The 144,179-nt window shown below is 43.8% G+C and overlaps 1 protein-coding gene across 2 annotated transcripts; it reads right to left on the bottom strand.

Annotated features, from left to right (window-relative positions):
- Window positions 1–41,730: 41,730 nt before the first annotated feature.
- Window positions 41,731–115,434, bottom strand: LOC147619024 (serine/threonine-protein kinase STN8, chloroplastic-like). 2 transcript variants are annotated; one of them, XM_086774237.1, is made up of 4 exons: window positions 114,666–115,434; window positions 106,834–107,007; window positions 101,731–102,135; window positions 41,731–42,286 (listed from the first exon to the last, which is right to left on the bottom strand). In XM_086774237.1, the coding sequence occupies exons 1-4, from the start codon at window positions 115,281–115,283 to the stop codon at window positions 41,939–41,941; spliced, it is 1,545 nt and encodes a 514-aa protein (XP_086630363.1). In that variant the 5' UTR covers window positions 115,284–115,434; the 3' UTR covers window positions 41,731–41,938. The 2 variants fall into 2 exon arrangements, with proteins under 2 accessions (XP_086630363.1, XP_086630364.1); XM_086774238.1 differs by having other exon boundaries at window positions 41,731–42,232; window positions 114,666–115,414.
- Window positions 115,435–144,179: the final 28,745 nt, after the last annotated feature.

The raw sequence follows: 144,179 nt of genomic DNA, 5'->3' as shown, positions 1-144,179 counted from the left end.
TCCCTTGCATGCATGGACTACATGGGCTTTCTTTGATAATCCCTTGAATGCATGTGCTACATGGGCATTTTGCATCATAATCGCCTCCATATTTTTTATTATGTCATATGACTACAAAATTTGGGCCAATTTTTACATTATTGATGTTTTTTTCAAGTCATATTTTTAGTGGTCATTAAAAAAAATCTTTCAAGTCATATTGTTTTTTTCAAGTCATATTTTTAGATCATTAAAAAAAAATCTTTTAATCATTGATAAAGGGTATATAAAAATTCCTTTAAAAACATCTCCTTCTCAAAAGGAAATCTTTTGGAAATGCCCAATTCTTATCTATAACAAGTAAAATTACCGATTTTAGTATTATTTTCTAGATGCTTAGAGATTCTTCGGTATAGTTTACCTTTAAAGTTGAGTGTCTTTGAGGATATTCACATATCCTTCATCAACTGTCAAATGCCCAATCATAGATTATGAGCCTATGTCATGCGTATAAGAACATTGAGTCCAAGATTGATCTACATAGTAAAAAGGTACTATTTTGATGGTGACTCTTTTAACAAGTAGCAAAGACTCCCAAATTTGTTTAGTAAGATTAAAGGCCTCCATTGGCTTTCTCCACCTTGGCTATGGCATGGTCATAATTTCTTGGTGCATGATGAGCATGGAATGATTGGTTGATTAATTACATGTAAGGTTGTTAGGTACAAACAAATACAATAGGTTCCTCATATTTTAAAGAAATGAGTTTCTATTCATGATAATTTAAATTTTAAATCATGGCAACTTAGAAATTCTTACTATGATAAAATACTATAGCTAGAGGTTAGTGATGCACACTTATTGGTTAGAGCATCATTTAGAATTAATTATTTCCCTTATGCTAGTTTCAGAGTTATTAAAAAATGGATTTCACCTCTTTGTATAGTTATATCCCTTATGCTAGAGTTAATGCATTTCTTATGCTAGTTACATAGTTTTCAAGAGTATAGCCATTTCTCACCTCTATGTCATCATCCATTTTCCTAATGTGGCTAAAAAAATCAAGGCCATTTACAGTCTACCTATATCAATTAACATCTAAGTTCCTTCTTAAGACAATCAAGGATATTGAAAAGCTTTCTTATAACCAACCTTACACATTAACAATTTCATAATTTAAAGGCCATTTACAGTCTACCTACATCAATTAACATCTAAGTTCCTTCTTTAGACAATCAAGGATATTGAAAAGCTTTCTTATAACCAACCTTACACATTAACAATTTCATAATTTAAACCACTGAATTCTTATTGGGTCACTTTTTAGATTATTAATGTATTTCATTCCTTTTTTTTAAATTCATAGCCTTCACTCGTGCATAAAGAGTTTTTCTTTTTAGTTGTATACTTCACTCGTGCACAAATATTTTTTTTATAAAGAATCTTACTTTTTCAAAAGGAGATGCCAAAGGTTTTTCCTTTGTAGGTAAGATTACACCTTTGATCCATAATATTGTTTTTTTTTGTCTTGTAGATGCTTTGAGATTTTACCTTCAGAAGGACCTAAGAACATGTCATTCATCTGCCAATGCCCAAGCATAGGGTAGGAGCCAATGTAATGCATGTATATAAAAAGATTGAATGCAAGATTGGTCTACACCCAAAAATGTTAATTTTTTTTATCATGGGACTTTTAGCAAGACTATATCAAAGGACTGAAAATTCAGGTAGTAAGAAAAGCCGCCTTTGGCTTTCTCCACAACCCTTTCTATGACATGGCCATAATTTCTCGATGCAAGATAAGCAATGGCTGCACGAGCAAGATAAATTGCCCGCGTGTGCGCTTCATGGTAGGCCAGAATTGTTCGACCGTTATACGTATAAAAAGGGTGTAAAGACTCAACAACCTTGGAATTTCAAGGGTGACCCCAAAATTTTATTTGTCATTCTTGGTAAAAAGGTTAGAAGCTGGGCATACTACTATTTTTTTTTCAAACTCGTGCTTTTCTTTTGAAGGGTACAATTTTTTTTGTTGTACTTTTTTGCAACCTTCAAATTCTATGTTTTTTTTGGGATAAATATATATATTTATATTAGTATGCTATCCATCCACATATACAACAGTCAACCTTTTACATATATGGCAAAGGAACAGTTCAGTTCTCAACAAAAACAAAAATCCCCCCAGCCCATAGCAATAGTATAACTCTTCATTCTTTAGTAGTCCACAAATCTAGTCCTACTTCTCGTCCTCCCACACAAAAGATGAATATGGTATCCCAACTGCAAACTGGCTCTACTAGTACAGGTTCAGTGGTGGTAAAGCCCTTGGGAATCTGCTCCTCGATAGCCTCCTTCTTGTTCCATATCTTCACATAAAGCCTCTATGAGATTGGGTTCTCCATATCACTTCGAGAGTGTGCAACCTTCAAATTCTAGCACTATTATTATCATTATTAGTCGTGGTCTCAAGATACTCCTCGAGGAGCTTGGTGACTTAATACACCGTGGTTGGAACTTGGAAGGCTGTAGTACAAGGGAAGGCCCCGCGACATGAGGGATCACGTGAAAGCGGTTGCCAAATGCAGTCCAGACTGCAGACTGCTGCCCACGGGCCCACCACTGCGGCGGGCCCCCGGCCTCCGCCCCCCTCTCCTAGTCGAGGCTAGTCCTAGCCTCTCATAAGCGATGACGCACATTAAGACTTATAGTGCGTCACAGGTTCCTCCAAATGCTAGTGAAAGGGAATGCAGATCGTCCCAGATTAGTCGTGTGCTCGAAATAAACATATTTTTTAACCAATCAACACTAGAAATGCTTCGGGAATCGGTACCCTTACCTAGTTGGTTGCTTGCTTTTGCGTTGTCAACATGCTTTAACATAACCTGTGAAGCGCTCCAATGAACTTGAATATGAAAGCATCCATCGAAGGGACACTAGATCGACACTCGCAACCTCATTTGATGAAGACCAAATGTTACAAATTCATTACCACATTTGAATTTGAGTTCTATGTCGTTAGTCAAGTCAGCACTTTTGTGCTTGTTTGAGTGAGTGAGGCTCGAAAAAAACCACATAAAGTATGGTGCAAACTTGGCATAGTCCTCCTCAAAAAATAATAAACATAAGGGAACATGCCCTTCCTTCATTTCTAAAATAACACTTTCGATATCGAATGTGGACCAAGGATACACCTTCAGTGTTGAAGGTGGCCACCAAACCTACACTGGTCTGCATCTAGTGCTCTCCAAAGCTTGAGACTTTGATACACATCCTACAAAGGCTCCAAGAAGGTGTCGTGCTTGTGTCAGCACTCCGATGCTCCTACCTTCTGTAGCACCTCTATAAACCCTAGCAAAGTCATTTATGTGGCCTCGTACGCTCACAATTTTACCGTCTTCAACACCTCGTGCATGCTCCAGGAACATGAATCTGTAAACATACTTGGAAAGGGTGCTAGAGCCACGTCCACTATCGATGAACTACACGCCTATGCTTATGATCGATGGAGATCTTGAAGTACCTTGCAAAAAGGATAATTACAAACTGGTTAGCACATCTGAATCTAAGTTACACGTCGTTGTTCAAGTCATACGAATTTTGTGCTTGTTTCTGCTAGTGTTTTTAAAAAAACCATACATAAAGCATGGCTGGGAGTTGCTGCACAGTCCTCCTCCCCAAAATTTTATAAACATAAGGAAACGTGCCCTTCCCTCATTTTCCAAATAACACTCTCGGTATCAAAAGTGGACCAAAGATACACCTTCAATGTTGAAAGTGGCCATTAGTTTGCTCAAATATAAAAGAGAGAAAAAAGGAATACCTTTGATATTATTTCATGATTTTGCTGATTAATATGTAGAGCTATAACCATTGTTGGTGTGTACAAGTTACCTTCGACCTTGTAATCAAAGCCGTAATCTGTAAAAAAACATTCAAATCGGGAACAAATTTAATATGCAGAAGGGAGAAACTATAGAAACTAACCGTTTGGATGCTAAGTCAATGCCGATATAGTCACAACCATTGAAGTACATCATAGACCTTGGATTAAATTCCAACAAATTATTTCTCATGTTTGCAATAAATTATAAAAAATAGAAATAGTTTAGCTGCATCTATTATTACAGTGCACATGCGTAATTTTAACAAGAATTGAGATCGGCTTAGCACGCAACAAAAATAGATAAACTTGTAACTTTTGGCTCAAAAAAATTGTTACCATGATGTGTGTGCCGTGAAGGATTCTAAGACTTTAAAAATATCAGGGGATTCAATTAAAGAGAAAGAGGAGCTCTCTATATCCACCCTTTTGAGATGGGCTAGTCAGTCACATTTCAAGTTTGGGTATATCTATGATAACATCCCTACAACAAGGATAGGATCCAGAAGTGTGAAGCCAAGGGTCGAGGCAAGGGACATGGAAGACTTGTTTAGGCATATGAAGCATCCTTCATCTATGCTACCGGCCTCTATTTGATCTTGGTCATACTCTTGAGTGGCCAGCTTCTCCACTTCCCACTCCACCTAGCTTCTCCACCCTCTCCTTGCATGCCACCGTTCACCAACACCACTATCGCAAACATCAATCCCAGCGTCAGCAATATGGTAACTGACATCGTTGACAGTTCGTCGAGCCAAGTCACTTTTGCACCCCCTCCTCTCCCAATCATGGCTCATGTGATGGTTCTTACTAGGGTACAAGAGAGGTTGGAGAGGGTTCTTGTGGGATAGTGGGCATGGGAGGACGTGAAGATTGAGTATGAAGAGAAGAAGGTGGTGTGATCACCATAGGAGGAGAAGAAGGTAGAGTGGTAGCATGAGGAAGAAGATGATGAGCATGAAGGTGAGAAGGAGGAGGAGGAGAATGAGAATGAGAATGGGAGAGAGGAGGATGATAAGAATGGGGAGAGAAGGTGGAGTGAATACCATAGGAAGAAGGTGGAGTGGATGCATGAGGAGAAGGGAGATGATAATTCAACTTACCTTGTGCACATAACGTCTTGGTGTAGTGACCCTTAGCAATGCTGGCATTCAACATTTAGAAATATTGATCTAATTTTGAGGCATTAAGATATGTCGATTAAACAAAGATCAATGTTTTTTTCCCATATCTTGAAGGTAATGTCGGGAAATGGTTTGAGTCACTCAATGCTTTAAAAAACCGATTTCCTTACCCTAAAATCCACCTTTATGATAGGATTTTCTGCAACTGGGAGAAGATCAGAGAAATATAACCTCAACCAAGAAGAGGTAGTGTCCATCCAAGACTACATTACAAGGACCAAGTATCTCCCTCTAAGATGTAGAGGTGAGAGAGAGGCTTGACAGATTCACGCATATCAAATTTCCTCATTAGATTAAGAAGTAAAAAAACTCCATGACCACATTTATTGGTGCATACATGCCTTCTTTGACAATTCTATAGTAGAGAATTAATTCTATAGTAGAGAATTAATTAACCTTCTAGAAAATTCATGTAGTGGGCTACTTCAAAGGCCAAAGGATTGCTATGTGGTAGAAAGACGGGATTATGAGTTATAGTTCTTGTGTGGTCTGAATTCCTTTTATACCCTCTCTTTTATGGTATGTAAATATTTATTTATGTTTTGAAGATAGAATCTACTAGTATTAGAGCATTCTATACTCATATCTTGAAAGACTCTAATGTGGAGGAGGAGAATGACAATGGGAGAGAGGAGGATGATAAGAATGGGGGGAGAAGGTGCAGTGAATGCCATAGGATAAGAAGGTGGAGTGGATGCATGAGGAGAAGGGGAATGAGAATGAAGGGGGGAAGGATGAGAAAGAGGTGGAGGAGGAGGAGAAGGAGAAGGAGCAACGGGAGGGGATGCATGAGGAGAAGGGGAATGAGAATGAAGGGGGGAAGGATGAGAAAGAGGTGGAGGAGGAGGAGAAGGAGAAGGAGCAACAGGAGGGGATGAAGATGGCTCACCAATGCAAGTTGGCCCGCTAATGGATTGATGACATGCTCTCAATGTGGCTTTTCTTTCAAGCTGTAGGCATGTTAACGTGCTCTAAAAACATCGTCCGGGGTATTGTTAACTAGCAATGCTTGTTAGCTGTATTTTAAAATGTCCCACATTATCCTTTTTCAATTTCAAATGTATTTGCAAATGTCATTCCCTCCCTTTCCAAAGTTTAAAAATAATATCTTTATATTATTGCCGTTCAGTTACACACCATAACGTGGACACGTGAGGTGAGCTCCATCTCTCTCTCTCTCTCTCTCTCTCTCTCTCTCTCTCTCTCTCTCTCTCTCTCTCTCTCTCTCTCTCTCTCTCTCTCTCTCTCTCTCACACACACACACACACACACATACACACCCTCTCCCCCCACCCTATCCCTCTCTCTCAGCATCCCGACAGGCTTCAAGACTCCCTCCTTCCCTTCCTCCCACATCCTCTCCCTATTCTCCCACTCTCTTCCCTTCTTGACAAAGATATGGAGAACAGTACAGTGCCATCTAATCAGGTAGGTGTTTTTGCGATGTAGAGAATGCCTTCAATGGAGGTAAAGAACTTTAACCACTATTTGTATGAAGGCATGCTTGATATCTTGAAAATTTTCCTGAGTAAGTATGATTATGTATGTATGTTTGCCGTTAGTAGCAAGAGAAACTTGCAGAAGGCATCCATTACAGATGATGGATCCCAACTTGCAGGACCCATCTCTTACCGTCATTAGGGAGTATGAGAGAGAAAGGAAGCGAAAACAACGAGGGGAGTAGAAATGCAAGAAGGGTGAGGATGGAGTACATGCTCTTAATGAAAAAGAAAAGCACAAAATATCTTCTGAGATAGTGAAAGTTTTCAAGTAGAGGACCAAAGGCTTTGTTATAGAAGTGAGATGGGAAATCTGGAAACTAGTCATTTAGCATCCTACCATACAAGTAATCCAAGAACAGTGTCCATGAGAGGAGGTTGTTGCTCAAACTGCAATCATTTCCAATGTGCAGAACACATTGGTGCTTGTCAAGCAACCATGTTGTAAAGAGGAGTTGTTTTTGAAGAATACAACATTTTCCATGATGTTGAATTCAAAGGAAAATGTGTCTATTGCAAAATTCTGAAGGCTCCTTGAAGTCCCCCCTCGCAGCTTGTACAAGGCAAAATCACGGGTGAAACCTGATGCTAGTGGACTATTTTCATTAGCTGCATGTTATAAGCAACATCGTCGTAGTCCAATCACAGGTGAAATGAAAGAATTGATTTACACATTTTGGAGAGATGAGATGTGTATCCCCTAACAAAAAGGATGTTTGTCGGAAGAGAATGGGGAGGAAAATTTATATAAGGCACCCCATGCACCTGCTCGATGAGCCTTATGTGATCAATCTAACTCAAGTAAAATAAATCAAGTCTCTCCTAATAGCACTAGTGATTTATGTTTTACTCTACTTTGAACTCTATGCTAATTAGTAGTAGTAACTCCTTTTGCTAGTTAGTCCTTCATCTCATAATTAAAGCTTTCTATGATAAATAGCACTACAAAGTGTGCTATCTAGCGCCACATATGAAAACCAGCATGGTCTAATAGCTAGATGATGCTAACTAGATGATGCTAACTAGCATGGTCTAATAGCTAGATGATGCTAACCAGCATGGTCTAATAATAACAAGCATGTGCTAATAACTAGATTGTGCTAACTAGCATGGTCTAATAATAACAAGCATGTGCTAATAACTAGATTGTGCTAACTAGCATGGTCTACTAACAAGCACGGTCTGATAAACTAGCATGCGATTCTAGCAAGTAGATAATGCTAACTAGCATGGTATGATAACTAGCATGGCCTAATAACTAGACAATGCTAACTAGCATGTCTAATAACAAGCAAGGTCTGATAAACTAGCATTAGCACATGCTACTTATTAAACCATGCTAGTTAGCATATCTACTTGCTAGCATCACATGCTTGTTATTAGACCATGTTAGTTAGTTACTAGAATGGTCTAATAACAAGCATGGTCTGATAAGTATCATGTGTTGATAACTAGATTATGCTAACTAGCATGGTCTAATAACAAGCCCGGTCTCACTAGCATGTGATGCTAGCAAGTAGATGATGCTAACTAGCATGATCTGATAAGTAGCATGTGCTAATATCTAGATTATACTAGCTAGCATGGTCTAACCAGCATGTGATACTAGCTAGCATGGTCTAACCAGCATGTGATACTAGCAAGTAGATAATCTACAAGATCAAGGTTTAATTACTAGCACGTGCTAATAACTAGATTATGCCAAGTAACATGGTCTAATAACAAGCATGTGATGCTAGCAAGTAGATATGCTAACTAGCATGGTATGATAACTAGCATTGCCTAATAACAAGCATGTTAATGACTAGATTATGCTAACCAACATGGTCTAATAACAAGCACGGTCTGATAACATTTACTATTAATTGACATGCGGATATGTTAACACGTGATATTATGAAAGGCAAAGTGCTAACTAGCACTGTCTAATAACTAGCACTGTCTAATAACTAGCACTGTCTGATAACAAACAAGACAATGCTAGTGCTAACTATCATCTGGTAGTTCTAGCACTTGCTATTAACTTTTAAAGCCAAATCAAATGATGAGTGCACATGTCCATCTAGACCTGAGATTAATGCATTATTGTGAAATTTTACAGGTTGAGTTCTTCCATAGGTTCAAAGAAAAATATCCATACTGCAACATTGGGATAAGATCCTTTTAGACAGATACACATGCTATTGCGAATACCATGTGCAAATGTCCTTTCTAAAGGACACATTGAACTACACGGTCTCATACCTTCGGGCTCCATGAAGCGGCTCCATGAAGCGGGATGCAATTGTACATGTGGCATTTATGCCACAAGTGCTGGCACAAGCATTGTTTTCTCGGCTTTACTTCACATCAAGGTGTCACACATCTATGGGAGTCAATACTCTGGCATATTTCCATAGCAACAAGAAGTGTCTAATGGGAGCATGTAAGAATTATGGTGTGAAGAAGTTGGAAACATGCATCTTAGAGCCATTTTTTGTGTCGGTTGAAGGACAGATACACATGCTACTGTGAATACCATGTGCAAATGTCCTTTCTAAATGACACATTGAACCACATGCGGTCTCATATCTTTGGGCTCCATGAAGAAGCGGGATGCAATTGTAAACCGTTACGATAGCCTTTAAACTTGATTTTGAGGAAAATGGTATATCTTGAGCTTATCAACCCCAAATGTTTTGGAGATTGAAATTATAAGATCTACTTTTCATGATCTTTATAATGATATGTCATATGATGGGGTTTTAATATAAGGTAAGGAATGTTCACCCGCGGCTCCCATTTTTAAGGCAAAGATGGCAAAAAATGTTGTGGTGGGCAGAGATGGTGGTGGCAATAGTTAGAGAGAGATTATTAAAGTAGAGAGAGAGGACAACCAAGAAAATCTCCCTCCACCAAGCTCCCTCGGTGACCATCCTCTCCCCCCCCCCACACACACACACACATATATATATATAGATCCCTCATGTCATGCTTTTTCCTCCTCCACCCTTTTATTTTACATGCTTTTGAGGTTTTAAACCGTATGATCAAATTTTGTCCAAGCTTCCCATCGCCCACACATTCATAGGTGTCGAACCTATTACTCACAAGGTGGCCAAATAATAAAATAATCTTCTCCATCCTTTATAATAATGATGTGAACACATATAACTGTCTCGTTTTGAGCTTGGTTTCCACACATTTGTCCTGAGCCCAAATTTCCCCTAATGTCTCTTTTTGTGGCTGCATTGAGGGGCTTGCAAGTCAACACAAACCTAGCACTTCCCATTCTTTTTGGGAGTCACCACCACGCACAGGAGATACCCATTTAGATTTCTCCACTGAATAAATGAATCCATCACTTCTACTAACAAGGCATCTCTTTGCACCACACCTAACCTTTTTAACTTTTGAACCACAAGCTTTGCTTCTACCTTTAACTCAATATGATGCTCAATATCCCTTACTCCTATGATTTCTAAATACCCAGTGATGATGAAAAGAGTGGGATACCTTTTAAGCATGTTGATGTAGGCCTCTTGCTCTTCTGGTGATAGGTCTAATGCCAGTATTTATTTCAATCTCTCCTCAATTCTTGCATCTGTCGATTGTAGTGCCCCCCCTAGCTCCTGTTTAGCTTCCCTATTTTGGAAAGTAATTACCATAACATCAAATGAACTATCATTGTCAGTACTAAATGTTTCTTCCTCTATCTCAGTGGTCGAGTATTTACTACTCTCTTCATCTAATGTGGTCTCATATCTCTTTATCTAATGTGGTCTCATATCTCAAATCCACTTCTTTACCCTTGCACATATCATAAGTGATTTTTTGGCTAGAAGACCCCTTAGATCCATATGGATCTAGTGCCAATACCTCCTTGAGGTCTTCTTGCATATGGGTAATTATACATCGCATGTCCTAGTTCATTGCAATTATAGCAAATCATCTCATGTGCTTGCCTTCTTGATCCTCTTCTAGCCTTTTGTGGTGCTTGTGGTCTAGGGTTTTGCATCAAGTTAAGGTTCAATCTTTACAAGTGTTGGGTTAATTTATGGAGAATCCCAAAGAAACTTAGATTCTGTGCAAGAAAGAGGCCCGATCATTACATGGAGTAGACAACAAGGATGTAGGTCACCATCCTATATCTTATATGGGAAAAGCTCACCATGAAAGCTTGGGCATAAGCTCCAAGGAGACAAGATTTCATATCATAATAGAGGTATCAAACGGGTACAATACCCTTGAGCCCTATGCCTGATATAGCCCAAGGTCCCAAAAATTCACATATAAATGACCCTAAGCCCAAGTGCCTAGGTCCCATCCCCCATGTGCATGTGCATGCCAAATCTACTTCATTGTAAACCATCCCTTCTATAATGATTTTGTCCTCGAAATCAAATTGTGGTCATGCACAAAGAAAAGAAATATACAAGTGGCTCTGATACCACCAAGAAAGAGGCCCACTCATTACATGGAGTAGAAAACAAGGGTGTAGGTCACCATCCTAGATCTCATATGGGAGAAGCTCACCATGAAAGCATGGGCGTAAGCTCCAAATATCATAATAGAGGTATCAAAAGGGTATAATGCCCATGATCCCTATGACTAATATAGCCCAAGGTCCCAAAAGTACACATGTAAATGACCCTAAGACCAAGTTCCTAGGCCCCATCCTCCATGTGCATGTGCGTAAAAAATCTACTGCATTACATTCTACCTTTCCCCTTAGAGGAGGAAATAAACAGATAACAAATCTATCCCTCTTTAAAAAATTTGGTGCTTCTTCTTTTGGTGGAAGAGAGGCACTCCATCTTGTCCATAAATCCTAAAATTTAGGTTCATACCTTTAAAAATATTGAAGAGACTCCTGTTGACATAGGAGCAACTACTGCCATAATCCTTTCGGAGTATCTCCTCTTCCATATAACAAATAACAAATCTATCCCTCTTTAAAAAATTTGGTGCTTCTTCTTTTGGTGGAAGAGAGGCACTCCATCTTGTCCATAAATCCTAAAATTTAGGTTCATACCTTTAAAAATATTGAAGAGACTCCTGTTGACATAGGAGCAACTGCGGCCATAATCCTTCCGGAGTATCTCCTCTTCCATATTTTTGTAAGAATGCTTGGCGAAGAATCTTCCATCCATCCTTGCCATAGCTTGTGAAAGGGTGCTATACCAGCTTCCTTTTTTAGAACAAGGGGGAAATCCCTAACCTTAGTGTCCTAAATGTCTCTCCCAGAAATGATATGGGCCATCTCCAAATCATCTAGAAATTCTAATGCATCTTCATTGGTTTTTCCATGGAAATTTGGAAAGGGGGTAGCCATTGATGTAGATTTTGGAAGGATGAAGAAAAACAAGAAAGATGTGGAAAATCACTTTTAGGACATTAAGATGAATAGAAACACATCAAATGTGAGCTCATAATTTAGAAGGGGCAAAATGAAAGGTGCAAGTGATGCATTGATTTCTACCAAAACCACTTTGCTCCAAAGAGAAATGCAAGGCATTGCTCAAAATTGGCTTTGTGGCTTAGAACCACATGAATTGATAGGGTTGGAATAGGTTGATAAGGATGATTCGGCCTAATTAGCAAATTAGGGTGGTTCATCTTACTAAGATGGGGCTAATTTATAGAGCAATTGTAAAATGGAAGGGGCTTGGAGAATGTTCCTCAATGGGGGCACCATTTAATGAGGGGGGAAATGGACGGGATGGCCTTTACACCCCAGCCACCTCCCTAACTCACTAAGGGCTACTAGGGGAAGGGATTGCCTAGCAACCAAGGAAAAAGGGGGCACCACCTAGCTAAATGAAGGTAGGCTAGGACACCTACACAAGGATGTGATTATTCATAACAAGAACAAATCAGCAATAAGATGGGATATGATCCCAAATGACATCAACTCTAATACATAGCTTAAAACTCTCACAACAAAGAAAAAAAGATTGCTAAGAACATATGAGATTCATGAAGAGGAAAGGAGTGATCTTTTTAAAAAAGGATTCCTCATGTACAAAGGTTATCACATAGGGGAAAGAGGATGGGAGAGAGTGAGGCTAAGAGTGCACGGAATGATAAAAAACATTGGTACTAGGTGCAAGACTTCCATGGTGTTATTATTCACATCCTACCAAACCATTATTTCCATAGTTGATGGATGCTCCATGATGTGCAAAGTGAAAAACAGTAGTGGATACTTGGATGTACTAGGGATTGTATTAGGTAAGAGGGATGTGATTTGGGGGTAAGATGGGGGTGGTATTGGGAGTGGGATTTGGTGCTTGATGGCTACTTTTGGGTGTGCTCATGTGGGAAAGGGGGTGGCTTTGTTGAGATTATGGGATATGGGGTATCCTTGAGAGGGGAAACGGGGGTATTTATAGTTTCATGAAGCCATGGATTAGGGCTTGAATTGATCTCCTAACCATGGTTGGGAAAGTTATGAAGGGGACCATAAAAGTGGACTTTAGGATGAGTACAAGTGTCCCCATCCAAAGCCCTCATGATAGAGCTAAGGGTGGTGAGGAAGAAGCTAGAGAGGAGTGAAATGTTATTTACAACGATGATACCATAGGCATATAATTAGCTAGACATGAAATTTATACGAGTGGATTTACAAGGCTCTTAAGAGGTCAAAAGCAGATGTGAGGATACCATGCTATCTTCACCCCACTGAAAGCTCCCAAATGGAAGAGACTCCTAGTTCGCTGTTGTGATGCTACTTCACTTGTTTTTTGCTGCTTGAGAGTATTCATTCACCATGCCCTAACCATGGAGCACATCACCATTTTATGAATGGGTGGATGGATCTCAAAAGCATAGAAGTATTATGCATCATAGCTCATATATATATACACAACTATTTATTGCATGAGAATAATGTTACCCTTAGCATAGTTAACACGTATCAACATATGCGCATGCTACATAATTTGGGGGAATGCATACATGGATGTTCTCTTTTGCCACCATCCCTCAATATTTTTCATCCATGATATAGAAGATGACTCCTTTATATATAAATATATAAATAAATTTATGTAAATACATATACATATATGTTTTTTGTGGGTGTTTGCTTGACGACAGCCATGGGAGAGAGACCTCACTATCACCAAGAGGGGAGATGATAGTTGAGAGAGGAGAGAGGAGAGGATGGTGACCCTCTCCTCGAGAGAGGAGAGAGGAGAGAGGAGAGGATGGTGCCCCTCTCCTCTATGCACCATCACCACAAGGGGTGTATCTCCATTGCATTGGTTCTACATTGAAAGTAGTAGGAATCTCAAACATCTGTACAGAGTTAGTGGACCATCCAGTAAAAGGAAAACAAAATATGCTCCTAGCCATATATTCACCTCTTATAGGGAAAGTAATTACAAAAAATAAATACATGTCCACCCCAATAAGAAAATGAGCTAGATGATGAATTGAAACCCAAACAACCCATTCCCACAAGGATTGCAAACAAATTAGGGCATCCAAGTACAGTAATAAAGAGAGAAAATGAGGACACAGACTACTATGTACAAACACATGCTAGGGTTACGGTCAGAATTAGGTGCCCAAGAGGTGGTTGTGAAAACCCCGGATCAATATATTGGGAATAAATAGGAGGGATCTTACACCTCCAACAATGAATCCAATAGCATCATTAATGAATTCTAAGGGCTACCCAAACTTTGGTAATTTCAGCACTAGATTAGTCATCACTAAAGTAACATTCAACTCATCACTAAAGTAACATTCAGCTTATCAAAAGCACTTTGGCACATCGCAAACCATGAAATGGAATATCCTTCTTAAGAAATGTTGTCAATAGATAAGCTATCTTGGCATATCAAGGAATGAAAATCCTATACCACCCTATCAATCCTAGGAATCCTTTGACTTTCTTTACCATCTCTTCGGTTCTGTGGCCAATAGATGACAACTTGTACCTTTGCAAGTTCAGCTATCATACAATTTCTCAACATTATGAACCCTAAATATTCAATTTGGTCAATAAAGAAGGTACACTTAATTTTCTTGGAAAAACATTTGTGCTTTCCAAGAGTTTCCTAGACTTATATCCATGCTTCTCATGATCAGTAACATTCTTCGAGTAAACCAAAATATTATTTACAAAGACCAAAATGAAAGCATCCAGATGCTCTCCGAAGATTTCTTGCATTGATTTGGTTAAAAATAGCAGGGGCATTTTGTCAATTTAAATGGTATTATTGTGAAGTCATAATGTCCACTCCATGTCCTGCTGCTTAATCCTAATTTGATAATATCCAAACTTCAATTCAATTTTTGTGAACATCTAGGCTTTATGCAAACATTATAACAGCTTATATATCCTAGGAATATGATACTCATTCTTCCTCACAAAACTAGGTTAATGAGGTGTTGTGTGTGAGTAAGGTGATAAATTTAAGAAATTTTGCTTCACTAGAAATGAGCCTAGAATTTTGTGCTTATATAGTTGAGGTGCACTTCATTAGGCCTGGAAGTATATGGAAAAGATAGCTTATATTATCATATTTAATTTCATAAATTCTTTTTTATTATTTGATTTATGAATATCTATTTTTATTTTTATTTTTTAAACATATATTTATTAAATAATAAGTATACACATAACAATACATTTATTAAATTATATTTATTTATTTATTTATTTGAAGTATAAATATAAAATTTTAAATATTTGATAGGATATATATAAATTTTAATATTTTTTGATAGGATATATATAAATTTTAAATATTTGATAGAATATATATAAATTTTAATATTTTTTATTATTTATAAAATATAAATACTTACAAGTATTTTTATTTGTAATTGAAAGAATTAAAAAAATAGAAAGTCTATTAGGCATGTATGCATGACATGGCTACATGGTTTCCCATGATATATGAACATGCATGACATGGCTACATGGTTTCCCATGATATATGAACATGTATGACATGGCTAGCAATGCCCATGTGTGCATGCATGCTTGCATGGCATGGTTGGCATGCCATGTCAGCATGTGGGAGGTGGCATGTGCAATAGTGATGTGGCATGTATGATGATTAGGACTATGAGCTAGCAAGTCAACTAGGTTGACTATGCCAACATGGCAAGTTGAGGTGGTAGGATGCATATGTGGACTCTACACACATGAGCTCTAGGTTTGGCAGCTTACCCAAGCCTAGATGACCAAACCTAACTAGGTTTGGTTTTATACTTTGGAAGGACATCGTGGGGATTTTACATTAGGATAGTTGAAAATTGACTTTTTCTACCTCAAATTAATCCATTTTTTCATAAATTCATCTTTACAAATATCTAAGCTACATGATTTTGGAATAACTTACACTAATATTTAAAAATTTTAATAATTTAATTATTAAACTCTAACAAGCCTTCTAACAGTCTGCTGAAAAATGAATTTTCAAATTAGGATCCATGAAAATTGAATCATAAAAATCATAAATTTAACTTACTACCACATTTTGCCAACCTTCCTTTATCTTATCACCATTAGATCTCTTAAATTGAGCTTTTTAATTCCTATGGACTTTCATAAGAGAAATATATATATATATATATATATATATATGAATACTTCCTAGTCCATAAAATAATGATGGAAATAAACAAAATATCTCCAAAATATCCCAATAAATTAAATTAAGCTCTATTATATATGAATTTGTTCAAAGTCATAAGTCCATTTGATGTAAGATGCAAAAGTTATAAGCATTGCAAGCATTGAGACTGGTTATATATTGAAATGTTAATGGCGAGAACTAAGGGAAGTTGTAGCATATGTGGGAATCTCGTTGCTTTGCCTCATGGAACTGCAAAGAGCCACCTTTAAATTGGCATATATAGTGGGTCGACTCTTTGTGTTGGTGGGGAGCACTGGTACTGAAAGCTGTACTCTCTGACAATGTGAGATACTCCTTTTTCTAGTCAGGCTATATTCCAAAGTCCACCAGGCGAGGGTTGGTATCATCTTTTACTATTGCTATATATCCACCCCATGTATGGACTAGATGCTACTTGCACTACCTGTGGAAACAATAACTGATCATAAATGTGACAATGCAGATTTCTAGCAAGTCAGCCAAGTGTGGGTTTTCCAGTTTGGTTTGCCTCGCCACATTTCCCCGCAAAGTGTCTTCACCTCCCATTGGTAGAAGCTCTGCTAATAGGTGTCTGCAATATAACACCAAAATTTAACCACAACATTAAAACCATAAAATGTTGTTATCTATACGAAATAGACAGAGGAAAGAGTGTAGGATATCTTACTTAAAGAAACCTCCCCTTGTGTAGGGTTTGCAATCACTGCCAACCGCCTTGTAGCATGCCTCCACTTTCATCTTTATAAAATTTCGTTCTCCATTTCTCTTCAAACTCATGTGTAGGCAAACTATCTACTAGGGGCTCAATAACTCGGGTGGTTTGCAAGGTACTCATCCTATTATTCATGAATTACAATATTAGTGATAATATGCAAATGTTAATCATATATTGCAAGTGTCAAAAGATTGAAGGTTTGCCTGGAAAGATACCTGATGTAAGATTTGATAAAAAGTGATTAACAATTACCTTTACTCTGTTAAGGCTGTCTTGTAGGAGTTCTAATCGCAAACGAGTTGCATGAGCCACCATGAAACCCTCTTCATTCTCACCTTCTTTTTCAATTTCGTCGTCCACTTCTACTTCCTTAGTTTCTTTAATGGATTTTGAATAAGCACCTTTCTTTGAAGACTTAACAACTCGACTTGGATTCCTTCAAGGAGGATTCCAATCATCATCATCTTCCTCTTGCACTTTCTCACTCTTCTTTGTACTTGCCACTTCTTGGCTTGCTTGTCTCACAGGTGTGCTCTTTACGCATTTTGCACGCTTTGGATGTGGGGTTTCCTTTGATGTGTTTGCAACAATCTAAACACATCGACATATACAAGGCACATTGCTCTCAAAAAAACCACTAAAAAAGAGCATAATTGGAAAGGTGGAGAGAGATAAAACAAGACTTACGCAATCTCTGACTTGCCACACAATGATGTATCCTTTGGTTTGATTTAACTTGTTGATATCACCATCTTCAAGGGAAAAAGGAAGAGGAACTTTTCCCACTTCAACATCTTCTATCGACACGCCAACATGACCAAATGGCAAACCAATTCCATGGACAATATCCACGGTAAAGTCTACATGCAAAATGGTCCCAGTAGGACACTTGTGTCCCTCTTTGGAATTGGGGAGATGCCATGAGGATGAACAAGTAGCACAAGAGGAAGGCGATTGAATAAGGAAGAAAGAGTCCTAAAAGATATAAGAAAGCAAAAGATAAAAATAGAGCAAAAAAGCAATAGATATAAATAGAGGAGATATAAATAGATAGAAAAAAGATTGTTTTAAAAATTTAGGGTTTTGAAAGAAGATAAAGAAGGAACAAAGAAGAAGAGAGGAGAGGGAAGAAACAATGAAGAAAAGAGAAAGGAGAGGAGAGAAAAAGGAATAGAGAGAGAGAGAGAGAGAGAGAGAGAGAGAGAGAGAAAGGAAAAGAAGAGAGTGAAGGAAGGGTTGGTCAGAGAGAGAGAGAGAGAGAGACGGGGAGGAATTCTGTGAGAGAGAGAGAGAGAGTCTGTGAGAGAGAGAGGGAGGGAGAGGGCTGTCCTTTTAGGGTATAAGGAGGGAGAGAGTCTAAGAGAGAGAGGGAGAGGGGACTATTGTTTTATGGGTTTAGAAAGGGGGAGAGGGGAGCATTTTACTTTTAGGGGGGGCTATCGCGTTCGTGTGTAGGGAGGGGGAGGGGAGCCTCGTTCACGTGTAGGGAGGGGGGGATTGGTTTCCCCATTCACAGGGGGGAGGGAGTGGATGCTACATTTGCATGTAGGGAGGGGGGAGTGGCTGCCACGTTTAGGGGGGAAGGGTCAAGCATTTAATGGGGGGAAGGCGCGTGCACCCCCCAGTAAGGGCAACGGTCACCCTTAATGGGGGGTGGGACACCCCCCACCAACTAAGGGTGATGATCGCCCCTAGTTGGTGGCAGGGGGTCGCCACCCAACTAAGGGAGATTGTCACCCTTAGTTGGCGACCCCCCTCCCCCCCATCAACTAAGGGCACGGTCACCCTTAGTTGGTGACCCCCCTCCCCCCCATCAACTAAGGGTGACGTTCGCCCTTAGTTGGTGGGGGGGGTCACCAACTAAGGGTGACAATCCCCCCCACCCCCTCCAACCAACTAAGCGCGCGACGGTCGCCCTTAGTTTGGTGGGGGGGGTGTGCCACCCCCCACCCTCACTAAGGGCAACAGTCGTCCTTAGTGAGGGTGGGGGTCATGGTATTACAGATGACTTTAATACATCTTTCTCTCTCTCTCTCTCTCTCTCTCTCTCTCTCTCTCTCTCTCTCTCTCTCTCACACACACACACACACACACACACACATGATCAATTAATTTATTAATCACACATACATCTCTATTGCCCAACATCGACTCTATGAGGTGAGTGAGGGGCATTGTTCTCTTGTCACATTACATATGCATTCTCTTGTGCTAGGAAATTGTGCCTTTCACAGTAAGTTATGGAACTTTGTGCAAGATGGACAGATCTGGAACTACCAAAACTAAGGATGATTGTCGCCCTTAGTTGGTGGGGGGGGTGCCAACTAAGGGCAACCATCCCCCCCACCCCCTCCAACCAACTAAGGGCGGCCATCCCCCCCACCCCCTCCAACCAAAACTAAGGATGATTGTCGCCCTTAGTTGGTGGGGGGGTGCCAACTAAGGGCAACCATCCCCCCCACCCCCTCCAACCAACTAAGGCGGGCGATGGTTGCCCTTAGTTGGTGGGGGGGGGTGTGCCACCCTCCACCCTCACTAAGGGAGACACTCGCCCTTAGTGAGGGTGGGGGGTCATGGTATTACAAATGACTTTAATACCTCTCTCTCTCTCTCTCGCTCTCTCTCTCTCTCTCTCTCTCTCTCTCTCTCTCTCTCTCACACACACACACACACATGATCAATTAATTTATTAATCACACATACGACTCTACTGCTGCCAAGCATCGACTCTATGAGGTGAATGAGGGGCATTGTTCCCTTGTCACATTACATATGCATTCTCTTGTGCTAGGAAGTTGTGCCTTTCACAGCAAGTTATGGAACTTTGTGCAGGGTGAACAGATCTGGAATTACCAACTAAGGGTGAGACTGTTGCCCTTAGTTGATGGGGGGGTCGCCAACTAAGGGCGACCATCCCCCCCACACCCCCTCCAACCAACTAAGGGCGACAATCGCCCTTAGTTGGTGGGGGGGTGTGCCACCCCCCACCCTCACTGAGGGTAAGTCGCTCTTAGTGAGGGTGGGGGATCATGGTATTATAAATGACTTTAATAGCTCTCTCTCTCTCTCTCTCTCTCTCTCTCTCTCTCTCTCTCTCTCTCTCACACACACACACACACACACACACACACACATGATTAATTAATTTATTAATCACACATACAACTCTATTGCCCACCACCAACATCAACTCTATGAGGTGAGTAAGGGGCATTGTTCTCTTGTCATATTACATATGCATTCTCTTGTGCTAGGAAGTTGTGCCTTTCACAGCAAGTTATGGAACTTTGTGCGAGATGGACAGATCTGGAACTACCCACTCTTTTCAAGCACATGTCTAAACTACCCACTCTTTCCAAGCAATGCCTAAACTACCCACTCTTTCCAAGCACGTCCTTACTTGGGATTAAAATCAGTGGCTTAAGAACTATACAAGGATGTACTCTTTACTTGAAATAAAAATGGATGGAATCATAAAAAAGGTACAAGAGCTATTTGATGTGTTTTTTCTTTGTAATAGTCCTAGTAGATGACGACTGGTAGTAAGGTTATGGCCTAAATTGGGATCATAGAAGATATGTAAAGTTTATGCAATCATTATATGGGAGTTAGTTATGGAATAATCATTATATGGGAGTTAGTTATGGAATAATCATTAAATGAGAGTTAGTTATGTAAGCATTTATTATATAGTATAATTATTAAAAATAAATTTTAGATTTTATGTATTAATGACACTATTTATAATGATTAAAGAATGTTTTTATGTTTATCAGAATAATGATGATTTTAAAAAATGAGTATATAATTTTTACTTTTTTTCCTAATATGTATAAAATTAGTGTTTAGATTTTGAATTTGTTGTCTCATTAGTTTGTTGTGTGTTTGTGACCTAGTTTTTTGAGCTTGTGTGTTTGTGAGCTTGTTTTCTGAGGGCTTTTCTTGCCATGGAAAACACTTCTTTTCACATTTTTATAGGAGGTTTGGAGAGTGATCCTATTGTTGGAACTGTACAGGGTCATTTTTATATTACTAAAGCTAATGATTTTGATGGAATATTATGTCCTCACTCTGGATTAAAAGTTTTTGCAATCAAACAACCAGATGATGGTGTAGATCATCTTACACCTATCTAGTCAGCTAGACCCGCTACTACAGTCTTTGATAAAGCTATAACAACAGAATACCTTGTTATTCTAATAATAGGAGAGTCAAGCAACACTACAACAAGCACCCCAAAAGACATCATTTATTGATCTTATAATAGAAGATTCTTCCACAAGTACACCACTTCAAAAGAGTGTGGTCAAATGGTCCAAGGAAGGTACAAATGGATATCACCACCAAACAACTCGTATTGGATGTAGTTGTCAGTAGGAAGTATACGAAGAATGAATCAAATATTAGTAACATTGGAGTTGTCACTATTATTGGAGCACACATGCATCCCCTAATTCAATGTCAAAGGTGATGCTGATTCCATATTGATTTTAATTGTTTGGTAATTCTTGTGAGTTTCAGTTTACATAGTTTGTTAAGTTGTCCAATTCTCTTGTAGATTCAAGAGGATGGTGCGTGCTTCTAGGATCAACAGTTCAGTGCAAGGAGCAGAGTCAAGTATCCTATAATTGAAGAGACAATGTGCTTCTAAGTTCTTCCATGGTAGCTCCATGGTAGTCATTTTTCTAGGCAAGATTTGGATGCGTCTGAGCGGTGTTACGTGTTTAAAATGTCAACCAGAGGACCTGCATTGGGTTTAGATTTGGTGAACCATATACACCAAACAAGAGACGGGGATTTGAGAAAGTCTTGGATTTGTTTTAATCACGTCAGACGTGTGCAAGGATGGACAACAATGGCTGCACATGTATATGATGAGTCTAAGGTATAGTTTGGTCTTGTAAAGTTCTTAAAAAAATTATCTTATTTTTAGTAATTTTCCAATTGTTGTATGATGGCATGAAACCTCTACAAGAGCTCATGAGACAATTGCAACTTACAAAATGAAAAAGGAGGACAGAGTGGCACAAGTGCTTTTCTGGGAAATGATTAACAATGCTGTGGTCCAAAAAGGCTTTTCCAAGCATGATTTTTTTGGCTTCATATGGCTGATGAGGCCGTAGCCAACTGGAGGATAGTTTTAGGACAGTCTATAATAATAGACCAAAGAATATATTGGAAGGTCATGAGCGTTCGTGTCTTTTTTCATTATTGGGAACAAAGCTTGAACATCCATATTGTACAATATGTAGTTAGGAATTTTTAGGAAGAGCACAAGTGACTATGCCATCAGTGGCATTATGCATTGAGTGAGGAAGAGGCACTTTTAAAATATAGACACATTAGATCGTGGTGGATGAACGATAAAATCATTGATGCAAACTTACCAGAGCCACATGGATTGTTGGCTTTTTGGTGGCATACTAGATATCCCCATTGGAGGAAACATCTTATAGGGGTAAGTATTACTTTCTTGGTTTTCGAAAAGAATAGCTTGTATTTGGAATCTGAATTGTCAAATTAACTATCTGGTTATAGAATGTGGTTGGAGCTTTCAAATTAACTTAATCTCCTATTGTAGGATGTCGACGACGCCAATGTGCCGCACATGCCGTCCACCACCAATCTAGCAAAAATGAAATATGCAAGTTGATAAGCATGAGAGGGTTTCAGGGGAATCATCTCCTTATATGTTTTAGACCTTGCTAATACCCTCTTGAAATCCACAAAGAAGCATTCATTCAAGCAAGGTAAATATCGTGGAGCCAGGCCCTATAATAACAACAAAGATGATGGAGAAGGCCAAAATATCAAAAGCTCCAAGTCCATCTAAGCACTAGCAGATTGGTGGGGGAAGCAGTGAGTGTCAATGCATGTGCAACCGAACTTTTTTGGTGATAAAATTACCGTTAGCCAATGTCAAAAACCCATTGTTATAAATCTTGAGGAAGATAGCTCATCACATCATCCAGAGTATGTCACAGAAAACTAGCCACACAAGAAACAAAGTAGGAGATTAAATTTTCACCCACTATTCCTTTAGCTACAGAAGGTGGTGAACACAATGCAAAGGGAGAGACAACTGAAGCAGAGGTGCAAGAAATTGTGGAAAGTGACATACATGATTCAATGTGGGCTATACGTCGAACATCTCTGCACAACAAGGTAGCTTGCCAAAAGGATGGTTAGGTGGCCAAGATAGCAAGTGAAAAAAGAGCATCAAGAACTGTGGGCAAGTTGTTCCAGCTCCTTCTTTCTATGGTATGAGAGAATGGTCTGGGAGGCAAAAGCATCAGTTCATGTGGTTTTGTAATAGTAGCGTGGATCATACTTAGAGAGTATGTAACACCATCTGTCAATCACCTGCTAGACCCCATGTTGTTTGGCCAGTGGGACGAGATACAAACCTGACTGTGGATGAGATCCGAGCATTGGAGGCTGGTGGGTTTGTGTTGCAAAAGGTACAATGTCAGGAAGAAAATGCTATAGGCCAACAGTCAACAAGGTACAGAAGTGGCATATCGAATATGGTAGCCAAGAGAATAGATTCGAAAATTTTAAGCACAGCTATGGTCTTTGAGCATTCGGTCATTAAGGCTGGGGAGATGGAAGTATTTGTACTTGTAACTGAGAAATCACTAGTACGCAATGAAAAATACTAGTATGCAATGAAAAACACCAGGTGACTATGGGGAAGAATCCATCATGCACATGCCCCGATTTTGAAATCAAGGTAGGTGTTGGACGACCATATTGTGCATGCAAGGACCTTTATTTTGTATATTTGCATATCTTTAGGTTAGATGTGAACCATAATATGTTTATACATCAACCCACCTCTAAAAAAGGAGGACCTAATGAGGATGTTCAATAGGAGAACAATGTGAAAAGGACCTAGTACTATTGATGACATTGTACTATAGTTTTGAAAAGATCCTTCATGTTGCAATAATAAAATGTCCTTTGTCTCAATTCTCTAGCCAGGACTATTTACTTTTCTTTTTTTACTGTTTTAGCAAGATAATCAATATGGTTATATGTCAATGGCTTGAATATGTTCATTCCATTCATCTACTTTTCTAAATAAAGGGGATAGCCATGCATATACTTTTCTAAATTTATGGAAAAGCCATGCATGTACTTTTCTAAATTTAGGAAAAAGCCATGCATCTACTTTTCTAAATTTAGGAAAAAGCCATGCATCTACTTTTCCAAATTTAGTGTATAGCCATACAAAGTACCTTTTTGCTTTTCACTTTGTATATCTATAAATTTGACCCCTGCCTCTAACTCTAATCCTCATTTCCAAATCTTATTGCCTCCCTCTCCCTCTTATTGCCTCCCTGCTCATTGTATTTATCTCCCTCACTATCATTCTCTTCCTTATAGCCCTCACCATTATCAACAACTAACCTTTGTTGATCTCTAATGGTTTCTTCCAATGGCCCTAGGCATACTCTGAAGGAAACCCTAGATAGAGTCTGCAAAGATTTATGAAAGAAAATAGGCGGAGATGCGACAAAACATGTCAGAATCATGACAGAGGCCCGCAATCTTTGGCCGAAGATGCTAGCTAGTGAGCCCATTGATTTTGGAGATTTTTATGTGTGGAACATGAAGATTGGAAGCATTATTGCACTTGGCAAAGTTATGGATATATTACCGAAGAGACGGAAGAGTCCCTACAAGAGGAGTTAACGAATAGAGTAGCCCAAAAAAGCGTATAGGTGTAGGAATCGTAGGTAGTTATGGTATGTTATCAATTTTAAACAATGATTGTAATAGCCCTTAAGTATGTAGTTGCAAATGTAATAACCTTTTTTGGAATAAAGTGGTTTCAACTATAGATCACCATGTCTTTTGTAGTAATCATACCTTGGTAAATTTTCAGTTTGTTATTGTTTTGATTAATTATGTCAAATTCTTGGTTTGTTGTATGTTTTGAATAACAATTATGATAAAAGAGTTGTATTTGGAAGGTGTATGTGAATGAACTTATTTTTATTTATAATTGAAAGTGGTATTTTTGATCCTAAGGATGTAATATCGTCATGTTCTTATCTCTCTCTCTCTCTCTCTCTCTCTCTCTCTCTCTCTCTCAAATAATTAGGCCATGATCTCCATCATAATTGAAAAATTATTGACCTTAATAAATTTACATTCTTCACTGCTTCTTAATATCTAGTATGCAAGGCATAGTAGATATCTTACCTAGAATGAAAAAATCTTGTATGTATAATTCTTTAAATTATTCACCTTGTTAATTGTAGTCACATGCAATGATATGCAACACTATGCAAGGCTTCAAATGACATATAATCACATACAAATGCATGTAATGACATGCACTATGCAAATGACATGCAACACTATGCAAAGGGCATGGAGTACCATGCAATGATATGCACATGAAATAATATCCAGATGCAATGCCATGCCATCGCATGCAATGTATTGTAATGGCACATACATGCATTGATATGCAATTGCATAATAAAGGCATGCAATGACATGCAACACTATGCAAATGACATGCAACACTATACAAAGGGCATAGATCACCATGCAATGGCATGCACATGTAATAACATCCAGATGCAATGCCATGCCATGCCTTTGGGAAGAAGAGATTATGCATAGGGAGGGTGGGACAAGGGGAGAGAGAGAGAGGGAGGGTGGGAGAGTGAAAAGGAGGGAGGAAGAGGGAAATGAAAGAGAGAGAGAGAGGGAGGGAGGATAGAGAGAGCTACCAAAAAGAGTGAAGGACAGAGAGAGTTAGGAAAGAGAAGGATAGATAGAGTGAAATAGGAAGGATATAGAGAGTGAGAAAAGAGAAGGATAGAGAGAGTTAGAAATGAGAGACAAGGATAGAGAGAGAGAGAGAGAGAGGGAGGGTGGGAGAGTGAAAGGGAGGGAGGAAGAGGTTGGGAGAGGGAGAGAGAGGGTGGTGGGACAAGGAGAGAGAGAGAGAGAGGGAAGAGGGTGGGAGAGGAGAGAGGGAGGGAGGGAGGGAGAGTGCAAGGGAGGGAGGGAGAGGGAAATGAAGGAGAGTGAGAGGGGGGAGGATAGAGAGAGCTACCAAAGAGAGCGAAGGATAGAGAGAGTTAGGAAAGATAAGGATAGAGAGAGTGAGATAGGGAAGATGAAAAGAGTGAGAAAAGAGAAGGATAGAGAGAGTGACAGGGGGAGGATAGAGAGCGTTAACAAAGAGAGACAAGGATAGAGAGAGTGAGAGAGGGAGGGTGGGAGAGTGAAAGGGAGGGAAAAGAGAGGAGGGAAGAGAGTGGGAGAAGGAGAGAGAGGGTGGTATGGGCTGGGCAGAGATGATGGTGGCAACAATAGCTAGAGAGACATTGTTCAAGTAGAGAGAGAAGCCAGCCAAGAAAATCTCCCTCTAAATCTCCATCCACCAAGCTCCCTCAAAAATCACACTTTATATGTATGCATATATAATATATATACTTCACATCAATGCTGTCAATGAATGCTCTCCCGCACATGTATGACTCTTTTTTGGCCCTGTACTCTAACATACAAGAATGCCCCTTATCCAAGTTCTATACATGCCTACCTAACACGTATAGATAACCACATCGTCACCTATTGTTGTCTGTATAGCCTACAAAGTTCTAAGAAGTGCTTGCGAAAAACATTTTTTCCAGTCAATGGAAAAAAGGAAAAGGTTGGAAAGACATCGGATTTATTACAAAAAATTCAAGAATTTCCGAGTTTTATAACTAAAATTCATAAAAATTGACCAGTTGTCTTCAAGGCAAGCCCAAAATTTGGCCGAAATTTCTAAATTTCAGAGCGGTGAAAAATAAGCTAAAGGATGATTTTTCGTGAACACTGGTATTGAGTGTATTGTCTATTAACGTGGCACACCTGCACCACCTGGGAGGTTTGCTTCTTAGTCTTACACACCAAAAAGTCCCAAAAATGCATTATATAAAACTCAAAGGCTTAATGATTGGTATCCACCCCAAGGGAAAGCCTACCCCAATCCTGGTGTACGATTTAAGAACCTTTTATTTAAGTGTTTGCTTTATATATATTCACATTTTTGTTCGTTGTATATATTTTATTCACAATTTTGTTTGTTGTGTTCAAATTACTTTCTTAGGTGTGTAATGTTAGCACAAGGTAAATTTATGTCAACCTAAAATTATAGTAAGGTAAGTTTCAAGTAGAATTAACTAGGAATTGAGAAAATAATGTAAGGAAAAGACATTACTTCTTCAATGAAGTTTTAAACGAGTACTATGAAGATTTCACTTAGAAAACATATTCAACACAAATGAGAAATTACAACCGTAATCCAAGCAAAAACACAAACAACCGTAGAAAGCCAATTTTGACATGCACAAAGTTACAAGAAGTAAGCATCTTCTTTTGGCAGCCCTTTGTCTTTGAGTAGTAGATGAGAGAGGCACAAAATCTTCTCCATCAACTATTGCTTGCCTAAATCTGGGTGCTTTTTCTAGCACTAAGAAGTGAGCATTGCTAAAGTCTTCTTTTGCATCATGGTCGTCTCAGCATCAACCCCACGATCAGATGTTGCCAACTAGTTCCTTGCTCGTATTGTTGATTGTGAGAATTCTTCCTAGAATTGTTAACTTCTCTATCATTTTCAGAGAAGTATCTTCTCCCACCTGTATCCATATAGAAAATAGTCTCTACATCGAGACATTCTATTAGGTGCGGAGTTTTCATTACTTTCCAAATAGCTGCAGCTCTCTTCCTCTCCATCCCATTCCTCGTATTTGGTATTATACATGATGCAGCTAGATAATACTTTCCACCTTGTATCATTCGAAGCAGCATATTTTTGAGTGTCGCGTCTAATTTATTAGGAATGTAATTTTTCAGGTATACATAGGCGTGCTTGAACAAGTTAACTGGTGTCAAGAAAACCTTATTCTCCATATCACCTTGGCCATATAAAGCATAGAGTTCATGACCACAAGTTATTTCATAGGATGATACATTGTGACAGAAGAACTTAAAATGATTCTTGTGTAGATCTTTCATACAATACCCAAGCATACCTTGAAAAGTATGCATACGTACTTGGCAAAGTGCTCTATACATTACCATACCTCCTTGTGGTTTAAACAAATCCCATTGCATGTACCTCTTAATAAGCTTTTCGACACTTAGCAAAGATGGCGGCATCATTGTAACAACCATTTGGAAGTGCAGATGATTGAGAGTGCTACCTTTTTCCAATGCAAAAAGTCCATTAGGAAACCTTTGGACATCTTTTGGGCCCTTTGATAATGACTTTCATTAGCAATGGACCAATAGGAAGAGAGGAGTGTGCACATTTGGTCTCCTCCAAAACTAGGGGGCAACTAGGTTTGTCTCCCTCATTACTACATTTGTGGGGTTCAAAAAGTAGGGAGTGGCCTTCATAAATTAGGGAGGTGGAGTGCAAAAAGTAGGAGGGTGCCATAAAGCAAGGGGGTAGCTTCGAAAAAGTACAGGGCTCCACCAATTTTAGCCCCATCAATCTCGTGGGTCAAAAAAACCTAAACATTAGAATTTTTCAAAAAAAAAATCAAAAGTGCATTTTTTCCTCTAAAAACCCAACCCAAACCATATTATATCAAAAAACTTCTTTTTCCACCTCAGATTTCTCTCCCTACACATTATTCTTCTCTCTAACATCATCCTCTCCACCCCAAACCTCAAATCTCCATAGCTCATTCTCTCTCTATTATGCAACCTTCTCTCTCTCTCTCTCTCTCTCTCTCTCTCTCTCTCTCTCTCTCTCTCTCTCTCTCTCTCTCTCTCTCTCTACTTTTAAGTAGAAATGGCTAGTGGAATTGCCCTTGGGATGACATTTACCCACCCGGGTTCAAGTCTCCCCATCGATTGGGTAGAAATAACCCTCTAAGTCAACGTTAAGCGGTCTCATCTCAAGTGTGTGTGTGTGTGTGTGTGTAAAGAGGATAATTCTCACTACCTTTCTATCACCCAAGCGTGGTAGAAACGGCTAGTGGAATTGCCCTTGGGATGACATTTACCCACCTGGGTTCAAGTCTCCCCGTCGATTAGTTAGAAATAACCCTCTAGGTTGACGTTAAGCGGTCTCGTCTCAAGTGGGTGTGTGTGTAAAGAGAATAATTCTCACGACCTTTCTATCACCCAAGCGTCATAGAAATGGCTAGTGGAATTGCCCTTGGGTGTGGGAAGAGATTTACCCACTTGGGTTCAAGTCTCCCCATCGATTGGGTAGAAATAACCCCTCTAAGTCGATGTTAAAAGCGGTCTCGTCTCGTCTCTCTCTCTCTCTCTCTCTCTCTCTTCTTTCTCTCTACTCTGCTCAAATTTGCAGTCTTCTCTATGTCTATCATGCGTGCTTGCACACATTTGAATCTCCTCACACCCACATCTACCTCCCGCTCCCCAACAACCTCTAATCTGTACTATGCAACCTTCTTTCTTTCTCTCTCCCCCCTAAAATATTTCTAACAGAACACACTATGAAGTCTAGTACATCTTTGTCGAGAAGAAGGCCAAGGATTGAGGTTGGGGCTCTGCTCATGCACAATATCAGGGATGAACACAATGCTTGGGTTGAAAAACAATTTCAAAAGGGAGATTGGGAGTATTTGCAACCTAGTGCCACTAGACCACATCAAGTTCAGCGTTGAGATGTGGTTGAGCACCATTGGAAGGGGCGTCTACTAGGATTCAAGGAAACAAGGCATGATGGATTGGTGGCCCTAGTGCAACATGTGTACTCGGCATCAAAATTTTCTTTGAGCCCACATCGTCGTGGTCCTCGTTTCCCTTGCAATTATATGCTTTCACTTTATTATGTTAGTGTACATGGTATTTAAACTGTTCTTTTCAACTTTATTTAACAATTTCCTCATTTTCAGATATTTTCCCTTCCAACATCATTGAGGAGAAGCCCATAAGAAGCCTAACAAGAACATTCTATGCCGTACAGTCCTAGAGTACATCAAACACAACGAAAGGCCCTTCCAAAAGCAGCTCAGAAGATTTGAAGCAATGGCAATGAAATCTGGACACTTCCTAGAGCTTGACAAGAAGCAAGTACGAAATCTCAACACAAGTGCCATTGGCCATCGCTTCTTATCATGGCTAGCCTAATTTGTTTTCTTCCTTTCAGAAGGAGAGAAGGAAGTTGAGGTCGAAATGCCACAAGTGCCCTTGGAGGATTCATCCACAACAAGGAAGAGCCTCAGAGTGCAGCGCACATAGGTGTAAGTGAAAGCCTGACCGTTCACAAAATAATTTCCAGGAGGTGCACTAGGGCTCGCAGAAGAAAATCCACGCCGCTTTGAGGCCAGTGGAAGTGGCACAGCAATTGAAGATGAAAATGACTATGCCCCCCTTCCTGAGATAAAGACTGACTCTCTATGTCCAGTTGTGGTAGGGAGGGAGCTTTTCATTTTTTTGCATGACATTGAAAAGTCATGTGGCCTCCACATGGATGAGTGTTTGAGTGTGCTCAAGGTGAAGGCGGAGTTCCCATTGGATGACTCTAACATAGGTAACATGGAGGAGAACCTCCTCCCACTCACAGACTCGATGGAGGAGACAATGGTCATTGCTCTGGAGGCAATCAAGAATGCAAAGCAGGCAAATGTCATTGAGGAGGAGTTCCAAGCGGCACAACAAAGTGTATCCCACGCAATTGTGCCTTAGACACCAACTCCAACATAAAATATTGACGATTCCAAGTCCAACATTGACTTGGAGTGAAAAGCTGATGCAGATGAAGATGATAAGCAAGAGAGGGTGCTAGAGATGGACAGTTATGCTATGCGGGGTGGGAAAACGTGATCTACTACAGGACCATATCGGGCTTTTGCCCACTACATCATCGGACACCTCCCACCCAATGACTGTGATTATTCACCACAAAGAATTCACACCCAATGCCAGCTTCCCCCTTGTTGCATTTAAGACCTTCTCAAAGCAACTCTATGTGGCCACTATTGGCCGGTCAGTCAATTTTGTAATCCTAGTTAAAAAGTCATTAGTCTCATAACCACTTTTGGGAGCGGCTATAGAGGCAAGGTGCTTGCCCAATTAGGAATTGCCAAGTTGCTTGGCTATGACTCACCTCGAGAAATTTCCACTACTATTCTAACTGGTGAGCTCCCCGTAGCTAGGAAGCAATGAATCTCTCGTGTAAAGAGTATTCCCAAATCCCACATGTAAATTTTTATATCAATACAATGCTGAAGGTTGCTTTTAAGTACATGTGTTTGATTTTTAACGTAAAAATATTTGCCATTTAATTTTAGTTCGTTTTCAAGTGAAATAAACGTATTTTCCCTTCATGACATGGCCGCACAATGTGTGTAGTCTTTGTAAGTGACTCGTTGAGAGAATCATTGTAAGTGACATGTGTTTCACTCATTCTCAAGAGCACATTGCTCACTAGCTTTGCTAGACGATGTAAATTTTCCCAAATCCCACCAGTAAATTTTTATATCAATACAATGCTGAAAGTTACTTTTAAGTACATGTGTTTGATTTGTAATGTAAAAAAGAGAAGGGCCAGAAGGGTGCGAGAAAGGGCTGTCTGGGGGCCCCGCATAGGGCATTGTCGCACCCTTCTTGCCATCATGTAAAATATTTACCATTTAATTTTAGTTGGTTTTCAAGTGAAATAAATGAGTTTTCCCTTGACAACTTGGCTGCAGAATGTGTGTAGTCTTTGTAAGTGACTCGTTGAGAGAATCTTTGTAAGTGACGTGGTTTTCACTCATTCTCAAGAGCACATTGCTCACTTTGCTAGACGATGTAAGTTTTCCCAAATCCCATATGTAATTTTTTATATCAATATAATGCTGAAAGTTGCTTTTAAGCACATCTGTTTGATTTGTAATGTAAAAAAGAGAAGGACTAGAAGGGTACGAGAAAGGGCTCTCCAGGGACCCCGCATAGGGCATTCTCCCACCCTTCTGGCCATCGTGTAAAAATATTTGCCATTTAATTTTAGTTGGTTTTCAAGTGAAATAAACGTGTTTTCCCTTAACGACATGGCCACAGAATGTGTGTAGTCTTTGTAAGTGACTCGTTGAGAGAATCTTTGTAAGTGATGTGTTTTTCACTCATTCTCAAGAGCACATTGCTCACTCCCTTTTCTAGACGATGTAAATTTTCCCAAATCTCACATGTAAATTTATATATCAATACAATGTTGAAAGTGGATAGATTTGTAATCTAGAAAAGAGGAGGGCTAGAAGGGTGTGAATAAGGGCTGTCCGGGGGCCCCGCATAGGACATTTTTGCACCCTTTTGGCCATCATGAAGAAATATGTGCCATTTAATTTTCGTTGGCTTGAGTTATACCACGTCCGATTTTAAGGGATTTGAGGTTTAATTTTTTATAAAAACCTTCAAATTTTAGGAAAAAAACTACAAAAATTTGAGGTTGAAGGTTTTTTGAATTGTTGGAAAAAATGGTCCTATTGCTCGGAAAAGTCCTATGTTTCTCTCTCTCACATCCACCCCCAGCTCCACCTACCACCACAAGACAATCTACCACACAAGAAAGGAGGGCCAGAGGGGTGCAAAAATGGCATGTACGAGGTCCTCATACACAGGATTTTCGTACCCTTCTGGCCATCACGAGTTTCCTACTCTTAACCCCATTTGAGCCACCCCATGCCCTTCATGATGAGATTTTATCCCGAATTGACACATCTTACTAGAAAAACCATGTGGGCCAGAAGGGTGCGAAAATGGCCATTGCATTTTCAGTTTACAATTATGGAGGCACAAGCTCCTTGTGCTTTGGGTGGGGCCTTTTTTGCACCTGTCTGGCCCTTTATTGAAACGTGATGGAAAGCACATACACACCTAAATCAAATAATAGTAAGATAGAGTGCACATTCGATAATTTCAAGATGTACACATCGACAATTGGAAGATATGTTACACATCGAAAATTCATTAATATCAAAAATTGAGATACATCATTGAACACTCCTCATTTTTTGTTCCCCTTTTCTTCGCGAATATGGCAGGCCAATTGCATATCCTTTACATGGATGACACACAAGCTGGTGTCCTATTAATAAGATACGCTTCAGCGGCTTCCTGGAAGGCCTCAAGCACAACCGACTACATCCGACATTCCATCTTGTATTCCCATAAAATTTCTTTGCACGTTCGTGAGAAAGGTTCAAGATCTACGGACTTCTGGTAGTGTCATATCTCTTGTAGAGCCCTGTACCCTGAGCGTCTCCTGCGGTGGCGGGCGGGGCCACGAGGAAGACGATCGGCGGGACGTGGTTGTTAGCGGGCAAGGCTTGTAATAGGTCGACTTTCTTCTGTTTCTTTCTGGGGCCGGTGCTTCTTCCTCTTGCTCCCCTTGCTGCTCTTGCTATTGCGTGGTGATGCGTGGCAAGGCCTTTGCTCCTATGGCTGGGTGGTTGGGAATCTCCATGTGCGCCCATATAGGCTCCCCCCAGTCGTCGCAGTGTCGGTGTCTGTTGCGCTGCTATCTTCTGTGCCGTAATCCATCAACTTTACTTGTTTGCTTGGCTGGGATAAGTTGGCTTGCTCTATCAATTTTTTTCTTGAGACTGCAGTTATAACGCTCCAAATTATTGTTTGCGTTGTTCTTCAATCGGGTATGTCGTTCTTTGGTCATCTTCTTCACTATTTGCTTTGTATGTGCCATGGTGAGGAGAGCTCAGGGTAAGGATGGGAAGGCTCTCACTGGTAAGGAATGGGCAAAAATAGAGGTCAACCTTTATTTATACAAGAAAATGCCATCATTGCCAATAACCCTAAAAAACCCTAATTTTAAGAGGTCACTCACACGTGCAAATTAATCGTACGCATGCTAAATGTATGTCGAGCTACATGGGGCATCATTTGAATAAGCGTTCACTAGAGACTATTGAAAAAATAGAGGAAATTTTTTATAGGTCCAGAAGGGTGCGAAAATAGCCTCTCCGTCTGCACAGTGAATTTTCTCACCCTTCTCGACACTTATCACAAAGCATCAAAACACGCGAATATGTGGAATACAAAGCATGTCATATTTTAAAAATCAACACCTTGAGACTTCTTCAAGTATTACAAAGCATTGTAAATCTTTGGTATACAATTCAAGTCATCAAAAAAAACTATATTTGAAGGTATTACAAAGCGTCCTCTCGCTACCAATCAAACCTATCAATGGAAGTATATCAATCTAATGAAATTGGTAATGACGCATGACTTCACGATCCTTGAAACCAAGGGGGACTCCAAAAGTCGCAACAGAATTTGCACCATAGACTGCCGGTGCTCTACAATGTTCCTAGCAAACCGTAACGCCCTTGTGTGGTCCAATTATGGTATAGAGGGGTCATTACGTGGCCTCCCACTTGTCAGCATGGAAAACTGAGTCTAGCTGATACTACATACAAGAAACATTTGTCGATCTGGGTGGCAAGGTTGTGCAAATTCCTAGCTTCTAGCTCCTGGGCTGAGGGCATCCTCATCAGGTTAAATGGGGACCTCGATATAGAGATTAAGTATCGTGCGAGTTCAGAAGAAATGATTGTGCCCATGAGGAGTTGAGTGCTTGTGTGCTTTCAAAGTGCTTTTACAAAATGGACAAAAAGAGAGAGGGTGCTCATTTATAGTGGCCAACGTAATCATTACACGAAACCCTAGTTTTTAGAGAAATGTCACGCATAAAACAAATGGGTTTTTAAACACAAAAGATAACATGGTCCCATATTAGGCAAAAAATAACCATTTACATTCTCAATTATAACACCTGATTGCATTCAATATATAATATCCCCATAGATCAACTACACATCAACCCTAGGCCTCATTCAAGTCTATAGGGACCCATACTTTACCAACTCTCCTCCGTGTCCATGCCGCATGACATGTAGGTCCTGTAATAACTGCCCTCCACCTTGCTATTTTCTGACCCTTACTTTTCATTTTGGCAATTCAGGCCAATTTGGACATTCGAGCCCTCTCCCTTGAAAGGTTTCTTCCAAAGGTATAACGGAAGAACCAATCAAACATTTATTTGAGATAGTTTGATCGAGTCGGTCCTGCCACCTCCATGTCTTGTGTTCTTGAAATAAACTCCCCTTGCATGGCGGTGATGACTTTTCTCCATTCCTTGGGTGCTCCACATGTCACACAAGCCATAGGCGTTCATGAAATATGCACCATGAGCGTACAAGATGTGCTACAGATACCAAACAAAATCACCATCAGAAAACTCATGGGTCACTCGCAAGTAGACCCCATCGACATCTCTCCAAAGCTTCACCTTCAAACATCTTTAGTTGAGAAGAAATCAATCTAGATCAAGAATCTAATAGAAATGCTTCTTAGAGAACCCAGGGGACTCACCACCTGGCCAATTTTCCAAACTTATGCACTCCCTCTGCTGCTCTAAACCAATCGACTTCACTCACATTACACTGTCGTCTTCTCTGTAATCTTCAAAGATATGTAGGGACTCTAGTTTGTGTCTCCACAAACAAACTGACCTGCACGAGACACTTTCCACTACTGTCTTCACTCACCTCTCTCTGGTGGTCAGTAGCCACACCTCACAAGAATCCCACTATGAACCACCCTACTAAAAATCTGTTTTGCAAAACCTTTAAAAGCATTACATTACCATGTCATGCACAATATTCTATTCACCCCATGTGCGGATCACGGCGTTAATGAAGCTTTGCAACTCTGCGTGAATGCAATTTTTGTCTGTTGTGCTGCTTTGACTCAACTGTATTACATTATTGAAATTTGCCCACACTTGCTCATGTAAAACAACAATGTTTGCATCCAAGCAGTCTGAAGTAGTACAAGTACAAAGGTCTTTCCACAACTCCCATCTCTTTCACAAGAACATTTTCACCTTCCTCGACATGTTGACTGTCTGCATTTCTCTGAACCTTGTCCTGTTTGTTGAAAGGCTTCTGGAGAAACCTTCTCACCTTGCCTCCACTCATTTAAACCTTTTAAGCACCCATATGTGAAACTCCAAAGGTCTTTTGATTAACTCGTATCTCCACGTTGCCCCCATGGCAACCAATGTCATTTAAAATCTTCTCCACTCTAGCAATCGTCTCATGCTGTCGAGTTTTACTAAGCATAGTGAATGCATAGTCTATGCGACACTTTAGGAGGCGGTCAAAGATACGCATGAAAGCATGCAAAGTACACCATCGTCCCACTCTCCCTCACAATTTCTTGTTTCCTTGCATTCCTCTTCACCATTGGCCGTCCCCCTGTGTTTCTTCTTGGTTTTTTGTTTCAATCCATGCATGCACCAAGGGCATGGGTGAGCTGTGCTTGCACCTTGAGTGCAACCCAACATGCACTTTATTGTCTTTAGATCCCCGCCAAGATGCCAATCAATGTCAAAGCTCCCTAAACCATCAATATCCAGCTTCTCACCCCCTATTTGTGACTTTATCACATCACTAACCCAAGGCACCCTCTCAAAGACCCATGTTAGCACCTCGTGTGCAACCCATAAAACAATATCATTACCTTTTGTAGCTTTCGCATTTCAATAAAAATGTTGTTGAACTCATTGAATTCGAATGAAACATTACCATCTGCAGTCTTCTTCTTTCCCCATGCTGCAATGGAAAGTGTATCATTGATGTGGTAGTAGTCCCCAATCCTACATTTTACATCTTCATTGCTCACTTCCTTTGCTAGACGAACCCTCTTTGGTGGCAGGAAAAGGCTGTGTGTGATACCTTTCTTAAGAAGGGTGTCTCCTAGCAATTGATGAAGAGCTTTGTAGCCCTTCGTGCTAATGCCTACCTCATCGCATGCATTAACACTGACATCAACATTGCTGATACTTTGGAAAACCTCTTATATGATTTCATTAGAAACAGCCATACGTATCTTCTTGCAACGAGGATCCCTAATCATTTTAAGCACATGCTTCCTTGTTGTGAAAGAGCGCAAGAGCTCATTACAATCCCCGGTTTGATCGGAACCTATGGCATCTTGAAGGAATACTCTAAAAACCAACAAAATTACATTGACATTACACAAGTGCACACATGATTTACATTGGCATTTTGAATTAGAAGTGCTAGAGAATAAGAAAGAGGAGCCATACCACGTTGCTTGAATTCTCTGCTTACGAGCGCCCCCCGCCCCCTCCCCCCCCAATCGGCAAGTATTTCGATGTGGTTAAGTGGCCTCTTACGCTCCCTAGCTCCAATAGGAGTGCTTTTCATGTGGGAGATCGTCTGCATAAGCTTTTCCACACACACTGCTCTCTCTTGATTTACACCCTCAAGCTCCTTGATTTTTGCTTGAGCCTAAAGTAGGCCTTGGTGTACACTTGCAAGGTTAACTTGGAGCGTATGCAATTGTGATGACAAGTAGAAGCGTCAGTTGTTGCTAATCTCTTGCAGTAGCCGAGCATCCCATTCTTGCCACCATCTCCCACATACTGAATAAATGATGGTAAGTCTTTGAAAGTGGGTGGGTAATGCGCTCTTAGGTCAACTAGGTATAGATGCCCATCAATCCATGGATCCATATTAGTGTGACCCCTTTATCTATGTACATTCCTCTCTTGTTCTGTGAGATGAACCTTGCCCAAAGTTGCATACTCTTCTAACACCCGCACATGCAAATCCACTTTGCATCGATGCAATGGCACATTAGTGTTAGTGATTTCACGCAATGCCATGCTTAGAAGGAGTTGATAGTGGAAAAGAGGAGGAAGGCCCTAAGATCACAATAGAGAGAGAGAGAGAGAGAGAGAGAGAGAGAGAGAGAGAGAGAGAGAGAGAGAGAGAGAGGAGTTGAGATTACAGGGAGTAAGTGCATGCCATGACCTCCAAGGAGTTGAGATTAGAGAGAGAGAGGATGCAGTCATAGGAGAGAGAGAGAGAGAGAGAGAGAGAGAGAGAGAGAGAGAGAGTTTGTAGGCCATTAGCTCACAGTAGAGAGAGAAAGGAAGAGTTGAGAGTGGATGAGAGGATTGTGGAGACAGGGATAGAGTGAGGCTATGCAAGCCAAGCTGACAGTAGAGAGATAAGTAGAGAGAGAGAGAGAGAGAGAGAGAGAGAGAGAGAGAGAGAGAGAGAGAGAGAGAGAGAGAGAGAGAGAGAAAGAGAGTTGGTTCAATTTTGGGGAGAAAGAGATTGAAAATTGATTTTTTGACATATATATGGGTTTGGGATAACTTTTAAAGAAAAAAAGTTCAAAAAAGAGAAAAAAACCACTATTTTGGCCCCCTTAGTTGCGAGATTGATGATGTGAAAAGTGACGAGAGCTCTCTGATTTGGTTGATTTGGTGGGAAAGTGGAGGCATTAAATGAAGAAGAAAGAGGTGGAAGCATTCAATGATGAGATAGAGTGGGTTTTAGAGGAAAATGAAGGTTAAAAATTGAATGTTTTACATATATATGGGTCTGGGGTCAGTTTCAAAGTATAAAACTTGCAAAATGGGAAAAAGAAAATTGTCCATTTTGGGCCTCCCTTAGTTAAGAGCTTGCTAGAAAGAGAAGAGGAGAGATAATGACAACATTAGACCCTATTTTTGTAGGGGAGTTATGGGCTAGAAAGCTCAAATTATAGGCTCCAAGTAGTCCTCTTGATTGACCTTGTTTCCTTAAGAAAGCACAAAATTAGCTTTAATGTCTAAAATTTAAGAATCCTTACAAGGCCCAAAAGATGTCCAAAGGTCTCCTAATGCTTTTGACACATTCCATGCGTATGAATTCTTCCAGTGGCTCCCAATTCGACACGTCAATGTCACCATTGCCAACTCCTATGGTAATTGAAGCCTCCATAAGCTTGTTTTTTCTGGTTGGAGGGAATCTCAGACACTAGCTAACCGATGGATCAAAACGTAGCTTCTTCGTTTCAGAAGAAGATGCATCCAAAAGAGCACTCAAATCATTTCTGTCAATAAGCAGTTAAAACCTCATGCCTTCTCTAACACAAGTGCAGTAATAATATCGGAGAACGCAGAGACAGAGTAGTAGAAAATTGAAAATAACGAAAGATAAATACTAGCCACAAGTCATCCCCGTATTTTGCCACATACGTGGGTTCGGTCCTCAAGGCCTCTGTGGAGAGCTCGATTCAACCTGCTCGTGGCTAGATCAATCGGTTTCGGGTCAAATAGAAACAACGCCGAAGATTCAATAACTTTTCTTAGAGAAGTGCACTCATTGAATGAAATGGGAGACCTTCACATTCATATATCCGAGGGCCGAACACCCATGGATCGGAGAAGAACCCCGTAGTACTTCCACAGACACCACCCTCGGGGCCACCCCCACTGGCACCCGACCCCGGCCCTTGGTATCATGACCGGTGGGTTCTGGGGGGTCTCTTGCTGGCTGGAATCGCCTTGATGGCCGCTTTACATGAAAGGAAGCACTGCCATTCCTTCGGCTGGCTTTCCTAGTAGCCACTGTGTTGTTCGTTGGTATCTCTTCCCTAAAGGTTGGTCATCTTAGCCTCACTTTCGAGAATCGTTACTAATACGCTTTCTTTATTGTAAACTACTCTTATTGGTATGTCCCGGGCTTAGTAAATAACCTATTGATTCTAGCAAATTGCCACGTTATTTCACAAAGCGAATAGAGGTCGATTACTTGTTCGCTTTATATGAGCCCAAGTTGCTTTGTTTACAAGCATAACAATAGAACGTAAATTGGATAGAATAACAAAATATCACCTTGAGATCTGGCAGCTCTTTTGATTGCTGCTACAAGATTATAGACTGGTCCCGCAGGGGGAGTGAGTATCCTTGTCGTAGCAGAGTCGCCAAATGGTTTTCTAGGTACTGTGCTTGCAATGGCTTCTGCGTCGTCATGACAAAGAAGAGCAGCAGAACCACCCACAAGAGTAGAATTCGTAATAGCACAAAGAGGAATTCTTCTACGGGGCATCGTGAAATGCACATGCAAAAGGAGCAACAAGTCATATTTATAAACTCCCCTAGAGTTTCGAGAAGTTGAGCATGACACAGCTAAGCACAAAGGCCACATAAGGAAAGTGTCCAAAGAGGAATATCCATGACATTAAACACTATCGTTAATACAACTTTAAACACTAAAGAGGAATATCCATGACATTAAACACTATCGTTAATACAACTTTTCAACTACAACCTACTAGGTAATTGTTATAGCCTTTCTTTCAACGTCAAGAAGCTTACTTGGAATTTCTATATTGGCATGGAAAGAAAACTTTATAAATTTCTTAAGGAGGGCTTTTTTTTGGGACAACCCCTAATGACTTCCCCATGTGCAACTTTTTGTAGCAACAAGGAATAAACTTGTGTGTGAAAAACTTGCGATTTAACATGGGACGATTTCCTTAGCCCCAATTTACTCAAGCAAGACCTAATATAGACAACTATATATCTTACTAAGTGGATAAATTGAGAATTGCCTTCTAAATGTTGCACCTTGTCCCACCCATCCGCATCCTAGTGCTTTTAAGAGCTCTCTAGTCATCCTTCATGTATATAGAGATCTTGAGGGATATTTATATACATATATATATATATTTAGATTTAGATTTAGATTTATATTTATATTTATATTAAGAAATTTCACTAGAGTACGAGCATCATGTCTACGTTCCTTAAAAGGTCCTCTTTAATATGACACTCGGGTTATTGAAGACTTATGAATTCATGATTGCTAGCTTAGCACAACGCAATGATGTATACGGGTTGTGAGTATTGATACAAGAGTTTTGTGCTACTTCAAGTACAAAAGCCTAAGTAATGGTGAATCCATGAAGTTGAAGAATTTTTGCAGTGCGTAATAATGCCTTTCTACTACTTCAATTGCAACCATGTCGCCATTTCATGCTTCATGTCTTCCCTATGCTATGCATTATTTGGTCTATCTTGTGAAAGGGTTTGTTGTTTCATTGGTAAAGAAACATGAAAAGGTATGAGAACCCCTATGCTATGCATTATTGGGTCTATCTTGTGAAAGGGTTTGTTGTTTCACTGGTAAAGAAACATCAGAAGGTATGAGTATACATCAAGTTTCTAGACCATCAAAGAACTATATCCAGTGAAATGCACATGGCATCTCCCACGTGTTGTTTCATGCATGAAGTTTCTGAAAGACTCGATAAGTCATGCTAATTGCTAAAGACTAGAGTGGGATACTCCAAATGACCTGCACCGGCCACCACCTACAACACTAGATAGGTATGCGAGAAGCCATTCGGCGGGGCCGATAAGTATACAGCCATACCGATAAGTATGCAATCGGGACCAATTAGTAGTCCCAAACCCCACCCCGATAAGCAGTTGGTTACGATCTTGTTCCGTCATCAAAAAAGGATTTTCTCACCTATTGTTCCCCAGACTCATGCATGTAGTTTCCACCGGGCTGTCTTGTTAGGATAGAGTCCTTCACAACAAGATACAAATGGATGGTAAATGACATAGCATTCTACCTTTGAGCTGAAGTTCATGTCCTAATTGACCCCCTACCCACTCCTACACCCAAATCATCAAATGTTGAGAATCACCACAATGAGACACAAGCACTTTGATCGAAGATCTTTTTGCATAACTGATATGATTGCATGCAACACCACAATCAGCATGTAAAAACTTTGTCAGACACAGGAGTGCGAATTTTTTTGAAGTCACTTATGGCATGCTCCTCCTGGTAGGGATGGCCATGCCATGATCATGGGGAACAAGAGCTGATGGAATTACAAAATAACTTGAAAACCTACATAGACATCACATCCTTCTAGGACAACTTGATTCCTAGAGTGAAGTGCATAAAATAGTACCATGAAATACACTGGGTATGGTTCAAACGGTGATGCTATCTTACAATAAGCAAGCAATAACTTTAAAAAAAAGAAATCGTTTGTCATATTGCACAATTTGTACACGTTAGAATTTCTGGCAACACAAACACATAAAAATACAAATTTCGAGCCCATCTTTGGCCTTGGCAAAAAGCTCTTCTTTCTTGTTCCCCACCAAGAAATACGAGGCCCTCAAGCCATACATTGCCTTAGCGGTTACAATTGCAAAATCACAAGTGTATGTACATCTATTTTGTTAGGGACAGCTTAGAAAGGACAGTTGCTGCTTGATCGCCACCTAGCAAGAAATAAGGGTGCCGCAAAGCGGCTCCTGCTGATAGGCGGCCACGACGAAGGAAGCCCCTTTCACAGATTAGCTTTGTAGCTAGATCCCATCCTTTTCCTCCATCATAATCAAGAACATCTAGATTTGGCCTCAGTCTGGTGTTTTGTCTCCATTTCTTCAAGTCATAGCCAACTTCTTCGAGCTCGGTCTTGAATGACTGCAGGCCCGTTGGCGTCCGCAAGTTGGCAGATGCCATCTGCATGAGGATGACTCCTACTGAATACATATCAAAGAGATCCGGACAGTTGAACTGCAAGATGAAGTTTATGTAGTAAATAATTTGACTAACTCATTGAAAAGATGACGTCTATGAGGTTAAGGCAAGACAAGGGTTTCATAAAAAACAACTTGACATAAAAATCCCTGTCAGCCACGGACTCAGCCCACGTATAAAACCCTGCAATGAGTATTACCAAGAAAACCTCCTTGAAACCCCTATTTTACATCTGAAGCCTTTAATCACACCAAGACCCCTTGGACCAAACCCACTTACCCCCAACAAGTTCCCATACCGCCGTGCTGCTTCAGACCCTCCTTTAACTGGGACCCTCCTTAAACCCCACGTTCATTCCAGTTCTTTTGACAACCCTCTCGACCATACTCCAGATCAGCTACCCTCCCAGCCTGGTCCTAAGCTACTCCGTACCCTGCCCCTGTACTCCAGCAGGCCTCCGGTCGAGGCCTCCAGTTGATCTCAGCCTTCCAGTTCCAGCTCCTGCCCTTTAAAATCCAGTCAAGCTGGCGTCTTTGTTCACTCAGCACTTTTTTCCACCTGGAGCTCGACCCCTCCTCACCCTGTTGGTCTTTTTACTGCAGCTTCCTTCAGTGTATCACTTGTGTCTTACCCATTGTGTCTGCTTCTCCATGTTGTCTTTTTTCAATAACTCTTTTTGGCAAATGTTCTCCATCCTGCCACCTTCCAGAAGCCTAGACATTTCCGTGAAAAGGGGTCTAGCGGATCCCGGGGCGCCCAATTATGCATTAATGTACAAGCTTTGGGAATGGGGGATTACCTAGTACAAAAGATCAAGAGCCCAAAGCTTGGTCTAGGCGCTAGATGAGTTCTTGGACACAAATGGGGCATTGGAGGTCAACTGTCAAGTGGAAAGCATGTATGGCGAGCTCCGGAGGATTTGGGAGAGATCTAGCATTGAAACATGTTTCGGCTTTCTACATGGTGCTCACATACATTTCTAATAAGGTGGAATACAAAGGAACAGACTCCTAAGATCTCTCCCAAATCCTCCGGAGCATGTATGCCGAGCTCCGGAGGATTTGGGAGAGATCTAGCATTGAAACATGTTTCAACTTTCTACATGGCGCTCACATACATTTCTAATAAGGTGGAATACAAAGGAACAGACTCCTAAGATCTGGGAGGGTTTTTGGACAGCCCGATGGAAATTCCGATCGTATCATTACATCTGTAAGCTAAGCAAATGACAAGACTTACCAAAGCACCTTTGAAAGAAGGTCTACGAATTGAGATTTTCTAGAGATAAAGTTTAGGGGAGGAGGAGGGGGGGGGGGGGGGGTGGAACCATCTCTTAAATTGGGACATGTGGTAAGATAGTGAAAAAAGTGGCCTCACACTTGTCACCACAACTCTCAACTTGCCATTATAGCTTTTTCTTGTCAATCTAGCTCATGAGAACCCCAAATCTATAAATCCGAGCCCTCTCTCTTCATTTGAGCAGGCTTTCTTTGTTGGATATTTCAGAGTCTCGTGTACGTGTGCATGTACCCTTGTTTATGTACCTGTATGTGTGTGTATCAGGAAACGCAAAATGGGTACAGGAAATGGGCATTGAATTGATTTCAAAAATTTCAAAAATTTCAGAAATTTCAGAAATGGGCATTCAATTCGATGCCCAAATTTGGGAAATTGTAATTTTTGCAAGAACCCCCAAATTTGGGCATCGAATTGAATGCCCAAATTTCTGAAATTTCTGAAATGGGCATTCAATTCAATGCCCAAATCTAGGGGTTTTGTCCAATTTGGGACAAAACCCTCTAATTGGTTGCCCAATTTGAGCAATCTCAATTTGGACCCCCAAATTGATGCCTAAATTTTAGGCAAAATCCTGAAACTTCAGATATGGGCCCAAATTGGAAAAGGCCCAAATCAGATTTTGATTGATTGATTACTTAACTGTTGGTGTGTATACTTTCAGCTCTTTTGGCACCATGGTTCGGAGTGGAGCAGCCTTGGTCTCAGTGAGAGGGAGATCTTCAGCTGCAAGGGACCCATGGCTCGATACGGTTGTCATCAACAAATACAACCGTTCGGAAGAGGTCACGTGCAAGATCACATCCCAACACATTGCATGATAGTTGGGCTCCAAGTCTGAAAAAGCAGGCTGAGATTGCTGAGGAGCGTCTGTTCTATCAATGCGACTTGGAATTCAACATTGCTCGTACAGGAGCATACAACCGCTTTGTGAATGCCATGTCCACCGCAGCAGCTGCAGGAGCGCCCATTACTCCAGCAGGTTCAAAGGCACTTCGTACCACAAGGCTGACTAGACAGATTGATATGGTGCATGATCAGTTAGAGGGACTTAGGTCTTCCTGGGCCCTGTATGAATGTACCATAATTTCTGATGGCTGGAAAGATGTCAATAAGCGGCATTTGTTGAACATCTTGGTCTCTTGTTGCACTAGCACGACCTTCTTTAGGTCGATTGATGTCTCTGGCCGTGGAGTTCGGATCACAGGTACGTTGTAAGTTGTAACTTGTAAGTACTAGCAACAAGTAACAAGTTGCTTCTTTTATGAAAGTCACAACAATCACTTTCAACTCTCGAGACTCAAGATTCATGTAACTAGGATAATACTAATAAGTTTTTTTTCAACTATAGGAGAAACAATATGGAGACACATACACGAGGCCATCAAGGAGGTTGGGCCACAGAATATCCTGCAAGTGGTCACAGATAATGCAAGCAATTACAAGTCTATGGATGTCATATTAGAGTCCACATATCCACCTTTGTTTGGACACCATGTGCTGCACACTCCTAGGATTTGATGAGGGAGGACATCGGCCGCATCCGTTGGGTTGCCTACTTGGTAGACAAAGCCAAGGAGGTAATAAGCTTTGTGACTCGGAAGTCGTTTGCGCTTGGCTTATTCCGATCCCACTGCCAATGGGAGTTGGTAAAGCCAGCGAAAACCAGATTTTGCTACATCTTCCTTGTCTTGTGCCGGTAAGTCTATTTGGATATCAATTCCTTGGTTTTCTTAGGACTTAGAGTTAAGTATGATCTTAATCAAGTCTTTTACATACCGCAAAGTGCAGGCTAGTGAAATGCAAGGATGCACTGCGGCGTATGGTTGTTGACCAAGAGTGGATCGAGTGGCCCGAGTCTACCACGCCTACTGCCATAAGCATCCAAAACACTATCTTCGACAATGAGTTCTGGACAGAGGCTGATGGATTACAGTATGCATTATTGCCTGTGGTGTCTATGCTACGACTCTCTAATGGTGAGGGAGCCACCATGGGACTCTTTTACGAGTTCATGGAGAGGCTTCGACGAGCTATCATAGGGTCCACGACTATTAGCCCTGATAGGTATTACTTAAATATATTTGGACGATTCAAGAATCAATATTCATAATTTAATCATGTTTCATAAATAAATCATAATGATTAAAATTTGAAATGCTTGTTTATGACATGACTGTCGACATGTCACATGTGTAGGATTCCTCTCATGCTAAGGATCTTTGAGAGGAGATGGTCTTGGTTCCATCAGCCTATCCATTGTGTTGCACACATCCTCCATCCTGCATGGAGAAGCGATAGCCAGAGGTCTAATCGTGTTCTTTTGATTGCATGGAATGAGTATATTGAGAAGGTTTATCATGATGGGGCCATGCAAAATCAGCTTGAGGAAGACCTCTTAGAGTACAAAGGCACGTGATCCGGAGAATCAGGCATTGCCTGTCTCTTGGTGGGCAAAGTTTGGTGGATTGAACCCCACATTGCAGACATTAGCCTTGCGAGTTCTTTCGCAAGAGGTGAGCTCATTAGGCGCTGAGAGACTGTGGAGCATTATGAGTGATATCCACACAAAGAACCGAAACAGGCATAGTTTATTTGTAATTTCCAATATGCAAATTATATAAATTTATAATATAGACAACATTATGTCTATGTTGAATGTTCTAACTCCTAACGTGTTTTAAACATAATTTCAGATTGAACACAAGTCAACTTGATAAGTTGGCTTATGTCAATACAAACCTCAGAGTGTTGGAGAGAGCAGGAGGTTTGGACACTCTGGGAGCAGTGAGCTCGACAGTAAAGCAAGTGGATTATAGAAAGATTGATGTGAGACTTGTTGACATGTCACAACTACAGCCCAGGATAGCCGAGGATGATGTCTACGACTTCATCCGCGAGAGGACATGATGAGATTTACACATGAGACACGCTCTTTGTAACGGGGAGGCGGACGCGTGTATTGGAATCGTATAAATGTGAACAAGATTCTGAGCACTTAACACTTGAGCATTACAACCACAAAGCTGAAAATGACAGTACACCACATAAAGGGGCCGATGATAGGCTGACCCCCCCCTTTAGGTTCTATTACCAAAAGAGTCTGCAAAGTACAAGATTACGGGTGCCTGGGGATTCACCACCAGCCTGCACCTGATTCTTCCAAATACATCATGAATGAATACATTTCAAACAAGAGAATCTGTAGGTACATCCGCCCTACACACAGGTACATCCGCCCTGCATAAGCCTCTTCACAGGTACATCCGCCCTGCACAAGAGTATCACAATCCTCACAGGTACTCCGCCCTGCACAGGATGTAAATGGATCTTTAGGCCATGTTTCCACGCGAGAAACTGATCCAGAAACCTGTGTTCTCCGCGAGCAAGTGTCCCCAATGCTTGCCCTAAGCACCTGTTACACCAGGAGTCCTTGAGACACATCCATGCTCACATATTCCATTGCTGTCCGGCCTGTTTTATGCAATAACCAGTCCAAAACAGCAACTTTCCATCGCGAGAATTCCACCTGTAAAGGGTCCTACAGCCCTGTGGAGGTCCCTAGAGCTGTCCTGTACTGTCCAAGTTGGCTTTGGACACCTGTAACCAGCCCAAAACTCGCAATAACCAGAAATTACAGGTCTGAAATTTACCAACCAGCCCTTTAGAAGAGTGTGGGGATCGATATCCAAGCTTGTGTGAGTCCGGGAAGCAAGCAACCAACCCTGTAGCAACTCCCAAAGCTCCAACCAGCTCTCCAATGTGTTAAGTAATGAATAAAACAGCCCAAAAGGCCTCTTGAAGGAGGCGCCTTTCTCCAGTGCCACCTATGGGGGCTTGGTGGGTTCACATACAGGCTGACAAGTGTCCCCATAAGGTGTCCAGGTAGGTGTCCAGCCCATAGTGCTCCATTTGTCCTGTTTGTATAAGTTTAGGTCCAACCAAATGGGAAATGGCCATAAGCTGTCCGGACTTCATTAATTTTGGTCCAACCAAATGCGAACACATTATAAGTTGTCCGGCCACTTATTAATGAGTGTGGACCTGCAAACCAATAAACTTTAGTAGTAAATGAAATAAGCTGTAAATTGAGTGTGGACGCACTTACCACCTGCAAAACCCATAAGCCCACAGTTTTAGGCCCAAGCAGGAGTGCACACACGTGTCCACAAGGTGCCCAGGCGTCCCCGGTCCCTCGGACTTCACAAGCCAAAATAACAAGCATTGTCCAGGCAGCAAGACAATGTCACGCAAAGTAAAATAAAGTTATGGCATGCATCATTTATGCATTGTGCACATGTAAACTTGGAGAACCACCTATCATCATTCTTGTACTTGAAAATATTCCGCCTGCCATCATAATACACCATGTGTGCATGGCCGGAATCCCCACGGGCACCGCCCGAAAGTCCACAAATGTCCTGCCATGTCCTTGGACTCATATGCATCCACTCATATGATCCATACACATGCCCAGGTATAATACATACATGCATCCGCATGTTTCTAGGCCTGACACGCATCCGCATGTCCCTAGAATATAGGGATTTGTGACATCCCCCCGGCTTCTAATCAGTTGACCGCAACTGAAAAGCCTCCAGATAGGCCTTCAAAAGATCTGGGTAATCCTCGAAGTAGGCCTCATCCATCCATTTCGCATCCAAAGCTGAATAATTCTTGAACTTCACAAGGTACCTACGAACAAGTTTGCCTCCCGCAAGCTTTCGTTCCCTTGTGAAAAACAATCTGTTCAGGTTGAAGAATCTCTTCCAGCTCATCCACCTCGGGTGGGTCTTCCAAAACCGGCTCAAACGGTGTCGGTCCCACATAAGGCCTCAATAGGCTCACATGAAAAGCATTATGCAAGTTTAGGGTACTTTCCCTCTTTTCCTGGCCTCTTGCGAAGGCGTGCCTTTTCAAATTTCAGCAAGACCCAATCACCTTGTTTGAATTGTACATCCCTTCTATGCTTATCAGCTGCCTTTTTATTCTTGGTTTGAGACCTCTGTATGGCTGTCCGTACCTGTGCAAATGCAGTATCTAAGTCTCTGACATACTCATCTGCTGCAAAAATCTCCTCCTTTGTACGAAGAATGGGTGGTAGTACCACCTTGCCATAGATAATCTCAAAGGGCGCCTTGCCCGTAGAAGTATGTACCGTGTTGTTGTAGGCAAATTCCACAAGTGGTAAATACTTCTCCCAATCCGATTTGCGGTCGGATACATAAGATTTCAGCAAGTCGAGGACGGCTGAATTTGCTATTTCACTTTGCCCATCTGTCTGTGGATGGTAAGCTGATGAGAAGTTCAGTTTTGTACCCATATTGTCAAACAATGCGCGCCAAAATAAGCTTGTGGTTCTAGGATCTCTATCCCCCACAATAGATTTAGGCATGCCATGGTGTTTGAATATCTGTGCCAAAAACATCCTAGCCATATGATCTGGCTTTATTGTCTTGCGCACGGGAATGAAATGTGCCTGCTTGCTAAACCTGTCAATAATGGTCCAAATAGCATCATTTCCCTGTGGCGTCCTTGGCAAATCCATAATGAAATCCATAGCAATGCTTTCCCATGGTTCATTTGGTATAGGCAAAGGCTGAAGCAATCCAGGTGCTTTATGTCTGTCAAACTTGACCTTTTGACATACCATACATTCACGTACATATGCTTCAATATCCTTGCGAATATGTGGCCAAAAGAAATACCTCTCCAAAGCTTGTGCTGTGGCCAAAATGCCTCTATGACCTGCATATGGAGGAGCATGGCACTCATCCATAACCTTATGGCGAAGGTTCTTTACCACACACATACGATTTTGCATCATGAGATATCCATCTCTTATGACATAAGATGGGACAGCAATACCCTCTTGCAAATCAGCCCATACATGTGCAAAATCCTCATCCAAATGATAAGTATTACGCATATCCGATAAGTCCTCATGGTATGCTACTGTAATAGCATGAACCTGTGGTCGTCTAGATAAGGCATCTGCCACCACATTCTTTTTCCCTGGAGTGTGTAAAATCTGAAAATGAAACATTGAGAGGAAATTTGCCCATCTCATATGCTTCTCTGAGAGCTTACTTTGAGTCAAAAAGTATCTCGAACTTTGATGATCAGTTTTGACCATAAAATCAGCCCCTAAAAGATAGTGTTTCCAAATAGTAAGGGCATGAATTACAGCCAACAACTCCTTCTCATAAACCTGTAAGTGAAGCTCTGCATGTTGCAAGCGTCTGCTCTCATAGGCAATGGCATGTCCTTCTTGGTTCAAAACAGCCCCTATGCAGTCCCCACTTGCATCACATTCCACAACAAAAGGTTTGTGCAAATCCGGAATAATGAGTACCGGTCCCGAGATGATTGCACTCTTCAACTTTTGAAAGGCATCTCTCTCTTCTTGTGTCCATTTAAAGATTGCTTTCTTCTTCGTTAAGTCATGTAACGGAGCGGCAATGAAAGCAAAATGCTTGACGAACCTCCTGTAGTAAGCACATAAACCAAGGAAGCTCCTCACTTCATGGACTGATTTCAGCTCTGGCCATTCTTGCATGGCTTGTATCTTTGCGGGATCCATGCGCACACCATCCTTTGATACAATGTGACCAAGATAGTGAATCTCTGGGAGGAAGAATTCACTCTTTTTTGCATTTATGTAGAGCTGATTTTCCTTAAGCTCTTTAAACACAATAGCCAGGTGCTCACGATGTTGGGCTTCATTCTTTGAGAATACAATAATGTCATCAAAGAATATACCTGTGAACTTTCTATGCTTTCTGAACACCTTGTCCATCATCCTGTTGAAGGTAGCGGGTGCATTTGTAAGACCAAAAGGCACCACCAAAAACTCATAAAGACCAAAGGCTGTCCTGAATGCAGTCTTGTGTACATCTTGAGGTGCCACTCTCACTTGATGATACCCACTCTTGAGGTCTATTCGGCTGAAACATGCCGAACCTTCAAGCTTGTCCAAGATGTCATCAATACGCGGAATCGGAAACCAATTCTTGATGGTTATCTTATTGAGGGCACGGTAATCAACACACATCCTGTAAGTACCATCCTTCTTTTGAACAAGAAGTACCGGCGAGAAATATGGCGAGGAACTAGGCCGAATCAAACCCTTTTCCAAAAGTTCATTCACCTGTGCCATAATCTCTTCTTGTTGACTAGCACTCACCCTGTATGGTGGCCTATTAGGTGGAGAGCTACCGGGAATTAGATCTATGCAATGATCTTCCGGCCTCTCTGGTGGCAACCTTGCTGGCAAAGCATTTGCAAAACAATCTTTGAACTCATTCAAAAAGTTAAGCTTGTCTTGATCTAATGTACTAACATCAACACTAGAATGTTCAATGGTATCACGTACAAAAACCAAGTAAGAACAAGCTGATTTCTTTATTGCCTTATTAATTTGTACATGGCTTACAAGAGGTATGGTACTTCCAGTAGTACCAGCATCTATAGAGTGCTCACGACCTCTATGTACAAAGCTGATTTTCTTCTCTTTGTAAGCCTTAACAGGCTCTAAACGGTGATGCCAGGGCATCCCCAACAAAACATCACAACCTGTAAGAGGAGCCACTAAAAAGCTTTCATGGTCGAGGTAGTCCTGTATATGTACACGGAGCTTACCAATGACCGGAGTTACATCAACCTGTTTGCCCTCAAAGGCGGCATCTGCATTCATTTGCATTCCCATGTCTTCCACATTGAGACCTATGGCGGCAGCCATCTGTACGGATATAAAGTTATCTGTGGAAGCATCATCAAAAAGAAACAAAGCGGGCTGATCCTTCAATTTGCCCCAAGCCTTGCATATGACTCTACTCTTGGGCTCATGCCCTGTATTACCCTGCACATCGGGTACAACATTCACAAGAGGCTTTTGCACATTAGGCTCAGCATTCTTAGGATTCTGTGGGCATTTAGGATATATATGATCTTTACTGCCACACTTAAAGCATTTTCCAGCCTTCCTGTACTCTTCCAATTGCTGTTTTGAGAGCCCAAAATTGTGGCGTTTACCCCCCGGCTTCTTTTCGGAGTCATCCTTTGCATCTCGGCCATCTTTGGGAGCATTCTTAGGTGGCTGTCCACCCTTTTTCTGGTCATAACCAGCCCTGAATTTGCTCTTGTTTTGACCTGCAAATGGCTTATTTGTGGGTGCTTTTATGTGCAAGTTCTCCGCAATCATGGCTGAGTGTATAAGCTCTTGTATGGTCTTATTTGGGTACACTCCCAAGCTTTGTTGGATGATGTGATGGAGCCCCGATTCAAACTTTCTCTTCTTCTCGTCCTCTCCAATCTTCATGAAGGGAGTAACCTTGAGAAGGACTTTCCAAAACTTTGCTATGTATGAAGCAACGGACTCTCCCTCATCTTGGGACAGCCAATCCCACTCCTTGCGTACATCTTTTGCAAAGTTTGGTGGTAAGAATTGATCATAAAACTGAATTTTGAAAGAAGACCAAGTTGGGGCAGCACTTCCATCAAGTATTTTTGCAAGCCACCAATCACTTGCCGTATCCTTGAGATGCATTCCCACATGCCTGAGCATAGACTTTTCCGAAAAGTCTTCATTGCAAAAAGCTATCTCAAACTGTCTAATGAAAGCAAGTGCTTTGGTAGAGTCCATTGAAGGGGAGAAGGAACCTGAATTAGGGTTTAGAGTTCATTCATGGGAGATATACACAGAGAAGCAAGGGAGAGAGAGAGAGAGTTGTGGGGATAAGTCAACTCATGAAAAGCATGAGTGTGTGACTCCCCTATCACACATGTATATTGCACTAGTACACATAGTGCACTTAGTACATTAAAAGTACTAAGTGTACTATGTACTATAACTTATGGGCTTGTACACACTATAAGGGTGGGCATAACGCCTTTACCCCAACAACCTCCCACTTAAAGGCAAAATGCCCTTAAGTAAAGGAAAAAAAAAAATCAGCATGTACATGATAATATACAAGGCCATATCAAGGCTGAAACTGGCCTCATCCAATGCCCATCAAGTGTCTGCAATGAGCAAACCGCTCCGGAGGCAAACTCTTTGTCAACAGATCAGCCGGGTTGTCATCCGTATGAATCTTAACAAGCTGAATTTGCTTGTTCTCTATCACCTCTCTGATGAAGTGATACTTCACATCCACATGCTTCGTCTTTGCATGAAAGACAGGGTTCTTTGCCAACTGGATGGCACTCTGACTGTCACAATGCAACAATGGAATATCCCCTGTATAACCCAAATCAACCACTAACCGAGATAGCCATAATGCCTCCTTGCAAGCCTCTGTGGCTGCAATATACTCGGCCTCTGTAGTAGATAAGGCAGTGCACTTCTGCATCCTGGATATCCATGACACAGCACCTCCTGTGAATGTAAATACATAACCGGTAGTAGACTTCCGGTTATCTGGATGACCGGCATAATCCGAATCCGTGTAACCATGCACTAATGCATTCTGTTTGCCAAAGCAAATGCACAAATCCTGTGTGCCCTTTAGGTATCTCATGACACCTTTCACTGCTTCCCAATGCTTCTTGCCAGGGTTGGCCATGTATCTAGAAACCACTCCCACTGCAAATGCAATGTCCGGCCTAGTAGCAACCATGGCATACATGAGACTGCCACAAGCTGAAGCATACGGAATCTTGGCCATATCAGCCCTGTCTCTATCTGACTGTGGGCTGTCCATAGCACTGAGTTTCACATATGGAGGCAAAGGAGTACTAGCTTTCTTCCCCCCGTCCATATTGAACCTCTGCAAGACTTTGCCAATGTATTCCTTCTGAGACAAATACAACACATGCTGATTTCTGTCCCGAAGTATCCGCATACCCAAGATGTGATTTGCATCACCCAAATCCTTCATATCAAAGGTTTCATGCAGCCTCTTTTTCAAAGCATCCATCTCTTTACGAGATTTCCCGGCAATCAACATATCATCAACATACAAAATGAGAATCAATAGACTGCCATCCAAAGCTTTCTTGGTGTACAAGCAGTGATCTATGTCACTTCTCCTGAATTTCTGAGATTTCATGAATGTATCAAATTTATGATACCATTCCCTTGGTGCCTGTTTGAGCCCATAAAGACTCTTTTTCAGCTTGCATACAAGCTTCTCCTTTCCACTCACTGCATAACCCTCTGGCTGCTGCATATATATCTCCTCATGGAGATCACCGTGAAGAAAAGCAGTCTTCACATCCATCTGAATCAAGTCCAGATCATCATGCGCAACCAAAGCCAACACAGCTCTAAGTGTGGTCATTTTGACCACTGGAGAGAAGATCTCCTCAAAGTCCACACCATATTCCTGCTTGAAGCCCTTAGCCACTAACCTGGCTTTGTATCTTGGCTTTGCATCTGGTGCAACTTTGAGCCTGTATACCCACTTGCATGGCAAAACTTTCTTGCCTGCAGGCAAAGGCACCAACTTCCAAGTTCCATTTTTATGCAGAGAATCCATCTCTGACTTCATGGCACGCTCCCATAGAGCTTTGTCTGCCCTCTGTAAAGCCTCTTTGTAACATGAGGGCTCCCCACAGTCAGTGAGCATCAAGTAGTCAACCCCTGGAACAAACCTGTCAGGGGCTCTGGAGGGTCTAGTGGACCTCCGTACCCAATGACCATCATTTGCAGGTTGCTGTCCAGCCTGCATATCACCCATTGGTGGCTCCTGTTCCATGCCATAAGGCTGAAAAATCATGCCCGGTATCTCCTCCAACTGTGGTATATCCATAGGGATATCTTCTGCCATGTCTGGCTGTCCATTTGGACCATTTTCAGCACCATTTAAGGGCTGGTTTTCCTGCTGTAATGGCTGATTTACAGCCCTTTGTTGTTGTCCATGATGTCCATCATCATCAAAGATGACTCTGCCAGGCTCCTGTTGCCTTGCAGGCTCCTTATACATGCATGTTTCATCAAAAATGACATCATTGCTGCGAATGATCTTTCTATTCATGGGATCCCAAAGTCTATACCCCATTTCACCTCTGTCACCATATCCTAGGAATATGCATTTGTGAGACTTAGGATCAAGTTTGGTGCGCATTTCCCTGCGTATGTGCACGTACGCAACGCAACCAAACACTCTCAAGTGCTTGTATGACGGAGGCTTCCCTGTCCATACTTCTTCTGGCACTTTCCCACCAAGCCTCGTGTTAGGTGACCTATTTATAAGGTGAACGGCTGTCATAACAGCTTCAGCCCAAAAACCATGAGGTAATGCAGCATGTGACAACATAGAACGGACCTTCTCCTGTATGGTCCTGTTCATCCTCTCTACTGTCCCGTTTTGTGGAGGATCATAAGGAGTAGAGAGCTCCCTCTTGATGCCTTTAGCATCACAAAAGTCCTGAAACTGTTTGGACGTATACTCTCCACCATTGTCGGAACGCAAAGCCTTCAGTGTTTTGCCAGTTTGATTCTCAACATGAGCAACAAACTTCTGAAACACTGAGAATGTATCACTCTTCAAACGAAGAGGATAAACCCACACCTTGCGTGTGGCATCATCAATGAAAGACACAAAATATTTTGCCCCTCCCAAAGAAAGCTGAGGCATCTCACATACATCTGTATGCACAAGCTCTAACTGAGCATCTTTCTGTCCAAGAGCTTTCTTGTGGGGGCACTGTAGTTGCCTACCATATATACAATGCTCACAAAACTGAAAACTTGAAAACTTTAGAGAAGGCAAGTAACCCAAACGAGACAATTGCTCCATTCCCTTGACACTCATGTGTCCCAACCGGCTATGCCATATAGAAATTTCCGGCAGCTCGGTTGCATTTACATTAGCATGGTGACAAACACCTGCATGCATGAAATAAAGAGTGTCCACCTTAGAGCCTCTGGCAACAACCAGTGAGCCCTTACTAATCTTCCACTTTCCACTACCAAATGTGGTAACATAATCAGCATCATCAAGCTGTCCAGTAGAAAGCAGATTCTTCTTGATCTCAGGCACATGCCTGACATCATGGAGCATAAGCTGTGAGCCATCTGAAAATACAAGCCTTACATCACCTCTGCCAAGTATCTTGCATGCATGGTTATCACCCAAATAAACCACTCCTTCATTGCCAGCAGTGTACCTGACAAACAAGTCTCTGCAACCTGTGACATGAAAGGAGGCACCTGAATCAATGATCCATGAGTGCATACCATGACCACCTGTAAGAAGTGAATGGGCATCAAGTGAAGACGTAAAGAGGACCTCATCCTCACTGCCACCTGCATGTGACACATTGATTTCTTCGATCTTGACTCCACTTTTGCCCTTCTGCTTTACATCTTTGGCTTCATCCTTCTCTTTGTCTTTGCCTTTTCCTTTTTCTTTTTGATCATTTTTCCATTTGTAGCATTGCTTTTTAATGTGTCCCTTCTTGCCACAATAATGGCATTCCAAATCCTTTTTGGAGCGAGACTTGCTCCTTCCCCTTTCTTGGCTTTTCCCCCTTTGCTGGGATCTCCCACGTGCATTCATTGCATTAGACTTGCCAACAGAGTTGTTTTTCCTGTTCATCTCTTCTTGAAGAAGAGCACCCTCAACATCTGCATATGACAGCATAGCATGCGAATTGCTAGTGGCTGTCCTGAATGTGTCCCAACTCTCTGGCAAAGTGCATAACAAAAAAGTGGCTTTGAACTCATCGTCCATTGCCAACTTTTGATTTATAACCTGGCTGACAATACCATTAAACTCATTGAGATGGGCTGTCATAGATGCCCCTTCCTTCATCTGAAGGCCTATGAGTTTCTTCAACCAATACACTTTGCTTGAGGCACTTTGTTGGGCATACAAGTCCTGCAATCTCTGCCACATTCCCCAAGCTGTCTTCTCTTCACGAATGCTGAAAAGTAATGAGTCTGACACAGACAACATGATAGTAGATCTTGCCAGCTCATCCATATCTTCCCACTCTTCAGCAGTAAGAGAAGCGGGCATCACACCCCTTTCTTTGATAGGCTTGTGCTGCTTTTTCTGAAGCAACACATTGTAGCACTGGGTTTGCCAAATGTCATAATTCTGCGAGCCTTCAAGCTTCTTGATGTGAAGCAATGAAGAGCTCTCACCTGTGGTTGCCATAGCAATATGCAACCTTTAATGCCTGACTCCCTGCAAATGTGCAAACACTGCACTCAAGATGTGCAAACACTGCACCCAAAGCACACAAAGTGCTCACAAATGTTCTCCCAAGCTTTATCTCCCACTGCGGAAGCAAGAATGCAACTTTTCTCCCACTTTTTGTGATGAAAACACCAAAATCTGGTTGCTGCAGATTTTGGACAGCACCTTAAATGTCCTCTTTTGCCCTTCCAAAGTACTGTACAGCAGTACTAAGCGCTCTCCAATGATGTACCAAACCTGTACCGGCAATTTCAGCAGCTGAATTTGAACCTTTTGATCACTCAAAACAGTGTACAGCCATGCCAAAACATGCACAAAGCTGTGCCAAATCTGTACCAGCAGGTACAGTAGCAATAAATGCTCTCCTGGCTGTCCAAATGAGTGAAAATCAGACTTTTACAGTCCTGTATACTGCATACAACAGTTCCGAACAGAAATTGGGCAAAAGCCCCTTGACTGCAAGCTGATTTTTGAGGATTCAAGGCATAAATGTCTTGCCTGCTGCTTTGCCAAGCTCAACAAGCATACAAACTTGAAAAGCCCCTTGATTTGAGATCAATTTCTGATCATGCATGGTACATTGACGCACATAAAGGCATCCAGAGTGTTTGCGATGCTTCCCCCTGGCCACATATACATCAAATACATGAAAGCCCCTTGTTTTACAGGCACATTGAGTGCTTGTAAGGCATCAGCACATTATCCACAGCATCAAATGCGATTGCCTGCATGCAAATCAACTCAATCGGCACAAAAGCCCCTTGATTTGCACTGCAATTTGCTGCAATTTGCTGCAATTTTGCCCAAATGTGCAATTTTTCACATCATACAGCATGTATGAGTGCTTAATTGCACAATTACATCAAAAGCCCCAAATTTCGACATCCAATTTCCTGCAAATTGATCCTGATTTGACCAATTTCCTGCAAATTGATCCTGATTTGACCAATTTCCTGCAAATTTATCCTGATTGTGACCAATGTCACCCAATTTTGCCAATTTTGCTCAAAAATTGAGCAATTGGGCACCTGTACCTGCTCAATTGCTTGAATTGATAAGAAATTCGCAAAATTGAAGCAAAAATACCTCTGATTTTCTGATTTGCAGGCGAGTTTTTGTTGTTGCAGGAAAAGTGGGGTTGATGAATGCTGCTGCCTAGATGAATGCTGCTGCTGTGTACTGGACAGCACCTGGGGGGGTGTCGTGGTCAGCTGGTGGGCAGCAAGGGCAGTCGTACAGCAGGCTGGGCAGCCTGTGGGGCTGCGTGGGCTGGCTGGGCAGCCCTATGGGGCTGCGCTGGCTGGCTGGGCAGCCCTGTGGGCTGGCTGAACAGCTGGGGCAGCTGGCTGGAGCTAGGCGACCAGCTCAAGAGGCTACCAGGAGCAAGGCGACCAGCTGAGAAGAGGCGGCCAACAGAAAAGGAAGCAGCCAGCAGCAGAAAGAGGCGACCAGCAGAAGGGCAGCCAGCAGGAGAGCACGACCAGCAGAAGGGGGAGAGGGAGGGACAAACACCTGCTCTGATACCAGTTGAAGGGGAGAAGGAACCTGAATTAGGGTTTAGAGTTCATTCATGGGAGATATACACAGAGAAGCAAGGGAGAGAGAGAGAGAGTTGTGGGGATAAGTCAACTCATGAAAAGCATGAGTGTGTGACTCCCCTATCACACATGTATATTGCACTAGTACACATAGTGCACTTAGTACATTAAAAGTACTAAGTGTACTATGTACTATAACTTATGGGCTTGTACACACTATAAGGGTGGGCATAACGCCTTTACCCCAACATCCATCCGTCCCTGAAAGTTTTCAAACTTTACATCCTTGTCACCGGATTTGAACTCTCGAGGCTTCTTCCTTCTATATGCATCCCTATGTACATCCTGTTCATCTGCATGATGATGATGCCGCGATGAAGATTCACGATCCCTCTTCGTTCTCTCTTGAGCCACACTCTCCAAATGAGTGGAAAGCTCAACACGAGAACGGACATGTCTTCTTGGAGCAAAGCGGGAATGAGTAGAGGATCCCTCATCCTTACTCTTCTCTTGACCTGCATCAAGCCTAGCACCAGGGACTCTTGTCCTTTCAGCATTTGGCACTTGCTGTGCTCTTTCTGCTTGTTGTGCATCCTGTGCATCACCACGGGCAGCCATGAGGGGTGGCTTCTTGAAAGCCAAACTACCATCTGCTTCAGTGTATACATCACCCTTAACCATTAGGTATGCAAGTGCAAGCTCTCGCGGTTTCTCAACATCCATTTCCTTTGCAATTGCTTCAAAAGTGACTTCATGGACCGAAGCCTTTGCCTTCGCAGCCAACACCCTTTGTACATCCGGGTCATTTTTCAATGACCTAAGCTCTTCGGTTTCAGCCCTATAGCGTCGCACTTGACGCCTCAAAGATTCCAAATCAGAATGCATAGTGTCATGAGTACCTGCATCTCCATAGACATCATTGCCTGCAGCATCTCTTGCATCCCTTGTACCATGAAATTCACGGTCCTGTGTGTTCTCCACACTGTCAGAAATGTGGCTGTCCATGATACTCAAATCAGGTCACCACTTATGATTCCAAGCCTCAGACCGTTTTCCAATAAGGGGAAAAACTGAGCTCTGATACCAATGTAACGGGGAGGCGGACGCGTGTATTGGAATCGTATAAATGTGAACAAGATTCTGAGCACTTAACACTTGAGCATTACAACCACAAAGCTGAAAATGACAGTACACCACATAAAGGGGCCGATGATAGGCTGACCCCCCCCCTTTAGGTCATATTACCAAAAGAGTCTGCAAAGTACAAGATTACGGGTGCCTGGGGATTCACCACCAGCCTGCACCTGATTCTTCCAAATACATCATGAATGAATACATTTCAAACAAGAGAATCTGTAGGTACATCCGCCCTACACACAGGTACATCCGCCCTGCATAAGCCTCTTCACAGGTACATCCGCCCTGCACAAGAGTATCACAATCCTCACAGGTACTCCGCCCTGCACAGGATGTAAATGGATCTTTAGGCCCTGTTTCCACGCGAGAAACTGATCCAGAAACCTGTGTTCTCCGTGAGCAAGTGTCCCCAATGCTTGCCCTAAGTAAATTTCAGACCTGTAATTTCTGGTTATTGCGAGTTTTGGGCTGGTTACAGGTGTCCAAAGCCAACTTGGACAGTACAGGACAGCTCTAGGGACCTCCACAGGGCTGTAGGACCCTTTACAGGTGGAATTCTCGCGATGGAAAGTTGCTGTTTTGGACTGGTTATTGCATAAAACAGGCCGGACAGCAATGGAATATGTGAGCATGGATGTGTCTCAAGGACTCCTGGTGTAACAGGTGCCAACCAGCCCTTTAGAAGAGTGTGGGGATCGATATCCAAGCTTGTGTGAGTCCGGGAAGCAAGCAACCAGCCCTGTAGCAACTCCCAAAGCTCCAACCAGCTCTCCAATGTGTTAAGTAATGAATAAAACAGCCCAAAAGGCCTCTTGAAGGAGGCGCCTTTCTCCAGTGCCACCTATGGGGGCTTGGTGGGTTCACATACAGGCTGACAAGTGTCCCCATAAGGTGTCCAGGTAGGTGTCCAGCCCATAGTGCTCCATTTGTCCTGTTTGTATAAGTTTAGGTCCAACCAAATGGGAAATGGCCATAAGCTGTCCGGACTTCATTAATTTTGGTCCAACCAAATGCGAACACATTATAAGTTGTCCGGCCACTTATTAATGAGTGTGGACCTGCAAACCAATAAACTTTAGTAGTAAATGAAATAAGCTGTAAATTGAGTGTGGACGCACTTACCACCTGCAAAACCCATAAGCCCACAGTTTTAGGCCCAAGCAGGAGTGCACACACGTGTCCACAAGGTGCCCGGGCGTCCCCGGTCCCTCGGACTTCACAAGCCAAAATAACAAGCATTGTCCAGGCAGCAAGACAATGTCACGCAAAGTAAAATAAAGTTATGGCATGCATCATTTATGCATTGTGCACATGTAAACTTGGAGAACCACCTATCATCATTCTTGTACTTGAAAATATTCCGCCTGCCATCATAATACACCATGTGTGCATGGCCGGAATCCACACGGGCACCGCCCGAAAGTCCACAAATGTCCTGCCATGTCCTTGGACTCATATGCATCCACTCATATGATCCATACACATGCCCAGGTATAATACATACATGCATCCGCATGTTTCTAGGCCTGACACGCATCCGCATGTCCCTAGAATATAGGGATTTGTGACACTCTTCCACACGCCGTGTAGCCCGTGCTCATGAGAAGGCATCCATTGGAGAGACATCTACAGCAGCAGGAGCCCACCGAGAGATGGAACCTTTACCCTCCAGACTTACTCCCACTCCCTCTGAGTGTGAGAGTGATGATAGTGACTAGGCTAGGAGAGCCTAGGACTTTATATGTGTCATGGTCTTTTTTGATGTAATATGTATTGCACTTTCTTTTTTGGACTCCAGTAATGTCGAGTTAACTATTACATTTCTTATTTAATCGTGCATGCCTATTGCCACTAAATCATGTTAAAACTTTAAGTTATTAGAAATCTTGATCTTGTGAATTGTCAATGATTCAATGGATTATGGTCATGTGACATGACCTCATGAGGCATGCTTTTTTTCAATGTTACATGTATGACTAAGTATGAGGAAATCACTGTCCATGGATGCAATCAATAATGTATTGTAGACAGTAGACTTGTAGGTTTAAATTCTGTTTGAACTTTGGTAATTACCGATTGGTTATATGATTTTGGTACTTTTGTTTTCTTGATTGTACGCTATTATAGTAATTAAGTTTGAAGGCCCAAATCTAAAATTTCAGATTTGGCTCCCCACATTGGAGGGGAAATTGCACTTCCTCTCTCCAATTGAAAGCCCAAATCTGAAATTTCAGATTTGTCCCCCAATCTTCAGATTTTATGTATATAAGTGTTTTGGTCCATCGTTTCACTGGCCACCTCCCGGTGTTGAAACGTGTCATTCCAAAATGAATTGTTTCAGCAACGTTTCGTTTCGCGGTGACCTTGGTGTGTATGTGAACAATTTCTAAAGGGGTGTGAATACTAACTTATGTGTAAGTGTGCTTATGTGTGTGAACACCCTAAAGTGGATAAGATATTGTGTGTGTAGTAAGGAATGATGTCAATGGCGATGCCATGTGTCACTCACCTAGTGTGATTTGTGTGAGTCAAAGATAAGGTTTGCAACCTGTAAAAAAGTAAGTACTTGGTGTACTTCATATCAATCAAATCATATCAATTTAATCAATCAATTGTACATGCAACCTTGCTCTCTCTCACTCAAGCCTTGTTTCTCTCTAAGCTTTCTCTCTCTACTCCAAACTCACAACTATGGATACCTTTGATCCACCACAGCTTTCAGCTTTACGTCTAGTGGACCCCATGATAGGGTGCCGACGGGGGACGACTTTTTATGTGTACAGGCCTCTACATTCCGCCGCCCGCTCGTCAACTCCTTCCACCACCTGCTCGTCAACTGCTACCTTGGCCTCTGCCTTCCGCCGCCCGCTCATTGACTACTTCCGTCGCCCCTGCTCATCAACTGCTACCTTGATCCTCTGCCACCAGTTCTCTCTGCTCATCCGTGCAGCCTCTTCTGTCCTCGTCTTTGCTGCCAGTCACCCAAGCCTTCTCTGCTCCCATGGTGGCTTACCTGCCTCCCACAGTATTACCTAGTCCACCTCTGGACATACCAGAGCCCACTCTGACAGGCCTCTCCCAAGGTACTGCGAAGTGCTTCATAACCCTTTACCTACTGTCAGCACTTTCTGAGCCACTTTCATGCAGCACTTAATGCCACTGTGACAACTGGGTCCAAGTAGCAGTTCTCTAACCTGCATTTATAGCTAAAGCAAAATCTCACTCATCATGGACCTACCTAGATCAGCCATCACCTTCGAGAAATTCTTAGAGCAAATTTTCCAACATAGCAAACCAAAGTGAGGCTTATACTCATGAGAGATGGTCTTTGGAACATTGTAAAAGGGACAAATGAGAAGCCCAAGGGAGCTACCACCTCTCCCTCTCTGATCCCCTCCCTCTCAAGAGACCCTCTCTATGTCTACGCAACTCCAGCAAGTATAATCCGAGGCATCTCTGATCCTGGTATCTCATGACTCTGGAAAGTGGTCCGAAACTCTCTCGGAACAGGCAGTGAAAATGGCCTCGTATCTCATAATATACTGGACAGTGACATATGTAATATAACTCTGTCTCTGGCTCCATCTAGCACAACTGACAAATCCTGGCCTCAGCTGGTACTCCTCTGAATCTGCCAGTCTCAATCTCTAGCTGGTGTGAGGATGTGCGCATCTGACCAATAGCACACCGTACCCCATGAGAAAGATGAGTATCCATGTAGGTGGGTCTAATCACAAACCCATCCTCCGTGAGCTGGAGAAGATGATCTCTATAGAAAGCCATCTTCGTACCAAGCTCGTGTGTCGGCTGTATCCATGTCCTCCTAGTGTCCAGCTGAGTCAAGTCCTGCCTGATAAAGTCTGGTAATCTCTCCCCGTGTGAGAGAGAGGGAGGGTGCATCCAGGGAGTACTGAAATGGAGGTAGCCTGTCCATACTAAAGCCATGCAGTTGGAACCAAGCTGTCATCTGTGCATACCAACATGATCCGTCTCCCTGTGATGCCAACTGTCGTGAAGACTCCAGGGCTAAGCGAGCATATCTGTCTCTAGGGAGAGCCCAAGTGCTATGTATAAAGGAGACTAATTGAGTGAGTGCCTCTACTACCAATGGGGGGGCAGCCATCTCTGCACGGATAATATCATGTGGTACGGAGGCCTTGGCCCTAATCATCCGGGAAATCATAGAAACCAAGGGTCTCTCCATACATCTCCATCCATCAGTGCTACCAGCTCGGTTGTGGTGATTGTCACCAATTAGCCGACCATTTGGTCCATCTCCAGTTTTTGTGTCTCGTTCACTTGAGGCCAGGCCAGTGTCTCATGTGAAGAGGCCAGTATTTTGCTGACATGGACGGGAGCCAGGCTGGTGCCACCCGTGTTAGCAGGATGGTGTCGTATGGACGGGAGCCAGACTGGTGCCACCCGTGTATGACCTGGACTGTGTTCGACCCATGGGATTGTCACGCCATGGAAGAGCCAGTATTCGTGCCGTGTCTTGCCTATGGGACTGTCACACCATAGGGAGGCTCGTGCCTGGAACTGTGTCTTACCTATGGGACTGTCACTCCATAGGAAGACCAAGTTTTTATATTTTACGTCGTGCCAGTTTTGTGCCGACAGATATTTTGTACTTGTTCCATGAACGGGAGATATGTCCATGTTACCATTTGCACATGCACACATGTTTTGCATGTTTGAAACTGTTTTCGCATGACTTGTATTTTTGTATTTGCCTGCTTGACGTGTTACTTACTGAGCGGGGATGCCTGCCAGTGAGTCGTGAAGTCTGCTCTATATTCTGACGAGTTTTGTGCATGTGAACAGGTGGTAAGTATACCGCACATGTTGTTTTAATATTTTAATTCTAACCCTTTGATTTATAAAGTCTTTTGTTCACACACACTTAAATGTGGGCACCCACTTAGGGGCCAAGGTGGGGAGCCCCACTTAAGTGAGTGTGTGGGGGTGGGGGTGGGTGCATGGTCACCTACCCACACTCCCAAAGAGCTGGCCGCCCACATGCAAGCGTGGGGGAGCCAGCCAGCACATCTTGTTTACTCTTCCTCCAACCTTAATAAAAGAAGCCGGCGACCACCTTTGAAGAGAGGATGATCTTGTGCGCCTCCATCACCCGCTTCCACCATCTTCGTGAAGATCAAGAACCGGCGACCATCTCCTACGCTTCTGCTCCCAGGCAGCTGAGCCGGTTGCGCATGCTTCCTTCTCCATCGTTGCTGGCGACTCCACAGGCTAGAGGTGGCTGCGCTAGTCCTTCAACGGGCTGTACCCTCTGCACTGTAGGCTGTACGACTGTATGCTACGCCAGTCTACAGTAGACACTTTGGGTGCGCCGCCTCCTCCACTTCAAGAACTGCTGCGCATGCACTTCTACAGGCGGCTGTACCTCCAGCCAGCACAGACTGCAGGCGGTTCCTAGCAGACGGCTGCACTTTCCCAGGCGACTGCATCCCCTCCATCGTTGCTGATGGCTGCACACACTTCAGGCTGCCCACCATCTATAGGCGGCTGCTCACCATCTACTGGCGGCTGCAAGCCTCACATGCAGCGCCTGTCTTCCAACAGGATTGCCCACCATCTACTGACGGCTGCCCATTCAAATCAGCCGGCTCCTCCACGCAACAGCCAGGCATCTCCTCCCTTGCCAGTGGGTACTCCTCCTATCACAGCAGGCAGCTGTGGTCTTTGCGGTTGTACTTATCCTGGTGGCTGCGCTAAGTTCTCTACGAGGCGGTTGTGCCATCTCAACAAGGTTGCACATCTTCAAGTGGCTACAACTGGTGTTTCACTCAAGTAACTGTACACATGGGTATTGGACTAATTGATTGATCTGCTCCTTCGAGCTCCGCCTCATCCCCCCCCTCCCGTCTACCCTCCCCCCGCTGCTTCTCGCCGTCGCGCCCCCGCCTGTCCCCCCCGCCTTCTCCTCCGCCTCTCTCCCCCGCCTCCTTCCTCGCCTCCCCCGCCATCTCTCCCCCCCCCCTGCCTTCTCCTCCTCCGCCTCCTTCCTCGCTTCCCCCCCCCCGCCATCTCTCCCCCCCTGCCTCCTTCCTTCCTCGCTTCCTCCCCCGCCATCTCTACCCCCCTGCCTCCTTCCTTCCTCGCTTCCTCCCCCGCCATCTCTCCCCCGCCATCTCTACCCCCCCGCCTTCTCCTCCGCCTCGCTTCTCTCCCCCGCCATCTCTACCCCCCCGCCTTCTCCTCCGCCTCGCTTCTCTCCCCCGCCATCTCTACCCCCCGCCTTCTCCTCCGCTGCGCAGCTCTTCCCCCCCGCCTTCTCCCTCACCTCCCCTTCCGTCCCCCCCCCCCCCCCCCCCCCGGCTCCGCCCCCGCTATCCTCTCACCTTCCGCCTCTCCGTTTCGTCGTAGGGCTGTGTCCCTCCCGTTGGTGACCCCGGTTTCTGGCCTTTTCCCTCTGGAGGACTCCATGGAAGCTGCTCCGACTACCCCTATCGATTCCGGTCTCCGTCTTGAGTTCACAGCTGCAGATCATCAGTTGTTTGTTTCCACAGTATCCGCTCTTGAGGCCTCCTCCTTGGTCTGCAAGATAGTGGGTAGCCGTCCGATGCGGAGAGAGCTTCGCGACCTTCTGCAAGGCAGCCTCGTTGGCGTGCCTGCCAAGATCGTCAGCGTCGATTTTTTGGGACGTGGCTACTACCAGGTGGATTTCGAGTCCCCCCAGGCAGCTCAGATGGTGCTGGCTCGGAGCCCCATTGCCCTCCGCTCATCCCGAGCGTTCCTGGCGCGATGGACTCACGGTTTCGACCCCGCTTCTGACCCGCTAGCAAGCGCGACAGGTTTCCCCATCACTATCTGCTTTCCTGGACTCCGCAGGGAGTACTTGCCCCTCTTGTCATCCATTGGCAAGGCGTTCGGACAGGTGGTGGAGACGCCTCAGACAGCGGCTTCAGTGATAGCTCGGGCAGCAGGACTCCCGGCCATTCGTGTTGTGGTTCCGTCACCGGAGTCCCTCCCGAAGACGATCCTCCTCCCTTGTCTTTCTGGAGGACATCTGATACAGCACGTGGAGTATTCGGGCCTCCCCGGCCAGTGCTACATCTGTCGGGAGATGGGCCACCTCGCACGCGCCTGTCCCCGCAAGGGGGTTCATCCTTCACGCTCTGCCGCCTCTGGACCCCCTTCAGGAGGCCCGAGGGGTGGCCATCCACCTCAGAGACCGAACATCCCTGGCTCGTCTCAACAGGCGCCATCATCTGACGAGCAGGCCCCGGCGGAGGATGCCGCGCAGACCCAGGAGGCTGGCGGATGGCAGGAGGTTCGCCGGCGGAAACGCCCGGCCCGTAGGGACCGTCGCAGACGCCAACAGACAGCACAGGCTGGCGGACAGGCGACTCCGGCTGGCGTCCAGGCACCTACCCGCACTTATGCTCCAGTCAGGGATAGGCGGCCAGTAGGTCCCACCCCGATGGACGAGGATTCAGACTCAATGCCCGTTGAGGCCGCCAGTGGAGCCCCCCACGTGGAGACCCCGCTCCCGCCTCCCCCCGCGGGGGGCCCCGCCCCCTCCATGGAGCAGATTCCTGAGGATCCCGGGCCGCACTCTGCGACCCCCGGCTCCTCTTCCCCTCACTCGGAGAGCACTCCTTCCACCCCCCCTCTCCCCCCCCACCCCCCCCCCTCCCGCCTCCCGCGGCGGCCCCCCCTAACACCTCTCCTCTGGCAGATGCCTCTCCATCCTCTCCTCGCTCTCCCCCCTCCTCTCCGCGAGCCACCATCCCTCCCTCGGCCTCTCCAGGATACTCCTCCAAACCACCCACTGTCCCGGGGCAGCGCAGCTGGGTAGGCCAGAGTTCAGTCCAGCGGCTGTTTCACTGCCACTCCGGGCCGGTGGAGATGGCGATCCTAGCTTCGCCCGCCACAGAGTTCTCTCCAGCCTCCCCTGGGGGGCCCCCGCGAGTGATGGGGCTCCCAGTGGATTACGGTTTTTTCAGGTGTCTCCAGCTGGATGCTGGCCCATTCAAGACACTGGTCGCGCCCTCGCGAGTTTGCGTGGTGTGCCATCCCTCTCGTTCTCCTTCAGTGGTGAGCAGCATGGTGGCCTTCTCCTTTCCTCTCAGTGTTGCCCCAGACACAGCATGGGATTGCAACTCTGTAGAGGAAGTTTTGCGTGATCAGATACTGGAGTTTTCTCACCACCCACTGCAGTGACTTGGGGCTCACGGACCTATTGCAGACCCGATTACACTCAGCCCGCATGAGCCTGTTTGGTATAGGAGATTGGCGGGCGGATCCGGTCCACACCTCAGTTGAGGCGGTGCTACTGATTCTCCTCCATGCCGCCCCGAGGGTGCAGCCTACCTTTAGATACATATATGCAGAGGATTGGTCTCACGCCTATGCCCTGGACAGGGCGAAGGCGGAGTGGGGCTGGACACAGAGACAGGTCACCCTCTTTTTGGAGAGACTCCGCACCCGGACAGACAGTGACTATTCTCCCTCCAAGCCGGCGCCCAAGACTCACAGAGTGGAGGGCAGATCATCTGGGCCGGCTGAGAGGGGTGAGCCAGTGGCGGCTGCTTCACTTGCCATAGCTCATCCATGAGGATCCTCTCATGGAACATCCAGGGTCTTGGTGGACATCGCTGCTACATTGGTCGGGGCAGACTTCGCCAGGAGATCCAGAGGGCTCTCGTGGGAGGACCCATAGATATCCTTTTCATCCAGGAACACCACCTTTCTGCCGGGCGTACCCGCACCTGCGGGAAGATCTTGCCAGGCAGGAGTCACACTTTTTGGTCACCGGCATATGGCTCCCAGGGGAACGAGGGTGGAGTATGCATCTCAGTCAGCGAGCAGCTTCTATCCGAGGTTGTGGATTCTGGCACTCTGGTCCAGGGTCGAGCGCAGTGGATCATCCTGCGGGTTGGGGAAGACCGCATTGGCTTTCTCAACTTCTACGCCCCTAATGGGGCGACCGGGAGAGCCGAGTTTTGGAGCACCATTAGGCAGTCCCTCCCCATGGCAGACCATTGGTGCCTAGGGGGGGATTGCAACATGCTGGAGGATGCAGAGGACAGGATGGGGGGCAGCCAGGAGACCATTCATGGGCCGGAGCTCGCTGCCTGGGAGGAACTAGTGCTGCAGGTGAGAGGCCAGGATCCGTGGACTCTCTCGGAGTTTGGCAGGTTGCAGGGGAGTTTATCTTTCTCGCGCTCGGATAGACGGGCCACAGGAGTTAACCTTTCCCGCATCGACAGGTTTTACATTGATGAGTGGGCTTGCGATAGAGGTGGCACTGTGGGTATACTTGCAGGCTCCTCGTTTTCAGACCACTTTCCAGTGCTTCTCCAGATCGAGGACCCTACGAGAGGAGAGCGAGGCCAGAGCATCCGGATTCCAGATTGTCTCATAGAGGAGCCCGAGATTGCGACCAGAGTTGAGCAGGTCTGGCAGGAGCTTCAGTTTAGGAGAGGATCGGCAGCCAGCGATCTTGACAGGGGTGTGCAGGAGATCAGTAGGATGCTCAGACAGGCTGCCCTAGACCGTCTGGAGGCTTTCAGAGAGCAGGAGAGGAGCCTGCGGAGGAGTCTAGCTTCCCTTCAGAGACTCCAGGAGAGGGATCCTACGAGCCCTTGGATTTCAGAGCAGATGGAGTCAGCTCGCACAGAGATCAGATCCATCGAGGAGAGGAGGGTGGAGTTCCGTTTCCATGCTCGGGCTTCTTTTTGGACACAGGCTGGAGATAGAGTGACTCGAGATTTCTTTGAGGCGACAGGGCCTCGCTTCAGACGAGAGGGTCTCAGGCGTCTTCGGCAGGCTAATGGCCAGGTAGTGGTGGATCCCCCCAGGGTTCGGGCGATAGCCCCAGATTTTTACAGGGATCTGCTCTCTGTTGAGCCAGCAGATGACAGGGTGTGAGAGGCTCGGGAGGCAGTCTGGAGCTTCACGAGGCCGGTTGTGCCGGCCCATTTGCAGCACTCCCTTCTCTCCCCCTTCTCGGATACGGAACTGGAGGAGGCTCTTCAGGCACTTCCTCGGGGCAAATGCCCAGGAGAGGACGGTCTCTCAGTGGCTTTCTTACAGAGGTACTGGGGTCTCTTGCATAGGGTTTCAGATTGGCATTCCAGGAGATTATGGAGTCGGGAGACATGCCGGACAGCATGGCAGAGGGGTTGATTCACTTGATCCCCAGAGAGGGAGGAGACAGACTGGAGATTAGACAGTGGAGACCGATCACCTTGCTAGGCACGGCCTACAAGGTCCTAGCTAAGGCGATCAGCAGGCGGCTTCAGCCTCACCTTTCGGACATCATCCACTCCACGCAGACAGGCTTCATCCAGGATAGGAGCATCTTGGATAACATCTTCTCTTTCTGGGAGGCTACGGCTTTGGATAGATTTCGGCAGGAGGATCTGGCAGTGCTCCTTCTCGACTTCGAGAAGGCATATGATCGGGTGGACTGGGCCTTCTTGGAAGGCACTATGGAGAGGATGGGCTTCCCCCCTCAGTGGATCCGTGGGGTCTCTGCACTCTACACATCGGCTCATAGCCAGGTGCTGATACAGGGCGTGCGCGGAGAGAGGTTCCAGCTCTCGCGCTCGGTGCGGCGGGGTTGCCCCTTGGCGCCCTTTCTTTTTCTTTTTGTGGCGGAGGCCATGAGCACTTTCTTGACGGCACAGCATACAGGTTTGCGGGGCCTCCAGCTCCCCATCCGCACCTCGGAGGAGCTCCTAGACTCGGAGTTTGCGGATGACACTGCTGTCTATCTTCAGGGAGGGGAAGAGAACCTCCGCCGCTTCGCCTCAGCCATGGACAGGTTTTGCAGAGCTTCAGGCGCTTTGATCAACTGGCACAAGTCGTGCGGGTTGTGGGTCAGTTCTGTGCCGCCCCCCCCCCCCCCCCCCCCCCCCCCCCCGACTTGGAGGCCAGTTGATGGGTTTCAGTGGCTGCCTCCCGGCACTACAGTGCGCTATTTGGGATGCTATGTGGGCATTGACATATCTCCGGAGCAGCAGATAGCCCCCCTTCTTCTGAGCATTCGGAAGAAGCTTCTGTATTGGAGTACCACTCGTTTATCTCTGGCTGGCCGAGTGGTTGTGGCCAACCAGGTTCTGCTTGCTACCATGTGGTACATCACTTCTTGCTGGGCCTTCTCTCGGTCGTGCATTGGCCAGGTGCAGAGGCTCATCAGGAACTTTCTTTGGTCCGGTGGCGACGGGCGGCCCGCCAGGGCCAAGGTGGCACGGGCTGTGATCACTCAGCCGAGGGAGAGAGGCGGCCTGGGCATAGTTGATCCTATTTGCCAAAGCCGAGCTTTGCCTGGCAAGTTGGTGGTTCGTGGCCTCCTACCAGGCGCGCTGAGCCGTGGAAGGAGTTTCTTGTTTCCAGGATTCTCAGCCGCACTCCTTCTCTTAGCGGCCCCTGGACCCCCAGCATCAAGTGGATCTTTACAGAGCAGCGATCCAGAGGAGTGGGCCGGAGCGTTTTGCAGCTAGCCTTCTGAGGGCCTGGGAGCATCTGAGGCCGTCACTCTTCCAGACTCCCCCGGGCACCGATGAGGAGCGCCTGAGGCAGCCATTGATCTGGAACCCCTTGATCCGACTTCCCAGTGGTCATATGGTTGGATCGCGATCTCACGTGTCGTGGGGCCCGTTGAGCTCCGGCCCAGCCCAGTCCCTAGACGACTGGATATGTTTTCAGCAGCTGCCTCTAGAGGCTCAGGAGAGGAGACTCAGCGGGATGAGGGGCAGAGAGTTGATGAGGCAGGACATTGAGGCGGCCATCCCCCGGGAGTGGCGGACTCCAGTACAGGACCCTCCACCTCCAGAGTGGATGGGCGTCTTTACTCGGCATGAGATCCTTCTAGCGGTCTGCGGCTCAGCAGAGAGAGTCGCCCCACTCACTTTCGAGGTGGGAGAGGCAGGCCAGCTTCAGAGGACCCAACTAGATTTGGATGAGCTCCAGGGTTGTATTTTTCAGAGGGTGCGGGTGGTCGGCTTTCATCAGAGACAGTGGCATGTAGACCCCTCACTGGCCTCGATAGGGGAGGACTTTTCTTGGAGATTATGGGCTTGGGACAGCAGGCCTCTTATTCGCCTTCAGTGGGATCCAGGTGAGTGGCTTTGGTGAGATCCCTACTCGGCCCCTATCAGCCCAGGCACCCCCTTTCTTCAGTACACAGCGAGGCTGGGGCGGCGGATCCAGAGGCACAGGATAGCGGGCACCCCGGCGGCGGCCGAGCATTGGCGGCGACAGGGGCTCTCCCCTGCCTTCCTTAGGGACTTCTGGCAGCGCCTTTGGGCCAGCTTCCGGCCTCGGAAGGTGACGCTTTTTCTCTGGCTTACAGCGCACAGAGGACTGGCTGTGGGGGCTTGGCTAGCTTTTGGCAGACACCCAGCGTCCTGCCCTCGGTGCGGCCATGCACAGGAGTCGCAGCGGCACTGCTTATGGGATTGCCCACAGGCACAGCAGGTCTGGCAGCGCGCTCTCAGGATGGTTTTTGCAGGCTCCCCAGGTGAGATGATGGTGACGTGGGGTGCGGTGGCTTGGGCCACGGACAGCGGCCCGGCCCATTGGATACGAGGACGTCCCTGGCAGTGTGACCATCCAGGTCTCTGACAGGGCGATGGGGGTGGTTCCGACGCCAGACTTCTCTTCGGCAGTCTCCCAGGAGGGGGACGGGCACAGATGGGAGATGATCAGCAGCATGACGGCTTGGCACATATGGAGAGCCCGATGCAGGGAGGCCATAGACCGCCAGGCGACTCCATCGGCGGAGGTCATACAGGCCCTCTGGTTGGACATCATTCACACCTTGAGAGGACACTGGGGGAAACTTCAGGGTGACTCGGATCGCATGAGAGATCGCCGCAAGGCGTTCCTCCGCACTTGGCAACCTGGCCCTTTCCTCATCGCGAGGGGCGAGGATGTCACTTGGCACTACAGGCCTCCAGTTTGGCTCTTCTCACCTCCCGCATGTACTACTAGGTAGCCATGAAAGAAAGAGGAAGTTTCGTTCTGGACTGCAACCAGCTTATCGATCGGGCATTGAATTGCACCCGAAACATACTTTGCAACAGCTCACAGCTTCTGCTCTTGCTACGGAGCAATTGGTGCTCAAGATTAAGTAAATGGATGTGATGTATTGTTGGGCAAGCCGTGGCACCATAGGCTTGAGCCCCGCAAAGACTACAAGTCCAATAAGATTTCTTTTATGCATAAAGGCCGCATGCATTTTATTGATGCTGGCAAAGAAGGTGATTCCATCCCACTTGTACCACACATCCAAATTAATAAAGCAATGAAAAAGAGTCTTTCTGCGTACTTGGTTTTTGTACGCGATAGCCTTGTGCCAAATCATCAAATTGTGGTTTTAAAGTTGTGCTATTAAGCGTGTGGATGTCCAACGGAGTCTTCCCACGCCTGGAGGGATGTCACCAATTGGCCGACCATTTGGTCCATCTCCAGTTTTTGTGTCTCGTTCACTTGAGGCCAGGCCAGTGTCTCATGTGAAGAGGCCAGTATTTTGCTGACATGGACGGGAGCCAGGCTGGTGCCACCCGTGTGTTAGCAGGATGGTGTCGTATGAACGGGAGCCAGACTGGTGCCACCCGTGTATGACCTGGACTGTGTTCGACCCATGGGATTGTCACGCCATGGAAGAGCCAGTATTCCTGCCGTGTCTTCAATATGGGACTGTCACACCATAGGGAGGCTCGTGCCTGGAACTGTGTCTTACCTATGGGACTGTCACTCCATAGGAAGACCAAGTTTTTATATTATACGTCGTGCTAGTTTTGTGCCGACAGATATTTTGTACTTGTTCCATGAACGGGATATATGTCCATGTTACCATTTGCACATGCACACATGTTTTGCATGTTTGAAACTGTTTTCGCATGACTTGTATTTTTGTATTTGCCTACTTGACGTGTTACTTACTGAGCGGGGACGCCTGCCAGTGAGTCGTGTAGTCTGCTCTATATTCTGACGAGTTTTGGTGCATGTGAACAGGTGGTAAGTATACCGCACATGTTGTTTTAATATTTTAATTCTAACCCTTTGATTTATAGTCTTTTGTTCACACACACTTAAATGTGGGCACCCACTTAGGGGCCAAGGTGGGGAGCCCCACTTAAGTGAGTGTGTGGGGGTGGGTGCATGGTCACCTACCCACACTCCCAAAGAGCTGGCCGCCCACATGCAAGCGTGGGGGAGCCAGCCAGCACATCTTGTTTACTCTTCCTCCAACCTTAATAAAAGAAGCCGGCGACCACCTTTGAAGATAGGATGATCTTGTGCGCCTCCATCACCCGCTTCCACCATCTTCGTGAAGATCAAGAACCGGCGACCATCTCCTACGCTTCTGCTCCCAGGCAACTGGGCCGGTTGCGCATGCTTCCTTCTCCATCGTTGCTGGCGACTCCACAGGCTAGAGGTGGCTGCGCTAGTCCTTCAACAGGCTGTACCCTCTGCACTGTAGGCTGTACGACTGTATGCTGCGCCTGTCTACAGTAGACACTTTGGGTGCGCCTCCTCCTCCACTTCAAGAACTGCTGCGCATGCACTTCTACAGGCGGCTGTACCTCCAGCCAGCGCAGACTGCAGGCGGTTCCTAGCAGATGGCTGCACTTCTCCCAGGCGACTGCATCCCCTCCATCGTTGCTGACGGCTGCACACACTTCAGGCTGCTCACCATCTACTGGCGGCTGCAAACCTCACATGCAGCGCCTGTCTTCCAACAGGATTGCCCACCATCTACTGACGGCTGCCCATTCAAATCAGCCGGCTCCTGCACGCAGCAGCCAGGCATCTCCTTCCTTGCTAGTGGGTACTCCTTCTCTCACAGCAGGCGGCTGTGGTCTTTGCGGTTGTACTTATCCTGGTGGCTGCGCTAAGTTCTTTACGAGGCGGCTGTGCCATCTCAACAAGGTTGCACATCTTCAAGTGGCTACAACTGGTGTTTCACTCAAGTAACTGTACACATGGGTATTGGACTTCCTCTACCAACCACAAGTAAGTGAATTTTCAGATTTAAATAAAGTATTCTGTGTTAAATCTGATAAGGGATTCTTCAAGTGGTTGCACAACTTCAAGTGGCTACAACTGGTGTTTCACTCAAGTAACTGTACACATGGGTATTGGACTTCCTCTACCAACCACAAGTAAGTGAATTTTCAGATTTAAATAAAGTATTCTGTGTTAAATCTGATAAGGGATTCTTCCCCCACGGTAACACCGATCGATGCCGGGTAGTCCAAGCTCTATTGGAGAACCTCAGTCCAAAGGTGCTGAGATCGGGAGAGCCAGGCGTTAGTTCGAGAGCGCCTGTTTGTGCGTGGTCTCGGAACACCAGTGAGGCGCTCTCCGCAGAGTCTTGTGAAAGCACAGGACCGTAGAGACTGGACCACACTAGTGGTCGTTCTGCTTCGAGCATCTACATCAAATTTCGACTTCGAGCCTATTTGTTTGATACTGTTTTCATATGTACATGGACATCATCTGGTTGTTCTTGGAACCCATGGAGCATTGTATTTGTTAAATACTCCCAATAAATATATCATATATTGAGGGGGGGGTCGGCCTGTTCCGGCCCCAGTGCTGGTGTCCATCTTTCCATTTCATTTCAATTCAATTTCAAGTTGTATTAAGTTGTCCATTTCAAATTGTGGTTTTAAAGTTGTGCTATTAAGCGTGTGGATGTCCAACGGAGTCTTCCCACTTGACGAGATCGGTTTCAGTGATCCACTGAGGGTCCCCATATTTCCACTCCATACAGCATGGCTGAAGTGACCAAAGTGTCAAAGAGCCAGAGCTTTGTTCGAGGTTCCTGAAACTGAACCTGCGAACACATCCTCTGTAGTCTCCCCAATGCTGCATAAGCTCTGGTCAATCTGGTCTCCGCTGCTCTCCTCAAGGAAAATAGTGGGCCACTAAAAACCACACCAGGGTAAGTATATGCATCTGTATACTCCACTATCCTCCTGACCATATGTAAAGGTGGGTACTGACCTCCTAACCCACTATGCTGTGGTGTTAAACACCATCACCTTGGTTTTACCAAGGTTAATAGACAATGCACTGTCCTGTGCAAACGTGTGCAATGCATCCAAATGACGCTGCATCCCCTCTGGAGAATCTGAGATTAGCACAGTATCATCAGCATACAATAACAGCGGAATCCATGTCCCTGCTAGCTGTGCTCCTCTATCACCCTCCCGCTCTACATAGTCCGAAACCTCATCCACATACATCCAAAATAAGGTGGGAGAAAGGGGGCAGCCTTGTTTCACCCCAATAGTGGAGTGAACCATCTCAGATATACCCTGAGTAGTACGTACCTGCCCCACAACTGTCCTGTATAAAGCCATGATTTCCCAAATCAGCTCTATGGGCACTCCCATCTCCTGTAGCCTGCGCATCAGCCTGCGCTCTCGGTACTGTGTCAAAAGCTTTGCAGAAATCCACAAAGCAACAATAAATCCTCCTGCCATATAATCTGCCCTCCTCAATAATAGCTCTGAGTGTCAAGATATGGTCAAGAGTGGAGAAACCTCTCCTGAACCCTCCCTGCCCTGATGCACGTATGCCCTCTCTCTCTGCCCATCTACTCAACTCCTGCTCAAGAATAGATGCATATAATCTAGCCAATGTGTGACCAATCATGATGGTACGATAATTCCCAGGAAGCATGGGATCCCTTGACTTGAAGATAGGCACAATCGTGGACATATTCCAAGTCTCAGGAAAACCCTCACACATGGCTCGGTTAAACATCATAGCAATAAGCTCTGCAAGCATATCTCTGGCATGAATAAAGTGCTCTGCTACCAAACCATCATGATCATATGCTCTTCCAGTCCTCATCCTGTCAATAGCTTTCCTTACCATCTCAGCAGTAAAGAAAGCACATGTCTCTGGGCATGGCTCCGATGGGTCTGGCAGGGGCGGCTGTCCTGGTGCTGTGTACACGGATGCTGCATACTCACCCCAAATCTCTGTGGAGGTAATGGCTGGTGATGGTGAATGCTCATGGAATAGTCTCCATGTCTCGCCTGAGTTCTGACTCATAAATAACTGATACAAATCCTTCTCTAACTGAGCAAGATAAGCCCTCTTCTTCCGTCGCACTAGGCGCCGGAAGGTAATCCGTGACTGTATGTGGGTGGTAACACCCATGAGCCCCTCTCTCTGTAATCTGATCCTCATCTCTCTGCACTCCTCATCATACCAGCTGTTCTGGGGCATGTTCCCAAATCGTCTCCGTGTAGGCTGACTAGGATGATTTCTACATTATGCCTTTGGAGGGTTGTGATGTTTTGTTGGGTATGCCTTGGTGCCATAAGGTTAAAGCGGTAGTAGATACTTTCAACAGGAAAATCTCTCTCACTCACAAGAATAAGGAACACACTCTTGATGTAAAGCTTAAAGGGGAATCTATTCCTGTTGTATTGGCTTCTACCATTTCTCGTTTAATAAAGAAACATCTTTCTGTTTACTTAGTGTTTATTAAAGAGAATCAGGATACCACAGATTCTAACCTGTCTGAGTTGGACAAGGAAAGATTGGACTTTCTCAAAAGTTTTCAAGATTGTTTTTCAGAGGCTTTGCCAGGGGAGTTGCCGCTTGCTAGGCCTGAGGATCATGGGATTGATTTGATTCCTGGAAGTTCACCACCGAATAAGCCACCCTATAAAGTGAGTGCAGCCCAACAAGAAGAGATTATGAGCCAAGTGCGTGATCTGTTGGACAAAGAGTTGATTCAGCCGAGCTCTTCACCCTATTGTTCACCAGTGCTTTTGGTACAAAAGAAAGATGGTTCTTGGCGGATGTGCATTGATTACAGGGCACTGAATAAGATTACCATCAAGAACAGATTCCCTATACCACGAATCGATGATATTTTGGATCGGGTTTACAGGGAGCAGCTTACTTCAGTCGTATTGATCTGAAGAGTGGATACCATCAAATTTGCATCAGGCCAGAAGATGTGCACAAGACAGCTTTCAGGACAACTTTTAGACTTTATGAGTTTTTGGTCATGCCTTTTGGTCTTACGAATGCTCCAGCGACTTTTAACAGAATGATGGATCGAATTTTTCAACCCCACCGTGCTTTTCTTGGGACCTTCTTCGATGATATGATTGTGTTTTCCCATTCAGAGAAGAAGCATTGGGAGCATTTGACCAAAGTCTTTGAGGAACTCAGAAAGCATAGGTTGGTTGTCAACGGAAACAAGAGTGAATTTTTCATGCAGGAGATTCACTTTCTTGGGCACATAGTGTCTAAGGATGGTGTCAGGATGGATCCAGCGAAAGTTGAAGCAATAAAGAATTGGCTGGATTTGCAGACTATTCATGATGTGCGAAGTTTCTTATGACTTTGTTCATATTACAGAAGGTTTATCCGATTCTTTGCGGAGATTGCAGACTATTCATGATGTGCGAAGTTTCTTATGACTTTGTTCATATTACAGAAGGTTTATCCGATTCTTTGCGGAGATTGCTTCACCTTTACATCACCTAACCAAAAGGATGTAAAATTCCGATGGACAGAGAAGGAAGTGGAAGTTTTCAACAAGCTTAAGGAAAAGCCAACCACTGGTCCAGTTTTGGTTTTACTGGATCTTCATAAACCTTTTGTGGTACAGTGTGATGCATGTGGGAATAGCATTGGAGCTGTTCTTATGTAGGATGGACATGTTATTGCTTATGAGAGTAGAACTTTGTCACCAACAGAAAGGAATCTACAAGTATATGAGAAGGAGCTTCTTGCCATTATTCATGCTCTTTCTACTTGGAAGCATTACCTTCTTGGGGCTGATTTCATTATTCAGAGTGATCATCAGACCCTTCGATACTTCCTTACTCAAACGAAGCTTTCAGAAAAGCATACGAGATGGGCAAACTTTTTGTCCATGTTTCACTTTCAGATTGTTCATGTGGATGACAAAAAGAATGTGGTTGTGGATGCCTTGTCTAGGAAACCACATGTGGTCGCCATCTCTATTATCTTTCATCATGAACTTGATGATATGCGAGAACAGTATGCTCATGACTCAAATTTTGAGTGGGTCTTTGATCAACTTTTTTTAATTATAAAAGTGTTATTTTGATTGAATTTAATTTCTATGCATGGAAAGATGCATAATATAATTTTTTTTATTATAAAAGTATTATTTTCATTGAATTCAATTTCTATGCATCGAAAGATGCATAATGAAAATTTTTTAATTATAAAAGTATTATTTTAATTGAATTCAATTTCTATGCATGGAAAGATGCATAATGGAAATTTTTTTTAATATAAAAGTGTTATTTTCATTAAATTTAATTTCTATGCATAAAAAGATGCATAAAGAAATTCTTTTTTATTTTAAAAGTGTTATTCCTATTATTTGACTGAAGGAGAGCGAGTTGATCATTATTCTCTCAAGGAAGGATTTTTGATGATGCATGACAAATTGTGGTGTCACATCTCAATTGAGGCAGAAGGTTTTGACAGAATGCCATGCTCCGCCTTATGCAGGCCATCGTGTTATTAAGGCTACAGTGAAGGCTTTGGAGGCATTCTTTTATTGGCCTACTATGCGCAGGGATATTGATGCTTTTGTTCATGATTGTATCATTTGTCAGAAGGTGAAGTATGACCATCAAGAGACACCTGGGTTACTTCATCCTTTGCCTATTCCAGATAGACCGTGGGAGAGTATTGCTATGGATTTTATCTTTGATCTTCCTAGGACAAAGAGTGGGAATAATGGCATCTGGACTATCGTGAATCGTTTCAGCAAGCAGGCTCATTTCATTCCAGTCACGAAGAAGATTAATGCAGAGCAAATGGTGAGGATATTTTTGACAAATATCTTCAAGTACCATGGGATGCTCGCATCTATTGTCAGTGATCGAGATCCTCGAATGACGAGTTTATTTTGGAGAGCATTGTTCGAGAACATGAAGACTTCGTTGAAGTTCTCATCGTCTTTTCACCCACAAACAGATGGGCAATCGGAAATTGCCAACTCAGTTGTATTGGATCTTCTAAAGTGTTATGTTTCGGATGATAAGGAACAGTGAGAAAAGTATCTTCCTTTGGTGGAGTTTGCTTATAACAACACCATTCACACTTCGATAGGTAAGGCACATTTCGAGATTGCGAAAGGCGGGAAGAAAGTACCTCCGATCCTGCATACAAAAGATAAGATCTTCGAGGCAGATCGTTTTGTGGAGAATATGGATGAGGCTTACAAGAAGGTCAAGGTGGCTCTTCAAAGGACTCAAGAGAAACAGAGGAAAGCAGCAAACCTACATCGTCAATCATTGGTTTTTGATTTGGGTGATTGGGTGCTTTTGAGATTTGAAAAGGCTAGACTCGGAAAATGAAGGGTAAACAGAGTTTATATCCTAAATTGAGTATGCGGTACTATGGGCCTTTTCAGGTGATTGAGAAGGTGAGTGATGTTTCTTATCGTCTTCAGTTACCGGATCATTGGAGGATTCCCTTTCAAAGGTGAGGTGTCTACAAATCAGGTTGATGAGCCGCAACCAGAGGTAGAAGAACTTGATGAGATTCTTCAACCGGAACAGATTTTAGCACATAAAGAAAGAAAAGTCAGAGGGAAAGTTTCACGTCGATATCTGGTGAAGTTTGTGAACTATTCACCTATGGATTCAAAGTGGACGGAGGAGAGTGACTTGGGTTGGTAGGACATAGTTTTCTTGTTGCTCTCTTAGGTTCTGTTTCAGTTGTTTTGGCAAATCCTTTGAATGAACAATCGAGGACGATTGCTTTGTTTTAAGAGGGGGATATGTTACAGGACTCTGTATTTTACCTCTTTTTCTTAAGCATTGTGATTATGATTAATCTTGTTTAGCATTCACTAATCATGTTTACCTGTATATGCATGTGTAAGTTTGTACACGTGTGGATGCAGATACAATCGGTATCCACTGCCCACAACAACTCCTCTACTACAACATCCAAGCCCACCGCCCGTACCCACGCCCCGGCTCCACGTCCCAGAGGAGTTCTTAGTGAGAGAGCTTGATCCATTCTGCGAGCCAGACGTCCCCGACCCAGAGCATCAAGAGACAAATTCATGAGGTTCTCCGCCGACATGTCACACTCCCATCACAGAGCCTCCACCACACAGAGACAGATTCGTGAGGTTCTCCACCGACATGTCACACTCCCATCACAAAGGCCTGACATTCACTCCACCATCAAATCGGTTCTGGCTGTCAGAATGCACAGCGGAAATGAAGACAACTGCTATAGAGAGCAAGACACAGATGAAAGAGAGAGAGAGAGAGAGAAGCCGTGTAACTCTGCTATATACACCAAAGAAAATCCCAGAGACTACAATAGGAAGTGTGGGGGAAAGGGGGCCATTTTATATGGCCCCGTGCTGCTGGTCGGCCAACCTTAAACACGCCGACAGCACCACGACCAGCCATGGGAAGCCCCCCGACCAGAAAAAGTAAGTCTGCCAGGTGGCAAGGGTCGTCCAGGTCACCTAGACAGGTCAAGTACCTGAGCAAGCAGTCGGCCAGCATCTGGGGACAGCCGACAGCCCTGCCACACCTACGAAAAATGGGGAAAATACATGGAGAGAGGAAAAATGGGAAAACACTAAAACGGGCAGGCACACCCACAACAAAGGCCCTAGTATAGTGTACAGACAGGAGATGACTGCTAACACCCCCTCTCACAACCCCAGTGAGCTGGAGTGCCGCCGAAGCATAGCTTAAGGTAGAGACTTCGTGAAGACCTCCGCCGCATTGTCCTCCATCGAACAATAAAAAAGCAAGAAGTCACCAGCCAAGATCTTCTCACGAACAAAGTGATATTGTATCTCTATATGCTTGATCCGGGCATGGAAGACCGGGCTCCGAGGACAGACCGTTTTGACGGCCTCGGAACCAACTCCCAAGTTTTATGCTTCTCTATGGCATCCAGTTCCACCTACATGGCTTTCCTCCAAGTATCCTGTGAAAGGGCTTCCTTGACGGAAGTGGGCTCTTTGTCCCGCATGATACGAGACATCAAAGCACAGTTTACCAGTAAGATCTCCGTTGAATGACTTTTGTCACGAACTCTATGCAATCTTCGAGGCCCGATCTCTATGGTCCATTCGGAGGGAAGCTCCGTAACACCTGACTCCCGAAGGGTGTCTAACAACCACCTGGGTACTCGAACAGAACGCGGAGCCTCCTGCTGCTAGGAGGGCTCATCTCCAGCCGCAGGCTCAACCTCCTCAACTGACTGAGACTGTCCAAATGGAACAATCGACTGGGAATCATCATCAGAATCATCTGGGTCTCCAAGAGGCGGCAGCTCATCAACAGTGGAAGCTGGGACATGGTCAAAAACCACATCTCTGATGATGACGACCTCGTTCCTCTCCGGATCATACAACATGTATTCCTTGGAAAGAGAGTTATATCCCACAAAAACAAGCTTTTGGGACATTGAGTCAAGCTTCCCTCTATGCTTCTTTGGAATGTGAACATATGCATCACTCAACACACAGAAATGGGAGACATCTGGTTTCCTGCCAAAATCGCCTCAAAGGGAGTCATGTTCAGTACTGAAGTCGTCGGAGAACGGTTGAGGATATGGACAGCCGTAGCCACAGCCTCTCCCCAAAGTGGACAAGGAAGATCACGATGGTCCAACATCGTCCTCGCCATCTCCACCACAATATTGTTCTTACACTCAACTACTCCATTCTCTGAAGGTGAACCTGTATTGGCCAACTCCCGCTTTATGCCATGTTCCACATAAAATGCATTGAAAGAAAACTCTCCTCCTTTGTCAGCCCTAAGAGTCTTTAACTGCAAGCCCGACTCTTTCTCCATCATCACATGCCACTGAAACTCGCGGCGGGTGCCCGGGGGACTAGGGCCTTTGACACACTTGTTGATACCATCAATGCATATTAAAACATTTAAACATGGCCACAGCCTTAACACATATCCATCATCACTTTGCATAAAACATAAAGCTGGACAAAATACAGTCGGCACAGTGGCTGGTATAGCAGGTACAGCAAGTACAAATGCTGGTACAGTAGGTACAATGACTAGTACAATAGGTACAGTGGCTGGTACAGCCGGTACGATGGCTGGTACAACCGGTACGATGGCTGGTAGAGCAAGTATAGCAAGTACAAATGCTGGTGCAACAAGTACAATGGCTAGAAATCATTATAAATGCTTAAATACCCTTGCCTTCACTATTTCTTCGCGATACAGCCGGTATTCTTCATGGGCAGAATTCAAGAGAGAGAGAGAAAGAGAGTAGCCATCATTAGGGCAGCCTGTAACGGTAGTAGAGGCTAGTGTGCAGCAAGAGAGCCTCTATTAATGAAGAGAGAGGGCTCCAATTTATAGATTGAGCCTCCCATGAGCTAAAATGGCAAGAGAAGGCTACGATGACAAGTGGAGAGCCACACAATAGCTGGAGTGACAAGTGTGAGGCCACTTGTCTCACTTTGATCCACTTTCTGACAAGTGTGAGGCCACTTGTCTCACTTTGATCCACTTTCTTGCCACATGTCCCAATCTAAGAGACGGGTCCTTCCATAATCTTTACCTCTAAAAATATCCCAACTGGTAGACATTCTGTCATAGGCACTTTGCCGACTCTTGGTATCTGCTCAATTCCAGATCTAATGACACGAACAGAATTTCCATCGGAGTCGGGCCAAAAATAGCAACTCCTAAATTTTAGGAGTGTGGTCCTTTGTATTCTAGGATAATCCCCCATTCCCAAAGCTTGTACTTTCCAAATATTCAGACATCCTGGAGTCCACCAGACCCCTTTCAGACTGAGAAATGTCCAGGCTGGTGAGATCATGAAACTCGCGGCGGGTGCCCGGGGGACTAGGGCCTTTGACACACTTGTTGATACCATCAATGCATATTAAAACATTTAAACATGGCCACAGCCTTAACACATATCCATCATCACTTTGCATAAAACATAAAGTTGGACAAAATACAGTCGGCACAGTGGCTAGTACAGCAAGTACAGCAAGTACAAATGCTAGTACAGCAGGTACAGTGGCTGGTACAGCCGGTACGGTGGCTGGTACAGCAGGTACAATGGCTGGTACAGTCGGTACGATGGCTGGTACAGCAGGTACAAATGCTGGTGCAACAAGTACAATGGCTAGAAATCATAATAAATGATTAAATATCCTTGCCTTCAGTATTTCTTCGCGATGGAAGCCTCCAAAACAGTCCCCAACAGCCGGTATTCTTCATGTGCAGCCTTCAAGAGAGAGATAAAGAGAGTAGCCATCATTAGGGCAGCCTGTAACGGTGGTAGAGGCTAGTGTGCAGCAAGAGAGCCTCTATTAATGAAGAGCGAGGGCTCCAATTTATAGATTGAGTCTCCCATGAACCAAAATGGCAAGAGAAGGCTACGATGACAAGTGGAGAGCCACACAATAGCTGGAGTGACAAGTGTGAGGCCACTTGTCTCATTTTGATCCACTTTCTGACAAGTGTGAGGCCACTTGTCTCACTTTGATCCCATGTCCCAATCCAAGAGACGGGTCCTTCCATAATCTTTACCTCTAAAAATATCCCAACTGGTAGACATTCTGTCATAGGCACTTTGCCAACTCTTGGTATCTGCTCAATTCCAGATGTAATGACACGAACAGAATTTCCATCGGAGTCGGGCCAAAAATAGCAACTCTCCTAAATTTTAGGAGTGTGGTCCTTTGTATTCTAGGATAATCCCCCATTCCCAAAGCTTGTACTTTTCAAATATTCAGACATCCTGGAGTCCACCAGACCCCTTTCAGACTGAGAAATGTCCAGATTGGTGACATCATGAAACTCGCGGCGGGTGCCCGGGGGACTAGGGCCTTTGACACACTTATTGATACCATCAATGCATATTAAAACATTTAAACATGGCCACAGCCTTAACACATATCCATCATCACTTTGCATAAAACATAAAGCTGGACAAAATACAGTCGGCACAGTGGCTACTATAGCAGGTACAGCAAGTACAAATGTTGGTACAGTAGGTACAATGACTAGTACAGCAGGTATAATGGTTGGTACAGCTGGTACGGTGGCTGGTACAACAAGTACAACCGATACGATGGCTGGTACAGCAGGTACAGTAAGTACAAATGCTGGTGCAACAAGTACAATGGCTAGAAATCATAATAAATGATTAAATACCCTTGCCTTCAGTATTTCTTCGCGATGGAAGCCTCCAAAACAGTCCCCAACAGCCGGTATTCTTCATGGGCAGCCTTGAAGAGAGAGAGAAAGAGAGTAGCCATCATTAGGGCAGCCTGTAACAGTGGTAGAGGCTAGTGTGCAGCAAGAGAGCCTCTATTAATGAAGAGAGAGGGCTCCAATTTATAGATTGAGCCTCCCATGAGCTAAAATGGCAAGAGAAGGCTACGATGACAAGTGGAGAGCCACACAATAGCTGGAGTGACAAGTGTGAGGCCACTTGTCTCACTTTGATCCACTTTCTGACAAGTGTGAGGCCACTTGTCTCACTTTGATCCACTTTCTTGCCACATGTCCCAATCTAAGAGACGGGTCCTTCCATAATCTTTACCTCTAAAAATATCCCAACTGGTAGACGTTCTGTCATAGGCACTTTGCCAACTCTTGGTATCTGCTCAATTCCAGATGTAATGACACGAACAAAATTTCCATCGGAATTGGGCCAAAAATAGCAACTCTCCTAAATTTTAGGAGTGTGGTCCTTTGTATTCTAGGATAATCCCCCATTCCCAAAGCTTGTACTTTCCAAATATTCAGACATCCTGGAGTCCACCAGACCCCTTTCAAACTGAGAAATGTCCAGGCTAGTGACATCCTCCCCAGCTTCTTAAAAGTTGTCCGCAACTTTAAGCTTCAGGCCATATATTCAAGATATAATCATGTCCCATCAATTGGGCGAGACGAGACAGTCTCAATCCAATATAGCTGAAGAATTCATGTCCCAGAGAAATGGGCAAAGAAATGGATGAGACTAAATAAGTCTCCATAATACCAATATCAAAATCATGTCCCAAGATAAATGGGCGAGACAAAAAACATTCCCATAAGTCCAAATATCATAATGATGTCCCAAGTAAATGGGCGAGACAAATCAGTCCCATAAGTCCAGATATCATAATCCATGTCCCAAGATAAATGGGCGAGACAAATCAGTCCCATAAGTCCAGATATCATAATCCATGTCCCAAGTAAATGGGCGAGACAAATCAGTCCCATAAGTCCAGATATCATAATCCATGTCCCAAGTAAATGGGCGAGACAAATCAGTCCCATAAGTCCAGATATCATAATCCGTGTCCCAAGTAAATGGGCGAGCCAAAATAAGTCTCCTGCCAACAAGATATCCGTCCACATGACCCTTGGCATAGACATAAGTCCCGTCATGTCCACTTTACCACTTGCACTCCGTGTTGGTACTCTGACCACACACCTTGGATGACAGGTGGGCTCAAGTAACAAGATAAAACAATCACTCGCAGGCATAGATAACCTGGTGTTCCATAAGCATTTTTGCTACACATAGTTTATAGGCATTTCGGCCACCAATAGTTTGTAGGCATTTTGGCCACCAACTCACACTACCCTCTCAAGTGTCCATGTTCCCTTCCATCTGCTCTCTATTGTTCCACCCACACATGGTAGAAACAATCTTCAAGAGAGCAAGTAGGACAAGAGAACACTACACAGGGTATGTTGTGCTTGTCACTACCCTTTGAAGTGCCCATGTTCCCTTCCATCTGCTCTCTAATGTTCCACCCACACATGGTAGAAACAATCTTCAAGAGAGCACGTAGGACAAGAGAACACTACACAGGGTATGTTGTTGTTGTCACTACCCTTTGAAGTGCCCATGTTCCCTTCAACTGCTCTCTATTGTTCCACCCACACATGGTAGAAACAATCTTCATGAGAGCACGTAGGACAAGAGAACACTACACAGGGTATGTGAACCATGAGTTTCATAAGTCCAATGCATCCCAAATAAAGGGAGCCAAAAAGAATAATCCATCCCAGTAAAAGGGAGTCATAAACATAATCCATAAACCTGAGGATGGATCCAAATCCCTAGAAAAGAAGTCCAGGAATCTATAGACCTGTATACCATAATCCCTGTATACCATAACTCTTACCACATACTCCGTGCTAACCACACACCTTGGAGTAGAGGTGGACTTTATCCATAAAAGCATCATATCCATGAGATATCCAAAGATTTCTTCTCTATAAACTCAGACAGATTCATCCATAGAAATTGCTTGTGAAGCCCAATATCTATATAAATTTCGTCCAAGAAAGAAATATCCATAGATATAATCCATCCCAATAAAGGAAGCCATGAAAAGAATTCATCCCATTAAAGGGAGCCATAAACAATGTTTCCCTGAAACCATCTCAAGGCAAACAACACCACCTTTCTCCTTGCATAGCTATACAAGGGTTAGTGAACATCAAAAACACTTCATAGCAAAAGCACTAACTTTGCAAACTCAAAGTATACTTAGCTTTTCTTTGCCAGGTTGGTCATGAAGCCAAAAGAAATATCTCGTCACCATATCCTTCAGATATCCTGAGATATATCTCCATATAGCTTGCCTGTAATCTTGATAATATAATCCACAATATTCATATGGTAAGAGTGCTAAACGTGTGCACATAAAGCCAACTCCATACTTCCAAGATAAATTTTGTGAATTCATAAATCCTTAGACCAAGCTGTCTATTGCTCATGCTCTTGCTTCATAGGCTCTGAAGTGGCTGGCCATGCTTAATAGCAATGATGGTAAGTGTGGTCCCCACTTGAGATCTTCTCTCTTCCTTATTGATAGAAGGAAGCCTCCGCTTCCAAGGAAGTCTATGCTCTGATACCAATGAAACTCGCGGCGGGTGCCCGGGGGACTAGGGCCTTTGGCACACTTGTTGATACCATCAATGCATATTAAAACATTTAAACATGGCCACAGCCTTAACACATATCCATCATCACTTTGCATAAAACATAAAGCTGGACAAAATACAGTCGGCACAGTGGCTGGTACAGCAGGTACAGCAAGTACAAATGCTGGTACAGCAGGTACAATGGCTGGTACAACAGGTACGGTGGCTGGTACAGCCGGTACGGTGGCTGGTACAGTCAGTACGATGGCTGGTACAGCAGGTACAGCAAGTACAAATGCTGGTGCAACAAGTACAATGGCTAGAAATCATAATAAATGCTTAAATACCCTTGCCTTCAGTATTTCTTCGCGATGGAAGCCTCCAAAACAGTCCCCAACAGCCGGTATTCTTCATGGGCAGAATTCAAGAGAGAGAGAGAAAGAGAGTAGCCATCATTAGGGCAGCCTGTAACGGTAGTAGAGGCTAGTGTGCAGCAAGAGAGCCTCTATTAATGAAGAGAGAGGGCTCCAATTTATAGATTGAGCCTCCCATGAGCTAAAATGGCAAGAGAAGGCTACGATGACAAGTGGAGAGCCACACAATAGCTGGAGTGACAAGTGTGAGGCCACTTGTCTCACTTTGATCCACTTTCTTGCCACATGTCCCAATCTAAGAGACGGGTCCTTCCATAATCTTTACCTCTAAAAATATCCCAACTGGTAGACATTCTGTCATAGGCACTTTGCCAACTCTTGGTATCTGCTCAATTCCAGATCTAATGACACGAACAGAATTTCCATCGGAGTCGGGCCAAAAATAGCAACTCTCCTAAATTTTAGGAGTGTGGTCCTTTGTATTCTAGGATAATCCCCCATTCCCAAAGCTTGTACTTTCCAAATATTCAGACATCCTGGAGTCCACCAGACCCCTTTCAGACTGAGAAATGTCCAGGCTGGTGACAGCCACTCCTTGAACCGAGCAAAAGCTTGGTCCTTCTGAGAAAAGAAAAAAACCCAAGGGAAACTGCTACAATCATCAAGCAGCAGCATAAAATACAAAGAACCTCCCAAGGATGGAGTCTGCATAGGTCCACACAAGTCAGTGTGTACCAACTCCAAAGGTTTCGAAGCCCGCCTGGAAGCCTACTTCGGAAAAGATTCCATATGCTGCTTACCACGAATGCAAGAACTACAGCGTCCCTGCCTGCTACCAACATCTGGCAAGCCAACCACCATCTGGTCCCGGAAAGCTCGCCGCAGCGCATCCACATTTAAGTGGCAAAACCGAAAGTGCTACAAGTCACCAATCTGAGAGCTTGTAAGTGAGGAGAGTGTTGAGAGTTTGTATATACCGCTCTCCACTCTGCCTCCCAAACAACCTAGTTTTACAAGGCAACCTAGGGCTGTGGACTGAGTACCTTTTTGTACTATATGAAATATACTGAATTTCCAGCATGTCTCTCTCTCTCTACTCTCTCTTCATGTCTGCGTTTTGCATCAGATTATTTCCAGTGGTGTTTAGGGCTAAAAGAAGACCCCCAGAGCTTCCGCGTGTTACATCCTCCAATAGTGGTCTTTCTCACCACAATCGTTACAAGTCCGCTCGGCCTTCAATTTCTCACAGTCTGAATCGGGCTTCTTCTCAGAAGACTTCTCCGACGAAGACTTCCCTTTTCCCTTATTGGTGTTGTTACGGCCTTTCGACCACTGGTCAGTCAAGGCCTCAGAACCTCCGCCCTATAGAGGGTTCGTAAATTACTCTTCCTGGTCCAAGACCATTGGCACAAGCTCCTCCCACGTGATGGTACTGAGCCTGCCACTTGTGATCAAAGAGGAGTAAAATGCTAAGTACTGAGAGGGCAAATGGGACAACAACGTGATGGCCATATCCTCTGCCGATATCTCTTTCCCTACCTGGAGAACCTCCTGCTAAAGAGCATGTAACTTGTTGATGTGCTCCTGCATCGTCAACGACTTTTGCAGGATTCATCACCTGACACAAACGGGCACGTGTATATGGAACCAATTCACTTCCAAAACAGCATACATACATCAGCCATTCCTGGCATATACATGATTACCATCATTGTGAAACATTACATGAGCATATACATCATGCAAACATAAACCAACTTGCACATGACACAGCACTAGGGGCTGAAGTTGGGCCAGCCCCCCCCTAAGGTATCTTTATTACAAACAAAAGTATTTATATGTACAAGATGCGGGTGCCCGGAGAGTACACACTCATCCAACCGACACCAGATTTATCCAACTGTGAAAACATGGGTAAACACATTACCTGCAACTCCTCGGTCACCAACCAAGGTTGAGTGGTCACCAAAACCACTCATGTTGCAACACCCTCGGTCACCAACCAAGGTTGAGCAATCACCAACCGCTCCTGTAGAAATACCCTTAGTCACCAACCAAGGTTGAGTGATCACCAACCACTCCTGTACATTGATAGAGCGGTCACCAACCCTCTGACAAAGTGCTGTCCCAAACCTGCAAAACAGTAACCAGCCATGGTTTTGGCTTACTGGCAACCCACAGGTTCCACCAGATCACATCCCCAAGCCTGGTACTTGTCTAGGGACATGTTTGCTCAAGTTTCGTAGTAAGAAACCTCCTGTAAACCTGTAAAAACAGCCAATAATGGCCCTTACAATAGTCGGCCAGCTCCTGTTGAGGCTTTGTTCACTCCGTCCAAGCCCTGTTCTCAGCAGAGTAGCACAAAAACAGTCCCAACAGCCATACGCCAGCTTCTGGAAACAAATCTAACAGCCTGCAGCCCTGTAGATGCAGTTGGCCAGCCCTGTAGAGAGAGAAAGAGAGAGAAATAGCATCCAGCCAACCCTGGGACTCTTGCTCTTGGCATGTACTCCACCTGTAGCTCATGCAAATGAGTAAACTTGCTGTTTTTCCGCCCCAAACAGCTCCTAACAGCCCACGTTTTTCAGATGAGTGCTCTACAAGTCAAGGCCTGCCCACTTTGGCCCTCCCACACCCAGAATAGCAACTCGTGGAGCTATTTGGGAGTGCCCGGGTGCCCATCTCTCATAATTGGCCTTGGTTCATTAAAAATAGTCCAGCCTGATGTGAACTCACTTATAAAATTATAAGTGTGTCCGCCCACACTTTAAGTGAATGTGAACCCTGCACCCAATAAACCTTAGTAACATGAAATAATGAATAAATTGGGTTAAGTGTGCACACTTACCACCTGCAAAACACATAAGGAAACCATATGAGTCCCAAACAGGTGTGCACACGCGTATCCACGGGTTGTCCAGGCGTCCCCGGTGCCCGTGGACATTCACAAGCAAAATACCAAGCAATGTCCATGCATCAAAAACAAGTCATCCATGCATGTGCAACTTACATACATATGCTCGTGCACAAACATAGTGGATGAAATCTCCCAACTTACATCTTGTACATCCAACTAGCCTGTTCACAGGCGTCATCCACACAGGACCAAAAAGTACTCACAAGGGTAACCACCTGTCACCTGCACACCCATCAGGTGTACAAGTGACATGGCATCATTTCTAGCATCAGAATCATCATCAAATATTTATCAGATATTATGTATGATTTATCATGCATTTTCCAGGCATTAAAAGCATTTAGTTAAGCTTGTACATCAATGTATGGGGCTGGCAAGGCACCTGCAGCAGTGTACACATCATCCACAGCATCTAGTTTATTTTATGCAATTTTTAGGCTCATTTATGGGGCAGCCGACCAGCAGGAAAAGGCTTATTCAGCAGTCGTGGACATTTGGACTGGCCGACCAGCAGCATTCCTACCTATATAAGCAGGCGCCTCATCATTCCAGCATTCAAGTCCATTTTCAGCATTCAACAGTGTGTTCTTCAGCGTTTCCCCTCCAAGAAGCCTTGGGAGCAGCAGTTCAGCAACGCATCCATCATCTTCAGCGTTCATGACCCTCCACCACACAAAGATGGATTTGTGAGGTTCTCCGCCGACATGTCACGCTCCCATCACAGAGGCGGCCTGACCTTCACTCCACCATCAAATCGGTTCTGGCCAAGGTGGGTATCGACGTTAGCTGATCACAGCATATCTCACTCTACACAGGATCATCTATTGATCACATGTACTGTCACATGTTTTCATTTTACTTTTTCTTTCAGTTTTTCATGGCTCAGTGTATCCATGGTACCATTGTATTACTTTTTGCCTTCAAGGATCGTCGACTTCGAGAGCAAGCTTCTGTCACTCATGACATACAAAGGGGCTACATGTCCAAAATCAAGGGTAGACTCGAGGAAAAAGCAGCCAAGTGCGCATTCTACAAGAAGCTAGGACACACACCGAAGAAAGATGCTACGAGCGGATGGCAAAAGAGCAAGAGCAGAATCATGCCAACCTAGTGGCAAAAGAGGAAGATAAAGAGCTTGGAGATGCTCCAAAGAAGCTAAAAACTTCTAAGCGAGTACCTGAAAAAGCTTTCACTGCCACATTCTCTGATGTATTTCTCTTTGAGAGGTAGATGACGGATGGACTTTTTGAAAAATCTTAAGCAGTCAAGGGTTCTCTACACGGGATGTCCCCCGAAATCTGAATTGAATAAACCCTATGTGTGTTTTTCTCTTGCATGTTTGTAATGCCTTATTTTTAAAAGGCTACATTCTTATGTAATCCATGTTTTGGGTCGGGGGGGAACGTTCTAGAAGCTGAAGAATCTTATCTTTTGCATCACGTGGTGCCAATAAGCCCAAATCACCTTAAGTATGAAGATTGTTCCTCATAACACCACCCTAACTTTGAAGGGGAGAATGTTGAGATTCGGAGTCTCTTGTGTATGAACACTCTCTATGAGTGATTTAGATAATATCTTGATATTATACCTACTTGACATAAGCACTGGTATTGACTTCTTCTGCCTTTTTCTTCTTGACTTGTACAGTGTGGTCACCTCCTCTTCCGAGGTGCATGGGGACTGTCTCCAAGAGGATGCCATGGAAAGGGAGATTAAGTCTCTGAAGGAGACCCATGCACAGTAGATGGCCGCCCAAAGTATGGTGTGGTCACCTCCTCTTCTAAGGTGAATGGGGACTAAGTCTCAAAGAGGATGCCATGGAAAGGGAGATTAAGTCTCTGAAGGAGACCCATGCATCGTGGATTGCTGCCCAAAAGAGTAATTGAAGCCATGAAGAAGAGTCGAATTGGCTACCTCTAAGGAAAGCCTCACCAATGGCCACCACCAATTAATTGAAGCCAAATGTACAGAATGTAAACAAAAAATGGAGGACCTCCGGTAAGAGTTTGAGGAGCTTAAGACCTCTATGCAAGTAAAGGGGTTGGAGGAAGGTGAGGTATATGTGTAGGCTGCCTTGGAATGGATGTAAAACAGTTGAAAGCTGAGAATGTAAAACTCGAAGCAGACCTAGAAGCAATAACCTCTTAGTGGGTTGAGGATGTGAAGAAGCACTCCCCAACAAAATGCCACCATGATGGCAACATTGAAAGACAACAAATGCTGGAAAGCAAAGGAGCTACATATAAGAGTCGTGGGACTCCCAAAAGGTGCCATGCCTCAAGAAGATGGGGTGGCATTATGCAAGAAAATGGGACTCACACAAACTCTCTTTGTAGATGTATGGCAAGTTAGGAAGGACTTGTGAAGGGAACAATCCCTCGTCCTTAAGTTTAGAGACCCCAAATCACAGGTTGCGTTTCTAAAAAAAGAGCGTAGCTTTCAAAGCTACCAAGATATACTTGGGGGATGTTATGAGACTAACAGGAAACACTGAAAGGTAAGACTAGGAAAGAGTATTTATATGTAAAAGGTTGCATATAAATAAGGTTCAAGGGATTTCAAATAGGAAATACCTAAGCAATGGTTAATAGGCATTAAAGTTGAAGTAAAAAGGGAATAGATGGTGCACAATGGAAGCCCAAGGGACATAGAAGTAGGCGCCCCCTTCTAGGGGTAGTTGAAGAGGCATTGGACAAGAAAAAGACAATGTCTAGCCAATAAAAGGTCAAGGGGCTGAAGTTGGAAGGTCATGCACCACTTAGGCCTATATAACCGTAAGCTTAGGGACTATTTGGGATATGGTTGGGTGGAGAATCAAAGTACTAGTCTTACAAGTTCTCAAGCTTATAAATGCAAGGAGCATTACAAGGGATGACCTCACATCCTTGCAGATGAAGCACAGAAAAGTTGGAATGGTCTAAGTCATGGAAGCCCACCGAGCAGGGAGGTGTACAATCTACCGGCGAGGGCGGGTCATCATCACAGACAAACGCTCTGTGTGACGGTGTGGGGTCTGCTGAGACAGACCACCATAGACAAAATTCACATGGCTGTATGGAATTGTAATGGAACTCTATGGTCTGATCCGGAGGTTTTACAAAGATATTCACAGGGAGAAAGATCATCTTTTACAAAGAGACTCACCAAAGCCCTGAGAGAGGGCTACCCAAGGTGTCTAAAAATGCTTGGGAGTCGGCCTTTAGAGGGAAAATGCTCAACACTAGGGGAATGCATGGTTCGGGAGGAGTAGCATGCTTGTTTCGTCTTCATTAGCACAAGATGCTCACCGTGATTAATCAGGATGATGAGGCCTGGTTATGTGGATACGTTTAGCCAGGCCTGGCTTGAGGTTGATGTACATTGGAGTATGTTACTTCTCACCTAAGAAATGAAATTTGCATGGATCTTGATGCAAAAGAAGCCAACATTTCTTACTAGAAAAGAACTATACTAGCTCTTCTTGAGCAAGATGCATAACAGCTTTATGATGCGCTGGATCAACCCATACCCCACACGCATAGTTGCAAAAAAACGCGTTTCAAACTTTAGGCTACTCGTTTGAAACGTGCAAACGTTTCAAACGTTTGAAACGCGTTTTTTTGCTGGGCCATTTTTTTTTTATGATAGAAAACGTACGATGCAGTATCTCCTGGCATTTCAGTTTTGAAAGTGACGCTTGAAAGAGACGTTTCCAGCCTTTGAAGTCTTCCAGGTTTGCTTGCACCCCTACCTACGCACCAGTCCTTCTCCCCCGGCCCCTACGCACCGTAGGTAACAGGTTTGTACTAACCCTAAATCCTGATTTTTTCTGATTTTGGACCAAATTTCAGATTTGAAATTTGGGCATTTTTTGCCAGGTTGCCTACATTGGTGCATGCACACCTTGCCTACGCACCAAGCCTACTCCTCCGGCCCCTACGCACCCTGCTTCTCAGGTTTTTAATAACCCTAAATGCTGATTTTTTCTGATTTTGGACCAAATTTCAGATTTGAAATTTGGGCATTTCTTGCCAGGTTGCCCAAATTTCTTCATTCATTCATCATGCCTCGGGCTAAGGATGCCTCCAGACATTGGAGACCATTTGTTTTTTCAGAGTTTTTGTATTTGGTCTTTCGGTACAGACATCTGTATTTCAGATTTCAGATTTATCATTTGACACTATTCACTAGTGCTTAGTATGTTGCTTAGTATGTTGTAAGTTGTAACTTGTAACTTCAAACTGGTTATGCTATTAATAATTATATGGGTTTTTGCCATCTATGATCTAATTCCTGATTCCTGAAGACTGCCATGTATCATGTATGATGTATCATGATTCATGTTACATGTATGATCATTGTATGATGTAAATTGTAATCATGTATGATGTATTAAGAATCAGGATTCAGTATGAAATTTGAATCATGGATTCATCATTCATGATGTATCATGATTCATGTATATGAAAGTTGAATGTAGATTTTAGCATTAAACTGTACCAAACATAAATTTATGGACACCCCCCTAAAAAAAACCTGGAAAAAACACCTGAAAAAAAATTTGAAAAAAACTTTTAAAAAACTTTTGGAAATTTGTTTGAAACGTTTTTGAAACGTTTCAAACACGTTTCAAAAACGCGTTTCAAAAAACGTGTGGCAACTATGCCCACACGACACACATCCCGGAGCCCACATCATCTTTCCTCTTCAAAGCCACCAATGTCACTCGAGCACTAAAAAAGTTGCATAATGGGAGAACATCCACAAATCAGAAGACCATATGGATCTGAATAACTACAGAACTATCATGATTGGCCACACAATGGCCAAGATCTATGGGGCAGTGTTAAGAGGTAAAGATCAGCTTTATGGCTAAGAGGCTAGGTTACAGAGCATCAAGTCACGCAGGCTCCACAAGGAATTTCTCCACCCTGGATCATATCTTCACTCTGTGGGTCACGTAGAGGAGGCGAGGTCAAGGAAGCCGCATGTATACTATTGCTTTGTGGATTTTCGCAAAGCTTTTGATTCTGTCCCTTGATCGTGCCTATTCCGATGTTTGCAGGAGCTGCAGCTCCCACACGACATGATTTGGGGTGTGATGGTGCCATAGAAGGCAGTGACTAGCCAAGTTCATGCACCAAGCTGACTTTCTACAGACATAAACAGAGTTGCCCACTCTCTCCTATACCCTTTGGTCTATACATTGATGAGATAAAGGCCTTTGTGGACATCTTTGGAGGCAGAGGCTCACCACTCGCTCATGTCGTGGTGCCCATATAGCTGTATGTAGATGACATTGTTTTGATTTCGGATTCAGTCAAGGGTTTACAGAGATACTTGGATGCATTGGAGAGGTTTCCTTACCATCAACATTGGCAACACCAAGCCATGGTCTTTGACACATCCTATGATGTTGCATCACTAAAATCCTTCTTGTACAGGGATTCCCCTGTGGATATTGTCAAGAGGTATGTATACCTTGGAGCATCCTTTACGGGTCTTTGTTTTTGGATGACCATATCAAAAGTAGGATGCTGGTGCCACATGAGGTTGTGCTAGCACAGTTCTAGATGACCTCTTTCAAACCGTCGCCTACATCCAGCATTTATACAATCTCGAAAGAGATCACCTTCCGAGGCTGGCTCTAGAGTCATATATGCAGTTACATCAAGAGAGGGAGAGGGAGCGGGTTAGATTGGCTGGACTGCCCCCCACCACATCAGCACCATCACCATCATTATCCTTGCCAGTATGGTACTCGGAGGCAGACGACTCACTGGACTGCCCTCCACCTCATCAACACCATCACCATAATAATCATCGCCAGCATAGTACTCAGAGGCAATCGATTGGTTTGATGCACACGACCTCCAGATGGACCGCCTCCCCCATTTTCAGTATAGTCTGGACCCTCCATTCTTGGACCTCTCATGGCAGAAGATTAATCGAATCATCCAGTTGGATGTATTGCAGCTCTACATACATTGGACGTGTCTCCTTCCTCCCAGCTTGGCATGAAACCTAGTTTACAGTGACCACTTCTTGAAAATCTCCAATCATTCTCATGCCGAGATACATACAGATCCATATGTCGCATTGCATGCATATTGTGATTGGCCAACTTAAGGTGTCCACCGCCTCTCAGAGTTGAGAGTGGAAAACCTGATGATACCCCACATGAGGATCGGATATGCAGAGTATGCACCATAGGACAGGATTCTGCTTACCATTATATGGGGATATTATGGAGTTCTCACAGCTTGAGGTCCTGCTTGGGGACCTCAACACCAGGACAGGAAGACAATCTGGACAACCCAATCAAGACTACAGGGGCTGGACATCACTGACACGGGGCTGCAGAGATCATCACAGGACCGTGAGGAGGTCACAGTGTATGGAAGACATTTCTTAGAGCTGGGAGCTGCACATGGTCTTGTTATCTAAAATGGGATGTCCCGATGGCCCTCCTCCCACGCCCTCACCTCCTTCCCTCACTCATGAGATACTAGTATTGTGGAGTACCTAATGGGATCTCTGGCTTTGGCACACCTTCTCCCCAAGTTCTCCATCCCGCCAACCCCCCTCTGAAGCTGACAATGCCTACCTCGCTTTCACTCTTACCTGCACACCACCCATCCCTCAGCCAACACTCCCCATCTCACATTACACCCAGGTCTATTTTGATCACGAGCTTGACCCTGTTTATTGCAACCACATCTACCGCCAACTCCAAGATGTGGAACCTACCCACCCTCACATCACAACTGACCACCACACATCTGCCACTTCTTTCATGTGCACGCAGCGGTCTACCGCCAAGCCACCTTGCGGTTCCATGCCCCAAAACTGTTGGTATGATGACAAATGCCGAGCCACACGCTCCCGTCTTAAGCATGAGGTATGGATTGGGTAAATCACAAAGCCCTAAGCACAACGGACTTCTAAACACCTCACCTAAAGCAAGAAACGGGAGTTCTATGCTCGGAAAGAGGATGAGTTATGCCGATTTTTCTTAGGGCCGAACTGCAAAGAGGCTTGGAGGAAACTCCGAGAACATCACCCCTCCCACACCCATCACCTGCCCAAACACAAGGCACTCCTAATAGTCTCCTATGCACCCTCCCTCTATCATATCCCCCATCAGCCACCTCTACCCCCACCACCAAATCCCCGCAACGGACTTCTCAATGCCTCATAATAGTCTCCTATGCACCCTCCCTCTATCATATCCCCCATCAGCCACCTCTACCCCCACCACCAAATCCCCGCAACGGACTTCTCAATGCCTCATCCAAAGCAAGAAACGGGAGTTCTATGCTCGGAAAGAGGATGAGTTATACCGACTTTTCTTAGGGCCGAATTGCAAAGAGGCATGGAGAAAACTCTGAGAACATTGCTCCCCCACACCTACATTGGTCAAACACTCGATCGGCACTAGAGGTGGAGCTTAGTTCATTTGCAAAGAGACAGGGATGCATAGCCTCACGACAAGCAAGCTTTTGGAGGAGGTACTCTACCCTTGACCACATATTCACCCTCCATGCCATCATCGAGGAGGGTAGAGCACAACATCAGAGGATTTACTGCTACTTTGTGGATTCCCGCAAAGCTTTTGATACCGTACCCCAAGCCCGCCTCCTACACCATCTACAAGAGATAGGAGTCCCATCTAACATGGTTTGGAGCATCATCACCCTCTATGAGTCTGTCATCGGATGAGTCAGAGCCCCAGGAGGTACATCGCAAGAGATTTCCAGCACTATTGGGGTGAAACAGGACTGCCCTCTATCACCCACTGTTTTTGGCCTCTACATTGATGAGATCTCAAGCTTCATTGACGGATTACGTGGGGCTGGTCCCACATTGGCAAGCATATTGACCCCCCTACTACTTTATGCAGATGACACCATCCTCCTCTCAGATTCAGCCGAGGGGGCTTCAAAGACAGTTGGATGCCTTCCAGGACTTTTGCACTCAATGGGACCTCTCTATTAACCTTGGTAAAACCAAGGTAATAGTCTTCAATACCTCCCACCCCATCACATCCAGATTGAGCCTCACATACAGAGGGGATCCTTTGGAGATTGTCTTCAATACCTCCCACCCCATCACATCCAGATTGAGCCTCACATACAGAGGGGATCCTGTGGAGATTGTCTCATCCTAGAATGACACAGAGATATGCAGCCTTGAGCCTACTTGAGTGGTATTGCTTCTAGGCACATTTCCAAGAGCCCAGGACGAAGGGTTGGCTTTTCGACACCCTCATAACACCAGCCTTGGTGTATGGAGCAGCCTTCTGGAGGCCAAATTTATCCGATGAGGATTGGCAGGGAGTTGAGAGGCCCCGGGTCATAATGTTCTCCTTTATGATCCGCAACAAACTATCAGTCCCACACCAAATTATCCAGGCAGAGTTTGATGCAACCCCAATGGTAGTGGATGCACTCTTCTAGACACTCACATACCTCCATCACATTAGTCACATGGATCCCCGCAAGTACTCGAGGCTTGCCCTGGAGTCCTCGAGACAGCTAGCACTCGAGGGCCACCTTGGAGTATGGTATGCCTTTGTTTCCACTTGGTTCTCAATATACGGGCTCCACATGGACCGCCTCCCACCCCTTGAGTACAATTTGGACTCTCCTTTTTCTCCGTCTCTCTCACGAGGACACCAACCGGGTTATCTGGTTAGATCTTCTCAGCCTCTACACCTAATGCACATGGATCGCACCTTCGGAGCTCCCAACGAAGATGCACTTCAACAGAGATCACATCCTCATGCTCACTGAGGATGCATCCACGCTACCTGAGTGTTCACATGTCCCATACCATGTGGATTGCGATTGGCCAGATACGGGTTTCATCCAACCGCCTCAGAGTGGAGGCAGGTAGAGTTGAGGGCGTCTTCAGAGCCGGAGAGCTCATACAGAGACCCAGGGAGGAGAGGACCTGCTGAATATGCCACACCGAGGTTGAGACAAAGGAGCATTACATGTCACTACCCAATATACTATGAGATCCATGGGAGGTTTCACTATCTGTTTCGTGAGGGATTTGGTCCACTCTCCTAGATCATTAACTTTCTTGACTAGCGCAACGTTGCCTAGGGCTCTTCCTACTTGAGCTCCGCAGACACGGGGACACTTTCTTGAGAGAGCTTCGGCCCCAGCCACCCCGGCAACAACCAACCACCACCACCTTCTTCCAGACCCAGGAGGTGGACACTCATACATGGACCATGCGGACCCACCTTGGGCTACTCCGGACACACCTCACCTCAAAGGAGTTACCTCAGATCAGGCCTCCGCGTTCCAACGTGCCCAACGCCTCCGCCCCTCGGGAAATCAGCCATGATCCCCTCATCACCTCCAAATCCAGGACCTACTCCACCGCCATCAACGTGACGTAGCTGAGGGAGACCTCTCGGCCATACTCATTAGCCCCACGCTTGATATTTTGGAGAGTGGTATACCATATATTGGGGGCTGATGCTCCTCTCAGGTTCCATGTTCCTGGTATTCCATGATGAGATTCCATGGACAAATTTGTCTCACTCCAGTGAGATAGCTTTGTTTTGTTTCTATTTTATTTTCCGTTCCATGATGAGATATGCCATGGACATTATTGTATCACTTTGGTCTCATAGGCCCATTGGGTCTTAAGTAGAAGCTTAATATATCTTTCTTTCTTTCTCTTCCATATGGAGACACATGTTACAAGTATGGATTCGAACATGCTTTCAAGGATTGTCCCAACAATCACCCCAGTGGCAGGAGCATCAGCCACTTTCAGGAGTCTTAACTTGTCAAGTGTACAAGGAGGACTTACTCATACAATCTCCCTTAATGCCATCAAAAGGCTCAAGAGCAAGACAAGGGCAACTGCCAAGGAAACATCCAAAGCCGCTAAGAAGCAGAAAGCTCAGGCGCTATCATTTGGTTGACACAATCAGGCCCACAGCTCAAGTACGAGGGGAAAGACAGGGATCTGGTCATTATGATGAATCAAGGAGTTGCTTCACAATGCCGTCTTCAAGACTTGCTGGAGTTAGGATACATCCCACCTGCACAAAGGTTGGACAATGCATGAGTGATTATTGCTAGCATTGCAAACTCGCACATTCTTGAAGGCTAGATGCACTGAGGGCATTGAGGTCACTTTGGTTTATGATACTCCCAAAAAAAGTATTTTTTTTGAAAAAAAAAATCAAAAAAATATCGGGAAAAAAAAACAATTTCCCCCGGAAAAATTTGTACGAGTCCGTACGGTATCGTATCGTACGCTATTCCATACGATGTGATGTCGTACGTCGTACGGAAACAACTATGATCATGGAATATGAGAGCCTACACACTCACACAACATGTATTTTGTCCTTTAGCTCAAAAGCCACATGACATGCAGATTGCAATCGGGCACGTGCAAATCTCATCACACTGCTTGTGAGTAGAAACAAGGAGAGCTGAGGGCATCGCACAAGAGGACAGGATATGCAGAATATGAGCCCCTGGCAGAACCGAGGATGAGTTTTACATCTGCAGATGTGCAGCGCACTCAGTACAAGAATAATTTGGTTGCCTCTTCAGAGATGGTTTTAACCCACTCTTCATGACCTAAGATTGGGAGCAACACAACTCCAAGAAGTTACACTGGACAGACCACTCCACCTCCAGCACACCCAAAGCCCGGGACACATCCGCTTCAGTACGGCTTTGATGCGGCAGCTCCAAATCCAAGAGATCCTTCGGCGACCCATACTCTAGTTGTATTCAAAGTTCCTTCCGCCATGTAACTTGCTGTCCAGCTCTAACAACTCTATTACAGACCTTAACATTCTGTATCAACCTTTCTCAACTAATGATCAAAACAACTCTCAATTCAGTCCATGAGCTGAATAGCTTTGTGCAGTATGAAGGCAATGCAAACCTACAGTCAGACCCTGAACAGTAATTTCTTATGGCCTCTGTGCTATCGTAAAGAAATCCCTAGCTACTGCAAATCTACCATAACCCAGAAAACTCAAGCTCCAACAACCACCACTGCAACCTGTTTCAAGATCTCTTGATGCTCTGAGGCAGCTAGGCTAATTCAACAATGATTCACTTACACGAGACACCATGAACAAAAGCAAAGTTGTCCAACATGGGAAGAGGAGAATATGACAGCAGCTTAAAACATACCTGCCAAATAAATGGAGACAAGGCAGCCGCCACAGGTGCAGGGGGAGGCTTCGGTGTCTCTTCTGGCATCACATAAAGCTCTGGAGGACAATAATCTGGGTCAAGCATTCCACGATTGGGCGCATAATTTTTTCCCACCCGCAAATCTGTCGCGGCACCAAAGTCAATCAGCTTAACTTTCCCCTTGTTTGTAATTACCAGGTTGGAGGGCTTAACATCTCGGTGCACGATGCCTGTGTCGTGAACTTTCTTTAAGGAAGTTATGATTTGCCTTGTTATCTTCTTTATGATCAGAGCATTTCGTTGCAATGGATCCCGATTCTTCAATGTGGTTCCAAACATGGCCTCTGATAGATTTTCCGGAAAATTACGGTCCCTCATAAAATCTGCTAGCGTTGAGTCTCCCTACATCAAACCACTGTATTAAATATCAAAGATATTTTGCCACTCAGGAAAAAATAAAACTTAGTATCTTTAAAGGTCCAAATCCACAGCCTTTCTCGACATTGTAGGATAAAGCCATTAAGAAGAGAGCCAGAATGAACCATACAGAACTCCTACGCAGAGGCCTTGCACACACGTTCACGAATAAATGTTTGGGCTCACAAGCATTCATGTACTCACCAGATATATTTATTTGAAAAACAAATGCATGAGTGCATATGTATGCACACTTGAATGTATGTAATGTCAGAATACGCAGCGGAGATGATGACCAGATCTGGGAACACAAGAGCAAAACGCAGTGCAGAAAATCACAGCACAAGAGAGAGAGAGATAGAGGCATGTAACTCAGCTCTATATACACAAGAAGATCCCGGGGTTGATACAAAAAATGACAAGGGGCTGGGGGCCTATTTATATGGCCCCCCATCAGCAGTCGGCCTGCTGTAGGGCAGCCGACTCGACATCCACGACCTGCAACAGCAGTCGGCCAGCACTGAGGGTCCACGACCGGTCCAGTTCAGTCGGCCAGCTCCAGAATGGGAACACACACATGCTGATGCAGTCGGCCAGCAAACTGGATCCTCCTGCCATCTCAGGGCTGCCTCCCAAGCCACATAAAAATGGGAAAAATAGGGGAAAAATACGGAGAGTGGGGAAAAATGAGAAAACACCTCATAAGGGCGGGCACACCCACAACAAAGGCCCTGGTGTATAAAAATAGACAGGAGATGACTTCTAACACCCCCTCTCAGCTCCTGGCTGTGAAACCAACCACAGGGAGCTGGGGTGCCGCCTGCGCAAATCCTGAGATAGCGACTTCATGAAAAGGTCCACCGTACTGTCCTCCGTCGAACAGAACAATAGCAAGATGTCATCAGCAACAACAATCTGTTCACGAACAAAGTGCCTCTGGATGACCATGGGTTCCTCCATTGGAAGCCCAAACCTGCAATGCAACCTCTGCATCCTCACCACCTCACAAGCAGCATCACAAGCAGTCCGGTACTCTGCCTCTGTCCTCGACAAGGCAAAAGATGACTGTCTCTTACTGCTCCGTAAAACTGCTCCTGGGCCTGAAGTAGATCTCCTCGTGTCCGGATCTCTTCCCCAAACTGAGTCACTCCAACCGTGGAGTGGGACTCCATCCAACAATCCCCCTCCTGTGTATAAGAGTCCATGATCCTTCGCATGCCGCAGAAACCACAAGAAACGCAATCCCGCCTCCCAAAGAGTCATCCGCAACCATGAGCTCAACTGCCTCATCAGGAAGCTCCCGTCCAATCTGGTGTCCAACAACCAGATCAATGAACCATTCTGCTTCTGAATCAAAGAGGCATCACACTGCTCACAAGGATCAACACCTGTTACGGTGCAAAACCAAGTCCTGGAAACCTGCTGAAGACCACGCAAGGCCTTCTGAAACCTGTCAACCACCCCCTCTGAATCCGGAACCACAAAGCCTGGAGAACCACCTCCTTCTACAAGTAATCAACTGCCACCTGCCTGGCTTTCCGAAAGGTCCCCGTGGGAAGAACATCCTCATCTACAGGAGGTTCTTTGTCCCGAATACTACGAGACATCAGAGCATAAGTTACCTGTTCAGTTTCCTCTGACTGACGAATACAAGAACTACCAACATCAGTACTGGGGAGTTCTTGCCAACTGTTGCCATCTACTGGCAAGCTATCCACCATCTAGTCCCGGTAAGCCTGCACCTGCAGCGTATCCACACTGAAGTGGCCATTACCGGACTGCCACTCATCACAAACCTGAGGACCTGGGAGAGAGAGTGTTGAAAGCTTGTAAACTCCATTCTCCACTCCGCCTTCCCAAACCACCTGGCCTGTTGCTTTGTCCCGGAGAGCAACAAAATGCTCATCAAACTCCACCCGTACGCCAGTCTTGCAAACCTGATGCACTGACAACAACAGATGAAAACCAAGTGACGGAACATACAACACCTGGGAGGAATGCTTCCCCCCTCTGCCATGGGGAACTATCTCCATCCTGCCCTCACTGTGAACTGGGATAGTGGATGTATCCCCAGTAAGAATGTGACCAGAAAGCCTGCAGAGATCCTGTAAACCGGAACGGGAAGGAGTCATGTGCCTAGAAGCACCACTATCTAGAATCCACTCCCGAATATCCGTTGCGGAGAGTCCTCCAATCTCCTCCTTGCCTGAAGAAAATGAAACATCGGTGTCCACCACCTCCAGGTGCACAAAAGCCGGAGTCTTCATGATTGCTGCTGAGGAATCTTCACCCTTCTCGGTCTTCCGCTTGGGACACTGCCTCCAATAGTGGCCTTTCTAGCCACAATCATTACAGGTCCTCTCTGCCTTTAGTTTCTCGCGGTCAATAACAGACTTCTTCTCAGAAGACTTCTCCGACGAAGCCTTCCCTTTGCCCGTGTTACGGCCTTTCGACCGTTGGCCAGTTAAGGCCTCCGAACCTCCACCCTGAGGGTTCCAGAATCATTCCTCCTGGTCCAGGACCATGGGCACAAGCTCCTCCCACGTGATGGTGCTGAGCCTGCCACCACTGGTAATCAAAGACGAGTAAAATGCTAGAGTACTAAGAGGGCAAGTGTGACAGCAACGTTATGGCCATGTCCTCTGACGAAATCTCCTTCCCAGCCTGAAGAACTTCCTGCTGAAGAGCCTACAGCTTGTTAATATGCTCCCGCATCGTCGACGACTTTGCAGGGCTCATAACCCGCATCTGTACTTCCAAGGAAATCCTCTTCATGGGCGATACCCTGTTGTAAAGAGAGGCCAAATGCTACCATATACCTCTGGCCAGCGTCATATGCTTTACATGATTGATTACCTGCGGTGTGCAGTTGAGAAAGATAAACGAACGGACCCTGGCGTTGACACGATCCCCCATTTGTGTCTGAGCCCTCCTCTACTTCCGGCCGTGGAACCCCAACAACGACGAAATCTGCGAGGTTGTAAGACTCCAGATCAGATTCCATCATAACCTTCCATATGCCGTAGTTGCTTCCGTCCAACTGACAGTCCACCGGGAACGTGGGGAGTGTCGGGATCTTCACATGCCTCTCAGCCATCTCAAACAGATCTGCCATTGTGGGGAGGTACTCTGAAAAGGGTGGGTGGGTGGGAACAAAGAAGAACTAATACCTGCAAGTGGCTGTCCAGCAAATCAGCCCGCCGTCCTCTTGCTTCTCCTCTTCCCAAACAGTCCCGTACCGTCCACCAATCAGCAACACAACAATCCCCCTCTTGCTCACACAAATCCCAAGAACTATCTAGAGCCTAGGCTCTGATACCATGTCAGAATACGCAGCGGAGATGATGACCAGATCTGGGAACACAAGAGCAAAACGTAGTGCAGAAAATCACAGCACAAGAGAGAGAGAGATAGAGGCATGTAACTCTGCTCTATATACACAAGAAGATCCCGGGGTTGATACAAAAAATGACAAGGGGCTGGGGGCCTATTTATATGGCCCCCCATCAGCAGTCGGCCTGCTGTAGGACAGCCGACTGGACATCCACGACCTGCAACAGCAGTTGGCCCGCACTAAGGGTCCACGACCTGTCCAGTTCAGTCGGCCAGCTCTAGAATGGGAACACACACATGCTGATGCAGTCGGCCAGCAAAACTGGATCCTCCTGCCATCTCAGGGCTGCCTCCCAAGCCACAGAAAAATGGGAAAAATAGGGGAAAAATACAGAGAGTGGGGAAAAATGAGAAAACACCTTCATAAGGGCGGGCACACCCACAACAAAGGCCCTGGTGTATAAAAAGAGACAGGAGATGACTTCTAACATGTACATGCACACATGTTTGTGTAAGTATGCACATGCACACACACTCATCACACATGCACACATGCATGATGAGTGTGTACACTCATCATTCATGTGTATGTACATATGCACACTTGTATGTGCATGCTTGTGTAAGTATGCACATGCACACACTTTTTTTTTTGTGAAACCACTGTCTAATTAATCACTCTGCACATGCACACACACACACCCATGTGGACACACACTCATCACACATGCACACAAACACGTAAATCATCCACATCACTGTCCATGAATATAATGTAGGCATGCATACTTACAGATACAGATCAGATGTTTTTTTAACCTGAAACCTGCAAGCATACTTACATTTACACCCCAGATGGTATTTACTTGTAAACCCACGTGTAATTGCATATGTATACCTGCTTGCATGTATGAACACATTTATGTGAGTACGTACGTACACACATACATATAAACCACGTGTGTTTGTATATGTATGTGCCTGTTGCATGCATACATTTATGGGCAAGCACATTAGACATTTGGAATAGGAAACCATGAGAGAAAATAAAAAGAGAGGTATTTACTTGAAACCCACATGCATAACTGCATATGTAATAATGTATGCATGATTGCATGTGTGTACACATTTATGTGAGTACGTACACACATACAAATTATGCAAACATGTTTGTATATGTATGTGCCCATGGCATGCATACATTTATGGACAAATGCCATTCGACATTTGGAGTTGGCAACCATGAGAGAGAATAAAAAGAGAAAGGTAGAAAGGTGCCAAATAAAGGGCAAGCATCAAGCAGGACAATTTCAAGAATTTAAACATGGATTTTCAAAGAAATAGAAATACCTCAAACTTCCACACCAGCCATTTGCCTCCCTCTGTGAACTGACCGCGAGTTGTATCAGCAATAAAACTTCCAAGGAAATCTGCACAAACATCGGGTGCAGCTCGAGACATGCGGTAATTGAACCATTCTTCCATTTCCCCGCATTCTTCAGCCCCTAGCACCCCAACTTTTACCTACAAAAAGAAAAAAAAAATCTCAAGTGAAATATTGGATGTTAACACTATAATAACAGGAGATAACTTCACCTTGTTCAAAGAAAATAGCTTACAAATTTAACTGCTTTTTTCATAATTTGGAGTCCTTGCCCCTGCCTTATACCCTACCCACAGAAAAGAAACTTGTATGTAATATTTCATAAATGTTGAAACACATGCGCTATTTATTTCTAACATTCCAGGTAGCTATGCGCCAAGTAAGATTTCTATGATCTCACCCCCACACATGCAATCTACTTGGAATCCACTTGGAAAGGATGTAGTTGAGGCAGCTAGCAACCCCTGTGCTCTTCTTCCTTCAGTCACATATCAACCTTTCTCAACTAAATAGCTTGGCTCATTCTTGAATAGGCAAAGTTCTCCGAAGTCGTCACACATCTGCCATTAGAAAGGACACTATGCCAACAAACCCATACCTACTGTATTTGATTAAATACGATAGAGATTTAATACTGAAATTAGACAAATATTGAGCGGAATGCAAAATGGCTTTGATGCCAAAGGTCTCTCTTCAACGGAGTGAAAGGTTACAATTGCAGAGTTGCCTCTCAGAAGAGGGGTGACTTTTGAATGAATAGTTGTCATTGAATGTGAAGAGTCATGTCCCATCAGTTGAGGTACAAGTCTTCATAAAAGATGTGCCTCTTTAAATAGTCATGTGTCCCTTCGTGGAAAGTCGTGACTTTTCTTGTATCCTTACATGGAAAGGGTGCATTTTTTCATCAAAAATGTGACTTCTAGTGAAAGGCTGTCTTTTGATGAAAGTCGTGGCCTTTGGTAATGTCTTTTCAATAGTGGTTGATCAAGAAAATTAAGTCACGAATCATGACATTCCTTCCCATAAATTACAATTCACTTCAAAAAGAGACTGTAGTTATGTCTTCTTGCTCGAAATGTTACATCCCATGACATAGCATCATTTTCTTCTCTTGAAAATCCATTGTCTTTTGTCGAACTTGGTACTACGCACTAGCAATTCTATTTTTCCTTGAGATCTTTCACAACAAGGCATGAGTTAGTCCTTGAAACACCATGAGGATCTCAGAGATGTTCTCTCGTGGTTGTAAATCTATCATGGAAAGCCTTCTAAAGTCTTTGAGCAGCTACTTATGAAGACTTGGTGTCTTCAATTGATTCAAGCTTTGTTGAATCCCTACAGTACCTGCTGTATCACTTGTACTACCTACTCTACCTGCCATACCACTTGTACTACCTACTGTACCTGCTGGGAAGCCACCATTACCTTACTATACCTACTGTACCGCTTGTACTACTTACTGTACCTGTTGGAAACCCTATTGTACGTACTGTACCTGTTGTACCACTTGTACTAGTTACTGTACTTGCTGGAAACCTTGCTGTATTTGCTGTACCGCTTGTACTGTCTGCTGTACTTGCTGAATACACCTCTGTAGAACTCTATATCAAGATATGCTCTCTCTCTCTCTCTCTCTCTCTCTCTCTCTCTCTCTCTCACACACACACACACACACATAAGAGCATATATTCACACAAAGCCCTTCGTACCGAGTTTCTGTCAAACCTCCGGAGATGCAGGGCAGACTCAGCCATAATGAAGCCTAGCACTAAGGGAAGCAGCAAATAGAAAGAATTAGTACAGCAAATAAGTAGTTGATAGGGCAAATGCACCGCTAAAGATAGAAAGAATAAGCACAATATCAACTCACCGCAGCTCGGACGAAAACTTCACAATGTGAAATCTGCATGTCCGCTAATACGGCTCAATTATATACCTAGATGAATCCAGGAACCATAGTGACATGGGACGGGGGGAACGGACCCTAGGGACGGGGAACGCCTGGGACGGGGGCGGGACGTCCGCGGGACGGAGGGACGGGGACGACAGCCAGACAGCGAAACGGGGACGCCGGGAACGCGTTCCGGGAACGTTCCGGGAACGGCGTTCCCTGTCCGTACGGGGACGGTCAAACTGACCGTTGGCGGCAGTTTTTGACCGTTGGCGGGGCTTCAACGGCTGTCTCTCCTAGCCGTTTGGTGATGCGCAACTCCTCCTCAAGGCTCAAGCTCTCCCACATGGCTCCCCATCTTCTATATAAGAGACCTCCATGCTCTCCTCAAGCCATCTCCTCTCCAAGCTCTCCCTCTCCAAGACCCAAGGCTCAAGGCTCAAGCTCTCCCTCTCCAAGCTCTCCTTCTCCAACATCCAAGCTCTCCCTCTCCAAGCTCACCCTCTTCAAGCTCTCCTTCTCCAACATCCAAGCTCTCCCTCTCCAAGCTCACCCTCTCCATTGTCCAAGCTCTCCTTCTCCAACATCTCCATCCCAATTCTCCATCTTGACTCTTTCTCAAGCTCTACCATCCATCTCAAGCTCTACTCTAGTCTCTATCACTATGGCATCCTCTTCTCAAACCCCTTCCTCTCCTCAACCCGGGTCCGCCGCCGCCTCCACCACTTCAACACCCACTCCATCACGAAGAAGGAGGCCCGCCGTACATCGATGGAGTTGGTGGGATGAGGTAGAGTGCTCGCAATACGGTCAAGGGGGTGGTTCAAGACCATGGGTATGTAAGCTTTGCGGCTACAAGCGAACCGGCGGTGCCCACAAAGTGCGTGCTCACTTCTTGCATGAGCCCGGCAACGAAGTGCAATTTTGCAAGGAGGTTTCGGCCGAGAAGAAGAAGGAGCTCCTTGAAAAGCTTGTGGTTTATGAGGCGGCCGAGTTGGCAAAACGCAATCCTCAAGTGGCCGTCGACCCCACATCCTTTGTGAGGACATCAACGCCGCATGTACCTCGTTCATCAAGAGAGGCATCCGCTTCCCGGGGACGCCAAAGTACTCTTGATGAGAATTGGAACCCTCAATTGAAAGAGGAGGTGGGCATGGCGGTGGCACGATTCTTCTTTCATGACCACATAGCATTTCGGGCGGCACGGTAAGTCCTTGGCACTATGCTCATGTACTATTCAAAATTCAAATATCATGCTCTAAACTTTAAAGACTAAAACTTAAAAGACTAAATGATGGTAAAAATCTGAATTTTGTTTGTGTTTTGCATATGGTGTTTTGGATAGATCTCCATACTTTCGGGCCATGTCAAATTGATAGCGGAGTATGGACCCTCTTATGTTCCCCCCTCTTCGGAGACCATCCGCACCTCTCTCCTTGACAAGGAGAAGGCAAGCGTGGAGGTGGCGGCCAACCACATGAAAGAGCAATGGGCTGAAAATGGTGTTACCCTCGTCGTTGATGGGTGGAGTGACACTAGAAAGCGCTCCATCCATGGAGTTGTTGCCTACTCACGAGGGGAGACATACTTTGTCGACTCCCATGATGCTTCCGGGACGGGGAAGAGTGCCGAGATACTTGCTGCGGAGTGGGCAACAACACTAGAGACGGTGGGGGCGGAGAATGTCATTGCCATATGTGCGGATGGAGAACCGGCAAATAGGGCGGCGGGGACAATTCTCCAAGCAACTTATCCTCGTATCACCGTGTGCTTTTGCATGGCCCATTGCCTCAACAACCTTATCAAAGACATAGGGGCCTTGGATTGGGTTGCACCTGTCATTGAGGGTGCCAACAAAATAGTGACCTTTGTCCTCAACCATCACAGGGTGCAGCACGAGTTTTCCAAGAAGTCAAGCCTCTCTCTTCTTAAGTATTCCGAGACGAGGTTCGCATTCAACTTTCTCATGCTAGGCCGCTTGTGTACATGTAGCGGGGCATTGAGGGGACTCTTCCTCAGTGATGAGTTTACACGCACTTCAGAGGCTTCCACGACGGTCGGCAAATTTTGCAGGGAAAGGGCGGATGATGCGGCATGGTGGGAGGAGGCCAAGGCGCTTGTGGAGATGGTGCAACCGATTATTGATCTCCTTAGGGTGGTGGATTCCACTCAACCATGCATTGGCAAAGTGTACGAGGCAATGGATCGCATGACAGAGAAGCTAAAAGCAATGTTCAAAGTCAAGCCTCACTATAAACAGGTCAAATCCCTATGTTTGAAAAGGTGGCAAGCCTACCACTCTCCCCTCCATGCTGCTGCCTACATTGTTGATCCTGAGTTTCAAGGCAAAGGGCAACACAAGGACAAAGAGGTGAGCAAAGGCCTTCGACAAACCTTGGATCGCCTTTACACTAGTGAGGAGGATCGCTGCACAATCAAGGACCAATTGCAGATTTATAGAGAGAAGCGGGGGGCTTTTGGTTTGGCAGATGCACAGGCGGACCGCTTCAAGGTAGGGTCTGCACTTTGGTGGGAGGATTATGGTGCGGAAAATCCAAAGTTGCAGGAATTTGCTGTGCGCGTACTCTCACAGGCTTGCAGTAGCAGTTGCCTAGAGCAACTCTGGTCAGTTTATAGCCACATTGCCTCTAAGAAGAGGAACCGCCTTGGTGTACAGCGTGCAAATGATTTGGTGTTTGTCAGTGCCAACTTGCGAATGCTTTGCAAGGGCTTGACAAAGAAGGCAGATCCTTTCACCGAATGGGAGCAGGCACAGCAGGACCCACATCTCTCTGATCAGCAGAGGGCCGAGATTTTAGAGGAGCTTGAGGTTGTGCCCGAGGCATTGTCCCCCCCACCTCCCCCTCCCCTCCCATTATGCATAGTATGGACTAGATACTACGACATCCCCACTAACGTCATCAGTGCCCAATAGTAGGTGTAGAACTCTATATCAAGATATGCTCTCACACACACACTCCACACACACACACATAAGAGCATATATTCACACAAAGCCCTTCATACTGAGTTTCTGTCAAACACAAGACTATATAAGTATCAACTCCATTATGCTGAATTCAGTGTTCCTCAATAGAACTGGAGAGCTTTACTGGCTTTAAGCACATATAGGACAGCCAAGAACAGCCCACGACATTCCCACATCAGCCCATGACAGCCCTGCATGGTTGTCTCCAATCCTACCAAGCCCACAGAGAAAGTCAACCAGCCTCAAGGAGTTGTTTCAGCGGTCAACCAACCTCAAAGGTTCCAGAAAGAGTCGGCCCGCAACCTTTTCATGCCAGAAGTCGACCAGCCAATAGGGAACATTCCACAAGTCAACCAACCCTCTAGCAACGTCAGGGGAATGCCGACCAGCAGCTTTTCTATGCTTGAAAGCAGTCGGCCATCACATAGGAAGGCTCAGATCTAGTCAACCAGCACACAGGAAGGTTTTGATCCCGACGGCCAACAGTTTCTGCTCTCCAAAGCAGGTCGACCAACTCTCACAGCTTCTCCTCCAGTATTAGAGCTTCCCCGCCAGAAAAATCAAATCGTGTGCTTTTTTAGGTCCAGAAGGAGACGCCTACAAGCAAACAGCCCATAATATGTCCAGTGCTCGACCCTTGGTGCCATGTGTATTAAAATAGTCCTACCCAGTGTGTCCAGCTTATACATTGGCCCGGTCACTTTTAAGTGAGTGTGGATCTGCATCAATAAATATTAGCATGTGAAAGTATAAAGCTGTAAATTGAGTTTTTAAGAGCACTTACCACCTATAAAACACATGTAGACCACCTACTAGTCCAAAACAAGTGTGCACATGCACGTCCATAGGGTGCCAGGCGTCCCACACCCCATGGACAGCATAAGCAATAATTTCAGGCATTGTCCAAGCAAACAAAACAAGTCATCCAAATATAAAATTAAGGTCATGCACACACGAGTGTAACAAAAACTGGAAGAAACACCCATCTGCCCAGTTGTATCAATCAAGTAGAGTGTTCCAGAATCTTCCCAAAACATAAATGCAGGTGAACACCAAGATAGCTAGTCCTAAGAAAACACACCATGTCAAGCTCCATAAGCCATACATGTACTGTCATGTCAAGCTCCATATGCCACACATGTACAATAGAAAATAGAAGCAACGAGGAATTTGTGAAGAACTGAGCATTTGTTCTAGTGCTGTCCCCATGCCTGCTTTTCCCTTATCCTTAACACAGTGAGTCACCTACTCAAACTGATCATGCATGTTGCTAGGCCTTTGGAACTAATCTGAGAGCTTAATGATATATTGGTTATGCGTACATACCCTCAGGGAATGCTTCCTCTAGCTTCGCTTGTTGCAGAACACTCCATCTGCTACCTGTTGCATTCTTCTACTAGAACTACGCACCTTCTTTGGGACTATGCTTAGTGGGATAAGCCTAAATACTCTGATACCAATGTTGCATGCCCGAAAGCTTTGCTGTACTGATCCACAGCCCTAAGCTTGATTAAGAACAAGATGTTGATTTAAACATGATTGAGACAAAGGAAAGGAAAGAAGAGAGAGAGATTGGTGTCAGGGTTTTTTGTATTTAATATTGTACAAAAAGGTGGCTGAATATATGTACATGGCTGAGGACCTTGGTCAGCCCCATAGGGGTGACCTCTACCCCTACATGACTTCTATTGACTTAAGAGAATGCTACTATGATGAATGACTGAATGCTTTGCTGAAAATGAGGACTTTTGCTTATCTAGTATGCTGAGGTGCAGGTCGGCCAACACCAGCAGCCTGTCGGCCTATTTGTTTGGACAAATGTTCATTAATAAATTCCTTCAATGCTGCGCTTTGCCCCGCATGTTGCCCAACACCTGCTGGCCATTGCTTGTTGCTGCTGACAGGCTGTCTAGGGTCCCCATGGGCTGCCGACAGCAGGCTGGATGCCCCTGATGGCTGCCGCCGACAGGGTTCCCAACCCTCTTCACGGTGACTATGATGATGATGATGATGATGATGTTGATGCTGATGATAATGATAATGATGCTGATGATAATGATAACGATGCTGATGTTGATGATGATGATGATGCTGATGCTACTGATTTGATGGTACTACTGCTGATGGTAATGCTTTGATGCTGCTAATGATGCCCTAAATGCTGACTTAACTGCTATCTTAATCAGGGATTATGATGTTCCTGCTGGACATTAGCCATGGCACGGGCATGCGCACAACATTTGGTCTCAATAAAACCTTCACAGTTGGTATATTGCTCTGTATGATGGCCGACAACTTAGGCACACAAGATAGCCCCATGTCAAAGCGAATCACAACAAATTCTGGTAGCTCCCTCCAAAGAGTCACAGTGTGATGACACCATATAACTAGGAGATCATATTTGTGGAAGAATTGAATGCCTAAGACGATATCTGCTCCCACTAGTAGTGTGACAATAAAAGTCCACTTCTTCAACCACCCTTGTAGGTCCAAATTCATGTCTTCAACGTCAGCTGAAGTCTAAAAGGTTCCTTACACCTAGGAAAGCACCTATCAATAAGCCCTTCGCTTTGTCCAACTCCTTTCTCTTTGCAAGGCCAACGGCGGCAAGCGCCTCGACAATGACCGAGTGAATGCCATGCTCGTTGGGGCGGGGACAGGGACACATCTCACAAGAGATGCCAGGCTCAAGTCCCATTCCCTCTTCACTAGGGTGCTGTCTTACGGATCCTATGCAGTAACCTTGGTTTGGCCATGGCATTAAAAAACTCGGCTCACTTTACATCTCTCTCCGTCATTGTGTTACATGATTGGCAAATACTTGAAATTTGCAGTACTTTGGGAAAGGGTTAAAAAAAAGCTTGCAGAAAAGTCATTTGCTAGAAATTAGCTCACGACATGCCAATGCAATGACCAACCTTTTTGAGGATGACCTTCTGAAAGGATTTGTAACCCTGGAATTCTTCAACGCGCCGGGATCTCCTGCCAAGTTCATCATCAGATTCTACATTTCGGGGGAGGAGAGCACCAGCATAGACAGTGCCGAAGGACCCTTCCCCAATCCTCTGCTCAACAAGAAAGTCTGTCCTCTTGTAGCTCCTGCGGCCCAGAAGCTTGTCTGCCACGAACTGCAGAGGAGCCAATGTGAAAGCATCCAGGGCCCCCCACAGGACGCCTGGGCGAGCTGTCAAGTACACCCACCCGGCCACTGCCCCGCCTAGCGTATTCCATCTCTGTGCTTCCGGAAGCTCGGCTATGGCGCCAATCCCACTCCTGATTGTCGAAGAAACTGTGTTATCATCCTGGAGGGCGCTCTGAATTTCGTCTAACGGAAGATTAGAGAGTAGCTCTCCCACGATTGAGCTGCAAACACAGACCAGGCTGGGATTTCTGCGCGATTTCGAAGATTTCGGGGTTAGGGTTTTCGATGGCGAGAGGCGAAAAGAAGAAGGGGAAATGTGGAACTGCGAGGGATGATGGTGCTTGGAGGGAAGCTCTGCCATGAAGGAGCAGAAGGAGGAGGATGCCGCCATCATCTTCACCGTTCATGCGGCCTCGCTGGTTGAAGCTGTGCAGCTCAGCTGCATGAAGCAGAAGGTGATGATAGAAATTGATCACATTCTTTTTTGTTCTAACGGATAAGAGGTTCCATTTCGGCCACACTACAAATGCCTCTCTCCCCTCTCAACCCCACAAGTGCCAAGTGTAACTGTTCCAAAAGAGGCAGGGTCCCTACACACTTGCAATAGCTCGACCATTATTCTTGTTTGCCTTCCCATTGTATGGGCAGGTATTGTCAAGCAAGTTTTAAACAAATGTGTTACTTGGTCGGGCACCCTTTACACAACTAAATGCTCTTGTGCAAGACTGGAAAGCTGCTAGAGTGCTAGAAAGAGCCAAAAGCAACTTAAAAGAAGGAAGGAAATGACCCTCGGTAAGAAACGTGTGATAGAGGAAACTTATGGTAGAGGAGAGATGCTAGAGTGCCAAGAAAGAGCCCAAAGCAACTTAAAGAGAGAGGGGCAATGAACCCATCAAACCATACGTGCTAGAACATAACTAAAACATATGGTTTAAATAGAGAGGGGCAATGAACCCATCAAACCATACATGCTCAAACATAACCAACACATACGGTTTAACATGTTAATACATTATAATCATGGGATATATGGGATATGCCACATCTGCTAAGTATTGCAGAAACCATGGTATAATACATTATAATCATGGGATACATGGAATTTTCCACGATCTCTCCCAAGAATCTACCTAACTCTTTGATATTGTGAGGTGCCCTCAAATCTTTAATTGCTTCTACTTTTTTAGAATCCGCTACAATTCCAGCTCTACGGACACTACATGTCCTAGAAGGATTCTATTGGGGCCAGCAAAGGAACAGTTAGAAGGACTCATGCTCAAGCAAGCAGAACGCCATTTTTCTAGACATAATACTAGACATAGAAGATGCTCCACTATTGAAAACACTAAAATCATCCAAGAATACTTTCATAAAAGTGACCAAATATTCCTAAAAGATTTCTTGAACCATTCTTTGAAATGTGGCTGGAGCATTTTTAGGCCAAAAGTTATCGCATTGGAAGAAAAAGCTCCCCATTCGATTATAAATGCCCTCTTCTTGTGATCCTCTGGGGCCATCAAAACCTAATTATATCTGTTGAAGCCATCTAGGAAATAATACATTTCATGACTTGCTACTTCATCTAGCCCATTGAATATGTGAATAAAAGAAAGGATATGTTTGAGTTTATTGCATTTAAGTTTTTGTAATCCACACATACACGCAACTTTACATTCTTCTTCGAAACTATTGCTATTGGTGATAACCAAGTCACTTTATCCACTGGATAAATAAATCAAGGGTTTATTAATCTCTTCCTTGACTTGTTTTGCATAATTAGGGTTCATCTGGTATCTCTGCTACTTGACTGGAACAACATCTTCCTTAAGATTAAGGTGATTTGATAAAACCGATGATATTACCCCTTCATATCTTTGTAACTCCAGGCAAACATATCCATATATGATTTTAATAACACATGGAATTTCTTTTTAAATTCTAGATCCAATTGACCTGTACCATTTTAATAACACATGGAATTTCTTTTTAAATTCTAGATCCAGTTGACTATTGACCTGTACCATTTTCGGATCCTTCTCATCTCCCAAATTTATATCTTTGAGATCATCTTCCTTAACTCGATAGGTGTGCTTCATTTCCATCTCATGTGCTTCCTCCACTGTCACTAGAGCCTTGATTTCTTCTGGCATGCCCACTTTATCTAAGAGGTCAGCTTGGAGTACTAGTGATGTATGCAGATCGCCAGTTGGGGTGTACTAAGACACAATCCGGTCCACATCCACCTCAAATAATGATACCAAATCTAGATTCTGAGTGAGAATATCTTCCTCTTCATCTCATTAATGTCTACCTCCCACCCAAATAGTAGGATGTGATTTCCCAGTAGCATTTGTTGTGTTAAAGATGGAAGGGATCTCCAAATCTTACCCAATGTTGTTGGGTAGGCCTTAGCTGGTGATAAGAAAAAATTAAGCTTAACTAGAAATGGATCAGATTACAATTAGAAACCAAAAGAAGAAGGTCTAGGTATAAGTGGCTTGCCTAATATGTGTTGAAGGCCTGAACTGGTCTGGGTATAGGTGGCTTCCAGAGATATTCTATAGTAGTCATTCCACCGGTGCTGATGAAGGCCTGAATTGGTTAGAGGGGGATTCGTAATTTGGTTTTACTCTTCTCTAGTTAGCCATTTTGATTTGAAATGGGGCCAATGACCCTAGCTCCTGATCCATAATTCCCAATTCCCTGCAGTTAGCATTCAAATTAATGTTCACCCATCAACAAGGACCACTCCCTTGATGGTCTTACCATGTATTTGAAATGTAACTTCTAGAACTATTGTATCCCAATCTGCCGACTGGCTGCACCTTGAACATTGTCCTCATCGCCTCTTCCTCTTCTGTGTTCTTTTCCTTACCGAGCTATGCTTCAATGACCTGCTTTGTATCCATAAGCTTCCAGATCAACTGTGTTCTCGGTAATTAGGCACCATGCATAACAATTGATCCAATGACGTGCTTCCAGATCAACTGTGTTTGATAGTTAGGCACGAGGCACAACAATTGATCCAAGGTCATATTGAGCTTCATATCTTTAAGATCTTCCCATAGATCATACTCAACATTTGGCTTATCATCACCCCTAAGCTTCACCTTTGTTTCACTTTTCCTTATCAGGGTATCCTCCCCTATTTTACTTTTTTGCGTTGGGTTTTTCACCCCCTATTTTCTGAAGCATCCTACTTCTGTTTGCTTTAATAATGTCGACTTTTGTTTTGAATGAACACCATCAAGTTGGATTTCGTTCACACATCTGGTTCACGGTGGCACTCTCTCGCCTTCCACGACCTTACTCCTTTCTTCCTAGATTTTAGATTCTTCTAGTACTATTTGAAACCATTATGTCCTCTTCTATCCTCTAAGCTGCTTCGAACTAGCAGCTCAGCCATAGAATTACTTCTCATACCTTTTTCCTATATCTAAGGAGTTGGACCATTTGCATCCTCCTTGGTATGGGAAGGAACTTGTTGATCGTTTTTGACCACTTGTTGCGCTTCTTGCACAAACTTGGCAACTTGGTCTCGGACACACCATTGTTTTTCCCAATCCATGGGTGTCACCTTCATCCTTGGGGCCTTTCCAACTCCCTTCTTTTGTCATCACAGGTCCTTGAGACCGTGTGACCATAATACACCCGGTGGTGGACTATCTTCCATCGGTAACGGCTCAATTTGGACCATATTAATTGTTGGGGCCTTCAAGGGAGACCCTTCCGCCTCATTCTATTGTAGCTCTAGTTTGATGGTGCTACCAAACTGGGTATTCTGACTCCTAGGGCCTTCAAGGGAGATCCCTCTGCCTAATTCTATTTGTAGCTCCAGTTTGATGGTGCTACCAAACCGATGTCCCGAAGCCTTCCAGTAATAACATTAAAAAGTGCCTCCAAGTATTCCCCCTATTCTATCTTGCTCGTACGGATGCCCATACCAAGGTGATGGGCCAGTGCTAACTGGATTAAGAGGAGTCACTTGCTGCATTGGAATTACTGGTTGTTGGATTCGCTACTTGTTGTGGATGATGAACACGTCTATTTTATTGACAAAGCCTCGGTAACATGAGATCCATAGTATGGGGTTAACTTATAGTAGTATGGGGTTCTTATAGTCTTCATTGGTATGACCTTGATTGGCATATTGCACAACATGGGGTTTGGCATATTGCACAGTATGGGTTAACTTATATTCTTCCTTAGTATGACCTTGATTAGAGCACTTGGTACACTAGAAATCCAGTAAGACTCCAAAGCATATTGCACAGTATGGGTTAACTTATATTCTTCCTTAGTATGACCTTGATTAGAGCACTTGGTACGCTAGCAATCCAATAAGACTCCAAATCCAATTCCTCTTGCACTTCCTTCGACGAATACTGCCAGCAAACAACCGATCCTCGACTTCCTTATCCAACTTCTGGATTTTCTTCTTCTGGTTCTAGTGCTTTGAATCTGAATCCAAATTTGCATTCGAGTCTTCGTCTCAAGTGTCCTCCACTTCTTGGTTTGAATCTAAGGAATCCATATCCTACTTGTACTTTCCCTTCTTAGGAGTCTTTTTTGTCAAACTATGTTCACAACAGGCGACAACTAATGCATCAAAACCACCCACTATGAGGTCCACCAATGTGATGATTGGTTTTAACTTTTTACACAATCTGCATACAAACCACTCCCCCAATATGGCTTTAATTGGCTAATCCATGTGATCTACCCCACTTGGGAGAGTGCGAAACTTAGCTACATAATGTTCAAGACTAGTAAACTCTTATGCTTCAGATGACGTAGCTTATCTAGCATCTGTGAGGACATTTTGTCTTTTTGGAAATGATGAAGGCAGGAATCTCACATGTCCTCGAAAGTGACAAAATGATTGGGGCCATATTGTGCATACCAATTGGTGATTGGAAAACCAATATAATCATCTAATATGGATAGGCAATTGCACTTCAAAATGATTACAAGGATTATCTTTCTTGGAAGGCAACTTGCTAATGAAAACATGTAAGAAAAGGGGTCCATGAATGAACATTTAACAAAATTACAGGCGTTAAGAGAGCAACTTCTCAATATTGATGAATTCATTCCTGAAAAGGACATGATTATCACCCTTATTCTTGTTACCAATCTTATCTGGGTTTCAATACTTCCCTTCGCCTTTCTTTGAGAGGCAATGCACCTCCTCTTACCTTATAGTTGAGTAAAATGTTTCTCAAAGTTCTAGCAGAGATTAGGTTTTAGAGTAGCGAGGATAAGGGTAATAAATTTCAAAGGAAGACCAACTCTAACAAAACTTCAAAGGCTAAGGGTGATTTTGATAAGCCAAAGAAGGTTACTTCCCGCCGGTACTGCAAAAATATCGGCCATGCAATTAAAATTTGCTTTAAACGTTGTGAGGGGAATCTCAAGACCCTCCCAAGCATGGCATATAGGTGGATGGAATGAGTGCATGGTGATGTGTGATCAATCCCAGGTGGTAAAAGACGGTGCACCAAATGGTGCATGTGTGCAAACGAGAATATAAACAGTGTGGACAAACGAAGGTGCTGAGTGGTGATGAGATCTAGAAGACTTAAAGGCGGCAACGCGGGTTCAAAAAAAAGGGTGGGAATAGATTTTTGAAAAAGGTGTGAAGGGTTCTTTGCTGTATTTAAAGGTGGAGACATGTAGTGTCTAGTTTGCTGCAAAAACCTTTTGGTAATTGGTTCTTGGAGAATCTCTCCGTTTTCTTGGTGTTTTCTTCTTTTCTCTTGGATCCCCAAGTCCCAGGGCTATTGGGACACTATAGTTTAGTCTAAGGGTATGGGTTGAATCAACTGTATATGAATACTAAGTCTTTTTCTTGATATTCTAGCTGTGGATTGTGTGTTGTTTGACTGAGATCTTGGGGGTAGAGCCTCTGTATGTGTTAGTCTGATGACTAGTGGGCTGTTTGCTAACACATTTTGAATGAATTGAGGAGATACATGACCATTTTTGTGTCACTTGAGCTTCAATATAATCAGGAGGGCTTCCTCTTGCTCGTCAGTTTGACAGATGTCAGAAGGCTTAGTGGTTTGAGTGGTTTCTGTGCAGCTATGACTTAGCTATTGTCAGCTAGGAGTCAAAAGGGTTAGATCCATGCTTGATTTGAGTGTCTAGAAGGTATAGAAGTGCTAGCTCACACAGAGGAGAGAGTATATGTCTTAGTTGAATCAGTTTAGTCAACCTTGGGCTAGACAAGGGGGTTTGTAGGGTTTTGAGGATTGTTGAGGTGTCCCATTTAGTTAGCCTGGAAGGTTAGGGACAATTGCAGATCTGGTTAGTGCCCTTAGAATTGGGATTTCAGGATCCCCTAGTTCTGATCCCTTCTCTTTTCTTCCTTATGTGCCTGTAGAGGTGGTGTATAGAGGCCATCACCCAGAGACCACACATTGTTTTGGTGCCCCCACTGAGGATAAAAAAGGCTCTAATTTAGGAAATCTATCTCAGGTTGACTCAAGACTTGGTGAGCATGGAGATATTTGGGATTTTCATGGTGATGGGCATGAGAATGTCCATGCATTTGTTCAATATGTTGACGAATAGATGCATCTTAGAAGATGATAGGAGGAAAGCACTCTTCCTTGCACAAAGTTTGAAGGAGTATGCTCTTTTGTAGTGAGATATTTGCATGCTGAGATTAAATGCAGTTGGAGGCTTCTATCAGAAGCTCTCATATGTATGTCTGAGATTAGAGGTGATGAGTATGCAGCATGGTTGGATGTGGAAGACTTGATCGAGGAGGATGGGGAACTTGTCAATGACTTTGTAATCAGATTTGAGGAGCTTTGGTTTGATTGTGTTTCTTTCTTTGAGGAGGTAGATCATGTGCATGAGATGCTTCAATTGGTTATCTTTGTTCAAAGCTTGAATGACAAGGTGTTGCGTCAATGACAAGGTGTTGCGTCAATGATGCCATACATATGCGAAGGCAGTACATCACGCATGTTACCAAGAGCAGGCAGTCTTGAAGAGGAGGAAGAAGCATGCTAGAAGACCAAGTCTAAATGTGATGCTTCAATTGGTTATCTTTGTTCAAAGCTTGAATGACAAGGTGTTGCGTCAATGATGCCATACATATGCAAAGGCAGTACATCACACATGTTACCAAGAGTAGGCAGCAGTCTTGAAGAGGAGGAAGCAGCATGCTGGAAGACCAAGTCTAAATGCAAAACATGAAGAAGGCATTTTTTTGAAGCAAAAGTAGGTGAATGCGGATAAAGGAATAGGTGTGATTGAAGATCTTGTAGTGTGTTGGTCTGCATATCCACAAACGATTGGTGAGTTAGTAGTCACAGACGCTTCAAATGCATGTTTTGAGTATGAAGATATGTTTGATGGTGGATTGCATGGTCTACTAGATGAATATGAAGATGTTGAGGTTGCATGCAAGGAGTTAAGTGAGTTGCTGGTTGCTACTGTGTGTGATGACATGCATGAGTGTATAGGTGATGTGATAAAATTCGTGGTGCTCATGCTAGATCAACTATGTGGAGGAGAGAGACACAAAATACAAGAAAATATCTTGCTTATTAAGTTGCTCAAATACAACTAGGCTTCTTGCTCCATACAAAATGCCTTCAAGCTTCACCTTTAAATAGATGAGCTAGTGGACCATAAGTCCATTCACACACACACTCTTCTCTTCCCCTTTTACATAACCTTAGTCTCTTAATACCCCCCCTCAATACCAACTATGAAGGTGTTTGGAATAGGTGGTATTGGACATATGAAAAAGATTGCCTTTATAACATTAGGCGTACAAGAATGTCATGGTGGTGTGGTTATCTAGGACTTACAACTATGTTCCTGGAGCCTTAGAGGCTAATACAATGATGCCATCCAAGTCTTTAAGTTGCTCAAATACAACTAGGCTTCTTGCTCCATACAAAATGCCTTCTAGCTCCACCTTTAAATAGATGAGCTAGTGGACCATAAGTCCATTCACACACACACTCTTCTCTTCCCCTTTTACATATCCTTAGTCTCTTAATATGATGCCACCACACTAGGTGATGACATGTATGAGTACACAAGTGAATTTGATGTCAGCACACCAGATGTGGAAATTGACCAAGACTTGGATATGATTCTAGATGAGGCATTGCAGGTTCTGGTAGCTTATGAAAATAAGAGGAAGACACCTCCATGTGATAATACTTAGGGATATGACGCGATAGATTCTAGTGATGATGGTAACCTTCTGGATGAAGTTTTGGATGGCCTTTTGGTTTTAGATGCTCGAAGACAAGAGTGTGCCAGCTCTAAGGCTTATGATTACCGAGAGGCTATTCGTCAAACTTTGGCTTAGATTCACACTTTTTCTCTATCAGTATTGCCTTACTATGTTGACACAGGGGTTGATGATGTTAGTACGGACCATTAGTCAAATGTGTATGAGAACATGAATGGAGGTGTGGATAGTGCTATGGTTGTTCCATTAGATGATGCTTTGGAGGGTATATTTAATTTGTTGGGGCCTGTGGGTCTAGATGGTGGTGGAGCAGACGGATGCTTAGATGGGTAATGAAGAGTGTGTTGGGAATGAAGAACTTCTGTATGCTATATGTAGGTTGTGGGAGGAGGAGACTGAGGATGCTGACCTGGAGATGCAACATGTTGTGGTTGCTCGGATGACAGTGTTAAAGATCTGGCCAAGATGTTTGTTTGTGGTGATGAAGGTGCGTTGGAGAGATGGAGTGAAAAAGTAACGAGGGAGAAGAGAGCTACTAAGTGTTCTGAGATGTGTGAGCTTAGAACTAACAGGAGTGGAGAAGCAGGGGGAGGGCTGGATAGAAAGTGTATATGCATGATGCAGCCATTTAACAAGGGCAGAACCCCGGCTGGTTGAAGACAGTGTGTATTTTTTTGATCCAAGTTGATAGATTAAGCTAGCTAAATGGGCGTGGAAGATGATGATATTTTCTTTTGATCTAGGAGGGTGATGGTATCCTAGATGCTCTGCTGTGGATACTATAAATAAAGGTGAGTGGAGTGTTTCGTGGAAGAGAGCAGATTTGAGCAGAAAGAATGTAGTGAAACACATTCATGTGTTTCACCAAAGGGGGAGGGCTATATGTGAGGGGAATCTTAAGTCCCTCCCAAGCATGGATGGAATGAGTGTGGTGATGTGTGATCAATCCTTGATGGCAAAAGACAACGCATGACCAAATGGATAAAGGCGCAGGTGCACAAACGAGAATAGAAACAATGTAGACAAACGAACGAGCCGGGCATTGATGAGATCTAGAAGACTTAAAGGTGGCAACACGGGTTCAAAAAAAAGGGGGGAAGAGTTTTTTGAAAAAGGTGAGAAGGGGGGTGTGCTTAAGGGACCACCAGAGCTGAGACTTTAGAGAGTTTCTACAGATGTTGAAGTATCAGCAGACCGTGACATAATGCAGTGTAAGGAAGCATGGAGTCCTCCAAAGCAGAGGGAGCAGGTAAAGCAAAGAATCTTGAAGGATCTGAGTGCCCTTGGATCCCTGAGATGCTGCTCTATTAGAGACTTGGACTAGTTCATCGTTTTGCTCAACTGTTCTTTGCTATATTTGAAGGTGGAGACTTGTAGTGTCTAGCTATAGAAACATTTTGGTGATTGGTTCTTAGAGAATCTCTCCGTTTTCTTGGTGTTTTCTTCTTTTCTCTTGGAGCTCCAAGTCCAGGGTTGTTGGTTGGTTGTAGTTTAGCCTATATGATAGAATTTAAGGTAATGGGTTGAATCAACTGTGTATGAACACAAATTCTTTTGCTTGATATTCTAGTTGTGGATTGTGTGTTGTTTAACTGAGATCTTGGTGTGGTAGATGCTCTGTATGTGTCAATTTAATGACTAGTGTGCTGTTGCTAAGACAGATAGAATGAATTGAGGAGATAGAGGACCATTTCTATTTCAACTAAGCTTCTTGTTTGAGTTTGGTAGAAGTGTTTGTAGGTCACAGCTAATAGGGTTGTCAACAAGTAGATAGGGTTGTGATAGATAGGGTCGTCTGCTGTTGTCAGCAGCTGTCAGAAGGCTTGGTGGTTTGAGTGGTTTCTATGATAGTTGTGACTTAGGTGTTGTCAGCTACTAGGAGTGCAAAGGGTTAGATCAATGCCTAATTTGAGTGTCTAGAAGGTAAAGAAGTGTTAGCTCACATACAAGAGAGAGTATCTATCTTAACTGAATTAATTTAGTCAACCTTGAAAGGATAGTGCAGTAGAAGGTAGCTGTGAGCTTGCGCAACAATCAACAGAGAGTCATAAATGTAATATCTTGGTCAGTTTTGTGAAGTATGAGGGTCAGAAGGAGTCCGTGGAGAGGATTTTGATCCAATTAAAGTTTTTGAATCAGTCCGGGTCTGAGGCAGAATTTAGAGGCAGAATCCATTTTATTTCAGAGTCATAAATGTAATATCTTGGTCAGTTTTGTGAAGTCTGAGGGTCAGAAGGAGTCCGTGGAGAGGATTTTGATCCAATTAAAGCTTTTGAATCAATCCGGGTCTGAGGCAGAATTCGGAGGCAGAATCCATTTTATTTCAGAGAGGGATCAAAAAATGGTTGGCAAAGGGACCAGGAAGGTCTTGAGGTTGGGAATATAGAATCAACTGACATTAGAGGATATCAGAGGAACCTGGAGGACCCATTTATGACTAGGGACTAAAAAAGGATTTCAAAAGCAATTTTCAGGGAGTTCTGCATGCAGCTGAGGGCGATTATGGTTAGCTGAGTGTCAGGAGAGGCTCTGAAATGGAAAATCAGATGTGCTGGAGGTGAGTGCTGAGACTGAAGAGGACAACATGAGGAGGCTGCTACTACTGGGCCGCCAGACAGGGGGGTTAGGAGGGTTTTGAGGATTATTGAGATGTCTCGTTCAGTCAACTAGAAGGCTGGGGACAGTTGCAGATCTAGTTGGTGCCCTTGGAGCTGGGATTTCAACATCCCCCAGTTCTGATCCCTTCTCTTTTCTTCCTTGTGTGCCTGTAGTGGTTGTTAATCTCATTTTGGATTAACAAAGATGCTCCTCCAATTAAGGACATTAATAAGAGTTATGTAAAGGCACTATAAAAGTTGTACATTTTAAGATATTGGCCACCCAAGGCCTTAGTTAGTAAGTTTTGAGCACCCAAGTGTGAATAAGGCCAAGTTTTGAGCGCCCAAGTGTGAATAAGGCCAAGATGTATAAAAGGCAATTTCTCATAAATGAAAGAACACAATCCCCCTTTGTGCTATGAGAGCTCTTGCTTTGTCTTGTGAGAGGGAGTGTACTCTAGTGCATGTTCCTCTTCTATGCATGTGCATTGGAGAGTGAGAGGAAGATTGCCTTGCATTGTGGTGTGAGCGACTCCGTGATGACAATGTGGAGGTGGAGATTAGAGGAGTGGAGTTTCCCAAAGCGATCTTGGAGAGCCTCAAGGGACGTGAGCTTGAAGCAAAGTACCCAACGATAGTTGTTGTCTATTGCTTCTTCCGATTGTGAATGGTGTTAAGCCGCGGGCCAACGTCAACCAACGGCGTAGAAGCATCAAAACAACCGCATGTCAATACCGCCAACTGTTAGGGTCCGCCGACTTTATTGCAAGAAATGATGCTTCCTTAAACACTCAATCGATGCATCTTATCATCACAATACTGGTGGATATTGTAACAAGGCACTATAAAAGGATGAACCCGCAGCCTTGCAAAGGCTGGCTGTTGATTGTATCATTTTTGTTTTGGCTTGATATAAGCAAGATCATCCCCTTTTTTTTACTATCTCTCTCTCTCTCTCTCTCGTGTACATTCATCTTCTTGTTATGTTTCTATGTATTTTAGTTCTACTGCATACGTTATAGTAGACAACTTGGTAGTGTTCATTATTCTGTGTGCTATGTTTATTGCATTAGATTTGTTATTGTATTGTGTATGTTATGTGCATAACCAATGAATCTCAGTAGGTTACAGTGGGAATAAGCGGTCATATTCCCCTATCAACACTTTGGCGACCACGATGCTTTTTGCACCTTTTTATTGTTGCCTTTTTGCTTGCTGCCTAATTGTCGTCCTGTTTGAATCTCTTCCCCTTGTTTTCAAACCCGTCCCTCATGTTAGCATATGAAAGGTGCTAATTAGAGTGCAACCAAGCTAGGCATTTCTTATTTGGCAACCCTGAAAATCAACCCACTATATCTAATCTAGAACAATCCCCATCCCAATCAGAAGAGGAACCACTCACCCCTACTTCCCCGACCTCACCAACATTGTTCATACCCTAACCACCACCCGCGCAACCTCGCCCCCTCCGCTACCACAATATGTTGCCCGAGCAGCTGTCAACATCAAGTACCCCAAATTTTTTAAAAAATCCTCAGATGATGCTTACATCCTGATGTTTGACACTGCCTGGCATGTCAATGTACTTGGTTGTCTAGTTGATTAGTAACTCAACAAAAGCTGCCTTTGTTCCCACAGAAGAGTGCTGCTCTTTGGGTTGCTCAGTATGAGTATTCCCATTTTCCCACTTATGATGCCATATGGGATGCATTCCTTCAACGCTTCAGAGAAGACAAAACATTTGTGCATGTGCTGGATAAGTTGTGCATAGTGAACCAGAAGAGAATGACAGTAGAAGATTATGTTGCAAACTGTATATTTTCTCGATACTCTTTTACTCTTGTTGAATTTCCCAATAACTCTCTTGACCCCAAGGAGTTGATGGCAACTACTTTATCTCTCCTTTATCTCCACTATCATGACAACTTGATGAGATATGTAATCTACCTCCTTGTGATGATTGACAAGATTTTATTGATGAAAATGTCATTGAGTCTTTATTAGCTATAGAATACAAGGGCCTCATACGAGTAGGGAATCCCCTTCTAAAGCCCAAATTGATGTTCAAAGTGCTGATGTGCAGATTACACCCTTTGAGCCAACATGAAGAATCTTGCCAAAGGCCTACTCTACCATGGAATCCAAGCGGCAACCATATGTGCCATATCCTCTATGAGCCCCAATGCCCAACTTAATTTGCAGAGGCTAAAGGATTCACAAATCCCTAAAAGTATGTAATAATTACTTTCCTTATCTTCTTGATATTTACAAAGTACTCTATTTTGTTTGAATAACAATTTCAATGGAAACACATCAAATGCAAGTTTATTCAGGGATTGGCTTCAAAGAGAAGTCATATGGCATTAGATTGGAGCACAGGGTGTAGCTGTCCTTGCAAAAATATCAAAAAAGGACAAGGTAAGTTTCCCAGATATATTCCTGGAGAACCTCGCCGATCTTAAGAGACTGTATTTTGGGAAGTTGTTCAAGGAAATGGTGGGATTCCTAAAGAAACAAGGCATGGTAGCTTTAAACCCTGTTGCCGTCAAGGCTACCAAGCATGCTGTGTTCAGGTGTATAACATTCTACAAAGCTTACTTACTACTTAGTTGTACTCTTATATTTGTAAATTGAACTGAAATAATAATGTGTAGATGGATTTGTAAGTGCCATGTGGTGAGATATATATAGATGTGGTGAGATATATATAGATGGTGCTTGCAATCTTAAAATATTGGCATAATCCAAAACATGAGAGCATTATGTATACACAACAATAACTTCGCGACCTTTGGGATGTAGGGATATACAAGAGATGCCCATTGTTCTTTGACTTTTCAAGTGGAAAATTTCCAAAGAGAGAGAAGGAGATGTATACTCGATCTTGTAAAAAGCAAAGAAATTAACCATGGTATGAACTATACAATTAGATATTTCAGTTTATTTTAAATAGTATGGAGTTAAAATAAGGGCCTTACATTTTTTGGTGGAATTAAGAGAGATGTTTTCTTTGCAGGTGGATCTCAGCGTGGATATGACTTTTTGGATAGCTTGTTGAAGTGTCATATAAAGCAAGGGCAAGTGATAGTAAAGCTTTATGCTGGATGTGGAGATTGTGCTATGGTGGCACAAAAATTAGGCATGAACATTGTTTGTATTGATCCCAAAGAGGATGTAGTGGAGGGTGTCTTGTGATGAAGATTTCATTGTTGTACAGTAAACATATTTATTTATGAATATTCAAGTGATTGGGTTTAGCAATTATTATGATTGTGTCATGATCTTATTTTTCATATTAAAAAAGACAGAAAAAGGGTGAGAGCAACGTATGTTGGGGTTCTGCAATAACACATCATTCCCCTCTGCAACGATGTTTATGTACATGTTGTACAAACCAATAAAAGAATCGACATTTTCTGTATTGTGTGGATGAATAAGGTAGTGAAGCGTTTGTAGAATCAAGGATCTGTATGCAAAACATGAGTTAAGTATGCTGTGTTGAGAAGGATATATATATATATATATATATATATATATATATATATACATATACATATACATATACATATATATATATATATATATATATATATATATATATATATATAGAGAGAGAGAGAGAGAGAGAGAGAGAGAGAGAGAGAGAGAGAGAGAGAGAGAAGGAAAGAGAGAGAGAGATAGGATAGAGAGAGTGACCAAAGCAACGGAGAGAGAGAGAGAGAGAGAGAGAGAGAGAGAGAGAGAGAGAGAGGAGAAGGGTAGAGAGGGAGAGAGAGAGAGAGAGGGAGGATAGAGAGAGTGAGCAAAGAAAAGTGAGAGAGAGAGAGAGAGTGAGAAGGAGGATAGAGAGAGTGAGCAAAGAAAAGATCTCTAGTATTATCCCATCGTTGAGCCTTTATATTATACTCTCTCTCTTAGCTTCATTGAGAATGGGTTCTCAAAGTCATAGGAGTCAGAAACATGATAAGACTAGACTTTCCCCCATCCACCAAACTTAAGAGGAGGAAAGGAAAAGGGTAGCTTGTGAGAGAAAGAGAGAGTGGAGAGCACATCAATGAGCAGCACCTTCCACTGGGGTGATGATCCAAGCCTTGCCCCTCATGTTTCTCTCCCGCCGCCCTCTTCTCCACCACTATCCCTTAGTTTAGATAATCCACATGAACCAACCCTTCCTCCTTCTCAAGAGCCCCCCTTCTCTTCGACAAGAACCCACCCCCCTTCTTTGGTGGGTGCCCATAATGTGGATAGGAAAGAACTATCAAAGTCGAGGGCGCATCGCCATAACCATACAATCTTTCAATCCTATTTAAAAGACCTCATGCCTTCATCATAAGCATGCGTGCTTGGGAGCCCAACATGGCAGGTTGAAGAGAGAGGAGATATGGCATGGTGGTGCTACAAAGTGTTTGTCGTTCCTATGTAGTTAACAAGAAGATGAACTCTACAGCGGGAGATGCTATACTACTCGATAGGCTATTGTGGCAGCCATAAGTAGCTCCCAAATGAAGGGTAAGGTGAGTGCCACATCTTGTATCCTTTCCATAGCACCACATGCACTTAGAGTTGATAGCAAAATTTAGATGCCAATGAAGCTGTGCTTTGTGAGCGGGCGAGTAGTGGTCTTGTAGGTATGTATGATTGCCTACTAGATGAAATCACTAAAGCCTTGATAGAAAGGTTTTGGGAGGAAAATTGTTGTGGCTCACCAGTTTTTAAGAAAGCTTTACATAAGAGTCACAAGAGAAGTGTTCATTAAGCACAATGCTTGCTTTCTTGAAATGACCCAAACATAGTTGTATTCTAAGTCTGTGGCATCATTTTCGGACCTTAAAATTAGGCAAAGGTCATTTGAGGGGTGTACGCCTTGGTTTATGAGGTACTCATCATGACAACACAACACATGTTGTTATCGCTACTATGTTGAGTTCTAACTTTTCTATGATGTGTTCCATTCTCTTAGTGGGCATAGATAGTTGCCTCCTCATAGTCCTCATGATTTCATCCACTCTCTTTTGTGTGCAAGCATGGAGGATGCCCATTACCATATGATGCCTTGTGTGGAGAGAAATTCCACATCATGTGGTTCACTTGTATAGCTACGATCTTGATGCAAGTGACCAAGAGAGACGTATGTGACACACTAGCTCCAAAGTGGTGGGCATTCTAGGAAGTTTGCAATACGTTGTTGTCACTTCATAGCCACATTTAGGGAGCAAATCTACCCCAATATATGGCACACTCATTGAGTCAAGTGGTAGGATTATCAGTTTCGAGCATGCCTGGTAGAGTTTCCTATTGTTGTGGTGGCCTCTGTGGTTGATTTTATAGAGAACCACACCTTCACACCTTTTTAGGAGATATAATCTGAGTATTATTCTTCGAGTAAGTAATGGTTATATTTCATTATTGTTTTTGTGTTTGATCTATATTACTTAATTGATTTTTTGTGTCCTAATCGTCTCTTGCCCTAACCTCACCAGGTTGCTATTATGGTCCACATTAGCTATCAACAGACACATGTAGATGGGATAGTGAGAGGCCCATGCCATTATTCAAGAGTATTATTTCTATATCAGTGAATGATCGCTCACATGATGCACATTTTGTGCAATATTGTTTCCATCTCCATGATTATTTTTTTCGAGATTGTGAGTTCAAGTCATCACAACAGTTCTATTAGCTCTACAGGTAGTACTTATAGTTCTTACTGATCCGTAAATAAAATAAATTCACTAGAAAATCTTAAAGAAAACAATAACCAAGACTTTTTTTAATGAGTTTATAGGTGGCATGTGCAGTTTAGTATCCTAGTGATTTTCTCATTCTTTGAGATTGGTCACAAAAAGAGTGAGCATGATGGTGTGGGCACATGTGAAACGTGCTTTGAGATGTCATTAATTATGGCAATATGCTAAGCAGTTCAAAGATGTGCTCCTAGCATTTGTGTGGGAGTGCAGCATCCTCGTAGCATCATCATTTCCCTCACGTGACACTTGGATTGTTAAGAGTTTTTTTTGGTATGTGGATGGTGTCCTGGTTGACCGTGACATAGTACTAGGAACCTTGGGCTTAAATTCTTCCAGGAGCACGTGCATGGCTACCCCCACAATTCACTCACAACGGTTTAGATGCTTTTGTGGAGCATGAATGGATGGTGAGATTATTGAGATTATGCCTCAAGAGGATGGTCAGATGCATGGATACAGATAGTGCTCTCTCTCGAGCATCCTTCACATTGAGTGTTGTCTGATGATTGGTCCTGTGTTCATGGCTAACTATGATGAGCTGACATATTTGTTACAAGAGGGTGATGTATTTGTTATTATTGTTGTTGGGGGAAATAGCGAGGGATTAGACTACTACTACCTCATGAGTTGCACTAGGCCAAAGAGTATCCTCGACAAGATACCATGGATGATCATGGGTTCTCTTGCCCATAGCATGATTGTGGAAAGTTGATTCTACCAACACATTGGACATTGTTGGGGGAGTCTTGAGTTCCAGCAGTGGCAGTGGGAGTGGGAGTTAGAGGCATTTTAGTACTCTCATCTAGTTCTTGCTATCAAGCTCACTCTTGATCGAGTACAAAGTCAAAAACACGGATCTCGCCCACATTTTTGGCTTCGAGTGGATGACCGTGAGAGAATTCTAGAGCATTTGATAGCTAGAGAGGGTGTTGATGACAAGAGAGTCTACTTTCATCTTAGTAGTTTTGTTCATTTCATGGTTGTACTTTTAGAGGCATTTCATATTTTCTCATGCTCACATTTCTTCTACCTCGATGATGTCTTTATACTTTATCAATGTGGTTGATCTTGATTATATCCTTGTACTTTATCATTACGTTTGATCTTGATAGATTAATTATATTCTATTCATCATGGCTCCATATAACTGTATCATTTATTTTGCATAGCAACTTTGTTTTAAGATTTCATATTTTTTAAATTGCACACACTAGACGCTAATTGATATACCAAACAATGTCCGATGGTAACCAACTTTACGAGCATGTGGTGGGGGACCCCCCAACATGCTCACAAAGTTTGGTCACCATCAGATGATTTTTCGGTATGATGGCATGGTAAAGAGCAAGATTTCCATGTCCCTGCAATATTAGTTAGAGAATTGAAAATTGCTACACGGCGCTACTTGATATTATAAACATCGTCCAAATTTGCGCATGTGTGGGGGGGGACTAATGGTGACCAAACTTTGGGAGAATGTGGAGGGGGGGCGCTACTTGATATACCAAATATCGTCTGATGGTGACCAAACTTTAGGAGCATGTGGAGGGGGGAGGGGGGAGGCCCCCCCTCCACATGCTCCTAAAGTTTGGTCACCATCAGACGATATTTGGTATATCAAGTAGCGCCCAACAGGAAATTTTAAAGTATCTTATAGTGCTTGTCGAGGCCATGGAAAATCCCACTATTCACCATGTCATTGTACCCTAACATCATGCAATGGTGACCAAACTTTGTGTCCATGTAGGGGGGACTCCCCCCCACATGCGCACAAAGTTTGGTCACCATCGGGAGTAGGATAGCGTGGTGAAGAACGGGATTTTCCATGGTCTCTCAAGCATGAAGAGACCTAAAATTTGCATATTGGGGCGCTATTTGATATACCAAACATTGTCCGATGGTGGCCAGACTTTGCAAGCATGTGGGGGGACCCCACATGCTCACAAAGTGTGATCACTATCAGATGATGTTTGGGTATGATGGCATGGTAAAGAGCGGGATTTTCAACAAACAATATGATAGCCAAAGTGCAAAAAAAATCCATAAACCATGAAAATTAACTAAAATGCAATGATCCTCAATAACGACATAACTCATAAAATATAAACATCAACTAAGTACATCAAAATGTGAGCTAACCTAGCTACTCTAGGTTTAGCCATTGTCTCAATAGATCAAAATACTATGTAAATTGGTCGACTGCATGCAAGCACGTCGAGAAGGCAATGCCAACTACTACTACCTGTGAGGGTTCTCAAATCTCTACGAGGAGGTCTGCCTCAAAGGCAGGATTGTAAGCTAGTGCTAGTGTACTAGGGAGCTCACAAGTCCCATAAGCTTCTATAGTCCTCTCCCTCTCTTAAGGTCATGCTATTGCAATACATCTCTATCATCCCAAAATTTGTAATCAATAATGGTTCGTGTCTACTACTCTACGTGTGTAAGCTCCTCTAATATAACTTGACACGTTGCTCATGTGAAGCAGCACTGTTGTCACCACCATCACCCGAGGTGCCACTGGGACTAGCACCACCCACATGCGAGATGGCTCTCCTGAAGGACTCTCTAGTATCCATCAAAATTGTGTGCACTCCACTTAATCTTTGAAGGTACCTTGGGCTCCTAAACTCATCCTTGGCAACATCGACTCCTAAGTCACTAGCTGATGTAAAATCTAGAGGCCTGCCAATCCCATCATCGACTTTAGTGAAGCCTGGGTGAAGTTCGTCAATGTCTCGAGAACTCTGTATGTGGCCAAGTCACATCATGCATGCAGGACAAATGAAAAAAATGTCCACATCCCAGAGTATACCGGTACTATCTATGTCCTTGAGGCATAGAGCACAGCAGGCATCACAAAGAAATGGTGTTGCATCTCCTCAGGGAGAGGTCGCCAAAAAACTTACATAAAAGGCCGTGGATACAAGGGTAAGTAAGGCACTGTCACGTCAGAAGAATTATGGAACTCCCAAATATGTAGGATCAACTGCTCTACCCTGTGCTGCGCAATCCTCTCCTTGATCAATGCTACTCTTCCTAGCTCTAATAGATATGTTCTGCCATATGAGGATGCAAACACCACGAGGTGCTGCCCTGCACCAGGCTGCATCCCACGGCTATCAAGAAAAAGGTCCAAGTATGATCCATCTATAATAGGACCAAGCTTACACACTTAATGATATGTCAAGCCATGTGATACTGGATAAATATGATGATGTGCTATCCACTCATCTACATAAAAAACATCATGAAGGCTACGAAGGGATGAGAGCATCACCTCCAAGTCTAACATGATATGTAAAGTAGATGGTGTGTCTCTAGCACTCCTACGAATAGCCACTAACTCACGATCTATCTCTATGATGAGGTCCACAATAAACAAGTGACCCTCCTCACATGACTCCATGCTAGACCCTAAGGCTAACAACACAGATGGGCATGCCAATGTGAAAGGCTAATGTGAAAGGTCCAATGCCTAGTGCTAAGAAAATACTAATCAAGCACTAATGAAGCTCTAAAACACCACTAATGTTGGATTCAAAGCCCGCTAATTGGAAAACAACGTGAGAGAATGAGGGGGGGGGGAAATGCTTAGGGGTTTTATGATTTCGATCGAGGTTAGGTGGCATACATTTTAGGGTTTGTAAGATGAAAGGACCAGATGTATGCGAGGTTTTAGGGTTTGTGAAACAAACAAACCCGATGTACATGTGATGTTAGGGTTGGTAAAATAAACGGCTTTGATTTGTTGAAAGTATCTTGATAGAGACACATGGATGGCTTCGATTCAAACTGCGTATCTCGATTGAGATACAGTAACGGTTGGGATCACATATTCGTATATCGAGGTTCATGGACGGATTAGATTATAATGACGTATCTCGATGGAGATATAATTATGGCTTAGATCGCATCTTAGTATCTCGATCAAGATATATGAATGGATGAGATCACAACTCACTATCTCAATCAAGATACGTTGATGGTCGAGATCACATTTCCATATCCCGTTTGAGATATGTGAATGGTGAAGATGGCATCACTAGTTATGTTAAATGTACATCCGAGTAGGTAAGTTGAGCGAGATCCATTGTGGCATTGATGTGGATCCTACTAGCCTACATATCTCAATCGAGATAGCGAGGTGGCGGTGACATGTTTTAGTGATATGGATGGTGATAACCTTTTCGTGCCTGCCTAGCATGGCCGTTGTTGTTGGTATCTCGATCGAGATATTGGGATTCTTTCCCATAGTGACCCTATATTTTTCACTACATGGTAGTGAATCCTCGATCTCAATCACAAACACTTCCATTTGTCTAGCCGTAATGATCAAATTCTTGAAGAGTAACTGTATTTGAAATTGTTGAATTTGCCATATCCGATATGTCATTCCTCGATCTCAATTACCAACACTTCCATCTGTCTAGTTGTAAAACAACCAAATTCTCAAAGAGTAGCTGTATTCAAAATTGTTGAATCTATCCTATTAGTTATCATATTTGATATGCCACTTCTATACCTCATTGGGCTGTATGATTTGCTTCTTGGTTTAATCCCTTTTTCAACACAAATCTTCCAGCTTCTAGTGCTTAGGTCTCATCTAAAGTAAGGTTTGTACCTCTTCAAACTGGCCATACAACTGGGGGTCTTCCGGTAGGTGATTTGACACAAATAGTATTACATACTCTCCAAGTGTGATTGCTATTTTTGCAAAACCACATGAATTGACACCTCTTCTTCCTACTCACCCTCTCTCGTACCATACAAAGAAGAAGTTAGAATACCTCACCCATAGTTTTGATATTCTTCTTACACTTACCATCTTGGCCACCTAACCATCCTTGGAAGGTGACCTTGTTGTTAAGAGGTGTAGCCACATTGAGTCGTGGATATCATTCTCAACAATTTCATGCACCTCATCTTCAGTTGCAAATCCTCCTTACTTCTTGTAAATCATCATGCAAGAAAGCATTATCCATTTACTCCTGTAAAGACCAACTATTCTCTACATCTATAGCAATGATAGATCTCACGGTTTCCATTCTTGCAACCCCCAATGGTGAGTTTCATTTTAGTGAATGGATGAGGAAGGTCTAGAGGATATAATGGGAGTCATGTTCTTGATGTAAACATTAGTTGCTACTACTTTTTCTAAAAAATTATCAAACATATTATTTTTCGACATCAAGACACATGCCACTTATGTAATGTGCTGCTTTTTTCTTTCTACAACACCATTTTATTGTGGAGTGTACCTGCATGTGAATTGTCGTTGATCAGTTGAGTAGGTATAAGATTGGTTTCTAGGGATTATTCATAGACCTATGGCATTGACTACGAGGCCCGACATCCAACTTGGTTGCAAGAATGGAAAATCATGAGAGCTATCATTGCTATGGCTACAGCAACGGAGGGAATGCTTTCTTGCATGGTGATTTGCAAAAAGAAGTATACATGTAGCCACCAAGTTATGAGAGTGACCCAGCTTGAAGCATGTACCCAGAGCAAGGTTAAACAAGATCAGGGGGAGTATATCATTACCATTGGGATTTCATATATCTAATACAAATTTTTACCTCATGTAAAAAAGACAGATAGCGGGATCATGCTATTGTTCATTTATGTGGATGACGTGATTATCAATGATGATAGTAATGCTAATATACATGATGTCAGGAGGATTTTAAAGTAGAAGTTTGAGATAAAGGATTTCTATAAGATGAGGTATTTCTTGGGCATAGAGTTGGTGAGATCGCCTCATGGCATTTTGTTGTTACAGAAGCAGTATAGCTTGGATCTGTTGTACAAGAATGGTATGACAGGGTGTCAGCCAATTTCAATGCCATTAGAGTAGAACACAAATCTTTCTACAGATACAGGTGAGCTTTTGGAGGACCCCACTATGAACATGTACATAGTGGTGGGCAGCTTGATCTATATAAGTATTACTAGGGAAAACTTGACCTATGTTGTTGGACTTGTGAGGGAGTTAGTATATGCAAGCCCCCAGGAAGAGACACACAGATATAGCTAGATGGATTCTTAGGTACAGAAAGTCCACAGTTGATTATGGACGTTTCTATGAGGCTGGCACAGAGATACAACTAGATGGGTATACATATGATGATTGGGTTGGTAGTGTCACAAACACGATATCTACGAGCAACTTTATGTTTTTGTTTGGGAGTGCTGCTACTTGTTGAAGCAGCAAGAAACAACAATTACCTTGTCAAGTACAAAGGCACAGTACAAGGGGGTGTTGTTTTGTGAGATAGCTTGGTTTTAGAAGCTACTTGGTGATATGGGTGAGCCCGTGGATAGGGAAGTTCTCATTTATTGTGACAACATGAGTAGCATCTAGTAACACAGTCTATCACACTAGGATGAAGCACATTGAGGTGCATTGTCACTTTGTGAGGAGGAAGACAGTTCTAGCAAGTGATGTAGACTTAGTATATGCCGGCACAGAGGGAAACATGTGGCTAACATCTTGACAAAGGCACGAACTAGTGCTACGGACATTGATGACATGCCTAGGTGATAGCTTTTGTACTTACCTTTTTCCAAATCAAATCAAAAGTTGGTGGATATTGCACATTTGGAATCTACTCATCGAGACATTTGGAATGATATATAGTATGATGAAATATTTTGAATATTCAATAAGTTCCCAAATTGGTGATGATGTGGCATGTTACATGCCATGTCATCACCAATTTGGGGACTTCTTGAATATTCAAAATTGCTTATCATGCTATATATCATTGGGAAAGGTCTCGAAGAGTAGATTCCAAGTGTCCAAACTCCGCTCACTTTTGAGTTGATTTGCAAAACTTTCACCACCCATTTTTCTAGAGAGAGGAGGTGTGGAAATCCTTAAGGGGAAAAAATGAGAGTCCATATTTTGCCTAATGTTCCATTGGCATGGTTGATGAGATTATGGTTGATATGCTACCACAGTGGATGATAGGTTGTGTGATATCCACATTTAGACTACTAGACTATGGCATAGCCATAGCACCAACTCATATAGTCTGTAAGTTCACACTATGGACTAACCATTGTATGTTATAGTAGGAGAGTACTTTCCCTCATAGTATGTAGGAGAGTACTTTCCCTCATAGTATGTACTCTTATCTCTTTATGTTAATGGTCATAGAAAAGAGAAGAAGATAAAAGAAAATGCAGCCATCCATCTCTCTCTTATGTCTTGCTCTCTCTCTTGTGTGTGTATTTGCTTGCTCTCTCTCTTGTGTGTGTCTTGCTCTCTCTCTTGTGTGTGTGTATTTGCTTGCAAGGAACTCAAGCTCTCTCTCTCTCTCTCTCTCTCTCTCTCTCTCTCTCTCGTGTGTGTGTGTGTGTGTTTGCTTACAAGGAACTCTCTCTCTCTCTCTCTCTCTCTCTCTCTCTCTCTCTCTCTCTCTCTCTCTCTCTCTCTCGTGTGTGTGTGTGTGTGTGTGTGTGTGTGTGTGTGTGTGTTTGCTTACAAGGAACTCAAACTCTCAATCTTCCATGCATTCTCTTTACTTCTTGCAAATCACCATGTAATAAAGCATTCTTTATATCCACCATCTCTACTGATATTAAGACCAACCCTTTTCCTACAACCATAGCAAGGATAGCTCTCACAATACCCATTCTCACAACCCCTAATAGTGAGTGTCATTTAAGTGAATGGATTAGGAAGATGCAGACGTCGCTTTCCAGGCTCCCTATGCAATAGGGATGATGGGGATGTGACTCCTCTAGCCATGATTTTGCCATGATTGTTCTTTATGCATGTTGCTCTTTGTTCTTTCTGCATGTTGTTTGTGCAATGATTAGCTCCTTAGTTATAGTATGTGCACAATTATTGGGAAGTGTCAAGTTACTGTAAGTCATAAGTGAGCATGGAAGAGCTTTTGTGGATTGGAGATATCACCCTTGGACCACTTGAACATTATGCATCTAGAACGTGATAAGGGGATGGCTTGCTATTAGGACACTGAGTCCAACATAGGACTACAATAACCTTCTTTTCAAGTGCAACTTTTCTCTCTACTTAGTATTGTTTGGCCCGAGTGTAGGTGGTAGAATTGTGAAAACTTATAGGTAGAATCATATGTATAGTTCTCAATGTTTCCTCACAATGACACGGCATATCGATTCCACAAGTAGAGGAAAATTTTGCATTTTCCTTGGCACATGTAAGATTTTTGCGCAGATTGACTTGGATTTTGGGATTTAGATGAAGACTGTTCTTTTGATATTAGCTTGTGTGCCCATGTTTTGGGTATTTGTTATATTGGCTAGTCTTAAAACTTAGCCATTGATTTGGCTACTAGTTTGGAGAGACATGTGTCTCTTGTACTTTTTCTTCGGTTTGGATTATTTTTTTAAAAAAAAATAAGGTGGGAGGGAGGTGCCACGTGTCAGGCAACGTACATGCCATGTGGCATTTACTTGACATGTGGCACTATTATGGCTAATGTGGCTATACTTCCCATGTCTACATGGGTTGACATATAGAGGGATGATGTGGAAATATACATGACATGGCATTCCATGATGTGGCCTGCCATATCACCAAGTGTGAGAGGTGGCATGCAAAGGTGACAAGAAGATGTGGCATTAATGATAACTAGGATGATGATGTGGGAAGTCAACTAGGTTGACCATGTTGACATGGAGGGTGGAGGTGGCAAGTTGAGGTGGCATGGTGCTTATGTGGATCCTCTCTAAGCTGATGTGGACATAAAGTGCCATGTACATATAAGATTTGTGCCCACCCAAGACTTACACATGGCATGATCTCTAGGCTTTGAAGATTAGAAAGCCTAGATTTCCAAACCTAACTAGGATTTGTTTTAGACTTGAAAAAGGGGAGAGTGGACACAAAATGAAAATTTTCACTTCGGAGGATTGAAAATGGACCTTTTCATACTCCAATTAAGCCAAATGTTTTTTAATAAATTCATGGTAATAAGTATATTGATCCCTAGAGTTTTTAAATCAAAAGCTTTAATATTTGATTTTCTAGAATTAAATTACAATTGATTTAATGGGCCACAAAATTTACAAAGTACATCTACAAACATCCAATTTTACCTTAGATTCATATTCTACTAATCTGTCACAATCCAATCATCACTAGATCCACACACATTGAGCATTTTAAATGGTGGATGTGGTGAGAGAATAAAATATTACATTTTAAAATAATTTTAATACCTTTTAAATAATATAGAAAATAGTAGAATACATCAAAAATTACCCAATAAATCAAGTTAAGCTCTATGTTATGTGAGTTTGTGATACACAAAATGGGAACATCATATGAGTAGTAATGTAAAAGTTATAGGCAATTTACTCACATTTAGTGTACTTATCCAAACCTGCATGACAGGGCATGTATACAATTTTTGTGCCCAAACAAAAGGGGCTTTGCAATTATTGGATATTTGATCGGGTTATAGTTTTAGTTGCCCAACTTTGCATATGATGTTTTATTAGAAGACCTTGAAGTGAAACTCCATAGCTAACTAGAAGAGATTGGCTATTCTTCTTGAAAAATTACCTGTTTTCAGGCCAAACCTAAGGGCACCCACTAAATAAAGTTCTAGATAACCTCATCTTGTAAGCACCCGTATAAATATAAATATATAAATATATATTATAATATGATATTGCTAGTATATAATGTCCTTGATATTATGTCACTATCAACTTTCTCTATGAAGGTATATTCATTTTTTTATTTTTTATATCTTTCTAGGAAAATTGACATGGTTGTAATGCAATGCTTCAAATAGAAATAACTAAATTTATTTTTTTTCTATTGATTCCATATCATTATTTTATATATAATTAATGTCATATCACTATCAACTTCCTGTACGAAGGTTTATATACTTTTGCGCTTTTCAATATCTTTCTAGGACAATTAACATGGTTGTATTGTAATGCTTCAAATGGGAATGATAAATATTTTTTTTCATGTTAATTCATTTGCTAACTTTAGCAGTTACTTTTGCTTAATTTATCTAGCTTTAGCAATTATCCATGCAAATCACTTTCTGTTTTTAGCATGTTCTATCGATATATATGACCCCATGGCTCTCACTCTCACTCTCACCCTCACTTCCATCTCTTATTAACTCCCTCTCTCTCACTATCATTCTCTTCCTCACCATCATACTCTCCCTCCATATTATTCTATTTCTCTCCCTCATCTCACCATAATTCTCTCCCTCCCTTATTAATTCTCTTCCTCACCATCATACTCTCCCTCTATATTGTTCTATTTCTCTGCCTCATCTCACCATAATTCTCTCCCTCCCTTATTAATTCTCTTCCTCACCATCATACTCTCCCTCTATATTATTCTATTTCTCTCCCTTATCTCACCATAATTCTCTCCCTCTTTCCTTCTCCATTAGGAAATTTTTGGACCCAAAGAGGGCCTCTTGGATTAACTTTTGATTAGGAATGGACCAATAGGAAGAGGGCTGGGTGGACATTTTTAACTTCTTTGACCCTAGGGAGCCTAGGCTTTGGTTTGCTAATGGGGCCTAATTACTACTCTTGTCCCCCTACCTCTTGGGCCCAATCTTAGAGGTCCCCCCACCTAGAATCGCACAGTGTGTTTTCCCTCTCAACATACTCTAGGTTTGGAAAGCTCATTTTGAACCTCTTTCTCTAGGTTTGGAAAGCTCATTTTGAACCTCTTTCTTCCTCTTCTAAGCTCTCCATTGCTGTAGAAACTCCATACCTCTCAAGCTCTCCCTCCTTGTCAAGCTCCCTCAGTCTCAAGCTCCCTCTCCCTCTTTCTTCCTTTTCTAAGCTCTCCATTGCTGCAGAAACTCCATCCCTCTCAAGCTCTCCCTCCTTCTCAAGCTCCCTCCCTCTCAATCTCCCTCCCTCTCTCTCTCTCTCTCAAGCTCCCTCCCTCTCCATTGCTGCAGAAACTCTATCCCTCTTTAGTCTACTCTAGGTTCAGGAAGCCTATTCTCAAACTCTAACCCTCTTTTAAGCTTTCCATTGCTGCACTGAAAACCCTGAACTTTCTCTCCTCTCCACTCTTCTGTTGTAAAACAAGCTTTTCTTTTCCCTTCTTCTCTTTTCTTACCACCATGGCCTCTTCCAGTAATGTGAGAAGACCTAGGGAGAAGGTGGAAGAGCTTGTGCTGCATAACACAAGAGATGAGAATGGAGTTTGGGCTCCAACAAGATTCAGGGTTGGGGCTTGGGTCTACATGCAGCCAAGCTGTAAGGGACCACATCGAGTGCGTCAACTCGGGAATATGCTACATCATTGGAAGGGGCGGCTACAAGGCTTCAAGCATACTAAGAAGGAAGGACTGGTTGGCCATAGTGCATGTGTATATCCTTGGAGACCTGTACATTCAAGGCCAATGACCAAGGTTTCCTTCAAATTGTCAGTATAACATAAACACAACTTTAACAACATGCTTATATTGGATTTTTTATTTCATATTTTCTTATGATTCTCCATTTTCTTATGTCTCTACAGATATTTTCCCCTCTAATTATGTCGAGGAACAACCACTCCAAAGCCTCACTGGAGTTTTCTATGCTATGCATGCATCCATTGGAGAGGCAATGTTTGTATCTCAAAGCCCAAGTGATCTTGTACAGAACAATATCTTTTTCTTTTCTCACTCATATTTTGTAGATAAAAAACCAGGTTTATTTGGGGCTAGAAGAGATCCCCAACCCCCCTCTTAACAATCCCGAATGGCCCAAACCTGATGCTTGGACCATCTTATGCTTAAAGTTTAAGATGGTAAGTGATATCAAGACATCACTCAAGTTTTCAAAGGCATCTAGGTTAGTAGGGCTAAATTGGTTTTGTCATTTACATGTTTTTGTGCACATGTTCAATTCCATGCCAATGCACTAAACAAAAATAATGTATATTTGTAAGGAGGTACGGTCTGACCTCATTCAAGGATTACTAGGAGAGGGTTGGGAGGTTAATGAGGGGTCACATCAAGGTGATGTGTACAAGTGCAATGTAGTAGATTCTACAGTGTCTTTCAGGTTCTTGAAGGCACGCTCTATTTTGTACATGCGTCTGCACTACCAAAGATGGATGCAAAAGCACGGGACATGGATCCCACTTCAAGCCTTAGAAGAAGAAATTATGCCTATTGAGGTAGCTGTGATGATGCAAAATGGATGGATTGAGCGAGTGGCAGCAATCAAGCATTGGAGCCTAGCAGACCTGCGTCAACACTTTAGCATCATGGGCTTTGACAATGTGGAAGAGTCAAGTTTCAAGTTGATGACAAGAAAGGTATATCTGATTCCACTGCATGTCTAGAGTTAACCCTTACACTTTTTGGTTATTGTGCCACTTTCTATATTTTTACAGATTGGGAAGCATAAGGAGGGAACAACCATGGTCTCAGAATCATGGCAAATGGGGGACCTTGAATTTTCAGCACAGCAAGGTGCATAGCCCTACCAACACATAGTAGGCATGTGGAAGAGCTTGAAGATGAATTGAGTATATGGGAAAATAGCCTCTGTTTTGATGCACGTGAGGGGGAAGAGTTTCAGGATCGTGGTGAAGGCAAATGACAAGCTTTCAAGTCAACAAGGAGATGGAGATCAACATGAAGTAAATGTCACAAGAGGGGCAAAAAATGAAGACATTATAACAATTTTAGATTAGATGACGTAGCAGGCTCTTTTTTAACCAATCTTTATTTAAT

The sequence above is a fragment of the Cibotium barometz genome, chromosome 34, assembly GCF_041138505.1.
Source record: "Cibotium barometz isolate CiBa-2024 chromosome 34, ASM4113850v1, whole genome shotgun sequence".
NCBI lineage: Eukaryota > Viridiplantae > Streptophyta > Polypodiopsida > Cyatheales > Cibotiaceae > Cibotium > Cibotium barometz.
Note: the sequence above shows the minus strand (reverse complement) of the source record. Positions and strands in the feature narration are given on the sequence as shown.

What these genes read in the sequence shown, in the direction of transcription:
- LOC147619024 (XM_086774237.1), bottom strand. Translation starts at nt 115,283, where the DNA reads ATGATGGCGGCATCCTCCTCCTTCTGCTCCTTCATGGCAGAGCTTCCC. An exon ending in AGAAGGTCATCCTCAAAAAG is followed by an intron (nt 107,008 to 114,665) that starts GTTGGTCATTGC and finishes TTCTTTTTGTAG; the next exon opens with GTAAAAGTTGGGGTGCTAGG. An exon ending in TGTCTCCATTTATTTGGCAG is followed by an intron (nt 42,287 to 101,730) that starts GTATGTTTTAAG and finishes TTCATCTTGCAG; the next exon opens with TTCAACTGTCCGGATCTCTT.